Source organism: Leucoraja erinacea, chromosome 29 (genome assembly GCF_028641065.1).
Source record: "Leucoraja erinacea ecotype New England chromosome 29, Leri_hhj_1, whole genome shotgun sequence".
In the NCBI taxonomy this organism is placed as follows: Eukaryota; Metazoa; Chordata; class Chondrichthyes; order Rajiformes; family Rajidae; genus Leucoraja; species Leucoraja erinaceus.
The window spans coordinates 11,688,703-11,828,477 of NC_073405.1; the positions used below are offsets into that span (position 1 = coordinate 11,688,703).

The following is a 139,775-nucleotide window of genomic DNA, read 5'->3' on the forward strand; positions in this document are numbered from 1 at the left end:
TCTGAGGAAAGACATTCTTGCCATAGAGGGAGTACAGAGAAGGTTCACCAGACTGATTCCTGGGATGGCAGGACTTTCATATGAGGACAGACTGGATAGACTCGGCTTGTACACGTTGGAATTCAGAAGACTGAGGGGGGATCTTATAGAAACTTACAAAATTCTTAAGGGGTTGGACAGGCTAGATGCAGGAAGATTATTCCCGATGTTGGGGAAGTCTAGAACTAGGGGTCACAGTTGAAGGATAAGAGGGAAGACTTTTAGGACCGAGATGAGGAAATCATTTTTTACACAGAGAGTGGTGAATCTCTGGAATTCTCTGCCACAGAAGGTTGTTGAGGCCAGTTCATTGGCTATATTTAAGAGGGAGTTAGATGTGGCCCTTGTGGCTAAAGGGATCAGGGGGTATGGAGAGAAGGCAGGGATGGGATACTGAGTTGGGTGATCAGCCATGATCATATCAAATGGCGGTGCAGGCTCGAAGGGCCGAATGGCCTACTCCTGCACCTATTTTCTATGTTTCTATGTTTCTAAATCTTTCCCCTCTCATTATAAACCCCTATGTCACAAAGAAGTACGGACACTCAGGCTTGAGATCGCTTGCCTTGCCCAGAGTCAAAATGAGGGAGAACACAGAAGAGTACAGCACCAAAACAGGCCCTTTGGCCCAAAATGCCTGTGCTGTACATGATGCCAAATCTTATCTGCCTGCACGTGATCCACATCCCTCCATTCCAAGCACATCCATATTCCTACCCAAAAATCACTTCCAAGTCACCATTGTAACTGCCTCGACCATCCAGGCACTTACCACCCTCTGTGTAATAAAATCTCTACCGTATCGCAAGGAAGGTATGTGGCGTTAAATTTATCTTTGGAGAAAAGACTCTGCACTCACCTGGTGACTGAGAGGGTGACATCAGCTGGAAATTGAAGCAGCCCCAGTGGAGTGTGTCTCCCTGCTCGTGTTACACAAACACTGACCTAGAAACTAACTAGAGCTGGCACACCACCAGAAATAAACTTGACCGTCATAAACACCTCCAAACACACACACGCAAAGACAAGGGAATGGATTGTAAGGTTCGGAGGCTTCTTCTCACTCGAGCGGCTGATGTTCCCAACGTTCTCTCTGCTTGTGCCAGAGACAGAATGGCCCTGGGAAAGTGAAAGCTGAGAACGGAGCAGTATTAGATGCACAAATTACTCAGTGGTCTGTGAAGCCTAGATGCAAGACTGCAGAGTTTTGTCTTGTCAAGATAACTTTCATGTTTAATACTATTTCGTACACCTTCCAACCTTTTGCAATCTACTGAAAATTTGACTAGCAACAGTGTCAGGGCCCTGTGTTTGATCCTGACCTCGGGTGCTGTCTGTGCAGAGTTTACACGTTCTCATTGTGACCTGCGTGGGTTTCCTTTGAGATTTTCGGTTTACTCCCATGCTCCAAAGACGTACAGGTTTGTAGGTTAATTGGCTTGGTATAAATGTAAAATTGTTCCTAGCTTGTTTGTAGGATAGTGTTAATGTGCAGGGATCGCTGGTCGGCGCTGGCTCGGAGGGCTGAAGGGCCTGTTTCCGTGATGTATCTCTTAACTAAACTCAACTAACCTCCAGTTTCCTCCCACGTCCCAGGTTTGTAGGGTAATTGGCCTGGAACTGGTGCGCTACAATGCTGAGAACTATATTCTACACTCTGCATCTTCCCCTTTGATGTACGTATTGTAGAGTTTGGCTTGATTTTAATTATGTATAGTATTATCTGATCTGACTGGATTGCATGCAAGACAAAACTTTTCACAGTTACTCGGTACACAAGTCAGCAATAAACCTAAGCCGAATAAACCTAAGCCCACCTCTGCCTTGCTCTAGTAGTCACAGGACCTATGTGACTGGCCCTATGTGAACTTACTGTTCAATGGTGACACCAAGAATATTGATGGTAGACAAAAATGCTGGAGAAACTTAGCGGGTGAGGCAGCATCTATGGAGCGAAGATATAGGTGACGTATCGGGTCAAGATCCCTCTTCAGACCAAGAATATTGATGGCATGACATTCAGCGACAGTAACATTAACGGATGCCAAGTGTAGGTTTCAGCCTTTCTCCTGCCATAGGTAGACTTTAGACATTAGACTTTAGAAATACAGTGTAGAAATACAAAATACATTTACAAATACAATACCCATCGGACACCCATGTCTGTCTGTCTATCTGTCTATCTATCTATCTATCTATCTATCTATCTATCTATCTATCTATCTATCTATCTATCTATCTATCTGTCTGTCTGTCTGTCTGTCTGTCTGTCTGTCTGTCTGTCTGTCTGTCTGTCTCTCTGTCTGTCTGTCTATCTAGAGAAGAGAGGCCAGTCTCTGATAGATAGATAGATACAGAAGATAAATAGATAGATAAATAGATATGTAGACAGACTGACAGACAGACAGACAGACAGACAGACAGACAGACAGACATACACAGACAGACAGACAGACAGACAGACAGACAGACAGACAGACAGACAGACAGACAGACAGACAGACAGACAGACAGACAGACAGACAGATCTATCTATGTATTTACTGTATCTATCTATCTATCTCTCTCTCAGAGACTGGCCTCTCTTCTCTCTTCCCGGATATTTATACCAGCTGGGTGAGCATACTGTGAAGGCCATAGATTTTAAATCATTGATGACTTCTTTGAGGGCTCACGAATAAAACACTCCCAAAATTCTCGCTCTCTGTAGCAACTATTTTGGAATGAAAATGTTTTACGTTGGAAGCCACCAGATACATTGCTGATTGCAACTCTCTTGAATAGCTGATTGGCTCTCTCATAACCTCCTAAGCAATCAGATCTTCAACTAACATTGGGAGAATTTTATGAAAAGTTCTGAAGCGTCAGGCGTGGGTCGAGAGCCAGTGAGAGGCGGACACCAGTAACGGCCCTGTGCTGTGCTGTGTTGTGCTGAGTTCACTACTGGAACCAGGATGGCAGTTGGGTGCTGGATTCCTCAACTCCTGGATTTGGCCACAGATGAAGTTGGCCAGGAAATCTCACAAACTGTGCTGGAAAATATATTTCTTTGGAGAGAGGCCAATTGGCACATCAGCCAACAAGCACTTGGCTGAAGATGGACTCCGCGCATTTAGAATTAGAGATGGGCTGGTGTATATCAGTAAACAAACTAACCTTTGAAAGTGCATGGGCTAGATCCCCTATTATACCCTCTGTGGGTGTAGGAGCAAAACTAGGCCATTCGGCCCATCAACTCTACTCCGCCGTTCAATCATGGCTATCTATCTTTCCCTTCTAACCCCATTCTCCTGTCTTCTCCCCATAATCCCTGGCACCCGTACTAATCAAGAATCTATCTATCACTGCCTTAAAAATATCCATTGACTTGGCCTCCACAGCCTTCTGTGGTAAAGAATTCCACAGTTCACAGATAAAATTGAACCTTGAACTTTGAACCTTGTAACTTGAACCTTGAACCTTGAATCTTTGACTAAAGAAATTCCTCCTCGCCTCCTTCCTAAAGGAACGTCCTTTAATTCTGAGGCTAAGACCTCTATTCCTAAACTCGCCCACTAGTGGAAACATCCTCTCTCCACATCCACTCTATCCAAGGCTTTCCGGTGGCACTGTGGTGGAATTGCTGCCTTATAGCGCCAGAGACACAGGTTTGAGCCTGACTACGGGTGCTGTCTGTGCGGAGTTTGTACGTTCTCCCCGTGACCTGTGTGGGTTTTCCCCGGGAGCTCCGGTTTCCTCCCTCACTCCAAAGATGGAACAGGTTTGTAGGTTAATTGACGTGGTAAGATTGTAAATGGTCCCTGATGTGTGTTAGATAGTTCGGCGATCGCTGGTCGACGCGGACTCGGTGGGCCGAAGGGCCTGTTTCCACCCTGTGTCTCTAAACTAAATAGACAACATTTAGTGCAGGAGTAGGCCATTCGGCCCTTCGAGCCAACACTGCCATTCAATGTGATCATGGCTGATCAGCCCCAATCAGTACCCCGTTCCTGCCTTCTCCCCATATCCCCTGACTCCGCTATCTTTAAGAGCCCCAGCTAGTTCTCTCTTGAAAGTATCCAGAGAACCGGCCTCCACTGCCCTCTAAGGCAGAGAATTCCACACACTCACAACCCTCTGTGAGAAAAAGTGTTTCCTCGACTCCGTTCTAAATGGCTTACCCCTTATTCTTAAACTGTGGCCCCTGGTTCTGGACTCCCCCAACATCAGGAACATTTCTGCCTCTAGCGTGTCCAAACCCTTAATAATTTTATATATTTCAGTAAGACCCCCTCTCATTCATCTAAACCCCAGAGTATACAAGCCCAGCTGCTCCATTCTCTCAGCATATGACTGTCCCGCCATTCCGGGAATTAACCTTGTAAACCTACACTGCACGCCCTCAATAGCAAGAATGTCCGCCCTCAAATTAGTGGACCAAAACTGCACACAATACTCTGGGTGTGGTCTCACTAGGGCCCTATACAACTGCAGAACGATCTCTTTGCTCCTATATTCAACTCCTCTTGTTATAAAGGCCAATATGCCATTCGCTTTCTTCACTGTCTGCTCTACCTGCATGCTTACTTTAATTGACTGATGAACAAGCACCCCTAGATCCCGTTGTACTTCCCCTTTTCCCAACTTGACACCATTTAAAAAGTAATCTGCCTTCCTGTTTTTGCTACCAAAGTGGATAACCTCACATTTATCCACATTATACTGCATCTGCCATGCATCTGCCCACTCACCCAACCTGTCCAAGTCACCCTACATTCTCATAGCACCCTCCTCACAGTTCACACTGCCACCCAGCTTTGTGCCATCTGCAAATTTGCTAATGTCACTTTGAATCCCTTCATCTAAATCATTGATGTATATTGTAAATAATTGCAGTCCCAGCACCGAGCCTTGTGGTACCCCACTAGTCACTGCCTGCCATTCTGAAAGAAACTCGTTAATCCCAACTCTTTGTTTCCTGTCTGACAACCACTTCTCTATCCATATTAGCACTCTATCCCCAATACCATGTGCCCTAATTTTGCCCACTAATCTCCTATGTGGGACCTTATCAAATACTTTCTAAAAGTCCAAATACATTACATCCACTGGCTCTCCCTTGTCCATTTTCCTAGTTGCATCCTTAACAAATTCCAGAAGATTAGTCAAGCATGATTTCCCCTTCGTAAATCCATGCTGACTCAGACCGATCCTGTTGCTGCTATCCAAATGTGTCGCTATTTCATCTTTTATAATTGACTCCAAAACAGAACTAAACATGGATAGGCGACATTTTGGGTCGTCTTTATTTATATGTTATTGCGTTAATGGGTCTGTATAGGTGCAGCAAGCAAGAATTTCATTGTTCTGTTGCCAATATACATAACAATTAAACACTCTTGAGTCTCTTAACACAATGTCCATTTCATCAGAATGAAAGTCAGAAGATTCTTTAAAGATTGTAATGCACTGTAACTTAATTCTTCTGGCTGAATATATATATATATATACATATATATACGGCTTCAGTATTAAATGCTTTAATGACAATGCTAAACTTAACTGTGTGCAGTTCTGTTGCCTCTACATGAAGGGTGGAGTGGCTTTGGAGAGGATGCAGAACAGGTTTACCAGAATGCTGCTTTGATTAGAGGCTATTGGGTGTAAGGGGAGGTTGGACAAACTTGGGTTGTTGTGATAGAAGTATATAGAATTAAGCAAAGCGTAGATCGGGTAGAGAGTCAGAACTGTTTTTCCCAGGATGGAAATGCCAAAACGTGGAAGGCATACCTTTAAAGCGAGGGAGGGGGGAGGGGGGGGGTGTAGGGGGCAAGGTTTAAAGAAGATGTGTGGGGCATGTTTTTTTAAACAGAGGATGCACTGCCAGGGTTGGTGGTGGAGACAATACAATAGTGGCATTTAAGAGGCTTTTAGATAGAAATGTGGAAAGGCAGGGAATGGAGGACTATGGAGGCGGTTATGGGCTTGTCCCACTCATGTGATTCTTTTGGTGTCTTGCCCACACCAGTCATAGTTGCATCAGGTCGCTCAAAATTTTCAACATGTTGAAAATCCAGCGGCAACCAGAACAAGGGACGACTCTTTGGGTAACTACTCACGACGGTACAGGCTTCACCCCGCGATATGTCGCCAGGGTGTCACCTGTATGGTCGTGAGTCGTCTCCTCAGTCGCCCAAAGAGTCGTAGTGTCTTTCTGGTCGCCGCTGAATTTTCAACATGTTGAAAATTTTCGGCGACTTGCAATGACGTATGGTGGGTGCCGGCAGTTGCCGAAAAAGTTGCGTAAGTGGGACAGGCCCATTAGTTTAACGGTAGCATGTTCAACACATATATAGTGGGCGGAAGGGCTTGTTCTTGTTCTCTTGTACTGTTCTATGTTGCATGTACGTGCAGGCAGAGGAGATTTGTTTAACTTGGCATCAAGAGAGGACATAAAGCGCTGGAATAACTCAGCGGGTCAGGCGGCATCTCTGGAGAACATGGACAGGTGACATTTTGGGTCGAGATCCTTCTTCAGAGTGGGGAACGCAGGCATGGCGTGGGGTTTGGAATTTGGCATGGAGGCTATTGCCAGTGCTGGGCCGTTCTACTTTCTAATGGGTATAAGTTTCGATGCAACTTAATTGCAGATAAAATGTCTTGACTGAGGTTCTGTGTCACATCCATAACTGGAGTAGGACCAATTTAAATCCTGTTGTAAAACGATATCTTATAAATTACCACAAGGAACGTGTTTGTGAATCAGAGTCTGGCCAAATGCTTGTTTGAATTGTTAACCATGTGACTTTCATACAAAATATAGACCTGGCAAAAAATAAGGAACAAAATGTTTCTGAAACACTAACCCGATTCAACAAGGGACTGGGGTTATTGGCTGTGATGTGGAAAGTGTAGCATAATGCAGCCAGGTCAGTAACTGAGAGAACATAGAAAGCAGGATTCATCTGATCACAACACAAATGTCAAGTCCAAACTAACCATGAGAAAGACAAATGAACAAAAAAAGTGCTGAGCTGCCCTGCACTTGCTTTGAAATTATTTGTCAATGTTTCATGTAAACAAATACACCCTTAATGGGAGAATGCACTTTGATGGCACAGTGGTGCAGCTGGTGGAGCTGCTGTCTCACAACGCCAGAGATCTGGGTTGGATCCTGATCTCAGGTGCTGTTTGTGTAGACTTTGCACGTTTTCCCTGTGACCACGTCGGTTTCCTCTGGGTGCTCTGGTCTCCCCCCACATCCTAAAATAGTGCAGGTTTGTAGATTGTTTACCACCTGTAAATTACCCCTAGTGTGTAGGGAATGGATGCGTGAATGGGGTAATGTAGAACTGGTGTGAACGGGTGTGATCGATGGTTGACCTGGACTACATCTGGGCTGTATCTGTAAGCTCTAAACTCTAAATTAGGCAACAATGAGAAGAATGCTTTGTTCCAAATGATAACGCTTTAATCTTCGAGTTAGAAGACTGAAGTGATAATGAAAAAGATTTCTGCACAAGTTAATTATGAGTACAATGTTTAGTCTAAACTTCTGTATTATGGCTGAGGCTGATACACTGCAGACCCAGAATCTGCCCAGGTGCTGAGTTTCAACAGTTCAACCCACAAAATCTAGAACAGCCGCTGTACAAGGGACACAATGTTCTTGTTACATCAGTTCAACCAACAGATAAAATGATAGAGATAGAATCAGGAAGAGCACACTCAGATCATCACATCAGCTCTGCCATTCAGCAAGATCAATGCTGAACCTTCATCTCAACAGCACCTCCCTGTACTAGAGTCAAGAGATTTAATTTGACACACACATCAAGAACTGAACAATAAAAATTTTACTTGCTATATCTTTTCGGGCACATTAAAATATTAATACAAGAAGCAAATATATAAAAATTTATAATAAATTATCAGTGATACTAGCTAACCAGACCCCTCTTCTCTGTAGATGGCTTGATTGTATTTTTGTACTTTTCTTGACTGGATAGCACACAAAAAAATGCTTTTCACTACCTCGGTTTTCGTGACAATATAAAACTGTTATTGTTGTTACTGACCTGGGTCAATAGGTCCCACAATAACAAGCTAAACTAAACTAAACTAAACTAAACTAAACTAAACTAAACTGAACTGAACTGAACTGAACTGAACTGAACTAAACTAAACTCATGAGTATGGTGTGGCACTTACTCCATGAAGCCAATGACGTGTAGAAGGACTCAGTGCTGGAGGTGTTAGCCAGCAAGAGTATAGTGATCTTGATTTGCTTATGGTTCCTTTGCCGAAGGGTTGAGGGAGTTTTGTGGAAACAACATTGGTGTGATGTGAAACTACAGATGCTAGAACCTTGTGCACATGCTGGAATGATTGTAGGGGCTCAGGTTTGGGGAAGACCTGTTTCTCGTCCAGCTCGGTGGCTTGGAGGTCACCATGGAGCCCAATGTTGGATCAGTAGTTTGTGCCAAAGGATATGAGACAGAAGAGACTGCAGATGTTGGCATCTTGAGCAAGAAATAAAGTGCTGAAGCAACTGGACAGGTCAGGCAGCCTTTGTGGAGGGAAATGGTCAGACGTTTTGGGTCAGGACCCTTCTTCAGAAGGTCAGTGCTTTCCCCCCCCCCCCCAACTCCATCGGTCTGACGAAGGTTTCTGATCTGAAATGTCACCTGTCCATTCCCTCCACAGATGCTGCTTGACCTGCTGATATCCTTCAGGACTTTGAGTCTTGGTGTGATTTGAATTCCCTGTTGTACGTAACTCAAGTCTCAGGTGCATTCAGGGTTCACTGTTGCCCATTGGACTATGACCTTTGTATAAAACAGAAAATACTGAAAACACTCAGGACGTCAGACAACATGATGGTTAACGATCATTTCAGATTTTCGTCATCTGCTGTTGTTGACTTTCATCGACCACGAGAGTTAAACCTTGATCTACAAACATCATTTTTTCGCAGTCATCTGAGGGCAGTGCCAGTTGGGGGGGGATTTCCGGAATAACTTTTAAGTGATTTTCTAGTTCCTGATTGAAATAACAAATAACATTGTAACCACATAATGCAAATAGTGTTCTCTCATTCACTGATCACATTATATCCAACTTGCAGAAACAGCATCGTAGAGAAAAACATTATGGAAAGATACAGAGAAAGAGACGGAAGAAACTTAATTTCTCACGAGTCTTCCTGCATCTGGCTCCGTTGACTATAAGTTGGTACTTTTGGAGGAATAACAGTAGGCGGGATGTGGTTTAGTTTTTTTTTTAGTTTAGTTTAGAGATACAGCGCGGAAACAGGCCCTTCAGCCCACTGAGCCCATGCCGCCCAGCGCACACACCACACACTAATACTATCGTACACACACTAGGGACAATTTACAATCATACCAAGCCAATTCAGCCGACAAAACTGTAAGTCTTTGGAGTGTGGGAGGAAACCAGAGATCCCAGAGGAAACCCATGCAGTTCACAGGGAGAACGTACAGACAGCACCTGTAGTCTGGATCGATCTCGGGTTTCTGGTGCGGTAAGGCAGCAACTCTGGTTCTGTGCCACTGTGTCACCCTTACATTCATAAGTTTGGACAACAAATTAAATTTTTCTGGGAGACTAAGTCTTTTGATACCGGAATTAGTCCCTTGTTGTCTCTTACTTCCTTTATGCTCAGAGATATGATTTCAGCTTTGAGTAGGCGTTTAGTTTTCACACCTATACAGAGACCAAATGCAGCTTCCTGTAAGATTGTCAATCTGCAGGTCCAGATTCCGAGATTCACATTATTAGAAATTATAGCTTATAATTAAAATAAAATTGACAAATCTAGATTTAGCACAATCAGAACCTGTCACTTCAGTATGATATCTAAATAAGGCAATGGGCGGCACAGTGACACAGTAGTAGAGTTGCTGCCTTACAGCTTCAGAGACCCAGGTTCAATTCTATGGGTGCTGTCTACACAGAGTTTGCATGTTCTCCCCGTGACCTGCATAGCTTTTCTTCGGGTGCTCCAGTTTTCTCCAACACTTCAAAGATGTACAGGTTTGCAGGCCAATTGGCTTGGTAAGATTGTAAAATTGTAGATTGTTCCCAGCGTGTGTAGGATAGTGTTAGTGTGCGGGGATCACTGGTTGGCACGGACTCATTGGGCTGAATGGCCTGTTCCCATACTGTATCACTAAACTAAAACAAATACACTGAAAGGTCAGTTTGCTTAAACAGATATCAGAAACTGCAGAGTTTACGAAATACTCTTATTATTTGCCAGCTTTCTCCTTGTTGTTCTCAAGTTCAGTCACCCTCAATGTAATGAAGTGATTTAATTCTCACCACAAATTTTTCAGAAGTTGCTTCAATTTTTATTTTTCTTAGTTTATTTGCTTTTTCTTCCTTGTGCGGAGTCAGGATATATTGTGGTGCGTGATTCACAGCAACCTGTTGGTTCAAAAGTCCCCTTTGGGGAAAAAAAAATTTCACAGCTGTGAGCCTGCCTTGCTTTTCACTCTGACTGGAAACAAGTTTACATTAAAAATATTGCAAAGGAAACAGCGGTTGTCAAAGAATACAGCAGGATACAGATCTGTTATAGATATGGGGCAGAGAAGTGGCAGATGGAGTTTAATGCAGACCGTGTGAATTGTTGCACTTTGGCAGGTCAGATGTAAGGGGAAAGTATACAGTTCATGGCAGAACATTGGGGCATCAAGAAATAACAGCATTGATGTACGGAGGAAGCAGTACATGGTCTGATATGGATCACGTGCAGGCAGAGGAGATTAGTTGAACCTGATATCATGTTTGAAACAGATATTGTGGGCTGTACATGTACATGGTGTACATGTACTTGAGTGTGACTTGATTGCATTTATGTACAGAATATCTGATCATTTTGAATTCATTGGCATGCAAAACAAAGCTTTTCACTGTACCTTGGAACACGTGACAATAATAAACTTAAACCAACACTAAACCTAAAGGGCCTGTTCCTGTGCTGCACTGTTCAATGACGGGGTCAAATCAATGACAGGGTCCAAGTCCATAGATCCCTGAAGGTAGCAACTCAAGTTTAGTTTAGTTTACTTTAGGTCAAATGGTCATAATGTCATAAGTGATAGGAGTAGAATTAGGCCATTCAGCCCATCAAGTTTAATCCACCATTCAATCATGGCTGATCTATCTCTCCCTCCTAACTCAATTCTCCTGCCTTCTCCCCATAACCTCTGACACCTGTACTCATCAAGAATCTATCTATTTCTGCCTCAAATATATCTCCTGATGGCCTCCACAGCCTTCTGTAGCAAATAATTCTCTCTGACTAAAGACATTTTTTCTCATCTCCTTCCTAAAACAACGTCCTTTAATTCTGAGGCTATGACCTCTAGTCCTAGACTCTCCCACTAGTGGAAACATCCACTCTATATCCAAGCCTTTCACTATTCTGATGTCCCCCCTCATTCTTCTAAACTCTAGCGAATACAGGCACAGTGCCAACAAACACTTATCATAGGTTCACAGAAATGCTGGAGAAACTCAGCGGGTGCAACAGCATCTATGGAGCGAAGGAAATAGGCAACGTTTCGGGCCGAAACCCTTGTTCAGGCCCGAAACGTTGCCTATTTCCTTCGCTCCATAGATGCTGTTGCACCCGCTGAGTTTCTCCAACATTTTTGTGTACCTTCGATTTTCCAGCATCTGCAGTTCCTTCTTAAACACTCATCATAGGTTATCCTACTCATTCCTGGGATTAGGGGTTTAGATTAGTTTAGTTTAGTTTAGTTTAGTTGGTAGAGGGGTAACAGAGGTAGATGGTGCGCCGGCCTTCATTAGATGGGACACTGAGTATAAAAGTCAGGGAGTCAGCCTGCAGATTTATAAAACTTCGGCTATTAGTTTATTGTAGTGTTGTAGTGTTGATGATTATATATTTATCTGTGGCGTTGTTACATTAAAGTGCCTGCAAAGCTGCAGCAAGTAAGAATGGCATTGTTCTGTTGCCGGTCCATATCACAACTAAACACTCTCGACTCGTTACTCCTGTTCTAGACTTCACACCTTGGATCTTTGATTTCTACTGTCAGTGGAGGCAATGTAGGGGATTATCGGAGTCAGTATTCAAGCTCTTTGGTCTGCCCAAGGCAGAGGAAACTACATGGTTCAACAATAGCAAACATCTGAACACCACTTCCCGTGAGTTTGGCTGAGTTTGAAGACTCTTGCAGCGACACAAGACCACTGTTTCAGCAAACTATATTTTATGATGAGGTCAGTGTTTGGTTCGGGTGGAGATAGTGTTCTGACACTGGAGAGCGGGCAGTGTTTCACATTACCCTAAAGTGTTGGGGTGGTGCGGTGCTGGACTGGGTTAAAATAATAGGCGGCACAGTGGTCGAACTACAGCCTCACAGTGCCAGTGACCTGTGTTTGATACTGTTCTCTGGTGCTGTCTGTGCGAGGTTTGTACAATCCATTTGTGCACAAGGTACAGGAACAGAATTAGGGCCATTCGGCCCATCAAGTCTACTCTGCCATTGAATCATGGTTGATCTATCTTTCCTTCTTAACCCCATTCTCCAGCCTTCTACTCATAACCCCCAACACCCTTATTAATCAAGAATCTGTCAATCTCTGTCTTAAAAAATATCCATTGATGGCACCCATAGCTGTCTGTCACAATGAATTGTTTAAGAAGGAACTGCAGATGCTGGAAAAGCAAAGGTACACAAAAATGCTGGAGAAACTCAGCGGGTGCAGCAGCATCTATGGAGTGAAGGAAATAGGCAACGTTTCTGGCCGAAACCCTTCTTCAGACCTTCTTCACAAAGAATTTCACAGATTCGCCACCCTCTGACTAAAGAAATTCCTCCTCATCTCCTTTCTAAAGGTTTCTACAGTTTCCCTGTGACCTTGTGGGTGTCCTCCGGGTGTTCCAGTTTCCTCTCATATTCTAAAGACGTGCGGGTTTGTTGGCTGGCTGGCTTCTGTAAATTGTTCCTAGTGTGTAGGAAGTGGATGCAAAAGTGGGATAACATAGAGCTAGTGTGAACAGGGGCACAATAGTCTGCGTGAACTCAGTGGGCTGACGGACCTGTTTCCTTCCAGGCTGCATGTCTAAACTGAATCAAACATTGAGGTTTAAATACACTGCTATTTGTGAAGATTAGACCACTGGAAACCACCCAAGAGTTGATTGTAAGTTGCAAAGTCTGCAGGTGAAACCCATTCAGAGAGTTCTCATTTGCAGCCTTGACTTTAAGGTAGTCAGCACTTTCAGAGAAAACAGACAAATTAATTACTTGATATAAGCCTTCATTAGATCTGATTAAAGGGTTATGTCTACAACTTGCAAGCACTTACAACATTGTGAACAGGTAATAGACAGGGCAGACAGTTAGAGCTTTTCTCCCAGCGTCTAGAAGGCATAACTTTAAAGTGATAGGGGCAAAGTTCAAAGGATAACTGTGTTTTTTACACAGAGGCTGGTTGGTGTCTGAACCATGCTGCCATGGGTGGTGGTGGAGGCAGATACAATAGTGGCATTTACAGTATAGATAGGCACATGGATATGCAAGGGATTGAAGGATATGGATCACGTGCAGGCAGAGGAAATTAGTTTAGCTTGGTATTATGTTCGGAATGGACATTGTGGGAGAGAAGGGCCTGTTACTGTGCCGTGCCCTTCTGTGTTTCTCTGTTAGTACACGAATGGAAAATGTGTTGCTTTAACATGCAAGCCCAGCGACAGTGTGAGAGATGACCCAGGAATTCATGCCAACATGGTTAGTGTTGCTCCATTGTGAACTTACTGGATCTTAACTTTGAAATGAGTTGTCCTCGATTTGCGGATTATTTGTTCATTAAACTCATTACAGTAGGGGCTGACTCTTTTATGCCCCTGTCCCACTTAGGACACCTGAACGGAAACCTCTGGAGACTTTGCACCCCACCCAAGGTTTCCGTGCGGTTCCTGGAGGTTGCAGGTGGTTGCCGGAGGTTGCAGGTAGTGGAAGCAGGTAGGGAGACTGACAAAAACCTCCGAGAACCTCCGGGAACCACACGGAAACCTTGGGTGGGGCGCAAAGTCTCCAGAGGTTTCCGTTCAGGTTTCCGTTCAGGTTTCCTAAGTGGGACGGGGGCATTACTGGACAACCTCCTCTCCCGATCTCAAGTGTGGAGTATGCACATTCTCCCTGTGACCTCCTCTCCTTATCAAATCCAATGTGGTGGACTGGATCCACTTGGACTCTGAAGGTGTGGCCCATCCACTGCCTGCTGCACCACAGAGTCCCCACCTCCAAAATATTACTGAAAGCTTTAACAGCTGGCAAAGCCCAGCTCTCCACTTTGCCTGCTATGCAGCCAGTGGATGCCTTTCAATAGTTTTTAAATGAAAATCATTGATAATAATAAAAACATTTTTAATAAAAAGTATTACATTCTAAAAATTATCATTGATAATAATAATTATGAAAAACTATCTAAAACATTTTCAGGACGGCACAGCGGTAGAATTGCTGCCTTACAGCGCCAGGGACCTAGGATTGATCCTGACTACGGGTGCTGTCTGTACGGAGCTTGTACGTGTTAATGAGGGAACTGCAGATGCTGGAAAATCGAAGGTACACAAAAATGCTGGAGAAACTCAATGGGTGCAGCAGCATCTATGGAGCGAAGGAGATCGGCAACGTTTCGGGCCAAAACCCTTCTTCAGACTGCTAGGGGATAGGGGCAGGGGGAGCTTTTATGTTCTCCCTGTAACCGCAAGGGTTTTCTCCGGGTGCTCCGGTTTGCTCCCACATTCCAAAGGCGCACAGGTCTGTAGGTTAATTGGCCTCTGTAAGTTGTTCCGAATGTGTAGGATGGAACTAGTCTATGGGTGATTGTTGGTCGGTCCGGACCCGTTGGGCCGAAGGGCCTGTTTCCTCACTGCATCTCTAAACTAAACTAATTTTAAACAACAACAAAAGTGCTGAAATGCCTAGTATTCTTTACAATAAAAAATAACAGTAATAAACTGAACCAAAATAATGTTTTCAGGAGATTTATATTCCCATTTGCCAAGTTCCAACTGGTCTTGGTGGACAATGGTCCAACCCCTGCGGGATCAGAGAGGCAATTACCTGGTGTCGTCTCTCAGCCATTTGAAATCCGTTGTTAATTTTAGGACTTTCACATTTTGAATAATTGCGTGAAACAGGCCCTTTGGCCCAACGATTCAAAGCTGACCGTGAAAAACACTAGTTCTACATTATCCCAGCTTCACATCCACTCCCTACACATTAGGGGCAATTTACAGAGGCCATGCCCATGGGATGAAACCAGAGCACCCAGAGGAAAACCATGTGGCTACAGGAAGAACGCGCAAACTCCGGGTGCTCCGGTTTCCTCCCACACTCCAAAGACATACAGGTTTGTAGGTTAAATGGCTTTGGTAAAATTGTAAACTGCCCCCAGTGTCTGTGGTGTTAGTCCCTAGTGCTAGTGTGTGGGGATTGCTGGTCGGCACTCACTCGGTGGGCCGAAGGACAGCACCTGAGGTCAGGATCAACCAGGTCTCCAGCGATGTGAGGCAGCATCTCTACCAGCTGCGTCACTGAGCCACCTTTAAACATTCATTATTTATTGGGATGCAGGAGACTGAGAGAGGTGATCATATATAAGTCAGGATTCAACCCGGGTCTCTGGCGCTGTAAGGGTCTCGACACAAAACATCACCCATTCCTTATCTCCAGAGATGCTACCTGTCCCGCTGAGTTACTTCAGCTTTTTTGTTTCTATCTTTGGTTTAAAGCAGCATCTGCAGTTCCTTCCAACACTCTACAGCTGCACCACCATGCCCTACAATTTATCCCATGCCAAACGATTTTTTTCTTAATGCGTCTTTATGAACTGCCAATTAACACATCGGGTTTGTGGTCATTAAAACTGCTCACAAAGCATAGCTGTACACAGGAAATGACAAGAGTCAAAAATAAAGCCCGGTGCAAGGATTAAAACAAACCCACAGTGAGCCCATGTCATGATGTGGTCAGCAGGAAACAGCACGGGTACAATCAGTCGACAATAATAACATCTTCAATGCAGGATAAACTTTCATTACAATGCCAGCATTAGGAGCCAGACAGAATCCACATCGTAATCATAATGCAGATTATTTGCGTTCATTTGGGTGTGCTTCACGTTCTTAGTTCTGGAACATTGCCCAAAACGCCCGATGGTTTAAATAGAGACAAGAATGCAGGAGCCACAGAGGTATTGTGCTGTATATCAGGCTGCAGAAGCACCGTCGATTTGCATTAACAAGACATAATTCTAGGTCTACAGAAGAACAAGTGTCGCAGTGTATCTCAGCAGACTCTCAGGCAAATGAATCCACTGGGGTATAGAACCCCTCCGGGGAGACACCTCACAACTACACAGTGACTCTGCTGTGTGAATGCAGCTTCCAGCTGGGAGATTATTTAGGATGTAAGAACATTAGAATTAGGAGCAGGAGTACGTCACTTGGCCCACAAGCCTTGTCTGCCACCCATCAAGGTCATGCGCAGCCTTACAAAACTTTGACTATTAACTTACTAGATTGTTGATTATTATATATGTATCTATGCGTTATTGCATTAACGTGCCGGCAAAGCTGCAGCAAGTAAGAATGTTATTGTTCCGTTGCCGGTACACATCGCAATTAAACGCTCTTGACTCCTGTTCTAGACTTCCCACTTTGAATCTTTGAAATCTGTCGTCTGTGGAGTCAATGTAGGGGATTATCTGAGTCGCCTTAGGGCGGCGCAGTGGAAGAGTTGCTGCCTTACGTCGACAGAGACTCGGGTTCGATCCTGACTATGAGTACTGTCCGTACGGAGTTTGTACATTCTCCCTGTGACCACGTGGGTTTTCTACTGGTGCTCCGGTTTCCTCCCACACTCCACAGACATGCAGGTTTGTAGGTTAATTGACTTTGGAAAAATAGTATAAATTGCCCCCGTGTGTGTAGGAGAGTGCTAGTGTACAGGGCGGAGGCTGGTTGGAAGGGATTCGATGGGCCCGAGGGCCTATTTCCGCACTGTATCTCTAAAGTAAACTAATCCAATGTCTTTGGGGACCCAGGTTAGAGTAAAACCGCACAGTTCAACACTGGCAAACATCTGAACATGACTTTGGCTGAGCTTCAGGACACTTGCAGAGGCTTGAGACCTGTTTCTTCTTCTCCTGATCTTCTGCTCCAGGCCAACCGGCACTGGCCACAAATCCCTATGTTTTGAGTCAACCTTGGACCTCCACAGTCTAGAGTCAAACAAAGAAACATAGAAAATAGATGCAGGAGTATGTCATTCGGCACTTCGAGCCAGCACTGCCATTCAATATGATCATGGCTGATCATCCAAAATCAGTACCCGTTCCTGCTTTTTCCCCATACCCCTTAATTCCCTTAACCCTAAGAGCTAAATCTAACTCTCTCTTGAAAACATCAAGTGAATTGGCCTTCCACTGCCATGACGTTGAACTGAATTTTGATAATGTAACCTAGTCCCTGTTTTGGAAAAAGTACTTAGCGAATTGGATTAGATTTCACTGTAGGTGATGGGGAACGAATTCAATCTGCTGGATACGAGCAGAGCGGAGATCACTGTTTTAACATTGATTCGTTTATTGTCACAAACACCAGGGTGCAATGGCATTCCTTGCTCACAGGGAGCTCACAGGGTGAACAGTACACGTACAGTAATGATAATACAACAAAGAATGCAAAACAGCAGAATGCTGCAAGATTGGGCGGCACAGTGGCACAGCAGTAGAGTTGCTACCACACAGTGCCAGAGACCCCGGTTCGATCCTGACTGCGGGTGCTGTCTGTACGATGTGTGTACATTCTCCCTGTGAACGGACAGGGAGAATGGAGAGTGAAACCCTGCATGGTTTCTCCGGGCGCTCTAGTTTCCTCAACATTTCAAAGAGTTTGGGTTTGTAGGTTAATTGGCCTCAGTAAACTGCCCCTAGTGTACAGGATGATCCCCTGGTGTACAGGTACCTAGTGGTCGGCGTAGATTTGGTGGGCCAATGGGCCTGTTTCCACCTGTATCTCTATACTATTAAAATAAAAGGTGTAAAATCTGTGCAGTGCAAAAGAATATTAAAGTATAATAACGGAATAACCCAATGAGGTAGGTTGAACATGAGAGGACGTGGCAGTACATCGGGAAGATAATTGGTTGGGAAGAAGCTGCTCTTAAGTCTGGATGTCAGGGCTTTCAAGCTCCTGCATCTTCTCCAAGAAGGTAGAAGTAGAAGAGAGAAAAGGGAAGGGCCAGGGTAGCCAGGTCTCATTGACCATACTTCCAGCCTTCTTGATGCAGTGAAGATGGACTGGATGGAAGGAAGTACCGAGCGTGTGATGGACTGGACTTTGTTCACCACTCTCTGCAGGTTCAATGGTCAAGAGCAGAGCAGTTGCCGTACCAAGCTGAGATACATCATGTCAGAATACCTTCCATAGCACACCTGTAGAAATCCTTGTACACACGGCAAATCTTCTTAGGCAGCTGAGTGAGTAAATATGCTGATGTTCTACCTTGACCACTGCAGTCGTGTGAAGGGACCAGGAAATATGGATGCCGAGGATGTGAAGATGTTGACCATCCCTACAGCAGCTCTGTCGATGCCGATAGGGTGTGTTCACCCCTTTTGCTTTCTTTGGTCAACAGCCAACACTTCATCTCATCATTGTAGATCCGGCCGACAACAGTGGTACCAGTGGCGAACATGTAGCTCAGACTGACATTGTTTTGGCTGACTGTGCTAATGTTCACCTCAACTTCCCAGCCTTTGGAGTCCGTTCAAGACCATATTCACATTACATGGCATTCAGTCCAAGTCAGGAATAGATTTCCAGATGGTAGAAGCCGCATCCTACAAATTCTGGAACCTGGTCTCAACAAGGTTCCTCGCTCAGCTCTCCAGGAATGAACCATTCAGTGTATTTTCACGGCATGGATTCACCTTCGTGAGACTTTTGGTCGGTGGGGAGGACGTGTCAATTGGAAACCTTATCTTTCATGGCTTAACCATTGCACACCTCAACTGTGTTGAATGTAATTTACATTGATACAAACTACTTGGCATGGACACTCCATTTTGTGATACTTCTATAAAACACTTACAATGGGTGTTAAACATCGCTTATTGATCCTGACTGGGTTCGATCCTGACTACGGGTGCTGTCCATGTGGAGCTTGTATGTTCTCCCTGTGACCTGCATGTGTTCTCCCCGGGTGCGCAGGTTTCCTCCCACATTCCAAAGGCGTACAGGGTTGTAGGTTAATTGGCTTCGCTAAATTGTACATTATCCCTAGTGTGTAGGATGGCGCTAGTGTACAGGGTGTTTGGGGGTTGGTGCGGACTCGATGGGCCGAAGGGCCTGTTCCCACGCTGTACGTCTAAAGTCTAAACCGTCCGGAAAACAGGTGTGCTCACAGACTCCCCTCTCAAGTAAGTATTGAAGGATTAGTGTGCCTGGGCTAATTCACAGGGCTCCAGAAACCAGGGAATATCAACGTGACACAAGTGGCAGATGAATCTGGATACTACATTCTGAACCACGGGAAGACACAGGATACAATTACCGCCTTGTGTTACCAAGCTTGCAGTGGAGTCAAAAGCACCAGGCCCCACTGTAATCTGCACCAGCAGATCCGAAGCTGTCTGCTTCTCACTCTTTACAGTAAAGAATACTTCAAGACGAATAAAATAATAAAGTATTAGAAGATCTCAGCGGGGTCAGGCAACATCTGTGATGGGAAATGGACAGACGTCTTTCAGACACCTTTCACAGATGTTATCTGACAAAGAACATATAATGTACAGCAAAGGAATAGGTCCTTCACCCCACAATGTCTGTGCTGAACATGGTGCCAAGATAAAGTAATGTCTATAAGATCAGCCCTCAGTCTCCTGTGCTCTAAGAAATAAAGATTATTTAAGGTCAGCATAGGTGGAAGAGCTTTTACCTCACAGCACCGGAGGCCTGGTTTCAATCCTGACTTTTACCACTGTCTGGGTGGGGTTTGGGATTGCAGAGGGCAGGCAAGTACTAACGTAAGTTCATGATGGAGGTCACTTGCGCTTGTATCGCAGGCCACAGGTTTTTACGGTGGGGGTTTCCTCTGGTTGACACTGACAGCACGGGATGACCTGGCCCTGGGACGGCAGCCTGCAGCTTGTGGCTGTACTGTGTGAAGTCTAGAGTGGCAGCAGCTTTGAATGAGCTAAGGTTCAGCAGAATAGGAAAGGCACAAAGTGCAGGAGTGATTCAGTGGGTCAGGCAACATCTCTGGGGGACATCATGGATAGGTGACATTCCGGTTCGGGATCCTTCTTCAGTCTGAGTGTAGTTGTGGGGAGAAAGCTGGAAATGAGTGGTGGGGGCGGTACAAATGGTTGCAATGTGTCACGTGGACAGAGGAGAGGGTGGGGAGGGGGTTGATTGAGAGATGGGTGGACAAAGGTTAGAGATGCAAAGGGGACAAAAGGGTGTCATAATCAGAGAAGAGGAGTGAAATGGGGAGGTATATAGGTGGAAGGGATTGGGAGGTAAAGGGGGAGGAGGTGGGGAGGAGAGGTTGCAACCAATAAATAAATTGTGCATTTCTTCAGAGAGGAGACAACTGACTTTAAGAGTTGTGGATGAAGCCCAGTCCATCACACAGACCAGACTCACCACCATTGACTCCATCTACACTTCACATCGCCTCGGGAAAATAGACAACATAATCAAGGACTTGTCCCACCCCGGTCATTCCGACTTCTCCCATCAGGCAGAAGATACAGACGTTTGAAAGCGCGCACCCACCAGACTCAGGAACAGCTCCTCCTCCTCCTCTGTGATCAGGCTTCTGAATGGTTCTTCCATAAGCTAGGGTATTGTCTGATTCGCTGCTACCCCATTGCGGACATTGAACTTTGTCTCTGGAACTGATGCGCTACAATGCTGAGAACTATATTCTACACCCTGTATCTTCCCCTTTACTTCACCTATTGTACTTGAGTTTGGTTTGATTTTTATCTGATTTGGTAGGATAGCATGCAAAACAAAGCTTTTCACTGTACCTCGGTACACGTGACAATAATAAACTAAACTAAAGTAAAATTAGTAGGTCAGATTCTTCCCAGCTGTTATCAGGCAACTGAACCATCCTCTCACCAGCCAGAGTACAGTCCTCACCTCCCATATACTTCACTGGAGACTATTCTGCACTAAATGTTGCACCATTTATCTTTTATCTGTACACTGTGGACGGCTTGACTGAAATTACGTATAGTCTTTCCATTGACTGGATGGCATGCAACAAAAGCTTTTCACTGTCCCTCGGTACATGTGACTAATAATAAACTAAACTAAACCAGACAACCTCCAGAGATGGATTGTAGAATAAAAACAAATGTAGACACAAGGAATTGCAGATGCTAATTTACGAAAAAAAGACACAAAGTGCTGGAGTATCTCAGTGGGTCGGGCAGCATCTCTGGAGAACATGGAGAGGCGGGCATCTCAGGTTGGGATCGTGCTTCAAATGTATGTTTGCTTTTGAGCTGAGAACAAGTAAGATCATCATTCCAAGTCGAGATTAGAACTAAATGTTTACTTTTAGGGTTAACTTGTACTTTGTTTATCAAGATTATTGCCTTGTGACAGGATCACAAGTTAAGCGTGTTTGTCATAGCCCCAGGCATTTTCCAATGCTTTTCAACTACATTATTTATTTTTACATTTTAGGAAACCTATGACTGGAATTGTATTTAGTTTTGGTCACCCTGCTATAGGGGGGGTGGTCACCCTATAGGATGGATGCCGCTAAGCTGGAATGGGCACAGAGAGAATTTACAAGGATGTGTCGGAAGGAACTGCAGATGCTGGTTTAAACCGAAGGTGGACACAAATGCTGGAGTAACTCAACAGGACAGGCAGCATCTCTGTAGAAACTTTTCGGGTCGAGACGGGTCGGGTCATGTCTGAAAAAAGGTCTTGACCCGAAACGTCACCCATTCCTTCTCTCCAGAGATGCTGCCGGTCCCGTTGAGTTACTCCAGCATTTTGTGTCTATCTTCGAATTTACAAGGATGTTGTCAGGACTCAAGGGCCTGAGGAGCTATGAGGAGAGGTTCAACAGTCTAGGACTTCATTCCCAGGAGCACAGGAGGCTGAGGGGCGATCTTATAGAAGTGTATAAGATCATGAGGGGAATAGACAGGGTGAATACACAGAATCTTTTACCCAGGGTTGGGGGAATCAGGAATCAGAGGACATAGGTTTATGGTGAGAGGGGGAAGGTTTAATAGTCATGAGTCAAGAATGTTTAATTGTCATATGTATCATATAACCATATAACAATTACAGCACGGAAACAGGCCATCTCGACCCTTCTAGTCCGTGCCAAACACATAATCTCCCCTAATCAACTACAGAACAATGAAATTCTTACCTGTAGAAGCTGAACAGGAACCTTGTTTCACTCATAGTAATGGTGGGTATATGGAATGAGCTGCCAGAGGAGGTAGTTGAGTCAAATACAATAGGAACAACTAAAAACAACTAAAAACAACTAAAAACTAAAAAGCTGGCGGGAACGGAGCTGTAGCGGCGGCAGCGGCAGTGGAGACCCGACTCGGCCTCTCAGCTGTGGTGAGGCAGCGACCACCCGCGGAGTTTGAACCGTCGCCTCGGCGCAGAGGGAGAACAAAGAGGGAAGAGCCAGAGACTTTAAGATTTTGCTTCCACCACAGTTGAGGAGGTGTGGACGACTGTGGGGATGTTGAAGGTTTTGCCATTTTTTTAAAATTATATGTATGACTGCAGGGAAACAGAATTTCGTTCAGACCGAAAGGTCTGAATGACAATAAACGAATCTAATCTAATCTAAAATCACGTGGGGATCTGGGCCAAATGTGACTAATGTGGATGGGGAATCTTAGTTGGCATGGACGAGTCGGGTTGAAGGGCCTGTTTCTAAGCTGTTTGACTCTGGGATCCTCTCCATGAGTTTGTACTATGTAAAGCAGTATGGAACAATCTAAGCAGAATGCAGGACTGCAGCCAGATAATAGAGTCATAGAGCCATACAGTATGGAGACAGCCCTACAGCCCAACCTGCCCACATCCACCAATGTGTCCTTAAGACTTGCAGTCGAAATAAGCAGTGAATTGTTCATCGGAACTGCATCCGGGAAGAAGGTTCAGGAGTCTGAAAACCTCCTGGTTCAGGAAGGGGTTCTTCCTAACAACCATCACGTTCTTGAACACAACAAACACCAATTAAACGACGAACCACAAACTGTCTTGGTTGCACCAGGGACTTTGGGCTTTTGTATCGTTTTGCACTAATATTGGGTTTTAGAAAAAATATTGAACTTCTTTTTGTTTGACTTATTATGTTATCTGCTGAGTATTGTGTTTAGAGACCTGTTATGCTGCTGCAAGTAGGAATTTCATTGTTTCATGTTGATACATATGACAATTAACCACTCTTGTCTTTTAACTCTTGGATTCTGGTTACCACTGAGATTATACTGTTGGTACTAATCGGCCAAATCTATTGTCACACCGTGGAATTTTGAGGACAAGAACTCAGCGATAACATTCCAGCCTCTGAGATAGGTTCAACCATCAGGCTCTTCAACACCACACTAACCTCAGCAGCTGCGACCTTCTCTGGGGCGTGTCTTCAGTTGCACTACACAGGACTTTGGTTTTTGCACTATTGTATTAACCATGATTTTAATTTATGGCATTTTTGACTATTATATATTATCTGTGTGTTACTGTGTTTACGGGCCTGTTAACCTGCATCAAGTAAGAATTTCATTGTTCCGTTGTCGGTACATGTGGCAATTAAACACTCTCGTCTCTTGACTCAAGTGTCACTCAAGGAATTAATGCTCAGTCTTTATTCAGATGCTAAGAGAATTTTCCTTCATCTCATCCCCTCTGATGTCTCGATTTCACACCTTACCTATCCTTATCTCAGTGTCTCCCTCTCCCCTGACTCAGTCTGACTCAGGGTTTCGACCCGAAACGTTGCCTATTTCCTTCGCTCCATAGATGCTGCTGCACCCGCTGAGTTTCTCCAGCTTTATTGTGTACCTAAGGGTCTTGAGATGTTTGGTGGACTGTGTGGGGTGGGAGGACCCGTTGCTCCTCCCGTGCAGCAGGTGGCGCTGCACAGGACAAAGGGAGATGTTTTGTATATAGTTTATCCTGCCTGTAGTGGTTGAGGGTCCAGCCATTTTGAGTTGTCTTGCGGGCAGCATTGAGTAAAGCATTAAAGACTTCTGTTGTAAATTAAAGACTCTCAAGTTTTGTGCAGACTTAGAAAACCAACACGAAAGGTCTCGACCGAAAACGTCACCCATTCCTTCTACCCAGAGATAATACCTGTCCGGCTGAGTTACTCCAGCATTTTGTGTCTATCTTTGGGGTAAACCAGCATCTGCAGTTCCTTTCTACACTAAGATAATGCTACTCTGTCTCCGAGGAGGAGAGGTGTAAAACTAGTGCCTTATCTGTCTTCTCGGAAGCAGCAGAGGTTGAAGAAACATCAGAGGGTTTCTATCTGAGGTATTGGCCAATGTTTACTTCGTAGCTGATAACATGAACATTTACTAGGTTATCTGTACTGTTTTTCCACTGTGTACGAGCTATGAACAATGCATCTTTGACATTCCTTTTTCTCTCTTGTCCCTTCTGGCAGAAGATACAGGAGCTTGAAAGATCAAACATCCGGACTAAAAAACAGCTCCTTCCCCACGGCTACTAGACTCCTGAATCGATCTCCTCTTTCAGGGAGGTGTCGCAACACATAGTCTTAACTCTGCCTCATTCTGTAATTCTGTTGTTGTACTTTAATCTTCTTTTCCTCCAGTGAACTGCGTCTTTCAGAGACATTGAGGTAGTTGAAATCTAAGTCTTTATTCATCAGTAGAGGTACACATTCTCTTTGAGACCTTCTCAGCAGAGTCTCCCAAACTTGAGCTTTTGAGCAAAACACAAAGCGCTGAAGGAAAGAGTGGCAGGGTGGCGCAGCGGTAGAGTTGCTGCCTTACATGCGCCAAAGGCCCAGGTTCGACCCTGCCTATCTGCTCTCTGTACGGAGTTTGTACATTCTCCCTGTGACCATGTAGGTTTTCTTCGGGATCTCCAGTGTCCTCCCACACTCCAAAGATGTAAAGGTTTGTAGGTTAATTGGGTTTGGGTAAAAATTGTAAATTGTCCATATGTAGGATAATGTTAGTGTAAGGGGTGATTGCTGGTTGGTGATCGCTGGTTGGCACGGGCTCGGTAGGCCAATGGGTTTGTTTCTGCGCTGTATCTCTAAACTAAACTAAACTCTGTAGGTCAGGCAACATCCGTGGAGGGAAATGTCAGACAACTTTTCAGGTCGGGACCCTTCTTCAGACTGACTTGAGTAGGGGGTAAATAGCTGGAAACGAGTGGTGGGGGCAGGATAAAGCCAGGCAAGCGATACACACAAAATGCTGGAGTGATTCAGCGGACAGGCAGCATCTCTTGACAGAATGAAGAGGTGATGTTTCGGGTCAGGAGGACCCTTCTTCAGACTGCTCCACTGCAAAATCTCCTCAAGGTTTGCCTACTTTGAAGAAGTTCTCCCCTCTCCGACGAGAGTTCTGCAACTTGCAGTGCACATTTTATCTCTGTTTGCTTCGTTGTCACCTTCTCCTGGCTAACAATGGTCTATTCTAAGGTACACAAAATTGCTGGAGAAACTCAGTGGGTGCAGCAGCATCTATGGAGCGAAGGAAATAGGCGACGTTTCGGGCCGAAACCCTTCTTCAGACTTTGTGTACCTTCGATCTTCCAGCATCTGCAGTTCCTTCTTGAAAACAATGGTCTATTCTATGTTTTTCTTGAACTTCTCTTTTGATGTCTCATTTTCACACTTTACCGTTCCTTATCTCTGTGTCTCCCTTCCCCCTCCTCCCCCCTGACTCTCATTCTGAAGTAGGGTCTCAATCCGAATCATCACCCATTCATTCTATCCAGAGATGCTGCCTAAGTCACTCCAGCATCTTGTGTCTATATTTGGTGTAAACCACTATCTGCAGTTCCTTCCTACTCACCGGGCAAGTGATAGGTGGATACATATGTGTGTGTAGGGGGGAGAGGGTGATTGCCAGATGGGTGGGGTATGTGACTAAGGCTGGAGGTGAAAAAGAGGCAAAAAGGGGTCAGATAAGGAGAGGAGGAAGAGGAGTAATATGTCAAGATGGAGGGAGGGTGGAAGCAGATAGGCGGAGTGTATGAGGGGGATAAAAGAGAAATGTGAGTGTTTCAAACTTGATGGCAAATTAAATAATCTCTGGCTGTACATCATCCATGTCCCTACATTACCTACATTTACATGTGCCTACCTAAAAGCCTCTTAAATGCCACAATTGTATCTGCCTCCCCTGGCAGCGTGTTCCAGGCACCCATCACCCCCTGTGAAAAATAACTCGCCCCGCACATCTCCTTTAAACTTTGCCCCTCTCACCCAAAGCCTCGCCCTCTAGTCTTTGATATTTCCACCCTGGGGAAAAGGTTCTGACGGTTTACTCCATCAATGCCTCTCATAATTTAATAGACTTCTATCTCCACAACCTCTGACGCTCCAGAGAAAAAGATCCATGTTTGTCCAATCTCTCCCTATGGTTAATCCATGAATCAGTCTGGTAGACCTCCTCCATGCCTTTTCCAAAGCCTCCACATCCTTCCTGTAATGGGGTGACCAGTACTGCACGCAATCCCCCAAAGGCGGCTTCATCAAAGACCTATAAAGCTGCATCATGACTTCCTGACTCATATACTCAATGAACCGACTGATGAAGGCAAACATACCACACACCTTCATCACCATTACATTCATCCACTCATTTTGCTTTCCTCCCCTTTACTTATTCAGCATCAAGTTTGTTTCTCTGCCTTTGATTCAAATTAAACAGCTGAGGCTTTTGAGGAATTGACGTAATGTTTGGCAAGTCACAGAGACCTCAGTGTTGATGTTATCCACACTGTTCCCAATTCAAATTTCCAGCACCACGCTGGGTAGAACCTCTCATTGAACAAAATGGGTGGGGTAAAAATCCGAGCCACAGCTCATACGGCGGGATACCACATTCCTGCAAGATCAAATAACTGATCTGGCTCCTTGTCCTTCAGTTTACAGTGCTGACTGCTGCAGCTATTTCCAATCTTGTTGTCCTTGCAGGCACTTTGAAATGAATACAGGGAAAGGCAAAAATAAATAATGACCAATGAATATGTCAACAATGAACTATATTTGGAAAGGTTCCCAATTATAGGAAGTGCTTGATAATTATGATTTGGACACTGAACTGTTCAGCTCACTTCGGTAGATGAATGTTGGCACGTGACCAATGCAGGCGAGACGCATGATGAAATATTGATTTAACCTTTGCAAACATTGCAGATGTAAGGAACACGGTGAAATTTGTAAACAGAGGGATTAAAGACTCGTAAACCAAACTCTGCCTGAAGCCGAATATTGGTAAAATGTATGTCCTCAGAAAAAAAAAGACACGAAGTGCTGGAGTAACTCAACTGGTCAGGCAGCATCTCTGGAGAACACGGGTCCATGTTCTCCTGAGATGCTGCCTGATCTGCATAATTACTCCAGCACCTCGTGTCCTTTTATGTAAATGAGCATCTGCAGTTCATTGTATCTACACTATATGTGCCTTGGTATTGATAATGTTAATAGCACATTCCCAGAGGCTGCCCCTTCCTTCATATCTGCTGTTCTCGCCCCTCTCAGAAAGCTCTTTAGCATTTAAAGAGACTTTTGGATAGGTCTATGTATATGCAGGGAATGGATGGATATGGATAAAGTGCAGGTAGATAAGAGTTGGTCTTGGCATTGTTTTTTTCGGCATGAACATTGTGGGCTGAAGGGCCCGTTCCTGTGCTTCTCTGTGTTCTATGTTCTATATTAGAGTAGACCGGACCCTTGCATCCCCATTATGAAATGTCCCATCACCAACCTCCTTTTCCTCTCCAAAGTCCGTGAAAATCTTCTCTCCTTCGCTATCCTTTCCATATTGTCCAAGATCTTTCACAGTCTTGACCTTTCTTTGTCCAAAGCCCCTCGACTCATTGTCCATTTGGATGGGACAACATTCGTTTCCTTTGTTCTTAATTAACCAGTCTTGGATACCACGCAACAAAACGTTTTTCACTGTACGTGATAATACTAAAGTAAACTATACTGAACTGAACTGAACTAAACTAAACCAAACTAAACTGACTGAAGAAGGGTCTCGACCCGAAACTTCACCCTTTCCTTCTCTCCAGAGATGCTGCCTATCACTCCAGTTACTCCAGCTTTTAAAAAAAACTAAAATAAACTAAACCAAACAGTGCCTGCTCTGATGAATTATATCAGTATGTACCAAAGTGTTTTTGATGGGACTGGCGACTGGCTTGAAGCATCTGGACCAATTCTAAGTTGGCCTGCTTTATCTGACAATTTACTTCTGCATTGAATTTTACTTTTTAAGTTCCTCAGGCCGTGAGATCGGGTCATTTGAAAATGCCCCAGACATTCATTGTGAATCTGGGGTCCTTATATGGATTGAGCGAAGATCTCGTCATCGTTCCACAGTTACAGTGTAATGGTCTGATGTAACGTTGTCATTTCAACACTGGGATGAAGTGTTCTCAAGATTGTTGTCAGCAAAAACTCTGGCCACTTGAATTTTTGTGTTCTGTTCATATCTGCAGATTACAGAGGCCACAAAGCACACCAGCACCAGCTGTGCAGAGGCCCAAGTGCCTGGAAATACACTGGAAGAACATAGGTGCAATTCATGTTGTGTGTTGACTGAATCTATGTCCCTATGATGCTGGTGCAAGCAACATATTCATTGTGGAGACACAAGGAACTGTAGGTGCTGGTTTACAAAAAAAGACACAAAGTGCTGGAGCAACTCAGCGGGTCAGGCAGCATCTCTGGAGAACGTGGATAGCTGATGTTACAGGTTGGGACCCTTCTTCAGTCTTTCATGTCCCGTCCTGTGATCCTTGTGGCACCTGGTGTTGAGTATTTCTCAGACATTGAGATTGTAATTTCAGCCGTTGGTGGATTTAGCTTCTTCTGAGAACACAACGAAGACAAACAGACCAGGTTCAATTTGTTTAGCGATACAGCATGAAAACAGGCCCTTTGGCCCATTGAGGCCATGCCGACCAATGGTCACCCATACGCTAATTGTATCTTACACACTAGGGCAAGTTACAGAGGCCAATTAACCTACAAATCTGCACATCTAATCTAATCTAATCTAATCTATGGAATGTGGGAGGAAACTGGAGCACCTGGATAAAACCTATGCGGTCACAGGGAGAACGTACAAACTCCATACAGATGGCCCCCGCAGCCAGGATCAAACCTGAGTATCTGGTGTTGTGATGTAGCAAGTCTACCGCTGCACCCAACGAGGGTGGTGTGACACACCTGTTGCAGGGTTGAATTGGTAACTTGATAGGTTTGATCAAGTGATGTCTCGTCATGTGATATATGATCACGAGTTACTGATCTCATTGCATTTGCATACAGTAAGAACCGGGTTCCTGCACGTGATGCTGGGGTGTGAGAGAAATTCTGCTGTCAGAGAGATCTCTTCCAATGCAGGAGAACATGAGTTAGCGAACAGCTGTGTCACAATTCAAATTTAATGAAGATCTATGAAGTGGGGGCAGATACATTTGTGAGGTTTAAAAGGCTTTTAGATAAACACATGATACAGATGGAAGAGGGGGCAGGCAGAGGAGATTGCTTTAACTTGATATAGAAACATAGAAAATAGGTGCAGGAGTAGGCCATTCGGCCCTTCGAGCCTGCACCGCCATTCAATATGATCATGGCTGATCATCCAACCTAGTATCCTCTACCTGCCTTCTCTCCATACCCCCTGATCCCTTTAGCCACAAGGGCCACATCTAACTCCCTCTTAAATATAGCCAATGTACTGGCCTCAACTACCTTCTGTGGCAGAGAATTCCAGAGATTCACCACTCTCTGTGTGAAAAATGTTTTCCTCATCTCGGTCCTAAAAGATTTCTTCCTTATCCTTAAACTGTAACCCCTTGTTCTGGACTTCCCCAACATCGGGAATAACCTTCCTGCATCTAGCCTGTCCAACCCCTTAAGAATTTTGTAAGTTTCTATAAGATCCCCCCTCAATCTTCTAAATTCTAGCGAGGTCCACAATATCATGGACATTGTGGACCGAACGGCCTGTTCTGGTGCTGTACTGTTCTATGGGCTATTTCTATTACCTCTCTGTGAATTGTTTAATTTTACAGAATACCATTTTGCCAATTGTCATGATGTTAAGAAATGCACATCCTTGTAGCGCCGAGAAATTCTCGTAATTCTTCATGATTCTTTGTAGATCTTCAACATTTTTGTAAGACTGAGAATGCTGTGGTACGGTTGACATTGTACCCTGCAGACCTGAAGGTGAGTGAATGTCTCTGCTTTGATCAATTGATTGAAAGGCACAGCATGGAAATATGCCCTTCCGCCCACTGAGTCCACGCCGAGCATTGATCACCCATGCACGCTAGTTCTATATTATCCAATTTCCTCATCCATTTGGGGGCAATCGAGGACAATTAAGCTACAAGCCCGCACGATATTTGGGATATGGGAGGAAACCATAGCACACACATGGTCCCAGAGACAACGTGCAAACCCCACACAAACAGCACCCGAGGTCAGGATTGAACCCAGATCTCTGGTGCAGTGAGGCAGCAACTCTGCCAGCTGTGCCACTTTATTCCATTGAGCTCCTTACACCTAAATTCTCACCAAAGATTTTAACAGCGATACAACTGGGTCATTCCCTAATATTCTTCCACCCTTGCAGTACAGAATAGAGACCAAAGTTAGCTTTCATCCCTCACACACAAAGCAAATAATAGTGAATGGTGCCCAGTTCAACAAATATTTTATATAATGTATATGTCCATTGTCTATCTTTATTGGTATAAAGTCTGTCTGTGTTATAAATATTACTTGCACATTTGGAGTATGGGGAAACGCAATTTCAATCCTCTGCGTAACTACTTGTTGCATTATTTGAATTGACAATAAAGTTTACTTTACTTTACTACTACTTTACGAACAATACTAAGTATGACATTTTTTTTAAGTTTAGAGGTACAGCACGGAAGAGGCCCTTCGGCCCACCCATCCACGTTGACCATCGATCACTCGTTCACACTATTTTCATGTTATCCAACTTTCGCATCCACTCCCTTCACATTATGTGTAAATTTACAGAGGGCCAATTAACCTACAAACCGGCACGTCTTTCGGATATGGGAGTAAACCAGAGCACCAGGAGGAAACCCACACGGTCACACAGAGCACGTGAAAACTCCACACAGACAGCACCCAAGGTCGGGATCGAAACCGGGTCTGTGGCACTGCGCTACGGTTGTTGGGAAGCAGCTGTTCCTGATCTGGAGGTCACGGTTTTCAGACTTCTGAACCTCCTTCCCAAAGGCAGGAGTGAAATGAGTGTGGCCAGGGTGGTGGGGGTTCCTGACGATGCTTCTGCTATTGTGAGGCAGTGATTTTTAGGCATTATTTAATTTACTTGTCGGTTTTTTTATGCAAAGTGGAATCTATGACACGCAAGTGCAGAGAATAATTACAGTGAAAACCATTCCAATCTCAACATGTCCGAGTTTTGGCAACTACAGCCGCACAGAAACTAAACGAAACGGGTGACTAATCGAGCAACAGAAGGTTATTGGAAGTTCCAACAAGTTCCAGAACATGAGCTAACACATTTATATTTCAGCAACTCAGAGGCAGGTCATTTGTGGTAGGTTTTCCACGTCACCTCCCTAAACCACAATGCTTGTTTCAACTTAAAGGGATTAACAGTAACCACCTTACCTTCTTCACTTCCTCATGAAAAAATTCCCCTCTTCCAACCTTGCCCATCAGCTGTTCTTGGCCCTGATGCAATCTCTAGGTAATCCACTGAAGCACAAAGCAAAAAAAAAAGATACAAAATGCTGGGAGTAACTCGACGGGTCAGGCAACATCTCTGGAGAACATGGCTATGTGACCCTCTGGGTGGGGACCCTTCTTCAGACTTCAGAGGCACTCAGTGGGTCAGGCAGGAACTTTAGTTCGGAGATACAGCATGGAAACAGGTGCTTTATTCCACTTAGTCCACACCGATCATCGATCACACTAGTTCTTTGTTATCACATTTTCGCAGCCACTCCCTACACACTAGGGGCAATTTACAAAGGAAGAACGGCAATTAACCTACAAAGCTGCACGTCTTTGGGACATGGGAGGAAACCGAAGCACTCAGAGGAAATCTCCCAACCGATCAAGATCCTGCTACAATTTTTGTCAACCATCTTCACTATCTACAATACCACCCACTTTAGTGCCATCTGCAAACTTGCTAACCATGCCTTGTATGTTCTCATCCAAATCATTGATATAGATGACAAACAGCAAAGGGCCCAGCACCGAACCCTGATGCACACCACTAGTCCCAGGCCTCCAGTCCGAAAAGCAACCTTCCACCATCACTCTCTGCTTCCTTCCATTAACCCAATTTTCTATCTCTCCTTGGTGCCCATGCGATCTAACCTTCCAAAGCATCCTACCATGCAGAACCTTGTCAAATGTCTTGCTGAAATCCATATAGACAAAGTCTACAGCTCTGCCCTCTTCGACCTTTTTGGTCACATCTTCAAATATCTCAATCAGATTTGTGAGACACAATCTCTCACGTACAAAACTATCTCTAATCGAGTGAGTGAGATAGCAGCTCTACCAGTTAACCGCTGTGCCTGTTAACCGCTAAACCTATGATGAGCATTTGTCAGCACTGGGCCTGTACTCTCTGTAGTATAGAAGTGAAGAGACCTCATTGAAACCTACAGAATAGTGAAAGGTGTGGATAGAGTGGATGTGGAGAGGACGTTTCCATTAGTGGTAGAGTCCAGGACTAGAGGTCTTAGCCTCAGAAATAAAGGACGTTCTTTTAGGAAGGAGATGAGGAGATATTTCTTTAGTCAGAGGGTGGTGGATCTGTGGAATTCTTTGCCACAGAAGGCTGTGGAAGCCATCAATGAATATTTTTAAGGGAGAGATAGATTCTTGATTAGTACAGGTGTCAGAGGTTATAGGGAGAAGGCAGGAGAATGGGGTTAGAAGGGAGAGATAGATCTTTGCCTTCCATCACAGTGAGGAGGAGGTTCACTGTGATGAATGTTTCTGTAAATTGAATTGTGTGTATGTCTGTAGGAAATTGTCTTTGTATGGGTGTGGAAACAGAGTTTTGTTTGAACATCTGATGTTCAAATGACATGTAATAAATATTGATTGATTGCTTGATTGATTGAAAGGCTGTGTAGACTTGGTGGGCCAAACGGCCTAATTCTATTGCTATCCCTTATGACCTAATTCCTTCATCATAAGTGTCTCAATCCCTAAGGCTATTGTAAAAGCTGTGAGGAGAGTGAGGTGCAAGAAACTGGCTGAGAATGTGTCTCATGTGCAATGAATAAAATCATGTCTCCATTTTAATGGAATGATCTTGCAAAAATTAGCTTATATTTCCAACAACTCTTTTGCCTAATTTTGTGTCTTACTGCCACAATATGGCAGACATAATAACTGCAGAAATGTTTGTATCAATAACTGAATTAGATAAGTGCAGATTAAATGCTGCATAGATACAATATGCTTTCAATAACACTAACTGGTTCAGTGTGGACTGGACACTTGTCAATTGATCAGCTGGAATCCATTTGGTTTTCTCTGGACTGCTGGAGATTGAAGGGAGATCTGATACAAGAGTAATAATTATGAGAGGTATCTAGATAGGGCAGGCAGTCAGAATGTTTTTCACAGGGTGTAAATCTCAAAGACTAGATGACATGGCTTTAAAATGAGAGGGACAAAGTTTAAAGGAGATATGCAGGGTGAGTTTTTTTGCACAGGTTGTGGGAGTCCGGAATGCACTGCCGGGGGAGGTGAGGGGGATGGAGTTGTGGAGTTGAGGCAAATATTGGTTGTGGCTTTTAGAGAGGCGTATGGATATGCAAGGAATGGAGGGATACAGATTATACGCAGGCAGATAAGAATTGGTCTTGGTATCATGTGCGGCACAGACATTGTGGGCCGAAGGGTCTGATCCTGTACTGTACTAAGTAAATTACAGTCAGCGCTAATGTTTTGTCAGCAAACTCCAAGTTTGGGCTGTGATGCATTTGCAGGATATAGGCTCCTGCAGCAGGCCAAGTGATTAATTATACCCTGTTATACCCGTGCTCAGTGGTGTATTGCACTCTGACACTGACACTCACCCATTACAACAGGAGTCTCAATTCTCCTGCTCCAATTGTTTTACCTTTTATTTCTAGTACCACATTCCCACTTTCTCTAAGTTTCAACGGTTAAAACTCCCTGGTCCTGCATTCTATGTCTCTGCAATCCTCCTGGTGCAGAATCTGTATTACAGATCTCTACTAATTAAGTCATCCTAACTAGTCAAGTCAAGTCAAGTCAAGTCAATTTTATTTCTATAGCACATTTAAAAACAACTCTCGTTGATCAAAGTGCTTTACATCCATGCAGGTACTAACGTGTACACAGATCTAACAATACATACATAAATACATATATACAGCGCTCCCTCAGGGGACCTCAAGAAACGATTGTGAGTAGAAATAAGTTTTAAGTCTAGACGAGTCGATGGAGGGGCAGTTCTGATGAGAAGAGGGATGCCGTTCCACAGTCTAGGTGCTGCAACTGCAAAAGCACGGTCGCCCCCAAGCTTATACCTGGACCGTGGGAAAGTCAGTAGCCCCAAGTCGGCCGACCTGAGGCACCTGGAGGTAGAATGGTGGGTTAGCAGATTTTGGATGTAGGTGGGGGCAAGCCTGTTCAGGGCTTTGTATACATAAAGGAGGAGCTTGAAATTGATTCTGAACCGCACTGGGAGCCAGTGGAGAGAGGCCAGAATCGGGGTGATGTGGTCCCTTTTTCGGTTGCCCGTCAGAAGTCTCGCTGCGGCGTTTTGGACCAATTGCAGGCGGGACAGGGATGATTGGCTGATGCCAGTGTAAAGGGAGTTGCAGTAATCAAGGCGGGAGTAGATAAATGTGTGGATGATCTTTTCAAGGTCGTCGAACTGGAGGAATGGTTTGATTTTAGCTATTGTGCGAAGTTGGAAGAAGCTAGCTTTTACCACAGCATTGTCTACCTCTCCATTGCCAGGCTTTGTCTTACTCCTGTATCTCATTTCCAGTTTTCTCCATCCTATTACAATCAGTCTGAAGAAGGATCTCAACCTGAAATATCACCTGTTCATTCCCTCCACAGATGCTGTCTGACCCCCTGACTTACTCCAACGCATTGTATTTGGCTTTATAGCTAAAATATGGACAAATCTGTAGTGGTACAGTGTCGCAGCTGGGAGAGCTACTTTGTCACAACACCAGGGACCCGGGTTCGATCCTAACCTTGGGTGGTCTGTGTGGATTTTGAATGTTATCTCCTGACCACAAGGGTTTCCTACAGGTGCTCTGGTTTCCTCCCACATCTCAAAGACGTGAAAGGTTACGTTAATTGGATTCTGTAAATTGCCCCTAGTGCTTAGGGCGTGGATGAGAACGTGGGATAACATAGAACGAGTGTGAACGGGTGATCGATGGTCGGTGTGGACTTGGCGGAACGAAAGGCCTGTGTCCATGTTGTATCTCTAAAATGAAAATGAATCAACCTACTGGTGCAATCTTATCTGTGATTCTGACAGGTAAACACTGTGTTACGGGCAGTTCTGAGCCCTCGTGTGTTCTGGGGATGGTCTGTGCTTAAAAACAACAGAGAGTGGTGAATCTCTGGAATTCTCTGCCGCAGAAGGTAGTTGAGGCCAGCTCATTGGCTATATTTAAGAGGGAGTTAGATGTGGCCCTTGTGGCTAAAGGGATCAGGGGGTATGGAGAGAAGGCAGGTACAGGATACTGAGTTGGATGATCAGCCATGATCATATTGAATGGCGGTGCAGGCTCGAAGGGCCGAATGGCCTACTCCTGCACCTATTTTCTATGTTTCTAATAGTCCCCCTGCTCAGAGGAAGATGATCAGGGGCATTTTCTTTGACCCAACATCAGTCTGATCCAAAGGAGATCAGGCTGATGGAGATTTCAGCCGGTACTTCTTTTCTTGTACCTGGTTTGACATTGAATTAATCTAATCTAAATTACATTTCGTACTTCGACTGGGGTTTATTTATATCTCTATTTTTCAATCTGATTGTTAGGATCAGTTTAGAGGTGTAGCACAGAAACAGGCCCTTCGGCCCGCCACAACCATTCTGACTGGGTTCTTGTGACATTCCACACAAGTGAGTGGGAGAATGTGGGGGAGTTGTAAAGAATGTAGGGAGAATAAGAAATGGGAATGAGAGTAGAAAACCCAGACGTAAGCCACAGTCACAGGGAGAACGTGCAAACTCCACACAAGACAGCACCCGAGATCAGGATTGAACCCGGGTCTCTGATTACGAGGCAGTAGCTCCACTAGTTGTGCCCCTGTTTTAGGTACGTTTATCTCACACCATTCATTAATGTTCTAGCACCGAGACAATATACTTGGTCACTAAACATATTCATTCAATTAGCTTAAAATGGATGGTGAATGGTCAGCATGAACTCGATGGGCCAAAGGGCCTGTTGCTATGCTGTATCTGTCTATGACTATGACTGACCTTGTACTCCTTTCCAAATAGCACGCTTAGGTGAACTCAAAGGGAGTCACTGACTGCAAATTTCCCAAATTGAAAATTTCTGTCTAAACCCAAGCTACTTTTTTGAAATTTTCTAGATGTTATCTGGTAAAATAGGTTACTATTCTGGCAAGCAAGAGTAGTTTGATTGAAAGGTACAGCAATGCACAGGCCCTTTGGCTCACTGTGTCTACGCTGACCATCCCATTCACACTGGTTGTATGCTATTCCACTTTCACATCCACTCCTCTACACATTTAGGGCAAAATACATAGGGCTAATAACCTACAAACTCGCATGTCTTTGGGATGCGGGAGGAAACCGGAGCACCCGGACGAACGCCACAGTCACAGGAAGAAAATGCAAACTCCACACAAGACAGCACCTGAGATTAGGATCGAACCCGGGTCTCTGACTACGAGGCTGCAGCTCCACTAGTTGTGCCCCTGTTTTAGGTACGTTTATCTCGCTCCATTCACTAATGTTCTAGCCAGCCTCATGTGCCACCTGCTGGGAGAAATTCCCAACATAATTCTGAGTTACTTGCTACTCGTTCATTGGAAAGTGGGCGTGGAGGCGAAAGGAACTGAATACTTTACTTGACCGTCACGTGACAAGGCACAGTGAAATTCTTTGCTGGTGTAAGGTTACAAAGCAAGAGATTGGGCCAGACAACACAGCATGAAAATGTTTAAATGGACCACTGGGCTCATGCGACTACATTCATTTACGTCATTGCATATACATTAACAGAACAATACAGCAAAGGAACAGGACCTTCGGCCCACAATATGCATACCGACATGATGCCAAGACCAACTCTGATCTGCCTGCTGAAAGTCCATATTCCTCCATATCCTCTACCTATACAAGTCTCTTAAACACCACTATTGTATCTGCCTCCACCACCGACTCCAGCACTACGTTCCAGGAACTGTGTAAAAAAAAAACTTGCCCACACATCTATTTCCTTTAAACTTTACCCCTCTCATCTTACAATGTTGACAAGTTGCATTGTCCCCTTGTGTTTGTGGGTTTGCAAGCTTTGCCCTCGGGTTTTGTGCATTGATTCACCCAACATTTATACATATGCTGAGACCTAGAAACAGTTTGTCTTCAGTGCCCATACTGATGGACAACAGACAACACCTCTCTTTCCTCAGACGATTGAGAGATTTGTTATGTCGATGAGTATTCTCTTGAACTTCTACAAGTATACGGTAGAGAACATATTGACTGGTTGCATCGTGGCCTGGTTCAGCAACTCACACCCCAATGAACAAGAGTCCAGAGAACAGTGGACACAGCCTGGTCCATCGCGGGTACTAACCTTCCCACCATCGAAGGGATCTATAGATCAAAAAGGCAGCCAATACCAACAAAAACTCACACCACCCTGGCTATGCCCTCATTTCACTCCCACCATCAGGAAGAAGTTCCAGGAAGCTGAACCACTACGTTCAAGAACAGCTTCTTCCCAACAGCAGTCTCTTGAACATTTCACAACATTAACCTCAGCAACTATGCACTTCCATGGATACACAAGGAACTGCATATGTTGAAATCGTGAGCAAGCACAAAGTGCTGGAGGAAGTCAACTGATCAGACAGGAATGTACAGACGGTGTTTTGTGTCGGGACCCTTCTTCAGACTGGGTCTTTGGTTTCTCTAAGGACTTCAGGTGTTTTTTTTTGCAGTTATTCTGGTTATTAATTTATTGATTTATTTTGGCTCTATTGCTGTAGTGTGTTTATGGACATGTTCAGGCTTCTGAATGATCCGTCCATAACCTTGGCTACTGTCCGATTCACCTCTCCTCAATTGACCACATTGCACTTTGTTTACACGCAAGGACACAAAGTGCTGGAGTAATTCAGCGGGTTAGGCAGCATCTCTAGATACTGGATAGGCAGTCCAAGACAGAAAGATCGGTTCTGGCAAAATATTACAAAGTCTGATGGAGGGCCTCGACCCAAAACGTCGCCTATTCCTTTTCTTCAGAGATGTTGCCTGACCCGCTGAGTTGCTCCAGCATTTTGTGTCTAGCTTCTAATACCTAGACAGAAAGGTTTGAAGTTGCGGCACAGCGCTGGAGCGCTATCGTGGAGCGAAGCGGGCGATGCCTTGCCTGGGTCGCCGCGCTGGAGCTCCGGTGAGCTGGACCGCCGAGAGCAACACCTCCGGGCTGCGGAGCGGGCGGCGCCGATTTCAACATCGGGAGCCTGGGAGCTCCAAACCGGCGCGGCCTTGTCGGCTCCGGAAGCCGCGGTCTACAGCTTGGAAGCGGCTGTTCCAGCTGGCTCAGCCGCTGAGAGGACTCTTCCGACGCCGGGGCAAGACCACCCGGTGAGAACGGCCAGGAACATCGGGCCTCCATAGAGGCAACTGCAGTGGCAGGCCTGACTTTGGGTGAACTTGGGGTTGGGGACTTGACATTGTGCTTTCCCCCACAGTGGTATCCATTGTGGGGGGGGGGGGATGATTTTCTGTCTCTACGTAATCCTGTTAGTCTTTGTCCAAGATGGCTGTCGGAAGGGAGAGTGGACGCTGGCACGCTTTGGCTGCCGCTGCTCTCTCTTCACATTGTGCTTTTGATTTTCTGTTTTTGGACTGAATTCTGTTTTTAGTTTGAGTCTCTGTGATGTCTATTATTTATTTTAATCTGATTATATGTTTATATTCCTGTTAATCTATGTAAGGTGTCCTTGAGATGTCTGAAAGGCGCCCAACAAATAAAATGTATTATTATTATTACCTGACATAATGTTACACAGGGACATGAACTGCTGATACTGGATTCTTAAGTAAAACACAAAGTGGGGGGGGGGGGGGTAACTCAGCTTGTCGGGCAGCATCTCTGTAGAAGGGTCCCTAAATTAAACATCGTCTATCTATGTCCTCCAAAGATGGTGCCTGACCCGTTGAGTTACTCCAGTGCCAGATTCCAATATCTGTAGTTCTTGTGTCCACCATTCATTATTTGGTGAACTAACTTACTTATGTCCTCAAATTATCCATGCCCTCTAGAGATGGTACCTGATCTATCAGAGGCATAGATATGGTAGACAATAAGATTTTTTCTATCAGGATGGGGGAAAAAAATACTAGCTGGCATAGCAATAAAATGAATTAAGCAAAGTTTACAGAAGATGTGCAGAGCAAGTTATTTTTAACATAGGGCCTGGAACACATGGTCAGGGGTGGAGGTTGAAAGAGATACATTAGTGGTATTTAAAAGACTTTTGAAAAGGCATACGGATATGCAGGGAACGGAAGGGTATGGGTTATGTGCATATAGATAGGTGATGGTCTTGACATCATGTTCGACACAGACACTGTGGGCCAAAGGGCCTGTTATTGCGCTGTAGTGTGCTCTGTTTTGTGTTCCACAATCCACTGAGTCACTCCAACACTGTTTTATACTTAGGTTATACCTTGGTACAGAGTGGTGCTGACAAATACCACCAGGCTACAATTCAGTGAAATCCTATAAACTGTATGCGATCCAAGTGAATTTCTTCATCTATATTAATTGTGAAACAAATATTCGGTGCCTGGTTCAACTTGCAAGATAAACATTTTTTTCCAAGGTAAGAACCATAACAGTTGTGATGAATAACCATTGAAAAAAAACATGAAGCAGCAAGAATGAGAAATAGAAGTTAAAATGTTTCAATAATTTTACACTTTAATCTTAGAAGCAGAAATTTCTCACGGAATCAAAAGCAGAAATAACAAATTTCAGCCAGTTGGAAATCGAAGCAAGTGATATAACAAAGAAAAATATGATATAAATTTAAAAAATAACCTTTCACCACAGATGTCCCCAGGAATTGAAAAACTAGACTGTATTATAGCGTTCAGTGACACTAAAGATTTAAAGAAATATAGTAAAAAAGTATATAATTCTTCTTTAAATATTTAAAAAATGTCTGCCAACTGTTTTCTTTCAGTTGAAACAACCAAATATGCACATATTATATGTACCATTCAGGACAAAATATATTTTCAGAGAATTTGTGCCACAAGAGAGAACTGTGTGACTGTACCATTGTGGGAAATACATATGGAATTCCTGTTGAAGTCAATGTGCAAGGAATGTTGCAAACTGTTCTACACAGGCTTTTGACTTGATAAGCCAAACCTTATTAAATCAGCTGGAACTGTTGAGCAAGTGAGCAAGATAAATGAACTGTTCATTTTTCAGGTCATGGACAGTACTTGCCTTTCATAGTGCTTTATCAAACGGATCAAAAACATTCTAAGACACTTCATATACAATGAAATGCATAAAATATCAATTAATTTTATACAAAGCAATACTATTTCTCTCTTCATTTCTTTTGCACCATTATAGCCGCAGAATCACGTTATTTGCAGTGGTCATGAAACGTAAGCTATTAACTGTCCTAGGCAGATGCCTTGGTGCCCAAAAGAATTTTCTACAATTATTGTAGCCTCCTGCATCAAGAGAAAATTCCACATCTAGACGTTTTAATCTTTCACATTTCAACATTGAAATTGGACGACCAATTTTCCTTCAAGTTTGTTTTTGGTATGATATTCCATTTCAACAACGATGGAGATGGAACACCTTCTTCTGCAGTTGATCAATGACACTTTTCAATGGCACATTCTCATGGTCATCTCCTTCTGTTGAAGAAATGGAAAAAAGAAAACTATTAGAAGTTGTAAATGGTCTCGAGATATTCATCCAAGGAACTGCAAATGTTGGAATCATGAGCAAAACACAAAATCCTGGAGGATCTCAGCAGGTCGGACAGCATCGGGGCAGGGAATGGACCAGTCTGAAGAAGGGTCCCAATCCGAAACGTTCACTTGTCCACTCTCTTCACAGATGCTGCCTGACCAGTTGAGTTTCTCCAGCACTGTGTTTTGCTTAAGGTATTCATGCTTACTGTTGCTGGGGCATGAAATGCTGAGGCAACACCTGCAACTTTGAAGGAAAAAGAGTTGAAAAGCAAGGAAGATATCAAAAAAGATCTAGAACAGAACCCTGAAATTATATTGGAATGTTGCATGCACATATACACATACTGGATAGATGGCATGGAGGCATCTATGGCTTTGTGTAAAACAAATGAAAATCACCTATTCTGAAAAAAACAATTGTACAATGAAACTTCATCAAAGTAACTTTTAACTTCTTCCGGATTTCTTTCCACATCCACCACAATGTCTGAAGGGTCCCAAACCAAAACATCACCTTATTCATGTTCTCCAGTGATGATGCCTGACCTGCTTAGTTACTCCAGTACGTTATGTCTTTTATTGTAAACAAGCATTTGCAGTTCTTTGTTTCTACGTCTAACTTTTAAGTGGTTCTTTATATCCCAATTGAAATTGAGTTATAAGCAATTCGGCCGGTGTAATGTTAATAGTGTTCCCTAATTTATAAAATGCGTTATATCCAATTCGCCTTTCATGGAAACGCATTATAACAGAACTAGCTGTACCTATTGGTTGAAGTAGGGAGGCATGGTGGCAAAGCGGTAGAGTAGCTGCCTTAGAGCGCCAGAGACCTATGTTCGATCCTGACTATGGGTACTGCATGCATGGCGTTTGTACATTCTCCCCATGACCTGCGTGGGTGTTTTCTAGGATCTACGGCTTCCTCCTACACTCCAAAGACATCCAGTTTTGAAGGTTAAATGGCTTGGCAAAATTATAAATTGTTCTTGGTGTATGTAGGATAGTGCTAGTGTACGGGGATCGCTGGTCGGCACAGACTCGGTGGGCCGAAGGGCCTGTTTTTGCGCTGTATCTCTAAACTAAACAACTATACCAGTGATTTAACAACTAGGGCTGGCCTTGGTAATATAGTTATTATGTTATAATATAGGAAGAATACCCCAAAAATGTGCTGAGTGCATACAAATTAGTAAACAGACTATTTGAAATGGAGCTTGAGAGTTTCAGCATTCAGGTCTGAAGTGCAGAGTGTCACTATCAATAGAAAGACAAGAGGCTGATGCAGGAAAATATATCCCCAGCTGCTGGAATCATCAGTGTCATGTGCTGTACATCTGGATTCAATTCAGCATGGTGGCACGCACTCACGCATTTTGTTGCTCTGCAGCTCCTGATTTCATAAGGCCGTAAGGCATATGAGCAGAATCAGGCCATTTGGTTCATTGAGTCTGCTCTACTATTCGGTCGTGACTGATTTATTTTTCCCTCACAACTTAATACTTCTGCCGTAACCTTTGATGCCCTTACTAATCCAAGAACTTATCAATCTCGCTTTAAAAATACCCATTGACTTGGCTTCCATAAGCATCTGTGACAAGGAATTCCATAGATTCACCACGGTCTGGATAAAGAAATTTCTCCTGATCGCCATTCTAAAGATATTTCCTTTAATTTTGAGGCTGTGCCTTAAGGTCCTAGATTCTCCCACTGGTGGAAATATCCTCCATATCCACTCTAAGCTTTTCATTATTCAGTAGGTTTCAATGAGGTCCCCCCTCATGCTTTTAAACTCCAGCGACTATAGACCCAGAACCATCAATTGATTCTCATATGTTAACCTAATCTGCTAACATCAGCACATTCTTTCTCAGGTATGGAGCCCAAAACTGCTCACAATATTCCAAATGTGGTCTGACCAGTGCCTTGTAAAGCCTCAGCATGACATCCTTGCATTCAGATTCTCGTCCTCTCGAAATGACAGCTAACATCGCATTTCCACTCAGGAAGAGCTCAAAGTGATGCAGTGAATCAGTTTCCTGGGAGAGGCAGTGACGGCCACAGCTCCGATATTAAAGAGGCAGCAGTGGGACAAGGTCAACTTTTTAACACAGAGAGTGGTGGGTTTTTTGGAACAAGCTGTCAGTTGAAGCAGGCACGATAACAACATTTAAAAGATAGACACAGAATGCCGGAGTAATTCAGCGGGACAGGCAGCATCTAAGGAGAGAAGGAATGGGTGACATTTTGGGTCGAGAGCCTTCTTAATTTAAAAATTATCTGGACAGGAACATGGACAGGGAGGGTGAGAGCGATACGGGGCAAACCCAGGCAAATGGGACTAGCTCAGATGGGACATCTTGGTTCTCATGGACAAGCTGGGCTGAAGGGCCTGTTTTCATTCTGTATGACTATGACTTTTCTTAATACACCAGCACACATTAAGTCACCTTTTCTTATTTGTTACACAGTTGTTAAATAAATTTGAGTGAGCCAGCTGTGTCTAAAGGTAGCTTGAGATCGAAACTCCAGTGTGGGAACAGGCCCCAGTGTGCCTACAATCAGCGAGGGAACGGGGGCAAGTTTTAATTTTACTTCAGAGATACAGCATGGAAACAGGCCCTTTGGTCCACCGAGTCCATGCCACCCATTGATCACCCATTCGCACTAGTTCTATGTTATCTCACTTTCGCAACCACTCCCTACACACGAGATACAATTTCCAGATTCCAATTAACCCACAAACTCGCATGCCTTTGAGTCACGGGAGGAAACCGGAGCACTTGGAGGAATCACATGTGGTCACATAGAGAATGTGCAGAGTCCATACAGATAGTAACCAAGTTCAAGATCGAATCTGAGTCTCTGGCACAGTGAGGCAGCAGCTCCACCAGTTGTGCCAGTGTGGTCCTGGTGTGTCTACAGGAACCATGGGGATGGTGTCCCGGTGTGTCTGTCGGGAGCATGGGATAAAATTGTGGTGTGTTTGTAGGGAGAGTGGGACTGGGTTCCCGGTGAGTCAGATGTCAAATCATCAGGATTTTGCATCAACGGATAGCAGGTTCTCAGAGATTTACTGTACACGCTGATCAATTGATACATTTCACTCTCAACACACAGCCCTCAATTCACCAGCCGCCACTTCCCCCTATCCTGTCAAGTTATTATTGTGCTGCATTTAAATTTTATAGAACAGATACCAGACCACCCATTAAACAAATTAAAATCTACAAAGCATCCGTTATAGCAAATTTAGTTAGAAAGTTACATACCAGTGGTACTAATTCTTTGTTGTCTATAAGGTTGAACTCTTTAACAAAGTAGTAAAAATGTTTGTAACAAGTATTAACATGGGCCTCGGCTCTCATAAAGTCGATTCGGTCAAAGTGGTGGATGTAAACGTGGACGAAAACACGGAAAAGACGAGAGAGGATCTTCTTGCAAACTTGCTGGAAGTTCCTGGGAAATGGAGTTCCTGGTGAGAAATGGAAAATAGATTTTAATCCTCTTGCTCCTCTGAATGGTGCCAACAATTCAACATTTCCCTACAGTACACACAGCTTTCCTCCACAGCTGAAGCTCCTGGGAAAAGGTTCTTACTGTCCACCCATCAATGTCTCTCTTAATTTTATACACTTCCATCCTCTCAACTTCCGACATGCCAGAGAAATCAATCCAAGTCTGTTTTACAACTACTTGCGGCTAATATCCCCTGACCCAGCATTCTGGCAAACCTCTGCTGCACGCTCTCTAAAGCCTCCACCTTCTTCCTCTAATGGAGACCAGAACTGCACGCAATACTCCAAATGTGGTTTGACCAAAGTCCTATAAAGCTGCATCATAACATCCTGCCTCTTATACTCAATGCCCCAACCGATGAAGGCAAACATACTAAATGCTTTTACCACTCTAGCAGCTTATGGTGCTACTTTTGGCCTCGGACCCCAATATCCTTTCATACTTCCACATTGTTTAGTGTTCTGCCATTAATATACTTCCCTTACATTTGACCCCCCCCCCCTATAAGTGCAACAACTTAAACTTGGATTAAACTTGGATTAAACTTCGTCTCCCATTTCTCTGAAATTTAAAACATCCTGTCATCGGATGATTTCGGCACCAAAAAAGCATTTCTGTCGTATTCACAGCTTCAGGTTGAGCAGATGTGGAAAGGGCAGTATGGAGGATATGGGAAATTGAATCGTTCTGAAGGGAGGGTCGAGGCATTCGTTTAGTAGACATTTTATATCTCTGACTTTATTCTTGGCTTGGAGCCCCTGCACATTAAATGAGATTGTCAGGTACTGGTAAATGTCCTGTTATGCTGTTAAAAACTCAATTGTTGCTCTTTTAGCAAATCCCAGCATTATTCATGATTTTTACATAGAAACTAGTGTGAAGAATGATAAAGTTCACACAAAATTAAAAAAAATGCCTGCATATGGGGGGCACTGCTGGTCGTGCCTCTGCATCACAACGGCAGAGACCCGGGGTCGATCCCGACCTCGGGTGCTGTCTGTGTGGAGTTTGCACATTCTCCCTGTGACCTCGTGGAATACTTCCGGGTGCTCCGGTTTCCACCCACATCCCAAAGACGTGTGAGTTTGTAGGTTAATTGCCGCTAGTGTGTAGGGAATGGACGAGAAAGTGGGATAACATGGAACTAGTGTGAACTGGTGAGTGATGGTCAGTGTGGACTCGGTTGGCCAGTTTCTAAGCTGTACCTCTTAAAAATGCAAATCTGGTTGATTTATTCAGACCAAATACTTGTTAACAAAGATGTTCCTACTTTTCTTGGGCATTAACTTACATTTGATAAGAGTTTATTTGCAGCCTATTATAGACTTTATTTTGGAAGACTTTATATATAAACATTCTTCTTACTGTTCCTGTTGCTTAGCTGGATATAAATGACACCGGGGAGCACAGTGGTGTAGTCAGCAGAGCCACTGCCTCAAAGCGCCAGAGACATGGTTTGAACCCCGACTCAGGGCACTGTGTGGAGTTTGCATGTTCTCCCTGTGACCGCATGGGTTTCCTCTGGGTACTCTGGTTCCCACCTACACCCCAAAATTCTGCAGCTTAATGAATTAATTGGGCACTTTAGATAGCCCCTTGTTGTAGAATTCAAGGGAGATTGATGACAACGCACCAAGTATATAAAATTAGATTAATGTAGGGTTAGTGTAAATGGTAGCATACAGCATAGACTTAATGGGTAGAAGGGTCTGCTTTTATGCCATATTTCTCCATGATGTTTTCTTATAAAAAGTGGCAGCAAGGCACAGTGGTGGAGTTGCTGCCTTACAGCGCCAGAGACCCCTGTTCGCACCTGACTACGGGCGCTGTCTGTACGGAGTTTGTATGTTCTCCCCGTGACCGCTTAGGTTTTCTCCGGGTGCTCCGGTTTCCTCCCACACTGCAAAGACTTACAGGTTTGTAGGTTGAGTGGCTTTGGTAAAAAAAAATTGTAAAATTGTCCATAGCGTGTAAGATTGTGTATCGAGTGGACACTGGTCGGCAGGGACTCTGTGGGCCCGAGGGCCTGTTTCTTCACTGTGTCTCTAAACTAAACTAAAACAAAGAACATATTGCAAACCAAGAGGAATCAATTAATTTATCCAACTCACCAACATTGGTCGGAAAGATGTTTTCATTGTTGACTTGGGTTTCAATCCAGTCCATGAGGAGACTCATATACTGTGGCGCAGACAGTGCGGTGGGCTTCCTGTATTTATTCTCATCCTGCCATCTGTACTCATACCGAGGTCCACCTGACATTATTGGGCATGTGGTATCGGTACAGAACTCGGAAACCGTTCCGTAGATCAGGTTAATGCGGTTGAAGAAATCCACCACGTGTACGGCCACCCAGTCATTGAGGTCCTCGTTGGAAGGGAGCTGAACTGCAACTTTCAGATCCAGGCCCGCATTCAGCGATGCTTGTGCCTGCTTATGCAGTTCAAACCTCTGCGTGCCCCGCTCAAACTTGCGCTTGGGGCGGAACGTCTTGTCCTTATTGAACACTTGTTTCAAGGCCACGGCCATATTAAACGCTCACTGGCAGTCTGCAAAATGCAGAATTCGCCAAGACAAAGGGTGGAGTTTGAAGCAACTAACTTTGCTTGCACACGCGACAAAGTTCTTCTGACTCAACAATTCTGTGAAAAACAGAAAACAAAACTTACGTCACATAATACTCAACTACCATATGATATCTGTACGCTGTTATTTGCAGATTACATTTCTTCCAGCCGTGAATGAATTTAGAATTATGCAGTTATCGCTCACGTAACAATTTGCAACACTGCTGAAGCAATTAGCGGCAGAGTTGCTAAATGAAGGCATGTACATCACTTTGCGTTTCCTTTTCAACTTAAATTGAATAAAAGGAGTCATCTGGAAAACAAAATTTCCCTATCAAAGGGAAGATTTTCATTTGTACTTTCCAAAACATTACTAACCTGCACTTGACAGGTACAAGCTGATGGCTTGGTTAAATAAATTCCTCCAATGAACCTTATTATTTTAGTATTTTATCTCTCTTCTGCTTCCCCTGTTTAATTTGACTTATTCTGGGTTGGAGTTCAGCAAGCAAATAAAGGCGTTGATAGGCCTACAGTGCGAGTGGCGTGTGGAGCCTAGGGCATATGATTATACTAATCCTGTAACCTGTACTTTGGCTCGGGAGAAATTATTGGTTTAGTCGGAAAACAGATGCTTTGCTTCGTGTGTCAATGACTCCCTGAATTCATTTGTCATGCAGTTTTGAAAGGATAAAAAAGCAGCAATATTTCAGAGCCCTGAGGCAGCACACTTCCACAGGTGCTCTCCAGAGATTAAATCGCTGTGATCTGGAATATGTGATTTAAACATTTCCTTGGTTTTCTTTCCTGGAATTGCTCCGTTTAGGCTTTCTTGTTTATACAGGCAGACACTCCACTCCAAAAGCTTCGTGCTCTAACTTGAGTTTCTGCATTTTAAAGAAATTACCCATGGCGAGTTTCCTCATGAGAATAGAATATTCCTTTCTTTTACTGGAACATCAAATAAGCCAGCAACCCAGTACTAAAAGGTATATTTTAATCCTCCTTCTTTGCCACATTTAAATAATGAAGTACAAAGAATCTCAAAACCAAAGGATGGTTCAAATGTTAAACCCATAACGGGAAAAATGCAAAAGATGTCTCTGAGGCAACATTAAAGAGCCAAAAGATTTAATTTAAATATGCCATAAATTCTTTTGTCATGGACTAACTGCAATATAAGTGCAATTCTTTCCAACTTTTCCCTGATCTGTGCCAATTACTTACAGGCATTTAAAACCTGGTTCAAATAAGAAACTGGTTCATAGATAGAGTCATAGATTGGTACAGTGTGGAAACAGGCCCTTCGGCCCAGCTTACCCACACTGGCCCAGCTTGCCCACCTGCCTGTGTTTGGTCCACATCCCTCCTACAGATCCATGTACCTATCTAACTGTTTCTTAAACATTGGGATAGTCCTAGCCTGAACTACCGCCTCTGGCAGCTTATTCCACACACCCACCACCCTGTGTGTGAAAATGTTACCCCTCAGATAAGTATCCTTTTCCCCCCACTTCTATCTGAATTGAATTGAAAGATACAGCACGCAACCAGATCCTGCAGCCCACCCAGTCCACAACGACCATTGATCACCCATTCAAACTAGTGCTATGTTATCCCACTTTCTCATCCACTCTCCCCTATACACGATGGGCAATATACAGAGGCCAATTAACTTTTAACATCTTTGGTATGGGGGAGGAAACAGGGGCATGCGGAGGGCACCCACACGCAGGGAGAACACGTAAACTCCAGACACGCCGGCACTGAGGTCAGGATCTAACGAATCTGGCATTATGATATTTCCTCTGCATCAAGAACAAGTTGCCACAAAAGACTTGGACATGACCATTCCATGTGTCATTGACAGTGTCACGGAGCATCATCTCAAGAAATGATTAATGTAAAAATAATTATAATGCAAGAGGAGTTTGTCCAGCAATTTCTATTATTCAGCTATGAAAGGGCATTTGTAAACTTCCTGATGTTTTTCCAGAAATTGTGCACCAGCAGACCTGTCAATTGATGAATGTTGTGTGTACCTGTTTTTGTGAGCGATATGTGTAACTGACAATACATATAACACAATATACATGAATGTTGTAAATTGGAGGAAAAAAATAATAATGCTAAATATGGACAAACAATTATAGAGCGATTCTACAAGGGAAGCAAAGATTCTACAAGGGAAGGAAAGACTGGGTAGACTCGGCTTGTACACACTAGAATTTAGAAGATTGAGGGGGGATCTTATAGAAACTTACAAAATTCTTAAGCGGTTGGACAGGCTAGATGCAGGAAGATTATTCCCGATGTTGGGGAAGTCCAGAACTAGGGGTTACAGTTTAAGGATAAGAGGGAAGTCTTTTAGGACCGAGATGAGAAAATCATTTTTTACACAGAGAGTGGTGAATCTGTGGAATTCTCTGCCACAGAAGGTAGTTGAGGCCAGTTCTTTGGCTATATTTAAGAGGGAGTTAGATGTGGCCCTTGTGGCTAAAGGGATCAGGGGGTATGGAGAGAAGGCAGGGATGGGATACTGAGATGGATGATCAGCCATGATCATATCGAATGGCGGTGCAGGCTCGAAGGGCCGAATGGCCTACTCCTGCACCTATTTTCTATGTTTTATCCTCTTCTCTCATGCATGACGTAGAAGATACTAATTATGGACTCAAAGAATAAAGAGTACAAGTAAGCAAGACGTACTATTACATAGAACCTCTTGTATACTGTAGAGTTCATTTGGTCTTTATCCTCTGGAAAGACATCAGACAATTGAACAGACATCGGCAGAGGGTTGTGCGCAAATACAGGCACCTCACCATTTAGCATAGGAAAGAACTGCAGATGCTGGTAAAAATCAAAGGTAGACACAAAATGCCGGAGTAACTGAGCGAGACAGGCAGCATCTCTGGAGAGAAGGAATGGGTGACGTTTTGGGTCGAGACTTCAGTCTGAAGAAGAATCTCGACCCAAAACGCCACCCGTTCCTTCTCTCCAGAGATAAGGCCTGTCCCACTGAGTTACTCCAGCATTTTGTGTCCACCTCACTTTTTAGGCTGGGGTTACGTAAATCAAGTTTTATTATTAAAGGAACAAGCTAGTTATTTAAAAAATGAATAATTTAATAATTCATAACTTAAACATGCATAAAACACGCATGTACATTGTTACTCCAAAAAACCCAGGGACAAACGAGGCTACATAGAATAGTCGACACTGATTGACCACAGGTACTGACTTCCTCTCCATCAAAATAGGATCCATAGCCAGTTCCGCCTTAAAAAGGCAGCCTCTATAATCAAGAACCAACATCATCCTGGCCACGCTTTCATTTCACTTCTACTGTCAGGAATAAGGTACAGGAGTCTGAAAACCATGATCACCAGGTTCTAGAACAGCTTCATCCCAGCGACAAACAGGTTCTTGAACACTGTACAACATTACCTCAACAACATTGAACTTCCATGGATCGACTGTCTTTAGTTGCACAGTATTGCTGTTAGTAATTTAATTATGTTAAACAATTATTATATATATTTGTGTGTATTGCGTTAAGTTGCTACAAGTAAGAATTTCATTGTTCCAATGTCCGTACATATGACATTTAAATACTCTTGACTCTCTTAGAGAATCTAGCATTTATTGGTAAGTATATCCTCATTATTTCTAAACTACCTTGTTATATAACTAAAATCTCCTATTAGGTACAGAGCAATAACGTACACTAGGTAAATATTAATGATGAATGTCCAAATATGCTGAAGCAATTATTTTAAGGGCCTTTCTGGTGGCAGATTCCCTATATCCTTTTACTGAAGGGAGTTTCTTATAAGTGATTCATTAAACAGCAATTTGCATACATTTTGATTCTTTCACTTTCTGTGTATTAACCTTAGAGACAATTTTAAACACGTTAAAAGCATACCTTACTTACATTGTGTTGAGAATCACAACATTTGAACCCCAAATTCCACTCCCATTTTTTTCGGCGATCTTATTAACATCACCTATCTAGCCTCTTTGGCTGAGAACATTTTGTTTAACAGGTATATCTAGGTTATTAGCAAACGCCAAATAAGCTTTCACTTTCCGTTTTCCACAGAAACAGTTCAAACTGCAACTTTCTGGTTTTCTCATCCCTTCTCACCCAAACCACCCCCTCCCCGGGTACTTTCTCCTGCAATCACAGATTCAACACGTCCCAATACCTCCTCCCTCTACCCCATCCAGGGATCCCGACAGTCCTTTCAGGTGCAGCAGTGATTCACTTGCACCTCCTCCAACCTCATCTACTGTATCCGCTATTCTAGGTGTGGACTCCCATAAATCGGTCAGACCAAGCGCAGGCTGCGCGATCATTTCGATGAACACCTCCGCTCAGCTCAGTCCACCTTGGCCTAAGAGATCTCCTCACGCCAAGGTGGACTGAGCGGAGGTGTTCAGCTAAATGATCGCCTTGATTGGCAAACACTTTAACTCCCCTTCTCATGATGACATTTCTGTCCTGGCCCTCCTCCACTGTCAGATTGAGGTCAAACACAAATTGGCTAAACAGCAGCTCATATTTCGCTTAGGCAGCTTACAATTTAGCAGTAAGATATTGATTTTTCTAATTACAAGTAATCCTTGTATTCCCTCTCTCTCCCCCACCCTAGTTGTCCTGCTTAGTTGCACTGTTCTACTAGTTATCACTCTATCCACTGCCAACAATGCACCATTGTGGGCTCTACCTCTCCTTGATCATCGTTGCTTGCTTTGATTTGTTATTTTCATACCTTTCTTTCATTCTTTCATTTGTTATTTGCACCTTTTCATACCTCTAGTTTACCTCTCCCATGATTCTCAGTTTGAAGAACTGTCACGACCTGAAACATCACCAATTCCTCTTCTTCAGAGATGTTGCTTTCTCCGCTGAGTTACTCCAGCATTATGTGGCTATCCTCGGTGTAAACCAGCATCTGCAGTTCCTTCATACACCAAACAAGCTGTAACTTTTTTTAGATACAAAAAACATAGCATTCACCTACCTTTCTACGTAAATAAATCCCATTCACCATTGCTGGAGTCTGTCAATAAATGGGTTTTAACTTGAAAATAACTGATCTTTGCTTATTGCCTTACTGAAGGCACAACTTTACACATATTTTCAGTTTGAAAATAAAAATGAACAAGGAACTAGCAAACAGCCCGTCCATCACACAACTGGCCAAAGAATGAGAAGATTTTTTCTAGTTCCTTTATTTATAACGTTCAGATTTTCTTGACTAATTACAATGGAATGTACCATGTGAATAAAAACAAGGGGAAATCCAGCAACAAGTTTAGGGAAATCCTTGGGAGGGGCATTTCCTCGTTGTATTCTGTTTTATTGATTGTGTGAAATACCCAACTAAGTGCAAGAAACCAATTCAAATAACTGACCAGAGTTTCCCTGAAGAATTCCAAAAAATTGTTATAAGAAACCAATCACTTCATTTAAAGACACGTAGTAACACTGGATTAACTCAGCAGGTCAGGCAGCATCTCTGGGGAACATGGATAGGTGATGGTTCAAGTCAGGACCCTTTTCATGTCTGATCAATATGAACAAGGGCCCTGAACTGAAACGTCACCTACCCACATTTTCCAGAGATGCTGCCTGAACCACTGAGTCACTCCAGCACTTTGACTTTTTTTGTGAACCAGCATCTGCAGTTCCCTATATCTGCAATCATTTCATTTTGGTCAGCTAGTAAAACAAAAAGGTAGACACAAAATGCTGGAGTAACTCAGCAGGACAGGCAGCATCTCTGGAGAGAAGGAATGGGTGACATTTCGGGTCGAGACTCAGACTTCAGACGTAAGAAAAAACCTCATCTGCATGAGTTCATAAGTGGTCTGTTAGAATGGTACAGCACAGAAACAAGCCCATCAGCCCAACCTATCCTTGCCGACCAAGAAGCCCCATTTAACTTAGTCCCATTTGCCTGTGTCTTGCCCATATCCGTTTAAACCTTTTTTTATTCAGAAAGATCATGAGATGATTCCCTGGATCTGCTTGAGGAGATACAAAAACCAATGCCTTCTTTTAGGGAACGCTTCTGGCATTTTTCCTTTATAATCTGTAAAACATCAGCTAATTGGGACCAGATCACAGTAAGAAACCATATTACAGACATCCAATTTACAGCAAATGCTGCTTGAGATGGTGGCGACAACAATTGTTTTCACTTAAACAATTGTAATATCTTTAGCACAGTGGCCCAGCTGGTAGAGCTGCTGCCTCACAGCGCCTGAGAATCGGGTTCAATCCTGACTACAGGTGCTGTTTGTGAAGTTCGCACGTTCTCCCTGTGAGCAATGGGGTTTCTCCAGATGTGCCGGTTTCCTCCCACGCCCTAAAATGTGCAAATTTGTAGATTAATTGATCCTCTGCAAATTGCCCACTGTGTTTAGGGTGTGGATGAGAAATTGCGATACAGAACTAGTATAAATGGGTTGACATGGATTCAGTGAGCGGAGGGTCTGGTTTCATCTATATTTTTCAATCAAACAATTCACAGCAACCGCTTAAAAATGAAATCCTTTCTATAACTTGGACATCATCCTTTGACCAATGACTAACCTACCAAAAACACTTACTCAATAAAGGCTCCTTTCCAGTATATGAATACCTGACTTATGTACAGCCCATACATACCAACGAGCATATGGGTGACCGATGGAAAGGATACTTTCAAGAGAGAGCTTGATAGGGCTCTTAAAGATAGCGGAGTCAGGCAGGAGCATTTGGGAAGAAGGCAGAACTGGGTACTGATTGTGGATGATCAGCCATGATCACCATGAATGGCGGTGCTCGCTTGAAGGGCAGAATGGCTTACTCCTGCACCTATTGTCTATTGATATGCCAACTACCACAAGGCATCTGCTGCCATGTGGGAACTTCTTTGAGGCCGGATTTTCAATGTGAACTATTTGGGTTACAAACAGTTCTCAGGAACAGCACCCTGCTGTAAAACTGGGGAGGTGGAACTCAAATACTCCAACTTGGGAGCCATCTGGGCAATAAATGTATGCAAGCAATGCTCACATGCTCTGTGCTATTCAATTGGCAGGTGAATCAAGTGCAAACTATGTACATTAAGCCACAGGTGATCCAGAAAGTTTGCATGCTGATGATGCCAATGCTCTTAGATGGGTGGAATGCTATTCGGCATTGGCTTATTATTGTCACGTATACTGGCTTCAAATTCCTGGGCGTGCACAACTCTGAAGATCTTTCCTGGTCCGAGAACACTGATGCAATTATTAAGAAAGCACATCAGCGCCTTTACTTCCTGAGAAGATTACGGAGAGTCGGTTTGTCAAGGAGGACTCTCTCTAACTTCTACAGGTGCACAGTAGAGAGCATGCTGATCGGTTGAATCGTGGCTTGGTTCGGCAACTTGAGCGCCCTGGAGAGGAAAAGACTACAAAAAGTAGTAAACACTGCTCAGTCCATCATCGGCTCTGACCTCCCTTCCATTGAGATCTATCGCAGTCGCTGCCTCAAAAAGGCTGGCAGTATCATCAAGGACCCACACCATCCTGGCCACACACTCACCTCCCTGCTAGCTTCCGGTAGAAGGTACAGGAGCCTGAAGACTGCAACGACCAGGTTCAGGAATAGCTACTTCCCCACAGCCATCAGGCTATTAAACTTGGCTCAGACAAAACTCTGAACATTAATAACCAATTATCTGTTATTTGCACTTCATCAGTTTATTTATTCATGTGTGTATATATTTATATAATGGTATATGGACACACTGATCTGTTCTGTAATCATGCCTACTATGTTCTGTTGTGCTGAAGCAAAGCAAGAATTTCATTGTCCTATCAGGGACACATGACAATAAACTCTCTTCAATCTTGAATACAGTGAAAAGCTTTTGTTTGTGTACTGTCCAATTTAAATCAGATGATACTATACAGAGATTAATTTACCAATACACAAGTACTACAGGTAGTATAAGGAGAAAAATGTCAGAGTGCAGAATATGATGTTTGTGCCGAACGTGATGCCAAGTTAAACTGATTTCATCTGCCTGTACATGATCCATATCACTCCATTCCCTGTATTTCTATGTGCCTATCCAAATGCCTCATAAAAGGCACTAACGTATCTGCCCCCACCACCACCCCTGGCAGTGCATTCCAGGCCTCCACCACGCTGTGTAAACTTGCCCCGCACATGTCCATTAAACTTTCCCTCTCCCAATATAGTTTCCAGCATTGCAGTATTAATGTTGCAGATAAAAAGTCCAATGTTCATAATAAGTAGGCTGTAGGATTGAGACTACACCTTTGCTATGGGAGCACAGTTCAGAAGTCTGATAACAGAGGCCGTGTGTATATTAAATAAATAATGTTTGGAAATAAAAACTTTTAAAACTGTTTATATTAAATAAATAATGTTTGGAAATACGGTCACTGATATCTGGGGGGGGGGGGGTTCTGCAAAATACTGAGAATTTTTTTGTGGTTAAAGAAAGGTCTGGGGACTTCCCCACACGTCCCATTTCAATTTGTACGCTACACAGCAAGTTTCCAGTCGGTATACAATTACTTTTGTTGTACTTCTCTAACCAGCGGCCGTGAGCGAACTTGGTCCAAGGCCGCATTTCCTATTCAACAATACTGAAGCTTTGTTTTATTCTTTGTGGTTACAACATAGCAGTGGTTGAAAATGGAGGCTACTGCAGGAAGAAGATACTTCAAAATATATGCGAGGTGAGGGGAGAAATTAACATGACTACACCCAAGTTATATAAATATTTTACAAACTCCAATGCAAGCCCGGACATTTCTAGGTTTAAAAATGAACACAATAGTGAAATAACTACATACTTGGGTCATATTTATTGCTCAGCTATTCCTTCTAATAAATGTCATGATAGTAGATCTGTATCTGTAGGCAGTATTTCTATCAAAAATTGCACTTCCCCAGCAATGCTGTAAATCTCAAGTCTGAAGAGTCCCGACCCAAAACATTGCCTATCCATGTCCTCTAGAGATGCAGCATGACCCATTCAGTACTTGCTTGTGCTATACAAAATTCCAGCATTTGCAGTTCCTTGTGTCTGTCTCTTGAAGAGTGCAGAAAAGATTTACACGGATGTTGCCAGGACTCGAGGGCATGGGTTTTAGGGTGAAAGGGCTTCAGTGGGAACATGCGTGGTAAAAGTTTCACACAGATGTTGGGGGGGGGGGGGGGGGGGGGGGGGGGGGGTGGGGGGGGGGGGGGGGGGGGGGGGGGGGGGGGGGGGGGGGGGGGGGGGAGCAAGGTGCATGCAAGATGCCAGAGGAGGTAGTTGAAGCAGGTACAATAACATGTACATGGATAGGAAACGTTCCATGGAATATGTGCCAAACGGGACTAGCTTAGTTGGGGCATCTTGGTCAGAATGGATGAGTTTGGCTGAAGGGCATGTTTCTGTGCTGTTTGACTTTATGTTTCCATTGAAACATCAAATGCTAGTTTTTAAACTAGAGTTATACAACAGATAAGAATAATTAGCATTTATAAAGGTCCTTTCATGACCCAATGTGCTTTGGATTTAATCAAACACTTCTGAGAGTCTAATCACTATTGTAGATGAAGTAAATAAATGGACAGAACATATAAAATTAGCAGCTGACTCAAGAACTGAAGAAGTGAAAGCTACTAAATTGTCTGGGCAAGATATGCAAATGTATTCAATGAATTAAGAGGAAAGAGTGTTTCTGAATATGCAAACAAGATGAAGGAAAGGATTTTTGTAGATAAAGACTTTATAAAGTTGGTCCTCGTCTTAATAGATAGAAATGGCGTTGGAAATAAAAAGAACTGCAGATGCTTTAGGGTTAGTAGAGCTGGTGCCTCACAGTACCAGAGATCTGGATTTGATCCTGACCTTGTATGCTGTCTGTGTGGAGCTTACACGTACTCCCTATGACAGCATTCCCTCGGTTTATTCCCACATCCCCAAAACACGTGGGTTTGTAGGTTAATTGGCCTCTATAAATTGCCCCTAATGTGTAGGGAGTGGATGAGAAAGTGGGGCAATATAAAACTAGTGAGAAATGGGTGATCGTTTGCAGATGTGGACTTGATGTGGCTGTTTTTGCAAGCTGTATCTTTCAATTAATTAATGCTACAAGTCTAAGCCAAAATAGATCATACTGGAAATATTCAGCCAGACAGGTCACCGTGGGAAAAAAAAAAAAAAGAGTTAAGATTTTGGTTTGAAGACTTCATAGGAAATCTGAAAATGAACAGCCTGATTTGACTGATTTTACAGAAATGTCATGAAAGTTAATAATGTAACTCAAACAACAGGGGTTTGCATCCACATCAGCTAATAATAGAATGAATGGGAAAGTTGGATAGAATGATGAAAGGCAAGCTGGAATGATTAATGAAAAATTCAAACCCAAACTGCAGATGTTTGCAAATAATTATAAAATGCAATGCATCTCAAGAGTCACGAGAGACAAGAGTGTTTAATTGTCATATGTACCTACGATGGTACAATAAAATCCTTCCTTGTGGCATCGTAACAGGCTTGTACACACAATGCACAAGGATAAACATAATTTAAAAACCAATAAATTAATAACCGTAATACTTGCAACAAAGTTAAGAGTTACCAATCCAAAGATCTACATATGAAATACAGGTTTTATTAAATAAATAGGATATTAGGTGTAATAATTGCTTTGTATTAACATATTATCTCTGATGTTTATAAGACTTTATCTTACAACTCTTCTCTCCTTATCTTACATCCTTTTGTCTCCTTTCATCTCTGGTCTTCCTCCACTCTTCTGTCAATCAAAAACTCCCCTCACATGTCTCCGCCAGGCATTGTCCCTTCCTCGCCCCTCATTCCCAACTCTTCCACTTCCCCCCTCCCCCCCCCCCCCCCCCCCCCCCCCCCCCCCCCCCCCCCCCCCCCCCCTAGTCTGAAGAAGGGTCCTGACACTAATTGTTCACCTATCCATGCCCTTCTGACATGCTGCCTGACCCTCTAAGTTACTCCAGCACTTTGTGGTTTTTATTGGAAACCAGCATCTGCAGTTCCTTGTATCTACATTGAGGCCAGTATACCCGTCTCATGCTTACTTGTTAAGCAAAGCAGTATGAGGTGGACAGATGTCAATATTTTGTTTCCACTCCATGCTGCTCTTTGTTCTGCTGGCCATGGATTAGAAGGACATGGGCATTCCACTGTCCAAACCAACACTATGAAAACACTGAACTTGGGTTTTAGCCTGAACATATAAACAGAAGTAATCTTCAACTTGTTGCAACATTCCCACAATATTGCAGCAAAGAGGTCACAAAGGCAATCAATAACTCCTTTTGTACGTCATAGCATTTGGGTACAAAGGGCAACTCCACCCTGTAAGCAACAAAGACACTTCAAAGTACAACATGTGTTAATAATGTGTGTGATAGCAGAGAGTGAAGCTAAGGATAAACGATGTCTGCGATCAAAAATAGTTTACAGATCTAATGACTCGCTTATCTCCTTTCAATATGATTATGGTCATGTATTTAGAAACTGCAAGGAACAATATTGTCACTGCCTGTCTCGCTCAAGTGAACTACTAACTTGCATGCACCAGGTTTCTTACAGACTGTGGTTTCATATATTTGCACCATCTCTTTGTTTACTGTTGCATAATGGAACCAACTATAGTTTTATATCTAAAAAGAGAGCTGACATTTCCATTTTTAAATATACAATGTGCAAGAGTAACTCAGTGAGTCAGACAGCATCTTTGGAGAACATGGATAGGTGATGTTTTGAAGACCTTTGGTCTTTGTCCACCTCACCCCTCGCCTGTGTTCACTTATTACCTGCCACATTGTCCTGCCTTTCCTCTCTTCCAGCTTTCTTTCCCCAACACCCCCCCCCTTCGTTCTGAAGAAGAATCTCAACACAAAACTTCACCTACCCCTTTGGGGCGGCACGTGGCGAAGTGGTAGTCGCTGCCTGACAGCACCAGAGACCCGGGTTCGATCCTTACTACGGGTTCCGTCTGTACGGAGTTTGTACGGTCTCCTCTTGACCTCGTAGGTATTCCCCGGTTCTCCGGTTTCCTCTCACACGTCAAAGACATGCAGATTAATAAGCTATTTGGCTTTGGAAAAGATTGCAAATTGTCCCTAGTGTATAGGATGGAACAAGTGTGCGGGGTTCACTGGTCGGCAAGGGAGGGCCGAAGAGCCTGTTACCGCGCAGTATCTCTAAACTGAGCAATCCATATTCTCCAGGGACATTGCCTGACTCGTTGAAATCCTCAGCATTTTGTGTTTTTTTTGGTAAACCAGCAACTGCAGTTCCTGGTTTTTACATTTCTCCTTTATTCAAGGCAGCATCTGATGCAGGAGCTCACGGTCCTCAAGCATTGGAGGGACTCTCATGGAGCAGACTGCCACTGACTGCATCCCTTGTGGGCAGTGAAATCAGGTCCGAGACCTTCAACAGCATGAGCTTCCACTCCCTGAACATTCAAGCTATCCTCAGGTCTACATGTTTTAGTTATAATCAGATTATAGTTGTTATATCAGATAACCCATATCGATTACCTTTGTGATCTCCTTGCTGCAATATTGCCAGAATGTTGTAGATAAGTCATGCTTATTTGTTCAGACAACTGTGATAATCAATTTCTCCTTTAGACAAGGTAATGGTAATTATTCCCCTTATTTTTGTTATTTCCCCATATTCCCCTGCGCCACAATTGCACAGCGGGTTGAACTGCTGCCTCATGGCACCAGAAACCTGGTTCAATCCCAACCTCATTTGCTGTCTGCGTGGAGTCTGTGAACATGTGGGTTTCCTCCGGGTGCTCCTTTTTCCTCCACAAGACATGTGGGTTTGTAGCTTAATTGGCCTCTGTAAATTGCCCCTTATGCGGAGGGAGTGGATAAGGTGGGATAACATAGAACTAGGGTAAACAGGTGATCGATCGTCAACATGGCTGAAGGGCCCGTTTCCATGCTGTATCTTTCAATCAATGTTTCTCCCATTGTTCTATTTATTCCAACAGAAGCAGGTGTGCAACAGTGGGCTTCAATTCTGCCTAATCCATCAAGTTTATGTGATGGGACAGACTTAGCCATGCTGGAAAACCTGCATCACCAACCTAACATAAAATGACAAGATGATACTTGTTTTAATATTTTTTATTTTCTTGGCTTCTGGAGCCACATGCCCTGCTCCATTTATATCGTACACTGTAATCTGAATGATATATAAATAATGCAAAACAAATTCACAAATGCTCATCAGGGGAAAATATCACCTTCACCCTGTCTGGTCTATATATGCAACTCAATGCAATTGTCTCTTAAATGTCCTTGACTGCAAAATTGCAAACACTCCATTTAATCTTTACTGTTATGTTAAAATAGTATATGGATAAAACTGATGAAACGAAGCACCAACATGAATAAGGGAAAATCATTCACAGCACAGTCACCATAATAAAGTCCTCTGCACAAACATTTAGGGCTGGGGTGGAAATTGGCAAAGCAGTCGCACAGGCTAGCAACAGTCTGACAGAATCACACTGTACAGGCAACCGACCAGAATCCACCATCACACTCCGTGGGCATGCATATCCCTTCTCAGTGGTAGTTCTGGGGTGGGAGATTGCAACCTTTACGTGGTCCGCCCTGTTTCGACAAATGCAATCAACCCGGCGTGCACAATCAAATAAGATCAAATAGAACAAGTTGTCCGACAACTTTAGGCTGTGCACGCCATACAGAAGAAGAAGAAGTGGCAGTTCTGCTTGCTGCACCCTCACTGCACCCTTCAATCCCCACCCCCAGGAGAGCTCGGTCTGTACCACCCTCACTACCGCTCACATCCGAGGGGGCTCTGACAGCACCGCCCTCACTGGTTCTCACCTCCACCTTCCACCCTGGGAGTCTCTGTATCCGACCCTCCACCCCCCAGAGGGTTTTGCCTGTTCCATCCTCACTGTACCCTTGCTCCTCACCCTCACGGGGGTCAGTCAGCGCCACCCTTATCCCCGAGTATCTCTGCATCCGACAAACCCCCCCGTCTCCCCACCCTCCGGCTGAAGCTGAGGCCGAGGCTCCTGGGCCCTGGGGGAGCTCTCTCCCTCCCCGGGGAGCGGGGTCAAGGCCTGCCGCTCCTCACAACCCTCCCTCCCTTCCTCCCTCCACCGCCCGGACTGCGGGGCTCCCTCCCTCCCTCTCACTTCCCCCGGGCTGGCCCTGGACCTGGACCTGGCCCGGCTCGCTTTCTCTCCTGCCCGCCCCACGCCGCTCACTTACCCCGGGCCGCGCTCCCGCCCCGTGGCTCCGGCTCCGGCTCCGGTCCCGACCGCCGCCTCACCGCGCGTGCGCGACAGCCGCCGTGCACGCCGGGAATTGTAGTCCCACCGCTGCAGCGAGCAGTGGCCAGCAGAGATCATAGAGCAAATGGTCTTTGGTGGCCAAGGCAGGGTTGGGTGCAGCAGCAAAACAAAACAAAGCCCCCCCCCCCTCTCCCAGGTAATGCAGAAATACAGCAGGAATACACCGCCCGTGGGTAAAATAAGAAATACAACTGCAAAGCAATCACCCCAGGTAATGCAAAATACGTAGCAGAAAAGCAAGAATTGCCCCCCAGATGATGCAAACATGCAGTAGAAGGGCATTATTTCCCGGAAGAGCAAAATGCAACAGCAAAGCTTTGACCCCAGGTAAAGAAATAACGCAACAGAAGAGCATCGTCCCCAGGTAATGCAAAAATGAAGCAGCAAGGCGTATTATCCAGCAGGGAACTATCCAGGTGACAGCGATTTGCAACACAAGAATTCGATGCACTGAAATGTTCAAGTTCAAGTGAGTTTATTGTCATGTGTTCCTGATAGGACAATGAAATTCTTGCTTTGCTTCAGCACACAGAACATAGCAGGCATTTACCACAAAACAGATCAGTGTGTCCATATACCATTGTATAAATATATAAACACATGAATAAATAGACTGATGAAGTGCAAATAACAGATAATGGGTTATTAATGATCAGAGTTTTGTCTGAGCCAGGTTTAATAGCCTGATGGCTGTGGGGAAGTAGCTATTCCTGAACCTGGTTGTTGCAGTCTTCAGGCTCCTGTACCTTCTACCTGAAGTCATGAGTATAGAGTGAGTACAGCAGGGGGCTGAGTATGCAGCCTTGAGGTTCTCCCCCGCTGATTATTATCGAGGCTGACACATTTCCACCAATACGAACAGACTGTGGTCTGTGGATGAGGAAGTCGAGGATCCAATTGCATAGGGATGCGCAGAGACCCAGTTCTGCGAGTTTGGTAACCAGCTTGGAGGGGATGATTGTGTTAAATGCCGAGTTGTAATCGATGAATAACAGCATGACATATGAGTTTTTGTTGTCCAAGTGGTCCAGAGCGGAGCGGAGGAGGATGGAAATTGCATTAGCAAGAGAAGATTAAAACCTCTCCCATGTGTTAATATTAGACTTTTTCTGTCATGACTGCAAGGTACGCAATTTCGTTCAAACTATCGTTTGAATGCCAATAAAGGAAATTCAATTCATTAAATGAGCACGGAAAAGTACACACACTCATTACATGTTACAAATCATACGCCAACTTCCCAATATATCGACTTCCCTATTAATTCCCTGCCCAATATTTCGATTTGTCATGTAGCATTTTTACTTTGAATCCAGAATCACTGATTCGGTAGTTTGTGGAAAGGAATTGTGCCAGGAGCAACACTTGCCCTGCTCGCCCCCTTGGAAATGTTAAATGCTTGAACCGCCGAAAGGCAAAAGCTTTTAATCTTGTGTCAAATCTGGACTATTGTAAAAAAATGTTTGCAATAAGTTTGCCAAAGGTCTCGGGGATAAATCTTAACCAGTTATTGAATGTCCTTGCAAAATACTCCATTGGGACTTTAACAGCGTTGCCCAAAACCACCCTGAATTCTATATTCAAACCACGTAGGCAAAGAATTTTGTTTTAAACTTTTGCCTTTCATTTAAGAGTTTCTTTTGTAGTCTTGGGGCAAATGGAATCAAGGGATATGGGGAAAAAGCAGGAACGGTGTACTGATTTTGGATGATCAGCCATGATTATATTGAATTATATTGCGCTGGCTCGAAGTGCCGAATTGCCTACTCCTGCACCAATTTTCGATGTTTTTAATCAGTGGTCTTTACCTCGAAAGAGTAACAATAACTCTTCAATCACACTTCCAGTTTCAGAGATAAGGCAAAAACTGGTATTTAAATCTTGTGTGATTTCTTTATGTTAGTTGTCACATTAACTACACTGTAACTGGAAGAAAACAGGAATCATAATTTATTTTACTAATGCTAGTTCATTCACTTTTGGAAATTAGGAGTACACTGCAAGATAATTAGTTAAATATGGAAAGAGGTTAGATGGAACAGCACAGCTCAGGAACGGGTGTGTTGGCCCACAAGGTATGTGCCAAACATGATGGCAGGTTAAACCAATCTTCAATGCCTTGCCTACACGTGATCCATATCCCTCCACTCCCAGTATGTCCAGGTGCCTTTCCAAAAGCCTTTTAAAGCCACAATTGTATCTGTATCCACCTCTGCTCCTGGCACAAAAAAAAAGAGAAAAGATTAATAGGTACCAGGGAGGACAACTAGGAAAGATTAGAAAACAAATTATAAATTGCAGAGAAGGATGGGAGGAACATCTGTGATAGTGGAGATTTGGACTAAATAATGCAGATTGTGGTGAGGCTGCCTAAGAGAAGGTGGTGAAGGCAAGTTAACTGCAGGTGATCTGGATGGAGAGGAATGCAAGCAAGAGATGAATGAGGTAAGAGAGAGCACAGGTAACACTGGAACTATGATGCAGAGCTCAGCAATTGATTGAAGGCAATATAGAATAGTAGATCAGTAGGGACAAGCCCATCGGCCTACAATGTCTGTGCCGAACCCAATGCCAAGTTAATCTAATCTTCCTGCACATGATCCACATTCCTCTATTCCCAGAATATCCATGTGTCAATCTAAAAGCCTCTTAACCACTAAACATGCCATGCACATCTTTAAATTTTGACCCTCACCTTAAAGCTATGGACTCCAGTCTTTAACAATTTCACTCTTAGAAAAAGGTTCTGATTGTCGTATCAATGCCTCTCATCGTTTTATACACTTCTATCAGGTCTCCCCTCAATACTTGCAGCAACTTAACAGACCAACATAGTTCCAGTGTCAACGCAATGCACACAGCATATACATGATACAGTAATTCTTAAAAATCAATAAACAGGTAATATCAGTGCAGAAACTGAAGTGCTGAGTGTAGTGCTACTGGTCAGGAAAGGAGGGAGAGCGAAAGCAGGAAACTGGGCAGATAGTTCAAGATTTGTCTTCATGATGGATTCACTCTTTTCCTAGATAATAGGACATTTAGTAAATCAAAAGACAATCATGCAGTCAGCATAGTTTTATGAAAAGAAAAATGTTTTTCTTGTTCTTTAAGGTCGCCCCAAAAAGGATTGAGAAAGAGGAACAAATGGATGCTTTTTTATTTGTATATTCAGAAGGCATTTGATAAAGTGTCACATTAAAACTTATCTGAGTACACGGCACAGATGGAGAATTGGCTGACAAACAGAAAATAAGTGGCAAGATAAACGGGTCATTTTAAGATTGTCAATTGGTAAGTTAAGGGAACCACAGGGATCAATGCTTGGTCCACAGCTCTATTGGTGAATTACATGAAGTCATAGAGTCGTACAGCATGGAAACGTACCCTTCAGCGCAACTTGCCCACACTGGCCAACATATCCCATCTGCACTAGTTCCACCTGCCTGCATTAGGCCCATATCCCTCTAAACCTGTCCTATCCATGTACCTGTCTAAATGTGTCTTAAATGTTGCGATAGTACCTCCCTCAACTACCTCCTCCAGCAGCTCGTTCCATGCACCATTTCACCACCCTTTGTGTGAAAAAGTTACTCCTCAAGCTCCGATTAAATCTTTTCCCCCCCATCTTAAACCTTTGTCCCCTAGTTTATGACTGGGTAGGTGACTCTGTGCATCTACCCAATATATTCCTCTCATGATTTCGTACACCTCGATAAGATCACTTATCAATGTCCTGCGTACCTGAGAATAAAGTCCTGCAATTTAGTACAATGGAAAAGCAACTACCTGGCGTCGAGAACATGGGAGACTTACATTCCAATGTTTTGGAAATTCCCATGTTAAAGGAATAAGCAACAATTTGCTTTACTCAGCTCCACCTGGTGGTCAGAGTTGAATTAGTTCTGTAAAAGCAAGGACAACTATAGTGTAATAATCATAGAGATACAACTCTGAAACAGGCCCTTCGCTGCACCATCCAGTCATCAACCCACCCATTTACAATCATCCTACATTCATACCATTTTGTTATTCTCTCCACCTTTGTAATAACTCCCCCTATATTCCACCAGTGATCTACACTTTATTTACAGCATCCAAATAACCTACCCAACCTGCATGTTTTTGGTAAGTGGGAGGAAACCAATACGGTCACAGTGAGAACACGGAAACTCCACGCAGACATAACTCAAGGTCAGATCTGAATGCATGTCTCTGGCGCTATGAAGCAGCAGCTCTACCAACTGTGCCAATTTGCAACCATTTTTTTCAGTTTTAAAATAATTCTAAACAGCTGAATTGGAAACATACAATGTTCCCATCATTCGTCCGCTTGATAATTATTTCCAAGTGAAGCTTTGAAGAATCCACATTGCTTATCCTGTCATTGGTTTAGGGTTGTTAAGGTAGGAAAGTCACCAAGTTATCCCTTGTTATGAGGGCCTGAGTACTGCATTATTAATCCATACTACAGTGCAACCCCATGTTATGTGCTCCAAGAAAATAGTCTGGATTGTGATTTCCATGATACCAACCCTTGACATAAGAGAAACTTGTGCAAAACAAAGTGCTGAGAGAACTCAGTGGGTCAGGCAGCATCCATGCAGGAAATAGAAAGGTGATGTTTCAGGTCAGGACCCTTCAGTCCTTCTGAAAAATGCTTGTAACCCAAAACATAATCTAATCCATTCCCTCCACAGACACTGCCTGACCCCTTGAGTTCCTCCAGCACATTTGTGTTTTGCCCTTGACAAAAGTTGGTTGTTTTTCACTTTGTTTATTTAATGTTAATTTTTTTCACATTAATTCTGTAAGAGCAAATGTTTATTCCGTATCTCAATTTTTTTGCCAGTGTTTTGAAAATTGTGTTAAGGGCGAGTTTCCATCCTACAAACTGTCATAACAGGAGTACATTAGAAAATGTATGGTGTGGTTTACTCACACAGTACATTCAGGAAGTATTCAGACCATTTCACTTTTTCCACATTTTGTCACATTACAACCTTATTTTAAAATGGATTAAATTATTTTTTCTTAATCATCAATCTACACACAATACCCCAGAATGAAGAAGCGAAAACAGGCGTTTAGAAATTTTTGCGAAGTAATTAAAAAGAAATAATTAAAAAGAAAATAACATAGAAAATAGGTGCAGGAGTAGGCCATTCGGCCCTTCGAGCCAGCACCGCCATTCGATATGATCATGGCTGATCATCCAACTCAGTATCCCAACCCTGCCCTCTCTCCATACCCCCGATCCCTTTAGCCACAAGGGCCACATCTAATTCCCTCTTAAATATAGCCAATGAACTGGCCTCAACTACCTTCTGTGGCTGAGAATTCCACAGATTCACGACTGTGTAAAAAATGATTTTCTCATCTCGGTCCTAAAAGACTTCCCTCTTATCCTTAAACTGTGACCCCTAGTTCTGGACTTCCCCAACATCGGGAATAATCTTTCTGCATCTAGCCTGTCCAACCCCTTAAGAATTTTGTAAGTTCCATTCTTTGCTATGATACTCAAAATTGAGCTTAGATTTTTACATTGATTATCCTTGAGATGTTTCTACAACTTGGAGTCCACCAGTGGTAAATTAAATTGATTGGGCATGATTTGGAAAGACACACACCTGTCTATATAAGGTCCCACAGTTGACAGTGCATGTCAGAGCAAAAAGCATGCCATGAAGACAATGGAATTGTCCGTAGACCTCCGAGATAGGATTTGTGCCGAGACACAGATCTGGGGAAGGGTATAAAACAATTTCTGCAGCATTGCAGGTCCCAAAGAGCACAGAGGGCTCTGTCATTCTTAAATGGAAGAACTTTGGAACCACCAGGACTCTTCATAGAGCTGGCCGCCCGGCCAAACTGAGCAATCGAGGGAGAAGGGCCTTGGTCGGGAGGTGACCAAGAACCCGATGGTCACTCTGACAAGAGCTCCAGAGTTCCTCTGTGGGATGGGAGAACCTTCCAGAAAGACAACTATATCTGTAGCACCTCACCAATCAGGCCTTTATGGTAGAGTGGCCAGACGGAAGCGACTCCTCAGTAAAAGGCACATGACAGCCCACTTGGAGTTTGCCAAAAGGCATGAGAAACAAGATTCTCTGGTCTGATGAAACCAAGATTTAACTCTTTTGCTTGAATGCCAAGCGTCACGTCTGGAGGGAACCAGGCACCGCTCATCACCTGGCCAATACCATACTTACGGTGAAGCATGGTGGTGGCAGCATCATGCCGTGGGGATGTTTTTCAGTGGCAGGAACTGGGAGACTAGTCAGGATCGAGGGAAAGATGAACAGAGCATAGTACAAGGAGATCCTTGATGAAAACCAGCTCCAGAGTGTTCTGAACCTCAGATTGGGGCAGAGGTTCACCTTCCAACGGGACAACGACCCTAAGCACATAGCCAAGACAAGGCAGGAATGGCTTTGTGACAAGTCTGTGAAATTCCTTGAGTGGCACAGCCAGAGCCTGGACTTGAACCTGATTGAATAGCTGTGCATCGACACTCCTCATCCAACCTGACAGAGCTTGAGAGGATCTACAGAGAATGGGAGAAATTATCCAAATACAGGTGAGCCAAGCTTGTAGCATCATACCCAAGAAAACTTGAGGGTGTAATCGCTGCCAAAGGTGCCTCAACAAAGTACTGAGTAAAGGGTCTGAATACTTATGTAAATGTGATATTTCAGTTATTTCTTTTTAATTACTTTGCAAAAATTTCGAAACACCTGTTTTCACTTTTTTAATTATGGGATATTGTGTGTAAATTGATGATAAAAAAAATAATAATTTAATCCATTTTAGAATAAGGCTGAAACGTGACAAAATGAGGGAAAAGTAAAGGGGTCTGAATACATTTAACTTGAACAGACAGCACTCTGTTAAGATGGGAGCTATTTTTATATAGGTTTTATATTTTACCTATTTCCACACCCTCACATTTCCTCAGCACTTGCATCTCTCGTCTTAAATTAAAAAAAAAAACATTTATCCTTTCAAATTAAAATGCCAAAATGATAGAATACTCACAATTTCCATTTTTTGGTTACTCAAAACTAAACATACAGAAATCAGATGCAACATAGAATTTACTTTGATATATTGAAACAAATGAAATTGCAAAACAATACAAATAACTACATGTATTCCAGGTTCCAAGAGTGTTCATTCCAGTCTTGAAGTAAACTCCACCTTTATCCTCATTCACATGGATTATGGTTGATTACCGATTTATAATCTGTGCACATTTAAAGATTCCTCCTCTCACTGAAATTGAGTGAGGTACAGATGAAGAGGTGGGCAAGTACAGCTGTGACACAGAATGGATTTGAACACCTTCCCACGTTCTGAATATCCAGTTCTCCTCATTTTTAGGGGAAGGAGGAAACCTTTGAATGTGGGTCCTGAAGCAAGAGGAGAAAAATGCTCAGCCACCTACAGATCGGCAAATGATTCTGTGGCAAATATGGAACATCATTGGACACAGGATCAAGTGCCTAAATGACTGGAAAAGTGATCACTTTTTAAAAATCACTTACTTACATTAGTTATGTTTTAAAACTGCTCCTCAACTGATAGTTGGTAACAAGGAACTGTAGATGCTGGTTTACAAAAAAAGTAACTCAGCGCGTCAGGCAGCATCTCCGGAGGAACATGAATAGGTGATGTTTCGAGTCAGGACCCTTCTTCAGATTCAGCTTCCAAGAGTGCTAATTCTGTCCTGAACAAACCTTTAAAGCCCTGTCCCACTTTCCCAAGTTATCCACGAATTCTCCTGAGTTATTCACGAATTCTCCCGAGTTTTCAAACTCGCAGAATGTTTGTAACGAGTCCGTGGATATATCGTAGCGGCTCGTTATGCCAGCCGTAGGTACTCGGGGCTATTTTTTTTTACTCGAGGACATTATTCATCATGCTGAAAAAACGTCCCGAATTACCTGATGCCCCGAGTACCTAAGCCCGGCATAACGAGCCGCTACAGTATATCCACGGACTCCTAACGAACATTCTGCGAGTTTGAAAACTCGGGAGAATTCGTGAATAACTCGGGAAAGTGGGACAGGCCCTTAATTCTCATTCATATTATACAGTAGATTCCAGATTTAAGACAGAAAGTTATTGAATGCAAATTATATTTCCATCAAGATCTTATTTTTTTAAACATACAATGGGGTATTTGCCCTTCCAGTGTACTTTACCACTCATGGGTTTATGACAGGACTTATACCTCAATTTCACCTTCCTACTGAATAGAGCAAATTCTGTGTCCAAAATTCTTTATTTCCTTTAAATATGTGAACATGGGCAAGCATTAGGGTAAAAAATTTAAAAAATGTATAATCCACTGAATAAAGAAATTTCACACCTCAGGTATAAATTGAGAGCAGCTGTGATAGGGCAAGTCCACATCTGACTTGTGGAATTGTTTAAAGACTAGCTGATCAAAGTTCAGGGCCGGCATGTTGCAATAAGAAGGGAGGATTGGCACAGTAATGGAACCTTGGATAACAAGAGGGGTCATAAATTTGGTCAAAATGTAAAAGGAAGCATATGTAAGGTTTTGGAAGATTAAATCAGACAGGGCCTTTGAAGAATATAAAGAAAGCAGGAAAGAACTCAAGCGGGGAATTAGGAGGGGGCTATGAAATGTCATTGGCAAGTTGGATTAAAGAGAATCCCAAGGCATGGTTTACATATACTAAAAAACAAAAGTGTAACGAGGGAGAGGGTAGAACCAGTCAAGGTTAAAGGAGAAAAATGTATCCTTGGAGTCAATGGTTGTAGGCATTAATACAAAATATTTTTGCATTGGTATTCACCAAGGGGATGGACATGCAGAATGTTATGATCATGCTAATATGTCAAAACACTTTGACATCAAGGTGATGTTGCGTCTCTTAAAGAACATTTAGGTGGCTAATCCCTAGGGCCTAATGGGATCTATTGAAAGGAGATTGCTGGGACCTTTTTAGATCTTTGCATCCTCTCTATCCACTGGCAAAATCCCGGAGGACTAGAAAGTAGATAATGATGTCCCATTATTTAATCCAGGAAATTATAGGCTGGGAATCATCAGAGGTAGGGAAGCTTTGGAAAAGTTTCTTAGAGGTAGGATTTATTCATAGTTAGAAAATGAGCTAATTAGGGAGAAGCAGTGTTGCTGTGTGTGGGGTCTTACAAACATTTTGAGGCAATGATAAAAGTGAGTGATATTACTAGGGCAGTTGATGTTGTCTACATGGACTTTAAGGTATTTTACAAGGTCCTTCAGCTTTAAGAGGCCGACAGAGATTATGATGCATGGGATCCACAGTTTGGATAGTTTGGATTCAGAACTGTATTACCCATAGAAAACCAAGGGTCATGGTGGTAGGGGGTGTTATTCTGGCTGGAGGTCTGTAGCTAGTAAGTTCCATAGGGATCAGTGCTGGGGCCTCTGCTGTTTGTGATATGTAGGGCAAAAATATAGATGAGCTGGTTAGTAAATTTACAGACAACACAAGAATTGGAGTTGCAAACTGCAATAGCGGCTGTCAAAGGACAGGCTCAACAGCAAGTTACAGATAGGGTGTGTTCTCTGTGGGTCATCTCAGCCAATGGTCAGAGGACTAGGGGTTTAAGAAGACATTTCTTTAAGGAAGGTTGAGTATTTTGTACATTATTTATGTACAATGGCTGTTGGTACTTAATAATTAAGCATATCTAGACTGAGAGAAACAAGGGATGGGGGGAAGGGGGGGGGGAGATCAGGGATGGGCTGGAAAGTGGACAGGCTCACAGAGTTGATTAGAAGGCCAATATGCTTAACTTCATCTCTTATTTTCTATTTTTTGCCTCCTTACATGATCTTTTGAAGTTATTTACAGGATCCATCCAAATTTCAGGTTCTCGGGTATACAAAAATGCCCAATTATTATTATTTCTTTTTTTTAAGTCAGGGAATGAAGCATTATAAATATTAAATGAAAGCAATCCACAACATTGTAATACAGTATTGGATTTTTCCTGTTTCTATCAACATGTAACTGTACAATTCCTGTTTTGAAATGTATTAGCCAAGTCTTGTACATAAGTAAACTTGTCAAGTCATCTTGCTGATTTTACAATTTACAGTCATATTGTGTAACACCAATTTAAAGATTTTCAACATCTTTACTCATTTTCATTGTGCATCAGTAGGTGCTATTGCATTCACTTGCTATTACAGAATAGCGAGAGTAGTTTTACAGTGGAATAAAAGATCACAGATGGCATAAAATAAGAAAAGATTGTACAAACATCAACAGTTTTAGCAATGGTCGCCACTGACAAGGTTTAAAAAATTCAAGTGCTTTCCCATCTGTATTTGTAGTTTGAGACAAAAGTATTTTCAACATTATAAGCAGAAAGACCTTTTAATCGTCCTGCAAATTTTCAGGTTTATGCTTCAATGAATGCTTATAACCAGTACTAGAATTTTAGCCAATTATTAATTTAAAATATAATTACTATTTTGTGTCATTCAACATGATGTTAATCTTCAGTAGCCAGAATTTTTAACAACAATACTTAATTGAAGTATTCTTCCTGCTTAATGTTTTGAAAATCTTTGCATTAGTTTCTATATATATATATTATATATATGTAGGCACACAGGAAAGTCCACTATTCCGATTTAAGCATTATGCTTATCACCATAATCAAGCTTTGATTAGCATTTTCACGGCATTTCTACAGAACGATATTTAATGTACATTTCCTACATCAACCAAATATTTACAATTAACACTAAATAAAATGTTATCCACATCACTTTTTTTTTTAATCTGACAGTGAAAATTAGCTGGCTTTGTATATAAACTGTACAAAGAAAATTCGAAGGTAGCACTTAACTAGACCTAATTCAAGACCTTTGGCAGTCTTTTCAAACAGTTCTTTGTAAACAAACATAATTGCAAACATTTTTTTTTAAATTCGAGCTGTTTGGAATGAGCAGCAAGATCCTTCAAAAAGTCCTCTGAGATCCATCCACATGAAAAAAATCAGTGCCAGCATGATGAAACAATTTCTTGTATATTTATGGGACTGTTGCCATCTCCCCCATTTAACATTATTCCTCAAATCATCGTATCCTCGTAAAAAGATTTAGCACAGATATGGACTCCTGTAAATAAATACAAAAAATGTTTCCATGTTCGTAAAAACAATTCCCCTTTTCCCAGGAGTTCAGTTATTCATGCTCCACTAGTTTAGTAGTCTGTAAGCCCGAGATATATGGGGCTTTTGAAAATCCAATGGCATGCAAAACAAAGCCTTTCACAGTATCACGGTATACGTGACAATAATAAACTTAAACATCAGTCATTACCAAACGTTTGCATTCCTTTTCTTAATTCAGTTTTAGAGAGTTTATTTTTAGAGAGCTTCAGCATGGAAACAGGTCATTTGGACAACCGAGTCCATGCCGACCATTGATTAACGATTAACACCAGTTAATCGTTAATCGCACATTAGTCTGAAGCAGGGTCTCGACCCGAAACGTTGCCTATTTCCTTCTCTCCATAGATGCTGCTTCACCTACTGAGTTTCCCCGGCATTTTTGTCTACCATCGATTTTCCAGCATCTGCAGTTCCTTGTTAAACACTAGTTCTATGTTATCCCACTTACTCATTCCCTGCCTACATATTAGGGGCAATTCACAGAGGCCAATTAACCTACAAACTCGCAAGTCGTAATTTTGAGAACAATTGCCATCTGCATGAAAAATATTTGGTCAACAAAGATTGTAAAAAAATGTTTGATTCAGTGATGCTGGAGACGATTTGTGTTTATCCACAAGCCATTTGTCATTAAGACCTCATTTTACAACATGGCTGATTGAATTGATCTTGGCATATATGCCATCAAAAATAATATGGCTATTTGTAGCGGCATCTATTCACTCGCTTCAGTGCTGACAATGGTAAAGATACCAAAGTAATCACCAACGATGACATCATGGACATGGTAATGTGTGTCCTGGCAAGTGGATTGGGACATCACTCAGTCAACAGCCATAGTTTCAATAAGGTTTGTGAACTTTCAAATAACTGGGAAGGTCAGTGCTAAGTTCAATAACGTGGGAAATACATCCAATCTCCAGCAGGTTCCATTCTTCTGCACTATAGTACGTAGTAGTCCAGAACACACTGACACAGTAGGTTTTCTCGGGAATCCCCACTTTGTCATCGCAGGAACTGGCCTAAAATCACCACAGCTATCTGTAACACCACATACCTTAGTTGAACGAGTTTTACTAAAAACATTCCAGAATCGGAGCGTTTCATCTCCAGCACCAGTGACAATGGCTTCTCCATCTGGGGACATGGCCTACAGATTCAAAAGGCAAGTTTACTCTATGCACAATTACACATTCCTTTTGAAGGTACTAAAAACAGAGTAACATTGGTTTCAACAAAAATTAATTTTATTAACTGCCTTTCATATGTCTACATTTTATGAATTGTGCGAGGCACGTTTATTTTTGCACAGGGTGGTGGGTGCCTGGAACGTGTTGCCAACAGTGGGGGTGGGGGCAGATACTAAGGTGGCATTTAAGAGGTCTTTAATTAGGCACAATTATATGCACGGAATGGAGGGATGGCGATCATGTGCAGGCAGAGGAGATTAGTTTAACTTGGCATCATGTTGTGGGTGGAAGGACCTGTGCCTCTGCTCTGTTCTATGATTAGATCTTCCCTGGAAAGCGCCGATGGGAGATTGCTTAACCTGCATTATTGGAGGGATGGGCAAAAATAATTGTCATTCGCATCTTTGGAAGTCTATATTCACATTTTTATTTAGTCCCTACACACATTTATATTTTTTTAGATATCGTCCCAGAGATTGCACAATGTTTGTCAGAAGAATGTACAGATACATCCAAACTTATTTGTTCTGCAATGTGGGTCAGCCAGAGGCAGATTGTTTGACTTTGAATTAGGTTGGGGATGGGCATTGTATATACTCATGAGAAGCATGTCAGATTGTGTTTGAAGACCATCAATTCTAGTACACAGATCCAATAATGTTTACCTTCTACAGCACTTAAAAATGGTTTTATTATTATTATTGTCAGGTGTACCAAGATGCAGCTCTCCAGATATCATCTAATATAGTTGAATGGGGTGGCCTGACCGGGTTATGCAATGGAAAAAGGCATCCTGTAATCATCACCTGCGCTTGTATAGATAGTACAGGTAGCTCTGCTACAATGCACGTTGCATTCTAAGAACGTTATAAAAATGTGAAAAAAGGGGCTACAGTTTCAGATTCATTATAACAAAGTTATTTCTCCCATTTAATTTACAAAGATAAAAGGTATTTTGAAATATTTAAAATAACATTTTTGTCATTGCGAGCTAAAAATAGCAAAGGCTGTGGGTTACACGATGTATTCTACATTCCTTTTGTCCTATTTTCACACCTTATCCATCCATCTCCCTTCTCCCCTGACATGTCTGAAGGGCCTCGACACAAAACATCACCCATTCCTTGTCTCCAGAGATGCTGCCTGTCATGCTGAGTTACTCCAGCATTTTGTGTCTATCTTCTGTTACATATCCTAAACCTCTCCCCCCACTCCCCCCCTCCCCCATGGCAATATTCTTTTAAGCATGTCAACTTCCGAAGTAACTTAAGTGGTTCGCTAGTTCTCCAAAAGTTGCATTGGAACAAATTCAAAAACTATTCCTCAATTGTCTTATATCCAATTTGATTTAAGAAAACACAGATCGTTGCTGAACTGCCTGTATGAGTGATGTTGAGTACTGGTTATGATCTTTGGAGTCTGAATAAGAGTTCCGACTTGAAACATCACTATCCATTCTCTCTACAGATGCTCCCTGACCCGCTGAGTTAGTCTAGTAATTTGTGTTTTGCTCCAGATTCCAGTATCTGCTTTTCCTTGTCTCTATGATCTTTGGTTGCCCCACTTGTATTTATCCTTGATCTGGTTCCACATCACTTCCTTATGATCTAATATATTTTTAAGGTTTCACTGAAGTCTTGTTGTGGATGTGAGCACCTTGCACGAAGTGGAGACGCATCCGTAGCAGTCCACAGGAATGTGGAGATGTTGCTGGAAATTGTGCAAAGTACTGCTCACTTCCTACAACCTGATCTACATGAGATTTTGGGAAGGTAATTTCACCCCGGAACTCCCTGTTTGAACTGTTGATGTCAGCACCTTGGTACGATCTACAAGGACAAGGACGAACATCCTAATAAACAGTTTTTACCCACTGCTATAAAAGCACTAAATGTAGCCGCCAAGGAACGCAGGGGCGAGACATACTAAGGGTCTGTGGTACACTGTGAAATCGACAGAAGGATGGAGGGTTGGGTGTTTATGCGTGATATTTTCGTGATATTTTAGTTGTTTATCTTTTAATATTTTACCTTGTATGTATCGTTAGCTTTTAGAAATGTTTGAATGGTGCACTGACTGGCTGACATTTTTAAATTTCGGTGTACATGGTTCATGTTACAATGACAATCCAGAAACTTTCTATTCTATTCTAATGCTTTCCCTAACATCAGAATTCTTTTGTCACAGTTCTCAACTGATTAATAACATCACTCATCACACTGATTAATCAGTGAGTGATGCCAATTATAGGAGTACAGTTTTGAATTACTCAAGAGGCGAGTAAAATATTTATGAAAAGATAATCTTAATGCTCGTAAAATTGCTGTTGCAGTGTCAATGCATAAAAATATGTATTTTTAAGGTTTGCGATTTTCCTACATAACATAAATGTCATAAGATCTTGTTAAAATGTCAAATGTGGCAAAGAGGGAGCCAGTTTTGTTGTGGTCATATCACAGGCACATTATGATTCATATTATGTGGGAAGCATTTAGTTGTAGGATTGAGGCATAAGAGACTGCAGATGCTGAAGAAACTCAGCAGGTCAGGCAGCATCTGAGGGAGGAATGGATAAGCCACAGTTCAGATGGGAACCCTTTATCAGACAGTGGTAGGATAGTTTATATACCTTATAGAATACAAATCCAATGTTAAACTGATTATCGTGTAGTAAGTTGGCAGTGTGGATCTGGATGTGCAACTGATCTTCCATCATCCATTGCCCAAAATGAAGATTAAAAATTATGCAGTCAAGGCTGCTGTAACAAAATGTAACACGAGCAAAATGCAAGGACCATTTTCAGTTGCTCAAAAGAACAACCAGGTTTGTAGCTTTTAGGGCTGGATGAGTGGAGTTTATTATAGAGTTTCAGTTCTTGTGTGACATGAAATGAATGTAAAAATAATTAAGCAACTCACCAAGTATAGCACTCTGTATGAATGGCCAGTTAATTTGGCTACTTGTGTCAATGATGGATACTTCCACACTAGAATTTGATTTTGTGAATATCCATGAGTACTCACCTAAGGAAATTGAAATAATCGATTTACTAAAGAACATGCTTAAATAATTAAATTGTAAGACATTTGAATAAAAATGTTCAAACTTACACAAATACACAATATCTGCAAAATTATATGAGAATTCTACAATTCATGTCCTCTCTTCAATGCAATAAAAACACACAAAACTGTTCTGCAAATAGACCCTTTTCCCCTCAAGCCGAGTTAAATGACTCGTTAATTCGGGTATTGATATTAAATCAGTCAAAACCCCATTTTTAAAAAAGCAATATTCAATGATGATTTAGTGATATGTTATAAGTACACTAAATCAATTAACAAAGCAATTTTAGTATTTTTATGAATGTGCACATCAGCTGTAAGAGCTATATGAATCATTACATAACACATGGCAAACCAGGTGGGTGGAAGGAGTGGGAGAGTCTGCCATACTGGTGCAGGAGTGGATTCTGAGATAGGTTAAATCAGACAACAGCAGGCTTTTTCTACAAGGACTGTGGCATTATGAAGCAGCCTAATAGGTTCACTTTAACCAATACCATAGACATAAAAATGCAAGTAAAACACTTTGTACTCACTAGTTCATTGGCATGTTTGGACCAGGCAAGGTTGCACACCTGGGAACCTGTATCTATACACTGCAAAGGCTGAGAGGTCAGGGTATTCCAGAATCGAATGCACCGGTCTGCAGTTCCACCACCAGATGCAAGGAGACCGTGTTGATGGGGAGACCAGGCAATGGCTTTCACGGCTGCAAGATGCTCTGTATACTGCTGTACTGGACCTGAACTGGAGTTGTTCCATACCAGAAGCTAACCAAAGATAGAGAGATATGATTTAAAAAAAAAAAGATGCATAGAATCATTTTGTAATACAAGATGAAATTATTTTTCTTCTAGATTACAAAACGCATCTTTGTGAAACAGATCTTCAAAAGTCAATTTCAGTTATTCTTTCAGGAGCACAATATATTTTACAGAAATTGCACAGACCAATAATATTCTGAAAACTTAAGTGCAAGACAGATTTTTTTCCCCCAAAGTAACTAGGTTTTTTCCTGAGTCTGCTCAGGGAAACCATGAAGGCAGCTAGAGTCCAGTTTGATATCAGCTAATAAAACCACACACAACACTAAAACACACAGCAATGCGATCTAAAGGACCATGACAATTTTGCTTCAAAATCTAATGGCTATTCCACAACATTTCATCCATGCATGTAATTTATTAACGTAAAAAATACGCAAAGTGCTAGAGTAACTCAGCGGGTCAGGCAGCAACTCTAGAAAACATGAATAGATGTTTCAGGTCTGGACCCTTCTTCAGACTGATTGTGAAGGGGGGGGGGAAAGAAGGGGGAAGAAAGCTGGAAGAGAGGACTGGACAGAGCCCAGTGTTGCAAAAGCAAATGCAACAGACCATCAGTGAAAGGAATACAGCCAAGGTTATTTCTTCCAGTGTCCCCTTTTGCACCAATAACAGATGGGAATGGGCAGTGGGAGTACTCATGTATGGTTGCTGGGCCAGAAGATTCTACAGCCAACCCAACTTAGCTCAGCTAAAGTCAGTCTATTGCAATATTTTGTGTTATTGATTTTATTACCTTGTTGTCATTTCCTCCAGAAGCCAGGAGCTGGTGATCCGTTGACCACTTCAAACCACAAACTTCCTGTCTGTGACCCTGCAGTCGCCGCTCGGATTGCAGCGGTGGGGTGCGGATGTCTCTCTGGAGAATAAGACGATCCCTGCTTCCTGACGACAGCTGATCAGCATTCCAGGCTAACGCTCCTAGAGCACAAACAGCTTGAAATAAATTACCTGTGATGCCAAAAGTGTGCGCGCCTACTGACACAACATACTGATTGTCTTATGCAGAAAGTAATTTCTATTTTGATCACAAATAAATAAGTTTGACAACACCCTAATTAAAAAATGTATTCTGTATAGAATATGTTAATTTAACATCTGTTATTCCTTTTCCACGTGTTAAATGATTTTCCAATTTGAAATGGGTTGCTTCATGACTACTCTATTAACACTTCAAACCAGAGTTGAGAGTTTTGATTAAATAATTATCAAATGTGGGCATCTTGGCAAGTTTGTTATTTAATGTCCTTTCCTAATTATCTTTAAAAAGATGGCGAGCCATTTTTGAAGCAATGCGATTCATATGAAGATACTCCCGGAACAGTTACATAGATATCCTTACATCATGATGTAGCTTCAATTCAGTGATAAACCCACAGGTCAGGATTGCATGCAACTGCAAAGGGAATCTGCAAGATGCTCTCCCAGATGCATGGTGCCTCTGGGCTTCTGGTGACAGAGGCTTCCGATTTGGACAGGTGCTGTTGAATAGGCCATGTGGTTGGTGCAGTGCATCTTGTATTTGGCCCCATTGAAAGGAGTGAATGCTTAAAGTAGTGAGAAGTAGTTACGGATTAATCAGGATTTTACTTAGATGGCATTAAGATTCTTGATATCTGTTGGTGCCACACTTATTATATTTTATCCAATAATTGAATTTAAATTGCTCTCCTGCCATTCGTTTTTCAAACTTGCATCTGAGGTCTTGCTATATCTACTTGTGAACACCAATGGATAAATTGTGCTGGTGGACAAATGATCAGTTATTGAAATTTACATTTAATTATCGTTTTGAAAAATTAATAAATCTTCATGAGCTGGTTACCCCATTAAAAAAAACTAAAAAAAAAAACTTGTTTCAACGAGGTACCAATTGTCAAAAATGATCAGATGATTCAGCCCATACAAAACTGTAGATGATTCAGACTTTGTTAGTACCACTGCTGGGACTTATTCTCAAGTTGTTTTTTTTAAATAACCTTTTTGCAATCATTTTTAATTACTTTTTCATTAAATGCATTTGAGAGCAAGAAACCAAAAGTCTTACATGTGGGGCATTAAATTGTGGCTTGGGAAGGGAATTTGAGTGATATTTATGCAGCTGGAGGAGCACATACCAAGTGCACAGAAAACCAGAACAATTGTTTGATGGAAAACAGCAATGGTAGCGGAAAATGTGAGCAGAGATATGGTTAGAAATTATTTTGAAATACTGAAATAAATCTACAATGAAAATTACGATTTAATCTTAAAACTGAAAGTGTCATGTTTAGCCACTGACAAGCCCTTTAGAGAAATACAATGTTAAATAGATTAGTTAAGTTTATTTCCCTTGTGTCATAGCTGCACTGTGTTTATTTGTTAGATGAACAAGAGTCGAAAGAGGCAAGAGTTTAATTGTCACATGTACCGAAACACAACAATTAAATTCTTATCTGCAGGTTTGCCTTCTAAAATGTTGTGGCAGATTTGCGAACAATCTCTTGATCAATCGTAGTGTTTGTCAATTAACGTTTCTATAAACTTAAATGGAACAACTTACCCACTCTGGCAGAGTGACCTTCAAGTGTGGATAATTTCTTCCCCGCAGCTGCATCCCAAATTTGAACGTATCCTTTGTGCGTTCCAACTGCTACCAAGTTTCCCTGGATTAAATGAAACAATTAAGATTCCAAGAGCCTCTTCAGTTATTATTTGAAACAGGAAGAAGGTTATTTCAATGACTGAATATTAGATCAACACATTGTTATTAATTTGTCCTTTCAAAAGACAAATTTCTTAAAAAAGGAATAATTGAAATGCCTGAATGACATATGTCAATTTTATAACATTACTAGACCAAGTGGGACCCGTCGGGTCCCATTCTCACACGGGATGCCTGGTCCCCCAACGCAATATTCCACCACTCAGCCATAGCCCCCATCTGCGCAGGCGTGGCGGCTGACTCACAGCTTTCTGGACTCATGGTTTCCTGGACTCACTCACAGCTTTCTGGACACTCACTCACCGGGGGGGGGGGGGGGGGGGGGGGGGGGGGGGGGGGGGGGGGGGGGGTTGGGGGGGAGGGGTGTGTGTGTGAGGGGGTGTGTTTGAGAGGGGTAGAAGGGTGTGTGTGTGGGGGGGGGGGGGGGGGGGGGGGTGGGCTCCACGGCTTTGGGGCTTTATTCTCCTCGCCCCAGTGATTGATAGCGGGTGCCGGAAGGGACGTTACCTCCATGGTGACTGACAGGCGAGAAGACCAATCTGCTGAACTCACGATTTTTTAAGCCCTCATAATTTTTCTAATATTCCACCGTTCGGAACAAAACTTGGTGCGTTTGGAGCAGAGGAGAACGGTGAGTAACGTAGTGAAAAATCCTAGCGATATAGGGTACTGTTTTAGCGCAAATTTAAAAACAATGCAGACCGGAATTGGTCAAGATGAGCGTTTTAGTAGAGACTAGACCAAGTGCAGACCCTTTGGGTCTGCTCCCCCAATGGTGTGATCCCCCAACCCAATATTCCACCATGCACCCGTCTCCTCCAATGGAACTGAAGCCGTTCTCAAAAGTAAGATTCCAGCACTGCCCTGCCTCTTTAAAAAAAATCCCTGCCTGCTGCAGCAGTGAAAAGTTCAGTGTTCCTGTCTTGCAACATTGTTTCGAAGTGTGTTGGAAGCTGAGGAAGGAGCAGCCGTCAACGAATCGAAAGGCAGGAAGGGATCCATACTGCAGGCGGACTGATTTGAGTTTTATATATATATACTAGACCAAGTGCAGACCCGTTGGGTCTGCTCCCCCAATGGTGTGATCCCCCAACCCAATATTCCGCCATGCACCCGTCTCCTCCATTGGAACTGAGCCCGTTCCCAAATGTAAGATTGCAGCCCTCCCCTGCCTGCTGCAGCAGTGAAAAGGTCAGTGTTCCTCTCTTGCAACTTTGTTTATTTTTGAAATACTTGGGGGTGGGTGGGGGGGGAAGAAGGATTTGATTAAAAACACGTACTTCAACACGACGAAATGAAATGAGGAGCGGATACTTAGAAAGAAAAGCGAAATCTCTACCGAAATGGAAAATATCTCGGAGATTGAGCGTCTGGATTGGGCGTGGCAATGAATCAAAGGAAGAAATGCAGCCGGACGGCAGCCGGACTGATTTGAGTTTTATATATATAATAGAAGATAGATAGATAGATAGATAGAACATTACTGAGGTAGATTCTCAGTATTTGAGTTCATAAAAAAACAACACAAAATATTTGAAACAGAGACATTCCTCTTTTACCACAAAGAGTAACTCAAGTTAGATCCAGATAATGTACAAATGCCTGAAACAGAGACGTGCTCCCACGATGAACACATGATAAAATAGTTATAGCATTGCAAATCTGGCTCCATAACAAACAACTGCCACAATAAACAGCAACCAATTTAGCACGCAATGCGCAAAGTTTGTTCCAGTTTTTTGTGATCTACTGTGCTGGAACATAAACAATTTAAAATAATCATCCCCCATTATCTTAAATTAGGCTCCTTCCACCAACCTCAACATAAAATAAACCAGTTTAAAGAACAAATATGCAATTTATTTGCGGGCTCTCACAAAATGAGGGGACTCCTGCAAAGTTAGTTTCTTCAATATTTACAAAGTATAGTCACTATTGCAAAGGAGGTAAATATGGTGGTTAATTCATGTATATGATGTCATAAACCAAATTTTCAAGTGTTTTAGTTATATAAATAAGTTGACTTGACATGAATCCCCCTCCCTCCAGCCTCACGTTACAGAGGGCTTGAGTGTGTTTGTTATCTTAGAAGCAGCCCGCAATATGATTTTCTGTAAGGCAGAATCCGCGCTTGCAGAAGAAAATTGAGTTGGTAAAAGAAAGTAAATTGTTCTCATTTTTTCTTGTTCATATGAATTCCACGAGAGATAATTTTATTCCGTACCTCAAATATGTGGTTTGCGAATTCTGTAAGGGCGAATGACCATTACCCACAGTGCTTAACCAAATTGCCATTGTTGAAATGAAATGCTCTCCTCAGTTTGTGTGGTCCCAACATGGATGTTGAACTTTGGAAAATTTTAATTCACATTAAATGATATTACTAAGGCTGACATTTTATTCCTTATATTATATTTTCTTTATGTATACCAGATATACATACCACAACTAAAGTGCACAACTAAAGTTTTAATACGCATGGAGCAATATAATATGTTTTCACATATTAACAAGTGACAAGGAAGAAAATAGAAGTTCGATGAAAGGTCACTTTAAATAAAACCTGTAGTTAGTGATATTTTTAAAATCAAAAGGAGAAAGACTTACTCTCTCTGACCAGCCAACCGATGTCACAGAATCTCCATCTATAGAAAGGTCACACAGTCTGGTCACCTACAATGCAAAAAATCAGTCTATAATTAAACAAACATTTTTGTTTTTAAAAAGAAATGCACTCTAGGCATCAGCATTTTCTGAAACTTGCATTAAAAACCAAAAATGAAAAGAATTATTTTTTCTAAAAATTGAACTTACTTTATTATAGTGAACTTTCTAATGCTCGTACAAGTGCAGTTTCCCCGGGTGCAGGGATGTGCAGTTAACTGTGTGGATGGAATCATTTTCATGCAACTTTTTAGCAATTGAGTTTAATTTGCACCCCAAATTATGTGATGCTTTGTTTTACGTCCAATTAGGTTTATACATTCTAATATGTATCATATTGCATTCTAGTTTAGTTTATTAAGCATTTTGTTGCATGCTATCCAGTGAGCGGAAAGACTATGCATGATTATAATCGAGCCGTTCGCTGTGTAGATACAGGATAAAGGGAATATAAAGTGCAAGATAACATCCAGTAAAGTCTCCAATGAGGTACATGGTAGCTCAAGACTGCCCTCTAGTTGTTGAAAGGATGGTTCAGTTGCCTGATGAAAACCGGGAAGAAAATGTCCCCAGAATCTGAAGGTATGCGTTTTCACACTACTGTACCTCTTGCCTGATGGGAGAGGGAGTGACTGGGGTGTGACGCGACCTTGATTATGCTGGTGGTGTCAATGGAAGGGAGGTTGGTTTATGTGTGGCCTGGTCCACAAATCTCTGCAGTGAGAGTTGCCGGGGACATGCCAAACTTCCTAACCTTCTAGGGAAGTAGAAGTGTTGGTGTGGTTTCTTGGACAATGCTTGTAATTGATGGTCCAGGACAGTTTGCTGGTGATATTTACTCATGGGAACCTGAAGCATTCAACCATCTTTACTTCGCCGCCGTGCATACCAGGTACCAGGGTATGTGTACCTCTTCGCTTCCTGAAACGACCACCCTCCTCTGTCTTGCTGACATTGAGAAAAAGGTTGTCTTCACACCAGGTTGAGGTTTTCAATCTTGTTGTATGATTGCTAATTGTGACCTGGTGTTATTATGACAACTGGAGCATGCATTTATTATTATTTTCAAGGTTCGGAATAATTAGATGTCATTGTTTTAATTAATGATAATGAAGATGGTAGCAACTAACCAGGTCATTATCATTAACATTGTTCCAAGAAAAGTCCTATGTTGCATTTTTGTTTTATTCCTGTCATGAAATATTTGAGTCAAGCACATTGAATTGTTTGGCTGAGCAGGGCTACATCACATTAATTCCATCCTTACTTTTCCATTGTTGTCCGAGTACCCCCCTGGTAATACTCTCTTCTACCCATTCATTACTTTCTGTCAGATCCTCCAATAATCTATTTTTAATTCATTCCTCTTACTCTAAATTAGAACACATTTGTACTCCCTGGCTTTTGACCATGGCTGAGGCTTTGCTTCTGTTTGTGGTGTTTTTGATGTTTCTTTATTTTACATGTCTTTTCCTACTATTTCTTTTGATTGTTATTTTTGGTGTGTATTAACTTTTTTGTCAATGATTAGTGATGTACAACACTTTGTTGCAGCTATGTTTGTTTTTAAAGAGCTCTATAAATAAAATTATTATTATTATTATTATTATTACTCTGTTAAAGGATTGAGCAACAATAGCAAGTATATTCATTTGACATTAAAACCATATTTAATAATACTCTATATTCATTATTATTTTAGAAAATTATTGTATAAGAGTCCAGATGTTCCCTAGGATTTAAAATACACAATAGACTTCAATGTAGCTGCAAGACAAAATGACTGCAGCCAATTCCAGTATCTGCATCTCAAAGCCCTAGTACCTTGTTCTTTGTTTTTTTCTTCACCATCCTTGTACATCTTCCTCCAGTGACTGCTCTGCTATGGTTAATTAGAATATTTCTTATGTTCTCACTTAGGTGTCACCTGGACAGTACAGTGGGGCAACAGATAGTCCTGCTGCCTCTCAAATGCTGTTTTTTCCCCCCCACATCTCAAAGACATGCTGGTTTGGAGGTCAAACGACCACTATAAATTAGCTTGTGTAGGTTGATGGTAGGTGAATTAGGCTGGAGCTGGAGGAGAATAGGTTATAGTGAAGAATGAAGGAGAATATGATTGGTCCGAGAGCCCGCACAGTCTCGGTGCCAATTGGTCTATTGTTCTAGCATAAGGAAATGAAATATGGGAAGACGACAGGAATATGAGGTGGAGGGAGAGAAATAGATAAGCCATGAATCAAAGGCCAAATTCCGTTATCTCTTATGGACTAAGGGAATATGAGATTTTTGATCACCACCCTATCAAACGTCATGTTTTCGGACCCTATCTTGCTCTGCACCCACCTTATCAGACATTCCAATTAGTCTACCCCTCTCTCTGCAACTTTGAAAACTTGTTCAGTTCTGAGAAAATGTCACTGAAATGTTAAATGTTTCTCTTCCCACATTGACTACCTGACTTGCTGAACTTGCCCAGCATTCTAAACTAAATCACATAATACCCAACTGTGAGGGTACAATACGCTGCAGTGAGAGTTGCAGAGGAACACTGAAACAGGAACAAGGAGATAGTAGGGAAGCTAGAGGCTCACCTGGCTCGTACAGGCACTCCAAAGGTACACGCAGGTGCCCAGACCAACACTCAATACATTTAGAGAAGACCAGTCGACAAGATTTAAGTAAAAGTCATCCTGCAATTCTGGTGCATCAAGAACTTTAAATGGAATCTTTGAGATTTTTCTAGTAGGTTTCCTTGGCGATCGCAACAATTTTTGGCTGTTTCAGAAAGAAATGTGAAAATTAAATGTTTATAGGAATGTTATTTTTGTTAAATCTTGTAATGGTTCAAATCTTTAAGTGGCTAAAGTGCTATCAGGGTTACATTCAACTCATTTTATGAAAGAGCATAATGTGCCACAGGTTACTAATATTATTTTGTGTTCATTTCATAGATGATAATCAAAAACCACTGAAATTGACCTCTGTCAGAAGAGATATTAAAGTAATTTCAAGTTTTGCTAATTTTAACCTGATATATGCTTCTGATGAAAAATAACTTTAGAAGGCAATTCCTCAATTTTGTTACAAAAATATCTGACTTGGATTTTAAAAACATGTTATCTCCATTGAGGGATCTCGTAGCTGAACATGATGACCATATATCCCAGAGTAAGTTGGGCCAATTTTTTCCTATTAGTCTGGCTCATAGTAACATGCACATCTCAATTGCATCAATGGCCAAACTCTTCTACAGTGCCCTCCATAATGTTTGGGACAAAGGCCAATCATTCATTTGCTTGCCTCTGTACGCCACAATTTGAGATTTGTAATGTAATGCATACAAGGAATTTGCCTTGGTGCTTTGTTCGCAAGGATAACACGATATACAGTAGACAATTAAAAATAAAATATAATTTAAACATGTGAAGAATAAAATAAAATACCGGAGCGAAAGGAGGTTGCAGACTTTTGGCTGTCGAGTTGAGCCACCGCTCATGGGGAAAAAGCTGTTTTTATGTCTGGTTGTGGCGGCTTTGACAGTGGAGTCGCCTCCGAGGGAAGTACTTCAAAGAGTTTGTGGCAAGCGTGAGAGGGGTCAGAGGTGACCAATGGGGGGGAAGGTTGCTGCCAACAACCTGATCGAACGATCCACTGCAGCCTCCTGATGTCATGTTTGGTGGCTGTGCCAAAACAGACCATGATGAAGAAGGTGAGGACAGACTCTATGATGGCAGTATAAAACTGGACCATCATTGCCTGTGGCAGATTGTGTTTTCTCAGCTGCCGCAGAAAGTACATCCGCTGTTGGGCCTTTTTGACTGTGGAGTCGATGGTGGCCTACCATTTAAGGTCCCTGAAGATGACGGTTCCAAGGAACTTAAATGACTCCACAGATGTGACTTGGTGTTGTTGATGGTGAGTGGGGGGAAGGGGAACTCTCCTAAAGTTAACAATCAATTCCACTGTCTTAAGAGCATTGAGCTCCAGGTTGTTATGATTGCACCAGGACGCCAGCTGTGTCACTTCCTGTCTGTAGGCAGATTCTTCCCCACCCTGAATCAGCCAAGTCAGGGTTGTGTCGTCCGTAAACTTGAGAAACTTGACAGAGGTGTCTGTGGAGGTGCAGTCATTGGTGTAGAGAGAGTAAAGGAGAGGGGAGAGTACACAGCCTTGCGGTGCTCCTATGCTGAGGGTCAGCGGATCTAAGATGTACTTTCCCAGCCTCACATGCTGCTTCCTGTCTGTCAGGAAGTTGGTGATCCACTGACAGAGGGCTCCAGGCACAATCAACTGGGAGAGTTTGGAGTGTAGTAGCTCTGGAACAATGGTTTTGAATGCACAGCTAAAATCCTTGCATAGGTCCCCTAGCGGTCTAGGTGCTGGAGGATGAAGTGCAGGCCTAGGTTGATGTTGATATGCAAGGGCATATCGATATTAAGGAGGGAGTGTGCATGCGCTTGGGGAGGGGGTGGAGAGGGAGGATCCAACCATGTAATCAATCCTAGGGTACAAAATGAGCAGAGATTGCTTGGAGCTTGACAGAGATCTTTTTACCCACAGGCAACTTGCCAAAAGACTGGAGAATAGTCATTGTCTTTCTTTTGTTTAAGAAGAGCAACAGGGACAAACCAGGAAATCAAGTGTCTAAACAGAAAAATGAAGGATTTTTCCAACTTTTCTTAACAGCACTTAAAATGTACAGATCATTTCAACATAAAAGTTGTTCAAATACAGAAGTTCTGCAATGTCAGAGTTCTCATTGTGAAGTAACAAGGTTACCTTTTATTGCTAACTGGAGATAAGGAATAAGGAGATATATCATTTCCATCATCAGGATTTGCACGCTTTGTGCTAAGAGAGTACTAGAAAATAAAACAATTGCAATATAATTCTCATTAAAGACAATAAAATAATGTAATTTGAATTATGCATTGAATCACACTAGTTTTGAAAAATAATTCCCAATGGAGCACACAATAGATTTCTTTGCAAGGTGCGATGTATAATCAATGATAAATGAAAAGGTCTACAGAACTTTAGATCTGATTGTTATAATCAAGTATTCCCTGGCTGGAATAATGGAACCATATTAATTTCACTTTCTAAGCTTCTTATCAAGGATCAGCACTTAAATGGGAAAAAGACCAGAGGGGCTTTGGGTGTCCAGGGATAACATCAGGATAGGATGTAAATCCTTGTCCTACAAATATATTTGTGCTGATAGCAGTCAACATTCACTCCTTTCCTGGGGCCAAAATGCAAGATTAGATTATATCCAAATATTAATTCATCTGTAACAAAAAACATAGTAGAGGAATTCAGTGGGTCAGACAGTATTTGGGGAGGGAATTAACAGAATGTTTTGGGTTGGGATGCTTCTTGAGACTCATTGGCAGGACACTGACCTGAAACGTCATCTAGCATTTTGTTTTTTGGCTGCAGATTTCAGCATCTGCAGTTTCTGATACGTGTTATCAATTCCTCTGTAATTTGAGGTCATGGTCAGGTTTCAGCAAGTTCAAGTTCAAGTGAGTTTATTGTCATGTGTCCCTGTATAGGACAATGAAATTCTTGCTTTGCTTAAGCACACAGAAAATAGTAGGCATTTACTACAAAACAGATAAATGTGTCCATATACCATGATATAAATATATACACACGTGAATAAATAAACTGGTAAAGTGCAAATAACAGAAAGTGGTTATTAATAATCAGAATTTTGTCCGAGCCAGGTTTAATAGCCTGATGGCTGTGGGGAAGTAGCTATTCCTGAACCTGGTTGTTTTATGCTAAATTAATGCTAAATTTGGGCTGAACAGGCAAAGTATTATTAAAACCTGGCTTGCACCTTCAAATTGAGCAAATACATTTCATTATCGATGAGACTAAACATAGGCTTGGCGATCGCTTCACCAAATACCTCCGCTCGGTTCACAATAACCAACCCGATCTCCCGGTGGCTCAGCACTTCAACTACCCCTCCCATTCTGAATCTGACCTTTCTGGCCTGGGCCTCCTCCATGGCCAGATTGAGGACCACCTTAAATTGGAGGAGCAGCACCTCATATTTCACTTGGGCAGTTTGCACCCCAGCGGTATGAACATTGACTTCTCTAATTTCAGATAATCTCTACTTTCTCCTCCCCATTCTCAGCTCTCCCTCAGCCCACTGGCTCCTCCTCTTCCTTTCTTCTTCCCACCCCCCCCCCCCCCCACCCTCACATCAGTCTGAAGAAGGGTTTTGACCCGAAACGTTGGCTATTTCCTTCGCTCCATAGATGCTGCCTCACCCGCTGAGTTTCACCAACATTTTTGTCTATCATCATTTCTTCATGTACATTGTCAATCATTTTTCTCCCACTCACTGTAAAAGTGCTGTCATTACAGCTGTTGCCTTTGTCTGTGAAAAATACCATATCTGTCTTAACTCGCACTCAGTCCCTTTTCCACCTACCACCAGTCTCTCCTTTTGTGGCAATGAATACGTTAAAGATATGATTGAGAACGTGAACAGGTTATATTGCTATGTTTTATGGGTATGCAGATCATACCTTAAATAAACTTTTCTTTTCAGGGGTTGAAGGCTGTAGCCTTCTATCTTCAGTCTGAGGGTCCTGAACCTTTTCAATCCCTGCTCCAAGCAGCTCATTTCTCAGCAATGCAGAGTAAGCAAGCCCATCTGTAAACAAAATATGTTCAGCAGAAATTATAAATTTAAAGAAAGCTCAAAATGAAGGCCGAGTTGTTACTAGTTTGCTGAAATGTTTATCAATTCACACAAAAAACAGCAACCCTGCAGCATTTAAGGATAAAGAAACCTATCTGTATGTAAGAGAGAACTGCAGATGCTGTCTTAAATCGAAGGTAGACACAAAATGCTGGAGTAACTCAGCGGGTGAGGCAGCATCTCAGGAGAGAAGGAATGGGTGATATTTTGGGTTTCAGGTGCAGGATTTCTTCAGTCTGAAGAAGGATCTCGACCCAAAACGATGCCCATTCTCTCCTGAGATGTTGCCTCACTCGCTGAGTTACTCCAGCATTTTGTGTCTACCTTCAAAGAAAACGATCTATTTATAAGTTACAAGTGGGTTTCTATAGACGGGTAGCTCTGTAGTTGTACAATATTTATGGCTTGGGTGCTAAAAAGTGAAACACAATTTCTAATTATTGGAACAATCATCGGAAGCAGTCTGCTGTTGTCAGATTATTCTGGTGCCTACTAACGGGAGGCTCATGGTTCATGAACGCAACAACGTAAAAAATAGAAACGGGGAAGCCATCTGCCTCCTTCTCTGCTGTACAATATGGCTGATCGGGGCTGATCTTTTACCTTTGTATAATTTTTCCATACCAATCCCATAACCCTCAATATCCAAAAATCTATCAACCATGCTCTTGACTACAGATACACCTATCTAATGTATTGAATTTACTACCTTATGGGTGAAGAAATATTTCTTCTCATTCCCGACCTGAATGTCTGATCCCATATCATAGAAACATAGAAATTAGGTGCAGGAGTAGGCCATTCGGCCCTTCGAGCCTGCACCGCCATTCAATATGATCATGGCTGATCATCCAACTCAGTATCCCGTACCTGCCTTCTCTCCATACCCTCTGATCCCCTTAGCCACAAGGGCCACATCTAACTCCCTCTTAAATATAGCCAATGAACTGGCCTCAACTACCCTCTGTGGCAGAGAGTTCCAGAGATTCACCACTCTCTGTGTGAAAAAAGTTCTTCTCATCTCGGTTTTAAAGGATTTCCCCCTTATCCTTAAGCTGTGACCCCTTGTCCTGGACTTCCCTAACATCGGGAACAATCTTCCTGCATCTAGCCTGTCCAACCCCTTAAGAATTTTGTAAGTTTCTATAAGATCCCCTCTCAATCTCCTAAATTCTAGAGAGTATAAACCAAGTCTATCCAGTCTTTCTTCATAAGACAGTCCTGATATCAAGACCATCAGACCTTAATTAGATATTACGTCTACGTCTAATCATTCTCCTTCCCACCCCACTGAAATGAATGAGTCATTGCGTCTGCAACTGGCCCAATCTGGCTCAGGATCAATTGATAAGATTGCTCAACATAACCATTGAGAAAATGCAGGCAGTTTGCATTCCTGTGCTGGAGTAGGACAACTGGAAACACAGTTATGATCAGCTGATAGAATGTTCAGGGTTTCCACGTCTGATTGAGCATTGGTAAGAAACAGACAAACACACATTTCCACGCGTATTGGGCCTTTCTGGGTATATATTATGCTTTGATCTAATGTGCTAAGAATTATATTCTCTCTTGATAAAAATTAATTCTCCTGTACTCTACAAATCATATTTTATTAAGCCTATACACAACTTGAAAACACCTGCTCCAAATAGGAAAACATGACAAAAAGTTGGTTTACTGAATATTGGGAATGAGAAAGATTAAAAACAACAAAAAATAACTACTAGACCTTTGCCAGTATCAGAGGTTACATCTTTAGCTTTTCTGTTTTGGCTGGGTGACTTTTCATTTTCCTAAAACAGAAACGAATCAGAATATATTTTCAGTTATATGTATTCAGTGCTCACTTTTACACCTTGCCGACCTTTAAATGGTCCACAAATGTATATATGAATAGGTGACATTTAATGTATATTTGCAGATCTGGTCTGGTTTTGTAATTCAATACAATCCAAAAATGTTTTGTTGATGGGTCGGACAGAATGACCAAAATAGTTTTTACTACTCTAAAACCACACGTGCTTTTGTGGTCAATTACTTTCACTGTCCATTAAAAGAACACAGAGAAAGGTATGCTTTTTTTTTCTAGGATATTTTTCAAACCAAAAATGAGATACATAGCACTAAAGAAATTGATAGCACCTTTGTAAAAAAAAAATTTATCCACGGATCCAGTAATTCTTAGCCCTTGCAAAATGCAAAAACTGAGTCAATGCCAATAGCATTTTCATTTGGCTCAGGGAGGAGGAATTTCGATCAGGAGTAAATTCCCGGCTATTAAAAAAAAAAAGCATTTTAAAATCTTTCATTTAACTGTTAGAATCAATTCCATTGAGATGACTGGATTTTACTTATTTAAAAATGTTACATAACCAAACAGCCAACTAAAAATATTCATAAAGAGCAAAATGGAAAATCAGGTAAAAGTAACTTCAGAATTTGCACATAATCAACAAAGAAAAAGACCTGTATTACATTATATAAAAGACTTCACAGCCAATAAAGACGAGAACAACAAAAACTACGATCATAGTTACGATAGCTCTTAAGGCAGGTACGTTTACCCCCAAAATGTCCGCTAATCCAAATAATTTTGAAAATAACATACATTTATTCTGTGGAAGTTTATACTCCAGTTAGCTGCTGCTCTTGATGGAATAAATCGGTCCCCACTTTTACTTGGTGATGATACTGGTGAATTGGATGGTGTTAATGTTCTCCTAACTTCTGATATCTGCACAAGATTAACAAAGGACGAATGACATAGTTCAAATTAAATTGCGACAACATTATTTTTAAGATAAAGACCGCAGAATTATGAGATTTAATAAGAGTTTCAAATCAGTTTATCATATACTGTTGATCAAGGTGCAATGAAATGCCTTGTTCACATGAAGCTCAGAGTAAATACTGTACATAAGGTAATGATAAATACAGTAATAAATACTATAACAAGCAGAAAACAGCAGAATGGTGCAAGATTGTAGTGCAAGTCTAAGTAGTGCAAAATAATATTCAACGGTATCAAAGGTATTTTATTGGTCACATTCACATACACCGAGGTGTAATGAAGTGAAATGCTTTTTGCCATTTTGCAGCACACAAAGAAAGAATACAGACATAACACCAATGAGAGTCTTAAACACAAAGAACATCCCCCCACAATGGCTCCCACCATGAGGGGAGGCACAAAGTCCAGTCCCCAACCCCAGTTCACCCATAGTCGGGCCTATTGAGGCCTCCACAGTTGCCTCTACGGAGGCCCGATGTTCCTGGCCGTTCTCGCTGGGTGGTGGTGCTCCGGCGTTGGGAGAGTCCTCACAGCGGCATGGGAACCCTGGAACGGCCGCCTCCGTACTGGAGGCCGCGGCTTCCGAAGCCGACAAGGCCGCGCCGGTTGGAGCTACACAACCTGCGATCTCGTCGCAAGATCCCAGGCTCCCGGTGTAAAGTTTGGCGCCGCCGCCCGCAGCTGGTCGCTTCCACAGTCCCGCAGCTCCGCCATGTTTTACCCGACGGTCTCAGCTCACCAGAGCTCCAGCGTGGCGACCCAGGCAAGGCATTGCCCGCTCCACGATAGCACTCCAGCGCTGTGCTGCCGCCGAAGCCGAGGTTCTGGGCGGTCCGTGACAGGAAACGCCGCTCCAGGCCCGCTGGTAGGCTGCGAGGACGGGTCGAAGCTGCAGCCCGGAGAAAAGCTGCCTCTCCGACCAGGAAGGTACCCTAAAAGGCAGTTTCCCCCTCCCCACACAAAAGTAATTAAAGTACAATATCAGATTAGCCAAATTCGCCAGAGTTGAGAGAACATGTATTCTGCTGTAAACGCATAATTCAATAAAACTAATTGAATATAACACAATGAATAAGGGAACATGATTTGTACAACATGGGGCAAAGTCGTATAACATGATTTCGATCAGAAACTACAGAACCAATTAAATTACTTTGGAAATTGACAAGCAGAAATTGCCTGGGAAAGTGAAACTGACGACCATCTTTACAGCAGGTTCGTTGATGTGGACAGGGTTGTATTCATCCTCTCACTTCCTTGCATCGTCAAACAACTCTTTTGTCTTGGTAACGGTAAAGGCTCTTGTATTTGCACCATTACAGTAGGTTATTGACCCCTCTCAAGTGCTTCATGTTTTTGTTGTAGATCTGGCCGACAATTCTGCATATCATTGATTAACGTAAAAGTTCTAGTCAGTGCTATTCTTGGCTCCACAGTCATAGGTGAACAGGGAATTGATCAAAGGACTGAGTAGACAACCCTAATAGGCACCGGTGTTCCGGGTCAGGTTGGAGGAATGTTATGACCTTTTCTAACCGACCACGAAGTCAGAAAGCCAGTTTAAGATGGCAGCCCCAAAGTCAAGCTGTCTATCAAGTAGGAACCATTAAGAAGTCTTTATGCCAACCATCTGGGAAAACCTCCTTTACATCTCTAGCCTGCTCATTGGCATTTTTAACACATGACAGAAATGTACGTAATACTCCTGAGATCAGAAAAATATGTAATTTTTAATATCAATGCCCTGTTTACAAAGGCAAACTTTCCATGCTTTCTTAAAAACGACTCATCTGTTGTTTATGCTTCAAGTTACCTAGCACCATGCTGGGGCTAGAAGTTTAAATGTCACTACCTTTCAATGTAATTTGTTGAAATTGTATCACTTTATTTTCCTGCATTAAATTGCATTTACATTGGCTGCCATTTTCCTAATTACATCCTCATGAAGTTCACTACTCAGTATTTTCAAAATGTGGCAAAGCAGTTTCCACACACACGGGGGGGGGGGGGGGGTGGGGGGGGGGGGGGGGGGGAGGGGGAGTGTGGGGGGGGGGGGGGGGGGGGGTGTGTGGGGGGGGGGGTGGAGTGGGGGGGGTGTGTGGGGGGGAAGAGTGTGAGGGGGAGAGAGTGTGAAGGGGGAGGGGGGATGTGGGTTGGGGGGGGGGGGGGGGGGGGGGGGGGGGGGGGGGGGGGGGGGGGGGGTGTGTGTGGGGAGGAGTGTATATGGTGCAACCGCATAATTTAATGACAACATGGCAAAATTACTGCCTTAAGTTAACAATACCACCAGTTTAAGATAAAACACCCATAAATACTAAAAAAAAGTGAATATGAAACAAATATATATTAAAAATTGTACTTACACAAGGTACTGTATTTTCATTCTGTACATTAATTTGTCTTAGAAGGCGCCTTTCATAGTCTTGATCCATACTGAGGGAGGTCAATTTAAAGCTTTTACCAAGATATGAAATCTGAAATCAGGAAATAAGCATTATTTGAAACACCCAAAATAAACATTTGGATCTATTGTGGACCTTTGTACCAACAGTGGCCGTGACAGGAATAACAATCAATTCACTAATTGATGTTCAGATAAATTAATTGGATATTTTTTGAGAAAAGATCCTCATGGAATAGTGTTTTTTTCTCTCATTTAAAGCTGCCAGATCTACACACATATTTTCACTCTTAATTCACTTTTCCAACATCTACAATTCAGCGATTAATGCTTTGACTCCTGAAATATGGAAAGAAATTACTTAGTTTCAGAGATGCAACGTGGAAAGAAGCCACCGAATCCACGCGGACCCGCAATCACCCATACACTTGTTCTATCCTACAAACTAAGGATAACCTACAGCAGCCAATTAACCCTCAAACCTTCAAATCGCTGGAATGAGGGAGGAACCAGAGCATCTGACGATTTCGAACCAAGAGGGAAATAAAATCTCAGTTTCTACCCAAGAGTCCACTCTTGTCATTCAAAGACCATAATTCTTCAATTTATTTTCTACTCAAAATTCATTTTCACAGTGTTGGTATATATTAATATAGTGTTGCGTTACAGAGGGCACCAAAGTGTTTCTATTACTTCCAGAATTATCACTTAAAGACCATTTGGTAGTCTGAAACCCATCTTCGCCTTCCTCTCTCTTATCTGTCTCGCCAGCTGATACTCCCCACCATAGAAAACACACCGCAGAAATACACCACTGCATTATTTTTTTCAATATACTGCCTTATCCATTGATCCCTAGAGATGTGTGTGTGTGCGCACATTATTATAACATTAAGGTGCAGATGCTTATATAAGACCAATGAACTGATTGTGGACTTTGGAAGAGGGAGGATGAGGACCCACAATGTTGTTTATATCATGACGATGGCGGAGAGTAAAAAACTTCAAATACATATTTCTGAAAATCTTTCCCGGACCCAACACACTGATGTCATTATAAAGAAAGCACATCAACGCTTCTACTTCCTGAGAAGATTACTCAGATTTGGTATATCAGAGAGGATTCTCTTGATCTTCTACAGGTGTATAGTAGAAAGCATATTGACTGTCGCATCATGGCCTCGTTCAGCAACTTGAACGCACAGGAATGAAGACTGCAAAATGGTGTGAACACTGCCCAGTCCATCACCGGCTCTGACATCCCACCATTGAAGGGATTTACCGGAGTCACTGCCTCAAAAAGGCAGCTATCATAATCAGACACCCACATGACTGTGCGTGTGCGTGAGAGATTTCGCCTTTGATTCACATCTCCTCGAAAACCCAACGCCAAAACGGTGAGATTTTTACATATTCCGGCAGAGATTCGCCTCATGATTTAAAAAATCTCCTCATCTGTGAATTTGGTTAATTATTTCCCGGGTTTCTCACTAAAATTGTTCACAGATCGGACTTTAAAAAAAAAAATCAAATCTAACCGCTGGCCAGCTGATAACGTCACAATGCCTTTGCTCGTGGCCCAGCTCCACCCCGCCCCCGGCTCTGGATTAAAACAGCTGCTGTCAATGTGCAGGCGCACTGTTTTCCACGAGTTACGTGACCCCCTCCCCCCCTTCAAAAGGCACAGAAAGAACGAGCAAGTTCTGCAGATCTCGAGGTCACCGGCGCTCAAGAGCTTCCCGGCTTGCTTTTGAAGAACTTTCTCCTCGCAGCCTGCACAGCGAGTGAAGTCATGCCCCTCCCCCGCCCTCCCACTGGTACCCGCTCCAGGTTTCCAGAGTCGGGCCACCTCTCCCCCACATCCTCCCCCTCCTCTCTACTCTGCCCCTCCTACTCTCTCTCCCCCCCCCCACCCTCCCCCCCCCTCTTCTCTCCCTCCCCCTCTCCTATCCCCCCCCCTTCTCTCCCCCTGCCCCTCCCTTCCCCCACCTCTGCCTTCCCCCATCATCTCTCTCCGTTTCCCCCCCACCTCCCTTTCCACCATCTCGCTCCCCATCCCTTACCCCCCCCCCCTCTCACCCTCCTCTCCCCCTCCTCCACTCACCCCCCCTGTGTGTGTGGGGAGTGGTTAGTGTGTGACGCCGCAGCCCCCCACGCAACCGCGCTTCGAGGGGACGGGACCCAATGGGTCCCCTTTGGACTAGTAACTTATAAAACGTTGATCTGATCTTTCGTTAGTTTGCTTGCGATTCACATCTCCTCGAAAACCTGAAGCGGCAACGGTGACATTTTTACATATTCCAGTAGAGATTTACCTCATGACGTCAAAAATCCCCTCATCTGAAAATTTGGTTAATTTTTTTTTAGTTATTTCTTCAAATTCTTCACCAATTTGAAGCTAAAGCTAACTGAAGCTGAAGCTAACCGGCTGATGACATCTACTCCTCGAGCTGCGCCGATTTTTCAAGGCGCAGCCTGCAAAAGCCACTCTTTACCAAGAGCTGAGAGTTGTGTGCCCCCCCAAAAACTCCGCACTCCGACGGCCAACCCGAGAGATGCCGACGAGCATCCGAGTGCGGCCAGCCATAGTGTCCCGCCCACAGCCATCCCCCCAGGCTCTGGATTGACACTACGAGAGACCGAGAAATGCTGAGCACCCGAAAACTGCCGGCCATAGGTCCCGCCCCGCCCAAAGCCCTCCAGGGTTGAGTTACGTGCCCCCCCTCCTCTCTCCCCATCTCAACCCCCATCTATTTTATCCCCTCCCCTCCTCTTCCCCCCCCCCTCCTTCCCCCTCTCCCCCCTGTTGTGCTGCTGCAATTAAGAATTTCATTGGTCTATATGGAACATATGACGAGAAAACACTCTTGACTTGACTAATGACCCAGGTGTTAAATGACTTATTGAATCCATATCAGCCAAGAGATATCCAGCCACTATCAATTGCTCGTTCATGGTCCACAGCCCTGCAGATTATAGCACAAAGTGGTCAAAGATAATTTAAATACAACACTTTCTTTCCACTAGCCCCAGTACACCCATCTAATGCCCTTTATTGTTTTACTGATTATATTGTGATGAACATTTGACAATTAATGACCTCTCTACTAATGGAAGAAATCCATCAGCCACACTATCTTGGTCCTTCAGTTTATACACCTCATTTAAATCTTCCTTTGGATACTGTTTTAAAGGCATAAATGGAAGTTGTTTCTCTGACCCAGTGGGCCATTGTCATTCTCCACAAAGGATGCACGAATAAATCAAAGCTATTTTAAACTCCTCAACAGCTTCCCGATAACGTGTTTGTGCATTCGTGGTCAAGTCTAGGTTGACGCGAGGTTCGACCGCCCGGCGCGGGGAAGCTGATAACCCTCCGATTCAGGAGCTGAACGCCTCGACCTGGAGGGCCCGAACGCCGCCGACTACAGGAGTCAAGATCGTCCCATCAACGGAGGGCTCGAGGTCCCCCACCGAGGAAGAACAAAAGGAAGGCCTTGAACTTTATTTCGCCTTCCATCACAATGAGGAATATGTAGGAGTCACTGTAGTGGATGTTCATGTTAAACTGTGTTTTTGAGTCTGTTGCTTTTAATTGTATGACTGACCTGGCCAATGAAATTCATCGTATGTTGCAAAACATTCTTGGTGAATAAAGTGTGATTCTGATTCTGAAATAGTCATATTCAATTAAAAATGGCAATCTTCTCGAGATAAGGAAACAAAAATAGTGTACAATTCTCACAGAGAAAATGTATTATCAATGCAATCACTCACTGGCAAAGTTCTGCACATAACTGGGAACCGCAGAGGCTGTTCTGGTAAAGAGGTTATAAATCTGTGATTGTTCACTCGACAAACTAAATTATAATTGACACAGCAACTTCTACTTTTGTGGCACAGATTAAGTGTTGCACCTTGGGAACATCAACTGCTAGCAAGGAAGATCAGGTATTGCTGCATGTTGATGTTCAAACTAACAAATTAGTAACTATTTTGCAAAACTTGTGAGAATTACAGCAAGTGATATGTATCAAGAAACATTAAATCTATTAAACAGCAGTAATGGGGGATAACTTAACCCACTCATGAGAGTTTTCTCAGTCATAAGCAAAATGCACTCTATGTTGCTCAGTAAGTATGAATTCGATGGTCCTATGCTGCTGTCAACAAGTATAATAGGTCAAGATTATGTATCCAAGATGGCTGCCGTGAAGAGAGAGTGGAAGCTGGCGCGCTTTGGCTGCCGCTGCTCTCTCTTCACACTGTGTTTTTGATTTTCTGTTTTTGGATTGAATTCTGTTTTTAATTTGTGTCTCTGTGATGTCTTTATTACTTATTTTGATTATATGTTTTTATTCCGATTACTATGTAAGGTGTCCTTGAGATGTCTGAAAGACGCCCATTAAATAAAATTTATTATTATTATTATTAAGATCTAGCTAACGCTGCAAACCAGAGCTGGGACTGCAAATGTCTGTATTTACAGATCACATTTGACCCTGTGTTTGTGGAAATTACCTTTGTTGAGTAAAAAGTGATCAAAACGAATGACATGGATGCAAATGGACAACCCCCCCCCCCCCCCCCTCAAGAATTGCCATGCTTGCAACTCTAAATGCAACTCTAAAGTGCCCATGGAACATGTGGCATATGTTCATACTACTGTAACCAATTTAATATTGCCTACATAAAATAATGAGAAGGCATAGAGAAACAAGAGACTGCCAATGCTGGAATCTTGAGCAAAGTGCTGGAGGAACTCAGCAAGTCAGGCAGCATCTGTGGAAGGAAATGGACAGACAATGTTTTGGGTTGGGACCCTTCCTCATAATGTTGAGTACCCATAAAAGAAAGAAAGGGGAATGGCCAGGATAGCAAGTATTCTTGGCAATACTTCCAGTCTTCTCAACGCACCTATCAGGTTAGCAAATGAAAAACCTGTTTTCTAAGTATGCTCATCCTTTTAAAGCTCTATCCAAAAGTATTTGCCACCAGTTTTATGCTAGCATGCTTTTCTAAAAATATCTTTCCTATTTTATCACCTTTTATGGATAGAGACTGTGGTTGCCCAGAGAGGTTTTAAACGATCATTCTATATGCTAAACTATAGCATTCTGTTCTGTCCAGATGTTACATGACCTGCTGTTTCTAGTATTACCTTCAACACATTAAAAGCATGTGATTTTGTTTTATTTGTACCTTACTTTTAAGGAAAACAAAAATGCAGTAAATGAAAGAACAGATGCACTGAAAACGCTCAGTTCACATAGCACCTGTGGGAAACACTCCTGAGAGTCTTCGAAGTGGAATGTTAATGCTCTTTCTCTTACCACAGGTGCAGCGTTGCTTGATGAGTGTTTCCAGCATATTCTGTTTTTTTATCTCCTGATTTCCAGCACCTGTAGCTTTTTTTCCCTAAAAACTTTCATTTGATGACCATTCCTATATTTTGGCTAACTATTTCTCCCTCAGTTAACATGACAGAATAAACAGATTTCATCTGATGAATGATCAAACTTTGCTACAACTCAATAGTGGAGTTCCCAAAAGGTTTCAATACAGGCATGTATGCACATGAAAGACATTAATCAAAATGATTCTTGAGATCAGTGAAAATCCCTAGCCCACTGACAAGCAATGGCTATGCAGCAACCGAATAGTGCACTGTTATGTTTCATGTGTTAGGTTCAGCATTTTGTGAAGATAAATGCCAGAAGCTATCCAATAGGTGGGAAGACACTTTTAAAACTAGGCCATGCTCTAGCGAGAAACAGGAGTGCCAGGGAATTCAGAGCATGAAGACCACAGGATGTTGCAGTGGCTGCTTCCAGTGCAGAACTCCACCTGGATCAGATGCCCCTTGGCCCTGACACCGATTACCCACAGGCTCCAAACACCCTGACACCGTGCCCACCGGAACCAGGGCTCCATCTGCCACCAGGACAAGCAACCCCTTAGCCTTTATACCCACTTCTCACATGGTAATCACCAGGATAAGACACATATACCCTATTCAGCTCAATCATTGGACGGCACCCCCTTAGTAACAGAAACCCCTGTCACCCGAGGACCCATTGGGATTATACCCATTGATAAACCCTGACACAAAGTGCCCATCACCACCAGGAAACATCTCCACTCCCATACCATCAAGGTACCTACCAAGAGCAGGCAATCCCTTTAGCCATTCACAGAGTAAACACTCAGACCTGTCACACACACCAAGCACTGTACTCCATTGGCACTAGAAACGCATCATCGAGAACCCACTGGCACAGTATGGCCTGATACCATGTGTCCACCAGCACCAAGCACAGCCATGGGACGTACTCCCGAGTAACAGGAAGCCCTGTCACCAAGGACCCATTGGGATTATACACACTAGGATATCAAGTTACCACAAGGATGCCCACCGCACAATCAATCTCTTCCCCCGTCTGAGCTGAGGCGGAGCTGGCGGCCTCCAACCTGCGACCGACCTCGAGGCTCCGGAGGTTGAGCCAGCCAGGACTTACCAACACGAGGCTGGCCATCTCCGAGCTGCGGCGGCGTTCAGGCAGCGGCATGACTCGGCGCTCTAGTGAGGGCGGCCGGCGCGGGGCTGAGACACTCCCGTGAGGGCGGCCCGGTGCGAGGCTGAGACGCTCCTGTGGGGGCTGTGCGGGGCGGAGACGGTGCTCCGGTGGCGACCTGAATCCGGGGGTCGGCCGTGGGCCAGTGGACGACATCGTCGGGAGCTCGCGGGTCTCAGGCTGGTGCCTGTTTTACGGAGCTCCCGTGGCAACAGCTGCGTCCGCTGGACTGGAGAGCGGCAGCTTCGACCACCCCCGGGCCGCGGAGCTTGAACCGTGGGACTGACTTACCATCGCCCGGTGGGGTATCGCCTCAGCGCAGAGGGAGAAGAGGAGGGAAGAGACAGTAACCCTAAGACTTTTGCCTCGATCACAGTGAGGAGGTGCTTGGTGAACTCACTGTGGTGGATGTTAATTTGTGTTTATTGTGTGTTGTTTATTATTACATGTGTGGCTGCAGGCAACGACATTTCGTTCAGACCGAAAGGTCTGAGTGACAAATAAAGGATTCAATTCAATTCATTCAATCATCCTATTCACAGGATAACCACCAAGATCAGGTACACAGACCTTGGTATCATGCACAGTGGTGGGGCTGTAGTGGCTAGAGTAACCCTTGTCACCAGGAACCCACTGGTGACAATCCTTACACCAGGCACCCACCAGGATCTGTTTAAGAAGGAACTGCAGATGCTGGAAAATCGAAGGTACACAAAAGTGCTGGAGAAACTCAGCGGGTGCAGCAGCATCTATGGAGGAAATAGGCAACGTTGTCTATTTCCTTCACTCCATAGATGCTGCTGCACCCGCTGAGTTTCTCCAGCATTTTTGTGTATCCACCAGGATCTGATGTACACACTAAGCACAGACAAAGGGTGGTATTGCCTTGACAACAGGAACCCTTCACTAAATATCCACTGGAATCCCATTAAGACACCCACCACCACCAGGCATTCTCCTGCCACCAGGTACATGGCAAGACCAAGCAACTTCTTAGTCTTTACACCTATCACAGGGTAGTTAGTAGGAACAGGCACGTATACCCAGGCACTATTCTCAGCCATGGGACTGCACCCACTTCTTCAAAAGCATTCACTGGAATGATACACCCTGAAGCGTCAGCCACTACTAGATTTTCGCCAGGACCAGACACACACACACACCCCTACGGAATCATGGAATGATATTGTATTGGCAACAAGAGCCCTACACTGAGTCCATCACCAGGTAACTGACAGGACCAAGACAAATCCCTTAACATCACCCACACCAGTCAACCGGCTTATCTTCAACTTTATTCGCGCAGGACAACCAGCAGGATCCATGGCACCGAGCACAGACGTGGTCTGGACCCATCACCGAGGACTCCTAGTGTCCGAAATACCATCCCGGGGCAAACACTCGCCGGAAACAGTCACCGTTGACCCTCCCGGTCCCACACCCACCCAGTTGCTGTCACCGCCACCATCCCAGTCCCACATTCGTGTACCTACCGCCGCCGGCCGGGCCACGCTCCCCCGTCAGCCGCGACTCCCGCACAACATGGCGGCCACCGCTTCCGGCCGTCCGACCGTTACCTTTGTGACGTCACCAGGATTCAAACCGCCGCCGGAAGTGCTGCGTTGCCACGGCGACGACGTTTGCATTTGCCTCCGGGCGATGCTTCGGACCGGGACCGTTGAACGATGGGCGATGCTTAGGACCGATCGGAGCGCTCTCCGCCCCCCTTCCTCATTCCGCGATTCGCGCCGGAGTCTCGTTCGAGAGCTTTGCCCTGTAGGATCTTTGGCTTTGGCGGCGAAAAGCGGAAGGGATGCCCAGGGTCACGTGGAGGGGAGAGGGGCACTTCCGGCGAACATGGCGGAGGAGACGGCGCTCCCGCTCATGTTCCTGCTCCTCTTCCTGCTCACCAGGCGCCGGGCCGACCTGGAGCACACCAGCCTGGGCCAGAGGAACGACGCGCGGCGCAGGCTGCGGATCAGGCAGTATTTCCAGCAGCGGCAACGCAAGATGATTCTGGTAGGGGTGGGAGGGGGGTGGAGCGACGCGGCGGTGGGGTTGCCCGGGTTACGGTGGGAGAGAGGCGATGCCCGGGTTACCGGTGGGGGAGGGGGTTGGAATTGATATTCCTGATTACGGGACGATGGGGGTATTTCGGGAGGGGGGGAGGGGTAATGATCGATTTACGTGGAGGGGGAGTTGATGTGTAGGAAGTAACTGTAGATGCTGATTTACACCTCAGGGTGCAATGGTATTCAACATTATTTATTATTTAAAAACCTTGTGGTTAAGTGAATTCACTGTGTACTGATTTTACAATGATATAAATGTTGATTAGTGGTGGTATTCCTATTCAATTATGTAACTTGGATATTTTTCTTTCTCTGTAAAATATTGTCAGGACAAGTGGAGAGACCTTTGTTGCAGTTGGCTACACACCCTGTGACCTGAAGTAATTAATTCAAATATTGGGTGCCTGAAATGAAAAATGGTCAACATTCCCCTCTTGAATGCAATCATTTCCAAGATATTCCTTTGCATGCTGTGGTACTTCAAGGCAGGAACTAGCTGTAATGGCAAGTCCCTTTGCAATCTAACTTTTTTTTCATTTATTTTTTTTAATTAAATCCTATGGTAGTTCAGGATGTTTTAGTCCATTTGTGATGATTTCTTTGTTTTCAGATGGTGATGGCACACGGAAATAGTAGCACTAACTGTCGCAAACGAATCTGGTGTAAGCCAAGAAGTTCAGACTGGTGGGAACGTGTGGTTTTGGATGAGTTTCAGCCAAACGATTGGCTTGAAAATTTCAGGATGTCTAAAGAAACATTTTTTCATGTCTGTAACAAACTGAAGCCCATGGTTTCTCGCCGAAACACCCACCTACGTCCAGCGCTACCCCTTGAGAAGAGAGTGGCAGTGGCGTTTTGGCGACTTGCTACTAATGTGGAATACAGAACAATTAGCCATTTGTTTGGGATTGGCCGTTCAACTGTGTGTAAATGTGTAAGGGAGGTGTGCCATGCCATAGTGACCCTTTTAAAACCTCTGTATCTGAGTCTGCCTTCTGATGATGGATTTGAAATGACGGCTCAGAGATTTGTAAGGAAGTGGAATTTCCCCCAGTGTGTTGGTGTGATCGACAGTTGCCACATACCCATCAGTGCCCCACCACAATATCACAGAGATTTCTTAAATGGAAAAGGGTGGCATTCTGTTGTGTTACAAGGAGTGGTTGATGATACTGGGAAATTCTGGGATGTCTGCACTGGATCTTCTGGTAGTTCTCTTGATGCAAAAATTCTGAGGAACTCTGATCTGTGGACAACGGCTACTGAAAGAAGGTTGTTCCCTGACTGTTCAAAAAACATTATAGGAACTCCAGTGAACTACCTCCTAATAGGCAGCTCTTCGTATCCACTGCAGGAATGGCTCCTGAAGCCCTATTCAGAAATGGAAGCACTAACGCCGCATCAGCTTGTGTTCAATTACACTTTGAGCCAGGCTCACGCCATAATAGACGACACGTTCGGACGGCTCAAAGCACGTTGGCAGTGTCTTCTCAAGAGGAATGACTGCAGCCTAGAACTGATCCCGACCATGATCACTGCCTGTTGCATTCTTCACAATGTCTGTGAGAAACATAACGATGGATTTAACAGTGAATGGCTGGGTGTTCTGGGCCAGGAGGAATTTCCTCAGCCAAACCAAATGGTGTCAGATAGAACTGTTGACAGCCAAGCAGAAGAGATCCGTGAGGCATTGTCTGTTTATTTTATGGGTCTGCATGAAAGATAGTTCTCTTAGTTGTAAAATTTTTAGAAATTGTAAATAATATGATTTTTCACTAGCTATGTGAATACGAATGTCTTGATATTGTGGTACGATATGTCATTATAATAAAACTGTATGCCTCATGGTTATTAAATGAAAATGAAATACACTAAACAATTATTTGGTTAAATACAGCTGCTGCTAGCTCAGTAGTAGATTTATTTATTTAGTTCCAAGCATGAGAAAGAAATTGAGAAGGGAAAGTGAGTGTTTTGATTGATGTCTAGATCTCATCATGCAGTGGTGCAAGACATGACTTGTATTTTCTATTTTCTATAATCATTATTAGTAATTTTCTGATATGATACTTGAGCATATATTTTCATTGTAGAATAAAGAAAATAGCTTGAATAGTATTGAATATCTCACTAGTGAATTCAATAATACAGCATGGAAACAAGCCTTTTAGCGCAATGACACATCATGTATCATTTTTTTTAAAGTAAATGAGATATTTAACTGGGTTTTTAAATAACGAATAAGGTAGACCTTTAAATGTGGGTCAAGAGGTTATGGGGAGAAGGCAGGAAAATGGGGTTAAGAGGGGAAGATAGATCAGCCATGATTGAATTTTGGAGTAGACTTGATGGGCCGATTGGCCTAATTCTGCTTCTATCGCTTTTATGAACTACATAAACTGCAAATGACCCGCTGAGTTACTTCAGCACTTTGTGTCTATCTTTGGTATAAATCAACATCTGCAGTTCTTTGTTCCTACATCTTTAACCAAATTTTTTTTAAACAATGAACAAGTCATCTGAAGAAGGGTCTCGACCAGAAAAGTCACCCAAGAGTCAAGAGTCAAGAGTCAATTTAATTGTCATTTGGACCCCTAGAGGTCCAAACGAAATGCCGTTTCTGCAGCCATACATTACACACAAATAGACCCAGACACAACATAAATGCATAAACATCCATCACATAGCTGTGATGGAAGGCCTTCCCACCACTGCACTCTCCCCCCCCCCCCCCCCCCCCGATGTCAGAGTCCTCGATGTCAGAACCCATTCCTTCGCTGCCTGTCCCGCTGAGTTACTCCAACATTTTTTGCCGATCTGCAGTTCCTTCCCACACGAGTCGTCTTTAACCTTTTTTTTAAGTGAATCGGGTACATCTTTAACTATGCGTTTTTAAACATGGAACGAGATACATCACTAACCATGGATATGTAAACACATTTTAAACTGAACATTGACTGGAATGTAATTTAATGGATGTGTGAACATGGTTTAAACTGAGATGCAACATTATGAATTTGTAAAGTAAGTTTAAACATTGAGAAACAACTTCATGGATTTGTAAACAAGTTTTAAACATTGACAGGGTAACAAATTTAAATGGGTTTTAAGATTTGTGGACAACTTTAAACACTGAAGGAGTTGATTCGGTCACTTTCTCCCACGGCCCTCCCTCCCGAAGGCCCACAGCACGTGACTGAGCTCTGATTGGCTGCTGACCGCGGTGGGGGCGTGGCGTGGGTGACGTGCCCCCGGACGGGGTGGAAGATGGCGGACGACAAGGTGGTGGAGGCGGTCGGCAAGGTGCTGGTGGACGCGTCGAGGCCGCTGAAGGAGCGGTTCCGGGCGCTCTTCACCCTCCGCAACCTGGGCGGCGCGTTGGCCATCGAGTGGATCTCGAAGGGTTTCTCGGACGAGTCGGCGCTGCTGAAGCACGAGCTGGCCTACTGCCTGGGTCAGATGCAGGACGAGCGCGCCATCCCCGTGCTCCGGCGGTTGCTGCACGACCGCGGCCAAGAGCCCATGGTCCGGCACGAAGCAGGTGGGGACCCGGGTCACGGCACCATGGGCTGCTGGGGACACAAGAGACTGTGGCTAAAAGGAATCCCGAGCAAAGCACAAAGTGCTAAAGACTCGCTGGGTCAGGCAGGATCTGTGGAGGGAGTGTGTAGGAAGGAGCTGGTTTAAACCGAAGATAGGCACAAAAAGCTATAGTCATTCAGGGAGACCTGACAGGCACAAAAGGTTGGAGTAATTCAGCGGGAGTGAAGCATCTCTGGAGAAAAGGACTAGACGTTTCAGGTTGAAACCCTTCTTCAGATTGAGAGTCGGGGAGAGGGAAACTAGATGTGTGAAATGGTACAGGGAATAAATCAATGAAAGGTATACAACATGACAATAAAGCCAGCAATGATGATCAAGGAATAGTGGAGCCCTCAGTAGGTATTGTTGGCTGTGGGAAAGGTGACAATGAGTAATATAAACTGAATCTCAGCAGGACAACAGCGAAACTAGTATGCTGACTTGGATGGGGGAGGAATGAAGAGAGAAGCAAGGGTTACTTGAAGTTGGAGAAATCAACATTCATACCGCAGGGTTATAAGAGAAGATAGACCCAAAAAGCTGCAGTAACTCAGCACATCAGACAGCATCTCTGGAGAAAAGGAAAAGGAATTTTGTGTCGAGACACTTCTTCTGAAACGTGACCTATTTTCTCCAGAGATGCTGTCTGACCTGCTGAGTTCTAGTTTCGCTGTTGTCCTGCTGAGTTCCAACTTTTTGTGGCTATCTTCAGTTTAAACCAGCTTCTGCAGTTCCTTCATACACATTGCTGGGTTATAGGGTGATTTCACGAAAGGTCACTGGAGCGTAGATCCGCAGCCACGTGACCGAAAATCTCAACTGGAGTACATGTTATACATCGGTACATGTTAGTGAATGGGAAAACACGCACTTTCCCACCCGTTAAAAACATGGAAAACGGCCGATATTTGGGCTGAAATTTTCTGTGCTAGTCGGAGTGACCGTGAAGCACAGCGACCTAAATTTTCAGGCAAAAAAAAAGATAGCAAGTAAGGTAATTACAAGAGGGAACTGAAGGTGGCAAAACAGCGGAAGTGCTTAGCAGACATTTGCCATGGAGATTTAAAGATCCAAAATATCGGGAATTATCGCGTTTGCTCGCTGAATTTCATCAAAAGTAAGGCATTATTAACTTGCTTTTGATGAAATTCTGCGAGCAAACGCGATAATTCCCGATATTTTGGATCTTTAAATCTCCGCGGCAAGTGTCTCCACCTTCAGTTCCCTCTTGTAATTACCTTACTTTCTGGTTTTTTTTGCCTGAAAATTTAGGTCGCTGTGCTTCACGGTCACCCCGACTGGCACAGAAAATTTCAGCTCAAATATCGTCCGTTTTCCATGTTTTTAACGGGTGGGAAAGTGCGTGTTTTCCCATTCATTAACATGTACTGATGTATAACATGTACTCCAGTTGAGATTTTCGGTCACGTGGGTGCGGATCTACGCTCCGGTGACCTTTCGTGAAATCACCCTATAAACTGTCCAAGCTAAATATGTAGATGGAGGAATTTGGATTAGAGGATAGAGTCTTTGCAGGAAACAGGTTGGGTTGAAGTGTCTAGATAGTTGTGGGAGAGTCAATATTTTTAAAATAGATGTCAGTCGATATTCTATCTTCTGTGATGGAAACGGTGAGATCAAGAAAGTGGGGGGGAGATGATGGAGATGGACCACGATGAGTTGTACTACCGCACATTCAAATTATTTATTTTCCTGAATTCTGATTTTTGTTTTTGTCACAATATTATTTCAGGCGAGGCGTTGGGAGCTATTGGGAAACCAGAGGTCCTTGAAATGTTGAGAAACTACTCAAGTGATCCAGTCATAGAAGTAAGATTATCTTAACTTAATTTTACAGATCCACATTTTAATATTCAGTGAATTAGGTATGCCTGCTTGCATTACTTTAAAAGGTTTGAACGACAATACTCTTTTAAGGAGGAAATTGATTTGTTGATAAATTTGTTATTCATATTTTCACTTTCACAAAAGCAGCAGATGTAGATTACTATGTTAAATTAGTTAAAATAAAATCCAATTGTACCGAAGCTTCATTAGTTAACTATATAGTTCCTTTTTGTATAGAATGTATAATCGTGTGATTATTTTCTCCCACTCAATGGGATTTTGGTGTAATTTCAGAACTCTAACTTGCCATTGCGTTATGCTTGCAGCCTTTCAGTTACCTTTCCTAGATCCAACTGGTTATAAAAATGGCAGGCAACACAAATGGCTTTCTTCCCACCCTAACCCTCAAAGTGAACTATGTAGGAAAGAACTGCAGATGCTGGTTGAAATCAAAGGTAGATACAAAATGTTGGAATAACAGCGGGACAGGCAGCATCTCTGGAGAGAAGGAATGGGTGATGTTTCTGGTCGAGCCCCTTCTTCAGACTGATGTCAGGAGAGTAGGCGGGACAGAGATAGAATGTAGTCGGAGACAGTAAGACTGGTGGGAGAACTGGGAAGGGGGAGGGATGGAGAGAGAGGGAAACCAAGGGCTATTTGAAGTTGGAGAAGTTAATGTTCATACTGTTGGGGGGGGTATAAGCTACCCAAGCAAAATATGAGGTGCTGCTTCCTCCAATTTGCCCTCCAATGGTTTGGCATCCAAAGGATGCCCAGGACAGAAAGGTCAGATTGGGAGGGGGAGTTAAAGTGCTGAGCAACCGGGAGATCAGGTAGGTTAAGGCGGACTAAGAGGAGGTGTTCAGCGAAACGATCGCCGAGCCTGTGCTTCGTCTCACCGATGTATGGGCGTTGACACCCCGAACAGCGGATACAGCAGAAGAGGTTGGAGTAGGTGCAAGTGAACCTGTGCCTCACCTGAAGAGACTGTTGGGGTCCTTGGATGGAGTCGAAGGGGGAGGTAAAGGGACATCTCCTGCAGTTGCAGGGGAAAATACCTGGGGAGGGGGTGGTTTGGGTGGGAAGGGACGAGTTGACCAGGGAGCTGTGGAGGGAAAGGTCTCTGGGGAAAGCAGAAAGGGGTGGAGATGGGAAGATGTGCCTGTAGTGGGGTCCCGTTGAAGGTGGCAAAAGTGTTGGAGGAATATATGCTGGGTGCTGGGACCCCAGCTATTTACAATATATATTAATGATCTGGATGAGGGAATTGAAGGCAATATCTCCAAGTTTGCGGATGACACTAAGCTGGGGGGGCAGTGTTAGCTGTGAGGAGGATGCTAGGAGACTGCAAGGTGACTTGGATAGGCTGGGTGAGTGGGCAAATGTTTGGCAGATGCAGTATAATGTGGATAAATGTGAGGTTATCCATTTTGGTGGCAAAAACAGGAAAGCAGACTATTATCTAAATGGTGGCCGACTAGGAAAAGGGGAGATGCAGCAAGACCTGGGTGTCATGGTACACCAGTCATTGAAAGTAGGCATGCAGGTGCAGCAGGCAGTGAAGAAAGCAAATGGTATGTTAGCTTTCATAGCAAAAGGATTTGAGTATAGGAGCAGGGAGGTTCTACTGCAGTTGTACAGGGTCTTGGTGAGACCACACCTGGATTATTGCGTACAGTTTTGGTCTTCAAATCTGAGGAAGGACATTATTGCCATAGAGGGAGTGCAGAGAAGGTTCACCAGACTGATTCCTGGGATGCCAGGACTGTCTTATGAAGAAAGACTGGATAGACTTGGTTTATACTCTCTAGAATTTAGGAGATTGAGAGGGGATCTTATAGAAACGTACAAAATTCTTAAGGGGTTGGACAGGCTAGATGCAGGAAGATTGTTCCCGATGTTGGGGAAGTCCAGGAAAAGGGGACACAGCTTAAGGATAAGGGAGAAATCCTTTAAAACCGAGATGAGAAGAACTTTTTTCACACAGAGAGTGGTGAATCTCTGGAACTCTCTGCCACAGAGGGTAGTCGAGGCCAGTTCATTGGCTATATTTAAGAAGGAGTTAGATGTGGCCCTTGTGGCTAAGGGGATCAGAGGGTATGGAGAGAAGGCAGGTACGGGATACTGAGTTGGATGATCAGCCATTATCATATTGAATGGCGGTGCAGACTCGAAGGGCCGAATGGCCTACTCCTGCACCTAATTTCTATGTTTCTATGCTGTATGCGGTCCTTGTTGCGAATGGGGGGGGGGAAGGTAAGGGCCTCATCTATAATGGAAGAGGGATTTACCAAAGAATGCGGACATCTCCGATGATCTAGTATGGAGAACCTCATCCTGGGCGCGGATGCGGCGTAGACAGAGGAATTGGGAGGATGGTATAGAGTCTTTACAGGAAGCTGAGTGGGAAGAAGTATAGTTTGGATAGTTATGGGAATCAGTGGGTTTGTAGTAGATGTCGGCCAATAGATCCAGAAACGGTAGGGAGATGTTGGAGATGGTCCAAATGAATTTGAGTGCAGGATGGAAATTAGTCGTGAAGTTGGTACCTACCCTCAAAGAAAAGTTTTGTTTTCCAGCTTGTGACTGCCGATAAATTGATCTATAGACATTAAGACTGGTTTCATTAATTCCTGTTAATTTGGTCAAATCTGGTGCTGGTTTCTGGCTTTGATTTGTCATGTTGCCAGGAATTAATGAAACCAGCCTTAATGTCTAGAGATCACCTATTAGTGGAGGTGAGGATTCTTCAATTCCCTGCAAATCCATGTGCCTATCAAAAGGCCCCTTAAGTGCCACTATCATATCTGCCTCCACCACCACCCCAAGCAGCTGGTTCCAGACACCCACCAGCATCTGTGTGCATCTGTTGCACATCTCCTTTAAACTTTTCCACTCTCATCTTAAAGCTATGTCCTCTAGTCTGACATTTCCATTTGAAAACCATGTATCATTTTCCTTCCACTTCACAATTATGCGCCACTTTGTGTTGGGCTATCACATAAAATCCCAATAAAATACATTTACATTTGTGGTTGCAACGTGACAAAATGTGGAAAAGTTCAAGGGGTATGAATACTTTTGCAAGCCACTGTATGTTTATCAGGTTTCCCCTCAGCTTTTAGTGTTCTAGATTGGGCTGACTCACTGGTCTGGATTACTTAGTTCACTGGTTTACCTCCTTTTTGAACATGAACTCCACTTCACTTTTATAAGAAATATATCACCTCAGAAACATCTGCATTATGATGGATTGTGGTTGTCCCAGGTCTGCTGACAACCTCAGACGAGGGTAGCTGGCATGCTGAATATTTAGTGGGGGGGGTGGGTTGTGACCTTTCAGACTAAATTGCCTCTTACTGAAGCCTCATCTTCCCCATGTTTCCGGTTCCGGCGCTGTGCACACGGCAGCCAGCCAACAGTTGATAGCTATCAAACTTTACTACTCCTCCCCCTTCTGTCGTGGGGTAGACTGAGACTGACTGACACCCTCCCCAATCTTTGCACATCCCCCAAGCCTTTCCACTCGTCACTTTACTTTCATGTTTCATGTGTTTTGTGTTTTTATGACAGTTGGCAGATCAATTTCCCTCCTGGGATAAATAAAGTTGTATGGTATTGTAGATAATCTCTGGTATCTGCCAGACTGGGCCCTATTTCCCAGGTTGTCAATTCCTAATGCAGTATAAATCAGTCATTTTGCTGCATTCTCACCTTGTCTGTGGCATTCTATTGATGTTGGTCTAACATTTATCACAGTTTGCGACTGGTTTAAAAAAAAACGGAGCTGAGTAGAAATTATTAGACAAAACGTGCCCTTCTGCCACTCTGTTGCACACTGCCACTCCTTCACAGCCTGTCCTGTGACCTCCAATGAAATTTTCTACCTAATAGCAATGTATTTGGTTTTTAAATGGCCTTTAAAAATGTCAACCAGATTTGTTTGATTTATTAGTACAGAGCTGAGTTAAAAGCCATCTGCTTTTTCTTTCTGCCTGGGGACTTGGGTTTCTCTGGTTTGGTTCCAGATGCAGGAAATAAGGATCCTGATCTGTGCTCAGTTCAGTGAGTTCAGCTTTATGATGTGTCAGAGACCATAGGACACTACAATTGACCTTAAATCAGTGAGAGAAAATATAGTTAAGCCTGCATTCTGATTTCTCAACCCTATCCAGAGACTGCAATGCAGCATTGATATGTCAAATTTGAATTATTTATGTTCAGTATTTCGTATTCAACATTCAGAACAATCTTCAAAAGGTGTAGCTGGTCAAAATGATGCAACAAGTTCTCCAGAACTTGGAAAAACATTACTAAGTGTTATTCACTTATCTTTTCATTGCAACAGTAGCAACATTTTTTTGATAGTATCATGGCTTTCTAAACAATAGCCGTAATACGAGTTATCAGGAAATTGTTCTTTCACAACTCAGTCATAAACTGCAGTAATCATTAAGTAGTTGGCTGAGCTGTGCCCAACTCCAAGCCTCAGTAATATGGGTTTCAAATATAAGAAGAGAAATTGAAGGCACATTTTGGATGATATGAATAGATTTCAGTTGAATTCTTGTCTGCTTTGGTTGAATTAATAATCCATGATAAACCTTCAATTTAGATTCTCAGATAGCACTGTGTGCAATGTGTAGGGGAGGGGGGTGGTGATGGAAAGAAAATGGGTTGCAAGAGTGTCTACAAATCATATTTCTGTTCAGTTGCTATTGCTCAATAAAAAGATGCTGAGTTTATCTGACGTGTCTGCAGCAGTTCCCGACTCACGAGAAGTTGTCTGTCCGTTTCCCTCTACATATGCTGCTTGACCCACTCAGTTCCTCCTGCACTGTATTTTGCTGATGATTTTTATATTGGTGAAAAAAATAAAAATGCCAGACTTCAGTTTAGAAGATGGTGTCAATCTCTTTTGTAGTTCTGTTACTATTGTTGAATGAAGTGACAGCCCATGAAGTATTATACTCCAAGGATCAACAAGGTGTTGAAAGCCATGGCAGGTGAAAGTAATGGAATCTGAATTGAAGCATGGAACTGTGGTTTTAATTTACTTTGGAATGTATGTAGTTGTCAAATGCTTTTAAAAAGATTAATTAGCGTATTGTATTCATTTTTTTAGGTGGCTGAAACGTGCCAGCTTGCAGTTAAACGGATTGAATGGCTACAGAACAACAAAGACCTCAGCGGAAGCCAATACTGTTCAATTGACCCTGCTCCCCCATCTCCAGAGAAAGACATTCAAAAATTGAGGGAAACTCTGCTGGATGAATCCTTGCCCTTGTTCGACAGATACAGAGCTATGTTTGCCCTTCGTAATATTGGAACTAAAGAAGCAGTCCTGACTTTAGGCGATGGTATGAAGTTCATTTGTTTCTGCCATGTCATTCATTCACCTTGGGTGTTAGGTTAGATTGTAACGTAACACCTAAATCATGTTAAGTTTTCACTCTGACTTGGTTTTTTGACCAACTAAGGTTGTTCTTTAGATTTATCATGGGGTGAAAATTAATGTTCTCTACTGACTACATCAGAATGTTGTGTGCTCTAGCTTTCATCTCTGAGATCAGAGGGCGTATAAACTAGATTAATATTCCAATAGAAAAATGCGGCATGGCTTTGATGTCTTAGAGTGAAACTATAAATTGGGCCTTTTTCTGATTTCTTCAGAACATTAAGATCTTATCACATCATCCAGGGAAGAAAGAAAATAATGACATTTCTCCCATTGTGGTTGGTATTTATTTGAACCAATCATCCAGTTAGTTGCTATTTTTAGTCATTAAAACAACTATGAAATATTTTTCAGTGACATGAGATCCTCTATGGGGGGAAGCCTGATAAATAGTGAAAGATGCTGTAGCTGAGATTGGTGGTATGCGTATTCAAGCTTTTGTGTCTTCTGTGATGGGAGAAGGAATAAAGGGAATAACTGGGTTAGAAAAGGTTTAGGAATGTATTGCAGATGCTGGTTTAAACCAGAGATAGACAAAGTGCTGGAGTAACTCAGTTGGACAGGCAGCATCTCTTTGGATCAAGACCCTTCTTCAAACGTCACCCATTCCTTATCTCCAGCGGTAGAAAAAGTCCTTGATTGCTAATTACTGAAAAATAGGCTCCTTTCAAATCATGTGTTGAAGGTGTTTTTGCAGCAGGGAAGCTAGTTCCTGTTCTCACTGACCAAAGTAGCAACTACTAAACGCGATGGGTTTTGGTTTAGAAAAATGTGCAGCTACAATTTTCGCATTTCGGAGTGCTATTTACTCTTGTTTAATCTTGCAGATAGATTACGCCAAGAAGCTTTGTTTACATTTGAGAAAGATGTAAAGCAACAAATTACCTTGTTATTTACAATGCTCAATAAATTTCCACACTTGGATGTATCAGGTCTTACACATGGGATCTTCCTAATTTAACTTGTGGCATCTAACTTCATGTGCATTTTCCTTGTCCAGGTTTACAATGCGGCAGTGCATTATTTCGACATGAAATCGGCTATGTCTTTGGTCAGATGCAGCATGAAGCCAGTATTCCTCCGCTTGTAACAGCGTTAAAAAAAATGGATGAGAGCTCCATGGTACGTCACGAGTGTGCAGAAGCTTTGGGTTCCATCGCCAAAGAGCCGTGTGTGGAAGTATTGAAACAATATCTGCACGATAAAGAACGCGTTGTGAAAGAGAGTTGTGAGGTGGCACTGGACATGTCTGAATACGAAAACAGTCCCGAGTTCCAGTACGCTGACAGTCTGATCAGATTACAGCCAAGCTGATGTGGAGAATTTAATATCGACTCAATGGGACTTCTATCACACAGCCGATAGACTCTTGAAAATCTTTGACACAATTCTCAGAACCTCTTCCAGTATTGGAGATATTTATTGTAAATTTCTTGATGTTTAATTGTAACTTGTAGAAATGACAATGAAACGCGTTGCTTTATTTATCTATTGTCGTACCTCTTTACATATAGAGGATACTTGGACCATCAAATCTTTGCTAGCTCTGAGTATTGCCATCAATCTTATTCCCCGGTAACCTAAGATAAATACAAAGTTCTGGAATAAATGAGCAGGTCAGGCAGCATCTCTGGAGGACCTGGGCAGTCGACGACCCACAACATTATTTCACCACTTACTCCACGGATGCTGCCTGACCAGCTGAGCTATTTCAGCACTTTGTGTTTGAATTAGTTAATGCATTAGATATGATAAAGATTGACACAGTGGTGCCTCGGTCATTACTTATGCCTCAATTCCAGTGATTGAGTTTCGATCCAGCATCTGCAGTTCCTTTTTTCCCCTGGAACCTATTCCATCTCACATGTTCATCAACTCCCCCTACTCCATTTGATTCTTCTGCCATCCTCCCAGACCAACGATAATTTCTAGTAATCGAGTTGCTACCAGCATATGTGTGAGGAAACTGACGCACCTGGGTGAAGCCTGAGAGGTCACAGAGAATGCAAATTTTCACACAGGCACCGGAGACGGATGAGGATGCTGATCTGATTTTCTTTATGTTCAGCAGCTAAATGACCCCTGAGAAGGATTGGACCTTAATCCAATGAACGTACAATTCTCAAAACTGGTAACTTCCTCCAAATAATGAAACCAAGTTGCTGGAATTGTGAGGCAGCAGCAATAAGTGATGCTCCACTGAGTCATTCTTTATATTGTGTCTAATTTATTAACTAATTCAAAATTTGATCATTTTATATGATATTTTATTAGCTGCTAATTTGGGGGAAAATACAAGCAAATGTAGTACTATGGGGGGGGAAAGGTTTCATTGATGATTGCAGATCTGTACTTTGGAACTCTGAAATCCTTGCACATAAGGTATTAGAAGCAATTTAGAATCTGTATCCCTTGTGCATTTTTAGGAAATATTAAATGTTTTTTGCAAATTCTGCAACTTAATTTTTTACTGCTCTAGTGTGTAACTGATAAAGTTTGGTAAAGTAAACTTGTAACCTAGGAACAAAAATTATAAACAAGATAGAACATAGCGTAGTATAGCACAGGAACAGGCTCACAGTTTGTGCCAAACGTGATCCCAAGTTATCTGATCACCTCTGCCTGTACGTGATCCATGTCCCTCCATTCCCTACACTACCACGTGCCTATCTAAAAGCCTTTTAAATGCTATTATTATATCTGTCTCCACCACCACTCTTGGCAATGCATTCCAGGTCCCCACTATGTGTAAAACAAAAACTTGCCCCACACATCTATCTATACCTATAAAACGCTGATCGTTTATTTGTTTGCTTGTGTGTGATTCACAGCTTCTCGAAAACCCGACGCACTAATGCTGAATTTTTTACATATTCTGGTAGAGATTTACCTCATGATGTCGAAAATTGCCTCATCTGAAAATTTAGTTCATTATTTCTTCAGTTATTTCTTCAAATTCTTCACCGGTCTACAACTAACTGAAGCTGAAGCTTATGGGCTGATGATGTCACAATGCCTGCTCCTCGCAGGGAGCTGCGCAGATCTTTTTACAGGTGCATCCTGCTGGCCATAGTTTTACACAAGCCTGCGAAAATTGCCTCGAAAATTTAGGTCATTACCCCCCCCCCCCCCCTGAAGCTGAAACTATGGGCTGATGATGTCACAACTCTGCTCCTCGCAGGGAGCTGCGCAGATTTTTTAAGGTGCATCCTGCTCCGCGGCCAACCCCCCCCCCCCCCCCCCCCCTCTCACTCCGACGGCCAACCCGTGAGATGCCCCCCCCGCCCCCCCAGCCCCCCCCCCCCCCCCCCCCCCCCCCCCCCCCAGGGCTCTGGATTGAGAACACTATTGATGATGTCGCAAAGAGCGACACGCAGTATGCTCTCGCCTCGGGCCACGTACTACAGCTCTCTCCCCCGCTTTTCGCAGCACCATTGCTCACCTCGCTCACCCTGGCTCCCCCCCCTTTTCTTCCCCCCCCCTCCTTTTCTCTCCCCCCCCCCCCCCTCCACTCTCTCCCCCCCCCTCTCTCCATCTCTCTCTCCCCCCCTCCCTTGGTACTCTCTCCCCCCCCGCCCCACTCTCTCCCCCCCCTCTCTCTCTCCCCATCCCCCTCTACTTTTTGATCTCTCACTTTAAGCCCCTCCCTAAATTTTCAGGCAAAAAAAAGATGAAAGGCATAGGGTGATTTCACGAAAGGTCACTGGAGCGTAGATCCGCACCCACGTGACCGAAAATCTCAACTGGAGTACATGCTATACATCAATGGGAAAACAAGTCCTAGGGTACTTTTAAAGCAGTGATTAACAGGTTCTTGATTAGTAAGGGTGTCAAATGTTACAGGAGAATGGGATTGAGGAGGAATGATAGATCATTGGGATTGGGGAGGAGTAGACTCGATGGGCCGAATTACCTAATTCTGCTTCTTTGATTTATGAAGGAACTGTAGATGCAGGTTTATAGCAAAGATAGACATAACATTCTGGAGTAACTCAACAGGCCAGCAGCAACAGAAGAAAGTGGTGATATTTTGGGTCGAGATTCCGGAGCAGCCTTCTGGAGTTGCCGCTACGAAGCCGTGGCCTCGTGGGTTGAAGGTAAAGCCTTGCGAGTGAACGACGACCCATGGGGCTGTGAGCTGCAGCTGGGCTCTGGGTCGGCGCCACGGAGGCATCCGGAGAAGAAACGGTGGCAATAGTGGAGAGGTTGATGTGGCAGTCGATGATGGGCCGACCGACGGACATGTGGAAGTGAGGACGCCGCTGTCTGGGGAAGGGAAGAAGGAGGACCCGGTGTGGAAGGACCACCGTGAGGAAGGGGGAAGAACGATGGACAATGAAGGACATGGCGTGAGGGGGAGGGGGGGAACTTTGCGAGCACCCTTTATGGGCGACTGCATACAAGTATACAAGCAATGGATTTCACTGTTATTTGTCACGTGACAAACTATTCAATTCACAACTTCAGATAATAAATTTGGAACAGTCGGGCTGAACGGCCTGCTATATGCTTTCATAACTGCTTCCTTAAATGTTATATCTGAAACGTTAAACTTTCTCACTGCAAGTGCTGCCTGACTCAATGAGTGTTTCTGGCATTTATTTTTTATTACAGAAGGTAATTGATGCAAGGGCTTCTTACTTGCATGCTCCACATAGCCTTCACATCCAGGCTCACGTGCACATATACGCACACAATGACTATCTCCTTGCCCTGTAACTAAGATTTGGTAATTTATAAAAGTGCACCTTGTACCATCCTAATGCTGTTTATCTGTTTATATTAATTTACCTTTTAATTGCGTCATATGTAATTTCTTAGCCTCGGCTTTGTATTTTGTAGCTTGAAGGTTATAACTGCAATTATTAGGCGTGTCTGTAAATCACGAGCTCTAAATACTGTGCTCATTTATGTCATAGCCATAGAGTGATACAGCATGGAAACAAGCCCTTCAGCCCAATTTGCCCACACCGGCCAACACGTTCCAGCTACACTAGTCTTATCTGCCCACGTTTGGCATATTTTCCTCCAAACGCGTACTATCCATGTACCTCTCTAACTTTCTTAAATGTTGGGATAGTCCCAGCCTCAACAGCTCGTTCCATACACCCTCCACCCCTTGCGTGAAAAAGGTACCCCTCAGATTCCTATTAGATCTTTTTCCCTTCATCTTAAACCTGTGTCCTCTGGTCCTCGATTCACTTACATTGGGCAAGAGGCTCTGCATCACCCTGATCTTTTCCTCTCATGATCTTGTACACCTCAATAAGATCACCCCTCATCCTCCTGCGCTCCATGGAATAGAGTCCCAGCCTACTCAACCACTCCCTATAGCTCAAACCCTCTAGTCCTGGCAACAACCTCGTAAATTTTCTCTTGCTTTCCAGCCTGACAACATATTTTCCTGATGCCCAGAACTGAAAATAATACTCTAAATGTGGCCTCGCCAACATCTTTTACAACTGCAAAGTGACCTCCCGACTTCTTTACTCAATATTATGACTCATGAAGAGCAATGTGCCAAAAGGCTTTTTGACCACCCTATCTACCTGCGACTCTTAAGGCAGTATACAAAGGTGAATATGAAATAAGCTGACATACACAATGTGCAAGACCTTATGTTAACTATCATTGCTTTCATTTGAAGTTGATGTTAAGTGTGCTTATTGCCATACATTCTTTTTTCTGTTACCTGTTATATTATTCCTTACTTTCAACAAATGTTTGAAATATGGCACAACATGGAGCTCTGCCTCACAGTGCCTTAGAGTTGGGCTTTGTGACCTTGGGTGTTGTCTGAGTGGAGTTTGCACATTCTCCCTGTGACCAAGTGGGTTACCTCTGGGTGCTCCAGTTTCCTCCCATATCGTAATGATGTGTGGGTTTGTAGGTTAGTTGGCCCTCTCACCATCTAGAGTGCAGTCCTGATCTCCCATCTACCTCGTTGGAGACTTTTAAATTATCTTTAATCAGACTTTGTCTTGAAACTAAATCACTAAACTAAACTAAATAAAATAAGTGTCTCCTGTCCTGTGACAAAAATATTTGGGCTCAGGAGCAGATACTTCACTACCTTGAGATGGAAGAAAATGAGGGATGAATATATAATGAGTGGTAGAGCATTATAGAACCAGCCCCTTTAAAGGTACTCCTATGAATCTACTCGATGCCAGGAAGAAATGCAGCTTCTAAAGGATTAAGAACAGGAGAGGATAAAGGATATTATTTAATAAGGCTTGTCAGCTGGATCCTAGGGTTAATCTGCACGATATGTATTTAACAATGCAACCTTGTTTGTAATACACACAGCATCTGCAAGGTACAGCTATAATAACGGGAGCACTACTTCATAAACAGATCCAGCTAAAAGTATGACTGGTATTCCTCGCACAACAGGATCCCCTATCCAGTACACGTTTGGAGATGAAGTTGTATACAAAGACTACAAACCACCATCAAGAGATGCTATTTATCTTCCTCAATACGTGGTCTATTTGCTTATGGCAGGCCTGATTGTTGTCTTGGTAGCATATGCCATTGTAGGACATCTAATCAAGGACCTGCTTCATGATTTTGCAGGTAAGGAACTCTTTAGTTAACCTCCAATTTAAAATTACATCACAAAAAAGTTACTATTTGGGTAGAACAGAAATCTTGGGAAGGCCACCAGGCAATCCTTGAACTGATGATTTCAATTTGGGGGACACAGTGGTGCAGCAGTAGAGTTGCTGCCTTACCATGCCAGAGAGCTGGGTTTGAACTGTTATCTGTATGGATGTTGTCTGTATGGAGTTTCTATGTTCTCCCTGTGACTGTTTGGCAGAACTAGTTGCAGTCTTGTATAATTTATATTCTTGCGTGTTTGCCTGAGTCTCTGTGTCAGTGATGCTGTTCTCATTGTGTCCGTACCTCACCCTACTTCTGCATTAACGTGACTTGACTTGACACAACACCATCTGGATCAAAGCAGCCCACGTGATTAGCACACCATCTACCATCCCAAACATGAATTACTCCACCACCAGAGCTCAGTAACTACAGTGTGTGCTGTATTCAAAACTCACAACAGTTATCTTCTTCTTTCATGTGTCGTGCACAGCCTAAAGTTGTTGGACAACTTGTTCTATTTGATCTTCCGTTTGTGCACGTCGAGTTGATTGCATTAGTCGAAACAGGGCGGACCACATGAAGGTTGCAATCTTCCACCCCATAACAGTTATTCACCCAGGCTACTCCTAACGCAGCCCTAAAATCACAACCTCTATCATACAAAGGTCCAGGCTGGCACATAGATACACTGCCTTCACCTACAGGCTTCCCACCGTCAAACCTCATCCTGATCATCACTGGTCCTTCACCATTGCTGCATCTAAATCTGGAAGGTCCCTCCCCAAAACCATAGGGGGGGAGCACCATCACCAGAATGGTGACTCACCACCACCATCTCAGAGATAATTAAGGTTGGATAATAAATCCTGGCCTGGTCACCACTGCCTCAGAAAATAAATCTGAAGCTTCATAGAGTCCAGCTAGGTCTTGTCTCCACCATTAAGCTGGATCTGAGTGGTGAAGGAAAGGTGTAGACCCTTTTAGTGGAGTCAGGACCAGGCAAAACTGACCGATTTGTCATTTGGAATCAGAATCAGAACACAAATTGCTGGATGAACTCAGTGGGTCAGTGATTAGAACATAGACAGGCGATGTTTCAGGTTTTGGATCCTTCTTCGAATCAGAACCAAAATGTCGCCTGTCCATTCCTCCACAGATGATGTCTGATCCGCTGAGTTGTTCTAGCACTTTGCATTCTGTTCAAGATTCCAGCATCAGCAGTTCCTCGTGTTTCCAATGAACCTTAACTCCTGATTTTTGACAGAACAGGGTTATCTGTCACTTAAAGATGGACACAAAATGCTGGAGTAACTCAGCGGGCCAGTCAGCATCTCTGGATAGAAAGTATGGGAGACATTTCGGGTCGAAACCCTTCAGACAGTCTGAAAAAGGGTCTTGACCCGAATCGTCACCCATTCCATCTATCCAGTGATGCTGCCTGCCCCGCTGAGTTACTCCAGAATTTTGTGTCTATCTTCGGTGTAAACCCGCATCTGCATTTCCTTCCTAAACATTTAACTGTCACTTAAATGACTAAGAACCAATTATTTAAACCCAACTGCAAACTCCAGCAAGAAGCCACCAATCATTGTCTAACATGGTCCAGCACAGTCTAGCGATTGGTCATTAATGCAGTGAATCCGTGCAACTTCACCCTTATCATAAACAGAACGGACAGATTGATGCTTATTTCTAAAGCAGTACTTGCCTCCACTACAGATTGCTTCTTTGGACCTAGTACTGACTTGGAAGACTGGAAGATGCAAATTACTGATGATGATTTCATTGTGAAGATTGAAGAGCCAGAAGAACAAATGGACCATGTCAACATTGCAGTTGACATCCCGAAAATCTGCGTTACATCAAGCCACGCGCCGTACCAATGACTCCATTAAACGACTGCCGCTGATGTGGACAAGAAAAATAAGGTTGACAACAAAACCTCGCGACATTACGGAAATGTGCAGCTAGTTCCCGAGAGAGACAAAGATCCGTCCGAAAGATTTTTGAATATTGGGTCAATATTGCTGTAAAACGATACTGTAGCCAATTGTTGTTAAATTCAATTATATTTAAATGAATAAACTAAATAAACCAATTTCCCAAAGAGCTTTTCTCCCTTTCCTGCATCAGCGTGGTAAATGGAATTAAATTGTTCAGGATATGTTCTCTGATTTCCACTTGACAAAGAATTGGTAGAAGTTGCTTTTATTCTTGTTAAGGGCTGTGGAGGCCAAGTCAGTGGATATTTTTAAGGCAGTGATAGACAGCTTCTTGGTTAGAATTGATGTCCAGGGTTATGGGGAGAAGGCAGGTAAATGGGATTAGGAGGCAGTGATCAGCCATGATAGAATGGCAGAGTGGACTCTATGGGCCGAATGGCCTCATTCTACTCCGATAACTTGTGAACAATTAAGTGTTTTATTCAGCAGTGAAGCTGAGAATTTAATATGTGGAGCAAAGGTGATCTCAGTCGTAAACCGACAACTATTTTCTGGGGAGAAAGCTTGTCACTGCTGGAGATGCATATCGTATCATGTTCACAGAACATGGAGCAGTACAGCACCGGAACTCTGTACTCTTAGTCTGAAGGACTGATGTTCTTCCTACCCCCATCCCAACCCCACCCTCCCCCACAACCCCACCTACGTTTACACCAGCCATGTTGTACTGAAGTCCTGAGCAGACATTAGTAAATGACAAAGGATGAGAAGACCTTGCTCTGTGCTGGTACATGGAACAATACAGCACAGGAGCAGGCCCTTCGGCCCACCATGTCTGTGCTGACCATGGTGCCAAGTTAAACTCATGCCATCTGCCTGCTCATGTATCCTATCTCTTCATTCCCTACCTGTTTGTGCGCTAGTCTAAATGCCTCTCAAACATTACTACCCTATCTGCTTCCACCAACTCCACTGGCAGCATGTTCTAGGCACCCAACTTGTCTTGAGGTTCTGAGATTCCAGCAACCTTCCTGTAACAGTGGATTGAACGACACGCTGTACTTTCTCTCTACAAGGTGACCCCTCCATATACTCAGTCATCTCCAGAGTATTTCTGCCTGGATAGCACCTACAAATTTTCACGGCACCACGGTACACGTGACAATAATAAACCAATACCAATACTAATAAGGAGGTCCTACTGCCTGGTGAGACCGCATCTAGAGTATTGTGTGCAATTTCGGTCTCCTAATTTGAGGAAGAACATTATTGCTATTGTGCGAGTGCAGCGTAGGTTCACCAGGTTAATTTCTGGGATGGCGGGACTGACATACAATGAAAGAATTGACTGGGCTAGTATTCATTGGAATTTTGAAGGATGAGAGAGGATCTTATAGAAACATATAAAATTCTTAAAAGATTGGACAGGCGAGATGCAGGAAAAATGGTCCCGATGTTGGGGGAGTCCAGAACCGGGGGTCACAGTTTAAGAATAAGGGATAGGCCATTTAGGACTGAGATGAGGAAAACCTTCTTCACCCAGAGAGTTGTGAATCTGGAATTCTCTGCCACAGAAGGCAATGGAGGCTAATTCACTGGATGTTTTCAAGAGATAGATATATATTCCTGCACCTATTTTTTCTATGTTTCTATCTGATTTTTAATTCACAGATTTTATTCAATTGGAAAATGTTAGGCTAATTTAGTACCTCAAAATTATAGGTCAGGAATTGAGGCTAAAATATTGTCTCCAGGACCTTTACAATAGAGCCCCCTTTTCAATAGGAATCACAAAAAAACATCTATGTTAGCTGCCTTTCATAAGCCCCACCCTAATGTTCTGCATTGAAGACAAAGTGTTTTGTTGGAATCTGCAACAGGAATTCAGAAAATGCACATTAAAGATACCAGTAACAGCTCAAAGCTCTCTACGTTAGCTGTAAATTTGGGGAGTTGATGCTTCGATTTCCAAGGGTCTCTGTATAAAAGCAGAGTTTAATCTGCCAATTTGAGCACAAAACTGGGTGAGCACTGCATGAGTCTCACTCTCCAGAAACAAAACCTAGCACCTGCTCCCAGCGAAAAAAAGATTTCAAAGTCCATTCTTTCGTTGTTTATTTGCAAAAGCACCAGATAATAATATAGCTCATGTTGAATTAAATCTTCAGGTTGTTACTGTGCTTTCACTAAAACTCCCATGCAACATTCATAAAACAAAGCTTCTTTTTAAAGGTCCTAGTATTCCTAAATATTCATGAGTATTTATTAGTTTAATTGCACACACAATTGCCTGCAGTGTTCAGAACTTTGATCCTTGGCTTGCCATATAGATCAGAGCACTCGGGTCACCTGTACTCATTGTTTGGCACCATCTTAGATTCACCTGGTGAAAATGGCTTTACCCTGGCAACCCCTTATTGTTCTGCTTTTAATCAACACTGCAAGTGCACAGAGCCGTAAGTACTATCTTATTATTTTTCCGTGCTCTATCTCTCAAGAAACCTGAGTTGTAACTCTGTTTACAAGGAGGAAGTGTCCAATGAAAAGATTTTTATTATGAAGTGTCAAAAGTCATTTTAATTCTGCCCATTCACTTTTACAGTAAACCTGGTGTTCCAAGCAACCCACCCCACTGAGGGCTGTTTTATTTTAATTCTTGCAGAAATGGAAATTAGAGTTGTGGGATATCTCTTCCTGGAAATGTGTGCCCAGAGCTCTAACTTTTAAATTTAACATTTCCTGTAAATTTCACCCTTCGGGAGATTTTATGGGCACAGATAAACATTTATTGAACAGTGTCAATTGGAATACTTGTCTATATTTATGGACCCTTGAATAAAAACATGTTTTAGTTTAAAAAAAACAGCATGGAATCAGGCCCTTCAGCCCACTGAATCCGTGCACATTATCAATCACCCATTCATATTAGTTCAGCGTGATCCCACTTTGTCATCCACTCCCTGCACATTTGGAGCAATTAACACAGGCCAATTAACCAACAAATCCACTCGCCTTATTGTCTCTCATTGTCATGTGTACCATTGTCAGGTACTGTGAACAGCTTTGTTTTGCATGGTATCCAAACAGACCAGATAATACCACACATTAATATGTTCAAGCAAAACTCAAGTACAACAGTTTGAGCAAAGAGGAAGACATATAGTGTGGAATGTAGTTTCTCAGCATTGAAGCAAAGCAATTCCAGAGATGGAGTCTAATGTCTGTGATGTGATGTAGGAGAAGCACTAATACCCTGGCTTATGGAAGGGCCGTTCAGAAGCCTGATACCCGAGGGGAAGAAGCTGTTCCTGAGTCTGGTGGTGCACGCTTTGAAGGGAATGGGGTGAAGAAGGAATGACCAGGGTGGGAAAGGTCTATCTTTATGTTGGTTGCTTTGCAGAGGTAGCGTGAAGTGGAGATGAAGTCAATTGTGTGGACTCTGGTCTGTATGACAGACTGTGCTACACAACTCTCTTCGATTTGTTGCTGTGTCTTAAACCGAGCTCTGATGCAACCCGACAGTATACTTTCTATGTAATAACAGGAACTGCAGATGCTGGTTTATACCAAAGACACAGACAAAGACACGGTATGCTTTTTATGGCAAATCTGGTGTAATAATTGTCTTTAGGAGTCTCTTAAGAGTCATTTTACTTGTAAGGGAAAAGTGTTTAATTAAACAATATTCAATGTAAAGTCAAAAATAATGTTAATTTTGTCTATTTGCCTTTGCACTAAAACCTGATGTATCAAACACATTTGCCAGGACTTGAGGGCCTGAGCCATAGGGAGAGGTTGAACAGGCTACGACTTTAGTCCTTGGAGGCTGAGGGATGATCTGATAGAAGTGTATAAAACTATGAGTGTAGATAGAGTGAATGCACAGAGTCTTCCCAAGAATAATGGAATCAAGAACCAGAGAACATACAGTAGATTTAAAGTGAGAGGGCGAAGATTTACTATAAATCTGAGGGGCACGTTTTTCACTCAGAAAGTGGTGGGTATACGAAATAAGCTGCTAGAGGAGATAGTTGAGGCAGGTACTATAACAACATTTAAAAGATGCTTGGAGATCTATAGGGATAGGAAAGGTTTCAAGAGATTTTGGCCAAAAACAAGAAACTGAGAGTAGCTTAGATTTGATATCTTGGTCGGCATGAATGAGTTGGGCTGAAAGGTCTGTTCCCATGCTGTATGACTCTAAGTGCTGGCAACTCATCGCGCCAACCAAACACACATAGTTCAATAAGTTAGACAAAAAACGCTGGAGAAACTCAGCGGGTGAGGCAGCATCTATGGAGCGAATGAAATAGGTGATGTGTTTCGGGCCGAGACCCTTCTTCAGCCCACCCGCACATCAGTCTGAAGCAGGACTCAACCTGAAACGTCGCCTATTTCCTTCGCTCCATAGATGCTGCCTCACCTGCTGAATTTCTTCAGCAGTTTTGTCTATCTTTGATTTTCCAGCGTCTGCAGTTCCTTCTTGAACAAATAGTTCAATGTTAATTGTTTTCCATGATTTGATATGTAACTATGATTTACAATGGACATTATTTTGGTTGCACTATATACTTTGGTTTAGCACTGTTATGGGCTGATAAGTTAGTACTATTGATTTTTTAATTTGTTTTAGTATTGCTTATCATATGGAGAACCAAGGAACTGCAGATTGTGATTTACAAACAAAAACTCAAGGTGCTGGAGTAACTAAGCAAGTCAGGCAGCAACTCTATAGGACATGGATAGGTGACGTTTTCAGGTCGAGACCCTTTTTCAGATTGATCGTTGTAGCGGGAGAAAGTTGGAAGAGGGGGGAGGTGATTGGCAGATGGGTGGAGTAGGTGACAAATGCTAGAGATGAAAAGGAGACAAAAAGGTGTTAGGCAAGGAGAGAAGAGGAGGGATATGTGTAGGCAGAGGAAGGGATATAAATGGAAGGGAATGGGTGGATTATTGTACATTTATTCTCGTGTTATTGTATTGGTGCGTTTGTAAAGCTGCAGGGAGTAAGGATTTCACTTTTCTGTTGCTGGTACATACGATGACTAAACACTCTCAGCTTCTCTCTTCATAAGGGTGGCACAGTGGCACAACTGGTGCCAGAAGCCTGGGTTTGATCCTGACCACTCCTGCCTGTGTGGAGTTTGCATGATCTTCTGGGTGCTCCAGTTTTCACCCATTTCCCAAGGTCATGTGGATTTGTTGGTTAATGGGTCGCGGTGAAATTGCTCCTAGAGTGGATGAGAGAGTGGGATAACTTACAGCTAATGGGAATGGGTGACCAGACCGATGGTCGCCGCAGACACCGTGGGCCAAAGAGCGTGTTTCCATGCTGTATCTCTAAAACTAAAACTAAATTAATAGTTTAAAACAATATTCAGTAATAAATTAGTTTGATCCTGACCATGGGTGCTGTCTGCATGGAGTTTGCATGTTCTCCTTGTGACCGCATGTGTTTTCTCCGAATGCTCCAGTTTCCTCCCACATTCCAAAGACCAACAGCTTTGTAGGTTATTTGGCTTTGGTAAATTGTCCCTAGTGTGTAGGATAGAATTAGTGAACGGGGGATCGCTGGTCGGCACGGACTCAGTGGGCCGAAGGGCCTGTTTCCAAGCTGTATCTCTAAACTAAGACTGCTTTAAAATGTACCCAATGAAAGGCCAAAAGTGAACAGCTGCTTCGTGAGATATTTTTTTGATAAGTTTAATGAGTATCTTAAACTACCTTTGAGCTTTGTTGACTTTGAAAGGTTCAGCAAAAGCAGACACTCCCCTGGCCTGGCAACCTTGGCTGGTTGGGTTCACCGCTGTCATTGTGTTCCTCTTCATTGTCTTTGCTGCACTGATAATCAAGAAAGTTCTGCACGGAAAGTAAGTAAATGCATTGTATCTACTTTGTTTTAGATATTAAATTTCCAAGGTCAAAGAATCAGCAAGACATTCAAGAGAGAGAACATAGAACATAGAACAGTACAGCACAGGAATAGGCCCTTTGGCCCACAATGTCTGTGTCGGACATGATGCCTACTTAAACTAATCTCTGCCTGCATGTGATCCATATCCTCCTAATCCCTGCATACCTTCTAAATGCCACTATCGTATCTGCTTCCACCACCATCTCTGGCAGTGTGTTCCAGGCACCCACCACAAGCCACACAAATGCCTCTACTCCTTCATGAGACAGAGGAAATTCAGTAAGTCTCCAATGACTCCTACGAACTTCCACAGAAACCGCAGAATGCATGATGTGGGGTTGCATCACAACTTGGTTTGGGAACATCTCTGCCTACGACTGCAAGAAATTGCAGAGTTGTGGATGTACTCCAGTCCACCACACACACCAAACTCCCCACCCTTGACTCCATCTACACTTCACGCTGCCTTAATAAAGCAGTCAACATAATCAAAGGCCTGTCCCACCCCAGTCATTCCTTCTTCACCCACCTCCCATTGGGCTGAAGATACAGAAGCTTGAAGGTGGGCACCACAGACTCAAGAACAGCGTCTTCCCTTCCATTATCAGGCTTCTGAAAGGGCTTCCAGAAGCTAGGGTACTACCCGATGCACCTCTACTCCATTGTGTCCATTGGACTTTGACTCACTGTAATGCTTCAATGCTGAGAACTATATTCTTCACTTTATACCTTCCCCTCTGCTCTTCCTATTGTACTTGAGTTTGACTTGATTGTATTTATGAATGGTTTACCTGATCTAATTGAATAGCATTGGGGACAATCAGCCATGACAATCAGCCATGATCACAATGAATGGCTCGAAGGGCCGAATAGCCTCCTCATACACATATTTTCTATGGTTCTATCTCTATATTTCTAAAACAATGCTTTTCATTCTACCTTGGTACATGTGACAATAATAAACCTAAACCTAAATATTTTTTCTGTGTATAAACAATTGTTGCGCACACCTCCTTTAAACTTTGCCCCTCTCCCCTCAAAACTATGCCCTCTAGTCCCTGACATTTCCACCCTGGGAAAATGCTTCTGACTGTCTACCCAATCTATGCCTCATAATTTTATATACTTCTTTCAGGACTCTCCTCAATGTCTGATTTTCCGGAGAAAACAATCCAAATTTGTCCAACCCCTAATCCAGTCAGCATTCAGGTGGTGCCTGTCAACGATGGCAGCCTCGCCAACAGTCTATCTGTCCTTTCGTCTTTTTTAACTTATTTTTAGTGTGTTTTAAAAGTATGTGTTAATGTTCTCTGGTTTGTTTTACGTGAGGTCGGGGGTCGGGGGAAACCTTTTTCAATCTCTTTCCTGGCCGGAGAAGTGACTTTTTTCCGGATGGTATCTCTGGTCGCTCTGCAGCCTAACATCATGGAGCTGGCGGCCTTGCTCGAGACTGACTTTGAGCCCCATCGCGGAGCCATGGACTTACCATCGGAGCCTGCGATCCCTTCCCTGGGATCGACGCTCCAACCATGGCCTTCGCATTTCTACAATCAGTAGCTTGCGTTCTCGGGTAGAGACTGTAAGTTTCTGAGTCATGGGCACACTACAGCAAGCATCTCAAAGTACGGAAGAGATACCACCAATGTTGCTTCCATAAATTCCCTCTTTTCCATCAACAGGATAAGTGGACTAACATCAATGTCCACTCCCAGGCTAACAGCCCCAGCACAGACTCTCTATTGCAGTAAGATAGCTCTGAGGGGCAGACCATACCATTTGCACAGCCAACACCAGTCCACAGTGGGCCCACAATTTATTTGTCCTTTCTTCTAAATCACAAATGGCCATCAGTGAGGGTGCATGGGCATTGCTGACATATAGTTTAGTCCGTGAGTTCTGTGTTAATACTGCGGAAGAATTGTTGTAATTTAATTACTCATTAAATTTTACAGGAACAAGGAAACTGATGATTCTTGCCTTGGGTTAAACACTGAGGAAAGGTAAGGCACTGTTTGTATAGGATCTTTATATTTTACTCTTATATTCAATTCAGTATTAGCTTTGGAACTTATTCTGCTCTTCACTGGTACAAAATACGTAAAATACCAGTGAATTCGATTAGTGGGGCTTTGATGTTAAAGGTCAAGTCTTTCTTTCTCAAACTTGTCACGTGAAGGAAAATGAAAAAAAATAGAGTTTGGAGTTTGGGCCACACAGTGGCGCAGCGGTAGAGTTACTATCTTACAGTGCCAGAGACCCGGGTGCTGAGACATGGTTTATCTCTTGGCGTGTATACATGGGGAAATATTGTTACATTTTATTTCCTCATTACATCCCACAGGAGCAAGGACATTGAAATGCTTGGCACCAACTCATGCCCTGGTGAAAGGTAGGGTGCTCAATAATCTACCTCATCTCCATCTTCCTGTCCTGACACCGTTTGATGGATTTGCTTTCTCTCCAAATATCTGTCGTTCTCAGTCTTGAGCAATGGAGCATCAGAGCTGGCTGAGACAGAAATTCTCTGCACTCTGACTGAAGATATCTTCCTCAAGTCTGACATAAATAACCAACAGTATCTCACAATGCTATGATCAGGAACTATCCATGTTTCAATCAAGTAGTTTACTCATAAAGTAATAGACCCAACTTGCCCACACCAACCAGCTACACTAGTCCCACTGCCCACATTTGGCCCATATCCCTCCATTCCTGTCCTATCCATGTACCTGTCTAACTGTTTCTTAAACGTTGGGATAGTCCCTGCCTCAACTGCCTCCTCAAATCCAGTGAGCATTCGGGTGGCTTCATCTGCGATGGCAGCCTTGCCAACAGACTGTCTGTCCTTTCGTCTTTTTTGTTATTTTTAGTGTGTTTTAAAAGTGTATGTTAATGTTCTCTGGTTTGTTTTATGTGGGGGAGGGGGTTGGGGGGAAACATTTTTCAATCTCTTACCTGGCCGGAGATGTGTTTTTTTCCCCGGATCGTATCTCTGGTCGCACTGCGGCCTAACTCAAGGCCTCTGGCGGCCTTGCTCGAGACTGACTTTGAGCCCCATCGCGGAGCCATGGACTTACCATCGGAGCCTGCGATCCCTTGCCTGAGATCGACGCTCCAACCGCGGCCTGCGCATTTCAACAGCCAGTAGCTTGCGTTCTCGGGTAGAGACTGATGTCGGGAAGCTCCAAGCTACAAGAGGATCGACCAGCCCCGACCTGGAATCCGTTCGCACGGCGCGGGGAGCAGAGATCCCCCTGATGCGGGAACTTGATCGTCCCGATGCAGAGGTCTCAACTGCCGGCTGCGGGAACCAAGATCGCCCCGACAACAGAAGTTCGAGTGCCCCAACCGTGGGAGGGCAAAGAAGGGAAGAAAATTGAACATTTTCTGCCTTCCATGAAAGTGTGGAATGTGGGGATGTCGCTGTTGGATGTTCATGTTAAAAATATATTTGTGTGTCTTGTTGCTCTTTATTGGTATGACTGTTTTGCAAATCAAATTCCTCATTTGTTGCAAAACATACTTGGCTTATATATTACTATTCTGATTATGATTCTGGTAAACCTTTCATGAACCCTCTCCAAAGCATCCACATCTTTCCTGGAATGGAGAAGACCTCCCACACATTGTAGTGAAGGAGGACACCGATAATAACATTGTGTGATAATAAACAGGTGTATTAGGGAGTATCTTTGGCCTTGACTCTGGGAACAGTGAGTGAAGATAGAGTCTGTGGACCCTACATGGGGGTTTTGATTTATCTGCCCTCCTGTAAGGTTCTGAGTCATGGGCACACTACAGCAAGCATCTCAAAGTACGGAAGAGATACAACAAATGTTGCTTCCATAAATTCCCTCGTTTGCATCAACAGGATAAGTGGACTAATATCAATGTCCACTCCCAGGCTAACATCCCCAGCACAGACTCTCTATTGCAGTAAGATAGCTCTGAGGGGAAGAACATACCATTTGCACAGCCAACACCAGTCCACAGTGGGCCCACAATTTATTTGCCCTTTCTTCTAAATCACAAATGACCATCAGTGAGGGCGCATGGATAATGCTGACATATAGTTTAGTCCGTGAGTTCTGTGTTAATACTGCGGAAGAATTGATGTAATTTATTTACTCGTTAAATTTTACAGGAACAAGGAAACTGATGATTCTTGCCTTGGGTTAAACACTGAGGAAAGGTAAGGCACTGTTTGTATATGATCTTTATATTTTACTCTTATATTCAATTCAGTATTAGCTTTGGAACTTATTCTGCTCTTCACAGGAACAAAATACGTAAAATACCAGTGAATTTGATTAGTGGGGCTTTGATGTTAAAGGTCAAGTCTTTCTTTCTCAAACTTGTCGCTTGTGAAGGAAAATGAAAAAATAATGTTTGGAGTTTGGGCCACACAGTGGCGCAGCGGTAGAGTTACTGTCTTACAGTGCCAGAGACCTGTGTGCTGAGACATGGTTTATCTCTTGGCGTGTATACCTGGGGAAATATTGTTACATTTTATTTCCTTATTACATCCCACAGGAGCAAGGACATTGAAATGCTTGGCACCAACTCATGCCCTGGTGAAAGGTAGGGTGCTCAATAATCTACCTCATCTCCATCTTCCTGTCCTGACACTGTTTGATGGATTTGCTTTATCTCCAAATATCTGTTGATCTCAGTCTTGACCATATCCATCAATAGAGCTGGACTGAGACAGAGATTTCCAAAGTTTCTCTGCACTCTGACTGAAGACACCTTCCTCAGCTCGGACATAAATAACCAACAATATCTCACAATGTTATGATCAGGATCTATCCATGTTTCAATCAAGTAGTTTACTCATGGAGTCATAGGCCTAACTTGCCTAGACCGGCCAGCTACACTAGTCCCACCTGCCCACATTTGGCCCATATCCCTCCATTCCTGTGCTATCCAAGTACTTGTCTAACTGTTTCTTAAACATTGGGATAGTCCCAGCCTCAACTACCTCCCCTGGCAGCTTGTTCCATACACCCACCATCCTTTGTGTGAAAAAGTTACTTCTCAGATTTCTATTAAATCTTTTCCCCTTCACCTTAAACCTGTGTCCTCTGGTCCTCAATTTCCCTACTCTGGGCAAGAGACTCCATGCATTTAGCTGTGTTTACCCATGGTCACAATCAAGCTGTTCACAGTGTACAGGATAAAAAGTATAACATTCAGTGTAAAATAAAGTCTAATAAAGTCCAATTGGAGATGGTTCAAAGGTCTCCAATGCAATGCGGTAGATAGGAGGCCAGGGCCACTCTCTAGCGAGTGAGAGGGTGGTTCAGTTGCCTGAAAACAGCTGGGAGCAAACTGTCCCTGAATCTGGAGGTATCCATTTTCAAACTTCTATACCTCCTCCCCTATGGGCTGGGGGTGAAGAGGGAGCGACCGGGGTGAGACTCATCTGTGATTTGCATCAAAGGCTAATTTGGAGATCTATTCTGTTTTTCAATCCCCACTTCTTTCCTTGTGAAGTAATATTTGCTGTTTTTTCTCTCTTTCTCCTTCTAAATCGCAGCTGGCCATGTGTGAGGGTGAATTGGCACTGCTGAGATCTGGTTTATTCCTTGGTTGCTGAGTTACAGCTGGATGTAGATTAGCTACAGAAATAGCCTGGAGAAGTGGCAGGTGGAGTTTAATCCAAGCAAGTACTTTGGGAGGTCAAATATAAAAGAAATATAGAATTAATAGCACAACCTCAACAGCAGTATGGAGGGATCTTTGATGTACAGAGGGATCATGGGGTCCAACCCCATAACTCCCTGAAAGTGACTACACACTTAAACAGAGTGCTAAAGAAGGCATATAACATGGGGGCATTGAGTATAAGAGTTAGGAAGTCATCATGCAGGTTTGCAGAACTTTGGGTAGGCTGCATTTGGCTATTGTGCGTATTTCTGCTTGCTCTATTATGGAATGGGACGTGGAGGCATTGGAAAGAGTACACAGGAGGTTTACTAGAATGATCCCTGGATTAGGGGGGGCATTACCTACAGGAAACGTTGTCCAGACTTGGATTGTTTTCTCTGGAATGCCGGAGGTTGTGGGGAGACTTGATAGAAGTATATAAAATTGTGAGAGGCTTAGATAGTGTAGACAGTCAGAATCTTTTTCTCAGGATGAAAAAATCAAATGCTGGAGGGCATAGCTTTAAAGATTACTATCTAAATGGCGTCATGTTGGGAAAAGGGGAAGTACAACGGAATCTGGGGGTCCTTGTACATCAGTCTATGAAAGTAAGCATTTAGGTACAGCAGGCAGTGAAGAAAGCGAATGGCATGTTGGACTTTATAACAATAGGAATCAAATATAGGAGCAAAAAGGTCCTTCTGCAGTGGTACAGAGCCCTAGTGAGACCACATCTGGAGTATTGTCTACAGTTTTGGTCCCCTAATTTGAGGAAGGATATTCTTGCTATTGAGGGAATGCAGCGTAGGTTTACAAGGTTAATTCCCGGGATGGCGGGACTGTCATATGCTGAGAGAATGGAGCAGCTGGGCTTGTGCACTCTGGAGTTTAGAAGGATGAGAGGGCATCTCATTGAAACTTATAAGATTATTAAGGGTTTGGACATGCTAGAGGTAGGAAACTTATTCCCGATGTTAGGGGAGTCCAGAACCAGGGGCTACAGTTTAAGAATAAGGAGAAAACCATTTAGAATGGAGATGTGGAAACACTTTTTCACACAGAGAGTTGTGAGTCTGTGGAATTCTCTGCCTCAGAGGGTGGTGGAGGCAGGTTCTCTGGATGCTTTCCAGAGAGAGCCAGATAGGGATCTTAAAGATAGCGGAGTCAGGGGATATGGGGAGAAGGCAGGAATGGGGTACTGATTGTGGATGATCAGCCATGATCACATTGAATGGTGGTGCTGGCTGTCTATTGTCTAAAGTTTAAAGGAGATATGCGGGACACGTTTTTTTAAATACAGAGAGCGATGAGTTCCTAGAAACCGCTACCAGGGTTTGTGGTTGAGGCAGATGTGATAATGACATTTAAGAGCCTTCTGGATAGGCATTTGGACATGTTGGAAATGGGTGGATATAGATTATGTTTATATTAGACAGATAAGAGTTGGTCTTGGCATCATGTTTGGCACAGACTTTGTGGGCTGAAGAACCTTTTCTTGTGCTGTACTGTTCGATGTTCTGCATAACAGAAATATCTGCAAAAGGATTGCTATGTTTTATTATTCATTAAATCTTCCAGGAGCAAGAAGACTGGAGACTCCAGCAGGGACTTAACCATTGAAGAAAGGTAGGGCACAGTCCTGTACAATTTTTTTCATGTTTTACAATAAACATTAACGAGACGAAGGAATTAAAAGTAACATTAGCAAATTTGAAGATGACACAAAGCTGGGTGGCAGTGTGAACTGTGAAGAGGATGCTGTGAGAATGCAGAGTGACTTGGACAGGTTGGGTTAATGGGCAGATATATGGCAGATGCAGTATAATGTGGATAAATGTGAGGTTATCCACTTTGGTGGCAAGAACAATTAACTAATTATTTAATTGCAAAGATAAGTATGGAACAAGCTGCCAGAGGAGGTAGTTGAGGCTGGGACTATCCCATTGTTTAAGAAACAGTTAGACAGGTACATGGATAGGACAGGTTTGGAGGGATATGGACCAAGCGCAGGCAAGTGGGACTAGTGTAGTTGGGACATTGGTGGCGGTGTGGGCGAGTTGTGCCAATGGGCCTGTTTCCTCACTATGTCACTCTAGGACTATGACTATGATTCTATAAAGGATTTGATTTTGATTTTAGTTTAGTTTATTATTGTCACGTGTACAGTGAAAAGCTTTTTTGTTGCATGCTATCCAGTCACCTTCTTCTTCTTTTGAGTCCATCTTGCTACAAATGTTGACATCGCTGTCATCGTCCGTCCTGAAAAGGACGTAAGCTTCCGTCGACAATCGGTGGGAGCCACCACTTGTTACAATAAATGATGGTGGGGAGCAGAATTAGCTCGGGATACTTCCAGTTTCCAGCCCCGCGATGTGGGCGCTTCTGCTATGGGGCCATACAGTCAGTGAAAAGCATTATAATCCAGCCATCTACAGTATAAAATAAATAACGTTTAATGCAAGATAAAGTCCAGTACAGTCCACTTAAAGATACTTCAAAGGCCTCCAATGAAGTAGATAGTGGGTCAGGTCTGCTCTCTAGTGAGGACAGGCCAGTTCAGTTGCTTGATAACAGCTGGGACTGGGAGGAAACTGTCCCTGAATCTGGAGGTATACATTTTCACACCGCAGTACCGCTTGCCTGATGGGAGAATGGAGAAGAGGGAGTGAGACTCATAATTGATTATGCTGGTGACCTTGTCGAGGCAGCGTGATTCTTGGAGACTCCCCTCATCTCTCTAAAGGGATTGATAGGGAAGCCACAATACACCAGCTGATCATATCGACATATTCGTAATGTAGATAAACACATGTAAATTATTGTTTCTAACTGTATCTATGTCCTGATTTAGAACTTCAGACTGTGAGGAATCTGAGGGAATCTCTAACCCAATGGATAAGGATAAAATGTCCAACCTCTGAAGTGCTCTAATTGGAATCGTGCCGATGAGTTCATTGTCATCCCTCCATGGATAAAACGTTTATTTTCCTCTGAATGTATAAAGTGACAACTCGGTAATTAAAATCTTTCACTCTCTCCCCGTGGAGTAATGTCCTTTCCTGCAATAAAGCCACGTAGAAAAGATTGGTGAACTTTTAAAATGTTTTGGGACGGATGAAAATGTAAAGTACCCTGTGACAGGAAGCGATCTTCTGTAAGAGGTGTTTAAGAAGGAACTGCAGATGCTGGAACAATCGAAGGTAGACAAAAATGCTGGAGAAACTCAGCAGGTGAGGCAGCATCTATGGAGCGAAGGAATGGGTGACGTTTTGTGTTGAGACTCTTCTTCAGACTGATGAGGGGATGGGGTGGTGGGAAGAAGATAGGAAGAGGCGGAGACAGTGGGCTGTGGGAGAGTTGGGAAGGGAAGGGGAAAGAGGGAGAAAGCAAGGACTACCTGAAATTGAATAAGTCAACGTTGATACCGCTGGGGTGTAAACTCGACTGCATCCTATCCCCCCTGGTTAAATCCCTCCCTACCTATGTATAAGACACCTCACACGCTCCTCGTCTCCTCCATGACTTCCGTTATCTAGGCCCCCATTTCCTCATCTTCACCATGGATGCCCAGTCACTCTATCTCCCATTAGGAGGGTCTTAAAGCCCTCCGTTTCTTCCTCGACCGCAGAACCAACCAATCCCTGTCTACTGATACTCTCCTCCGCCTAGCGCGGAGCTGGTCCTTACCCAAAACCACTTTTCGTTTGACTCCTCCCATTTCCTCCAAATCCAAGGCGTAGCTATGGACACGTGCATGGGCCCCAGCTGTCCCTGCCTCTTTGTGGGGTACGTCGAACAATCCTTGTTCGAGGCGTACCATGGCCCTATCCCCGAACTATACCTCCGCTACATTGACAACTGCATTGGTGCTACCTCCTGCATCCATGCAGAACTCACTGACTTCATCCATTTCACCACAAACTTCCACCCAGCACTCAAATTCACCTGGAACATTGCCGACATCTCCCTACCATTTCTAGACCTCACTATCTCCATTGTAGGCGACAGACCTCTGACCGACATCTACTAGAAACTCACTGACTCCCATGGCCACCTGGACTACACTTCTTCCCACCCTGCCTCCTGTAAGGACTCTATCCCCTACTCCCAATTCCACCGTCTACGCCGCATCTACACCCAGGATGAGGTGTTCCAAACCAGGGCATCGGAGATGTCCTCATTCTTCAGGGAATCGGGGTTCCCCTCTTTGACTATAGATGAGGCTCTCACCAGGTTCTCTTCTATACCCCGTAACTCTGTTCTCATTCCTCACCCACCCCCACCCCCCCCCACTCGTAACAAGGGCAGAGTCCCCCTTGTCCTCACCTTCCACCCTACCAGCCGTCACATACAACAGATAATCCTCCAACGGGATCCCACCACTGGCCACATCTTCCCATCTCCTCCCCTTTCGGCTTTCCGCAGAGACCGCTCCCTCCGTAACTCCCTGGTCAATTCTTTCCTTCCCACCC

At 43.2% G+C, this 139,775-nt stretch overlaps 5 protein-coding genes across 8 annotated transcripts; 3 read left to right on the forward strand and 2 right to left on the reverse strand.

Annotated features, from left to right (window-relative positions):
* Window positions 1–40,537: 40,537 nt before the first annotated feature.
* Window positions 40,538–62,143, reverse strand: mob3a (MOB kinase activator 3A). Its single transcript, XM_055658616.1, has 4 exons — window positions 61,990–62,143; window positions 47,208–47,738; window positions 44,850–45,052; window positions 40,538–41,520 (listed from the first exon to the last, which is right to left on the reverse strand). The coding sequence occupies exons 2-4, from the start codon at window positions 47,623–47,625 to the stop codon at window positions 41,491–41,493; spliced, it is 651 nt and encodes a 216-aa protein (XP_055514591.1). The 5' UTR covers window positions 47,626–47,738; window positions 61,990–62,143; the 3' UTR covers window positions 40,538–41,490.
* Window positions 62,144–72,068: 9,925 nt separating this feature from the next.
* Window positions 72,069–103,939, reverse strand: fzr1a (fizzy/cell division cycle 20 related 1a). Of its 2 annotated transcripts, none has more exons than XM_055658617.1 (14): window positions 103,806–103,939; window positions 95,616–95,726; window positions 93,070–93,195; window positions 92,191–92,254; window positions 90,283–90,410; window positions 88,511–88,593; window positions 86,323–86,506; window positions 83,672–83,737; window positions 80,903–81,005; window positions 79,097–79,281; window positions 78,073–78,306; window positions 77,390–77,494; window positions 74,338–74,430; window positions 72,069–73,224 (listed from the first exon to the last, which is right to left on the reverse strand). In XM_055658617.1, the coding sequence occupies exons 1-14, from the start codon at window positions 103,872–103,874 to the stop codon at window positions 73,183–73,185; spliced, it is 1,593 nt and encodes a 530-aa protein (XP_055514592.1). In that variant the 5' UTR covers window positions 103,875–103,939; the 3' UTR covers window positions 72,069–73,182. The 2 variants fall into 2 exon arrangements, with proteins under 2 accessions (XP_055514592.1, XP_055514593.1); XM_055658618.1 differs by having other exon boundaries at window positions 103,722–103,843.
* Window positions 103,888–106,417, forward strand: LOC129711165 (uncharacterized). Its single transcript, XM_055658620.1, has 2 exons — window positions 103,888–104,247; window positions 104,911–106,417. Exons 1-2 carry the CDS (start codon window positions 103,888–103,890, stop codon window positions 106,024–106,026), a joined length of 1,476 nt encoding a protein of 491 aa, XP_055514595.1. The 3' UTR covers window positions 106,027–106,417.
* A 1,098-nt stretch (window positions 106,418–107,515) lies between these two features.
* Window positions 107,516–117,646, forward strand: dohh (deoxyhypusine hydroxylase/monooxygenase). Of its 2 annotated transcripts, XR_008725788.1 has the most exons (5): window positions 107,516–107,841; window positions 109,636–109,712; window positions 114,856–115,090; window positions 116,189–116,804; window positions 116,890–117,646. XR_008725788.1 is itself a non-coding variant. In XM_055658621.1 (4 exons), exons 1-4 carry the CDS (start codon window positions 107,568–107,570, stop codon window positions 116,500–116,502), a joined length of 900 nt encoding a protein of 299 aa, XP_055514596.1. In that variant the 5' UTR covers window positions 107,516–107,567; the 3' UTR covers window positions 116,503–117,646. The 2 variants fall into 2 exon arrangements, 1 of the variants encoding a protein (XP_055514596.1); XM_055658621.1 differs by having other exon boundaries at window positions 116,189–117,646.
* Window positions 117,647–125,601: 7,955 nt separating this feature from the next.
* Window positions 125,602–138,331, forward strand: LOC129711167 (small integral membrane protein 24-like). 2 transcript variants are annotated; one of them, XM_055658623.1, is made up of 9 exons: window positions 125,602–125,764; window positions 126,118–126,196; window positions 129,490–129,610; window positions 131,607–131,654; window positions 131,996–132,043; window positions 133,799–133,846; window positions 134,188–134,235; window positions 136,882–136,929; window positions 138,155–138,331. In XM_055658623.1, exons 2-9 carry the CDS (start codon window positions 126,133–126,135, stop codon window positions 138,222–138,224), a joined length of 495 nt encoding a protein of 164 aa, XP_055514598.1. In that variant the 5' UTR covers window positions 125,602–125,764; window positions 126,118–126,132; the 3' UTR covers window positions 138,225–138,331. The 2 variants fall into 2 exon arrangements, with proteins under 2 accessions (XP_055514598.1, XP_055514597.1); XM_055658622.1 differs by having other exon boundaries at window positions 125,605–126,196.
* The last annotated feature ends 1,444 nt before the right edge of the window (window positions 138,332–139,775 follow it).

What these genes read in the sequence shown, in the direction of transcription:
- dohh (XM_055658621.1), top strand. Translation starts at nt 107,568, where the DNA reads ATGGCGGACGACAAGGTGGTGGAGGCGGTCGGCAAGGTGCTGGTGGAC. An exon ending in CAAGTGATCCAGTCATAGAA is followed by an intron (nt 109,713 to 114,855) that starts GTAAGATTATCT and finishes TCATTTTTTTAG; the next exon opens with GTGGCTGAAACGTGCCAGCT. An exon ending in AGTCCTGACTTTAGGCGATG is followed by an intron (nt 115,091 to 116,188) that starts GTATGAAGTTCA and finishes TTCCTTGTCCAG; the next exon opens with GTTTACAATGCGGCAGTGCA.
- LOC129711165 (XM_055658620.1), top strand. Translation starts at nt 103,888, where the DNA reads ATGCTTCGGACCGGGACCGTTGAACGATGGGCGATGCTTAGGACCGAT. An exon ending in GGCAACGCAAGATGATTCTG is followed by an intron (nt 104,248 to 104,910) that starts GTAGGGGTGGGA and finishes CTTTGTTTTCAG; the next exon opens with ATGGTGATGGCACACGGAAA.
- mob3a (XM_055658616.1), bottom strand. Translation starts at nt 47,625, where the DNA reads ATGGCCGTGGCCTTGAAACAAGTGTTCAATAAGGACAAGACGTTCCGC. An exon ending in CATCTTTCCGACCAATGTTG is followed by an intron (nt 45,053 to 47,207) that starts GTGAGTTGGATA and finishes ATTTCTCACCAG; the next exon opens with GAACTCCATTTCCCAGGAAC. An exon ending in ACAAAGAATTAGTACCACTG is followed by an intron (nt 41,521 to 44,849) that starts GTATGTAACTTT and finishes TTTCTTCAACAG; the next exon opens with AAGGAGATGACCATGAGAAT.
- LOC129711167 (XM_055658623.1), top strand. Translation starts at nt 126,133, where the DNA reads ATGGCTTTACCCTGGCAACCCCTTATTGTTCTGCTTTTAATCAACACT. An exon ending in AAGAAAGTTCTGCACGGAAA is followed by an intron (nt 129,611 to 131,606) that starts GTAAGTAAATGC and finishes TAAATTTTACAG; the next exon opens with GAACAAGGAAACTGATGATT. An exon ending in GGGTTAAACACTGAGGAAAG is followed by an intron (nt 133,847 to 134,187) that starts GTAAGGCACTGT and finishes TACATCCCACAG; the next exon opens with GAGCAAGGACATTGAAATGC.
- fzr1a (XM_055658617.1), bottom strand. Translation starts at nt 103,874, where the DNA reads ATGCAAACGTCGTCGCCGTGGCAACGCAGCACTTCCGGCGGCGGTTTG. An exon ending in ATGAAAATACAGTACCTTGT is followed by an intron (nt 93,196 to 95,615) that starts GTAAGTACAATT and finishes AATCTTGTGCAG; the next exon opens with ATATCAGAAGTTAGGAGAAC. An exon ending in AAAAGAAAAGTTTATTTAAG is followed by an intron (nt 88,594 to 90,282) that starts GTATGATCTGCA and finishes TTTATTTTCTAG; the next exon opens with TACTCTCTTAGCACAAAGCG.